Source organism: Calypte anna, chromosome 9, assembly GCF_003957555.1.
Source record: "Calypte anna isolate BGI_N300 chromosome 9, bCalAnn1_v1.p, whole genome shotgun sequence".
Lineage (NCBI taxonomy): Eukaryota > Metazoa > Chordata > Aves > Apodiformes > Trochilidae > Calypte > Calypte anna.
In genome coordinates this window covers 1,261,362-1,392,198 of record NC_044255.1, presented here as the reverse complement: position 1 = coordinate 1,392,198, position 130,837 = coordinate 1,261,362, and the positions used below count along the sequence as shown (strand labels likewise).

The following is a 130,837-nucleotide window of genomic DNA, read 5'->3' as shown; positions in this document are numbered from 1 at the left end:
TGCATATTTAAATCTATCCAAATTTGTTCCCCCTATGAATCATTGTATCACCGTGAATCATCGTCTGGACTTATTAAATTCTGCACAGCTCACCCTTGTACTGTGTAAAGGAAAAAAAATACAAAATATGTATATGCCTCCACTATTCCAGGTGTAGCTGGGTGTCTTGCAGCAATAAATAGATTTTCTAGCAACAGCCTTTTGAGAAAAAGTGAAATAATTCCCATCTTACAGAACAGAAGTGGAGGCAAAGTGGTCAGTGCATAGCTATTCAGGAAATCTGTGGAAACGACCCCAGATTTCTAGTGTTTCAACATAACTGCTAACCCATGGAATCAGCTTCTTCAAAAACCAGATGCAAAAGCAATACATAAAGGAAAAAGGACAAAGAAAGGGGTTTGGTTTGGTTTCTTGCCAGTGAAGAGTAAAAGAAGCAATCCATTTACAAAGCATTTTCCCATGTGACTCAAATCAGGGCACCCATAATGGCTGAATTCTGCTTCTAATTTTTTTTTTGCAGGGGTATTTTCAAATTTGGGAAAGTTTCTGTTGTTGTTCTGACATTCAACACAAATAAATTGAGTTTAGTGCCACCACCAGAATGACTCAGTGCCCTGAAGAAATTCATAATGTCCCTGGTTAGAGGAAATACATGACTGGATTCTAAAGATGAGCCACACCAGGCCAGATTTTTTTTTCCATGCTTGAAAAGAATTTCTCTGGAAAAACAAACAAAAAAAATGAATTTTGTAGTGCAAGCCCATTAAGTTCACTGAGATTTGTTTGGGTTTTTTGTCTTGTTTTCTTTGGGTTTTCAAGTTGTTTTTTAATTTTTTTTCAGGAGTAAGGAATGAGCAAAAAGAAACCATCTCAGAACTGAACCAAAACAAGGCACAAAACATTAGATGGGCTTTTAGCTCTAAGTTACAGGGAGATGGATGCTCTCAGCTCGTGCTTCTCAGGAAATGCACATTACAGAGTTTATTCAAGATAACTTACTGATAACCACTTGAGGCATTTTGGCTACTAGCTGCAGGTTTCTTTCTTCCTGACTTATTCTTCTGGTAACTTGGTCTTGGTTCTGAACTCTGCCCCAGGCTTTAGTTTTTAGATTTTGGTTTCTTCAGTTCTTTCAAAGTGAAAAAGAAGAAAAGAGGCCCAAGTGAATATTAAAAACAACAACAAAAAATCCCCCAAATAAAACCAAAACCCCAAAACACACAATAACTTCAAATATGGTTTCAAACATGCTTTCCTGACAGCTTCTTACCCCTTTTTCCCAGACAATCTGGGTGTTTTCATACTCCTGGGTCTCAGCACAGCATGGGCAGCTCAGCTCCTCACTAAGGCACCTCACATCCAGCTGAACAGAGTTTGGGTTTGTTCTCTTCCCTATGCTGCATTCTGGGATATGTTTGCACAGTTTTCTTTCAGGAGTAAACCACAGAGCCCAGAAGGGACATTTCTTCTGATAAATGATGGGAAGTTGCAGAGGTGGGGCAGCTAGCATAATTTCCTGCATTTTCTTGATAGGGAAACAATAAAAAGCTAATATTCTCCCCAGAGGTTTGCAGATTAAGATTTTAGATTTTTTCTTGGGTTTGTTTGCCTTTTTTTCTTTGGTTTTTGTTGTTGCTGCTGTTGTGGTTTTTTCCACCTACTTAAATTAGAGGACAACAACTCCTTCATATCCTCTGCAGATAGCTAGAATCACTCTATAATCAGCCCAAGAAAATTAAATCCATTTAGATGACTATTCTCTTCCAGCAGCCTGCAGAGACAAACAGGGGCTTCATGGGTTTTATTCCAACCTCCTTGGATGAAACAGGAGGCTGCTCAGCTTCTCCAAGAGAACATTGCTATTGGCCTGCTCTGCCAAGTGGCAAATACCTGAAGTATAAAGAGGCCATGGCTCTGATTCCCCAAGGGTTCAAAGCACCCTCTGGAACAATTAGTAGCCTCAGCCTGGAATCACTTGCCATCCAGGCAGGCAGAAAAGCCACCGGCAGGCAGCAGAGGCAGAATGCAAATGCACTTTGCTCCTGCCTCCTCCTCTGTGCATCACAACTGCCAGCCCCCCAAAAATGAGCCTCCCACCTTTCTCCCAGCACCTCCTTCCCTCCTCACAAGGCAGCAGGACCTGGCACCACAGCTGGACCTCAGCATCTCACCTTTGCTCCAAACTCATGCTAACTTCTGAGCTGGAGTAGTGCAGGGAACCTTTCTTTGCTCATTTTGCCAAAATGACACAGGAGATGGCAGATCAGACAGGCTTTGGTTAAAAAGTGAAGGTTTCTTGCCCTTCAGTTAATTAACATCAGGTCTGGCTCTGAAAACCCTGTTATTTCTTACCAATATATCTGCTACTTTCCTTCTGGTCTATGTTTTCCTGCCTGTATTTAAACTCAGTTCGTGCAGCTTCAGCTTCTGTCACTTCTGTCATGCTTTTCATAGCCTCTCTTAGGCCTCTGGGGCTTAGCAATTAAAGACCCAGTTCTAGAGTCTCTAGATTCTCGGATAAAATATATAATATATGGATATATAATATATATAATATAATGGATATATAATATATGGATAGAATTTTATTAAGGTAAAATTTTATATAGAACATTCTACATCTGTATCTATAGCTCTTATTTCATATATAAAAACATATCAGCATGTTGATAAACAGTCTTTGCTTAACAACTACAGACTCAGTTCTAGTTAAGGTAAAATTCCATATAAAATATTTGACATCTGTACCTATAGTTCTTATTTCACACATCAAACCATATCACCATAAGGATAAACATTCTCTGGAAACACATCTGATAGCTTTTTTTTTCTATTTTCCCAATTTATTTCTCCACTCACCACCTGCATTTGGTGTCCTCGATTCCTCAGTGTCCTGGGTTTGCCTTCTGCATTCCAGCACTAATTCCAGGACTGCTTGCTGGCAGAGATTTAACTTCTCTTGCCTTTAGTTAATCCAGGCATCCCCTTTGTGCTGCAACAGCAATAATGACAAGGTTATCTGATTCAAAGCTTCAAGAATTCAGGTATATCACAGAAGTTTAAGTGATGATGGGAAAAGTCCTTTTCCCTGTGCCCTTTGCAGAGCTGAGGGCAGTTTCTGAAGTTTTTTGAAGGCAGAGGGAGACTGAATGGCTGGAGCTCAAACCCATTCTCTGGGAAATGGGTGGGGTTTGTTTTTCATCAGGCCTGGCTAATGTGGGAATTGCTGACTCAGTTTTCTGAAGTACCAGTGGCTGACAGGCTGTAACCAAAAGAAAAAAAGTGAGGACGAATCTAATTCTTTAGATTTTCTTGCACATGAGGACTGAAACACAAGCTAAACCCACTCTGTCTGCAGGAAATGGTTCCTAAGTTTTAACACCCAGTGAGCAAAAAGCATATATGACATTAACTTTTAAAATGAAAAGACAAACCCCAGTAGCTCCAAAGGATACAGATAGTCTGTTTAAAAAAAAAATCAAAACAAATAAAAAAAAAAACCCACACCAAAACCCAAAATAAACCCAGAATGGTTCAGGAAATTGTTTTTACAATTGCCTTCTGCTGTCAGTCAGTAAAAATACAAGTTTGTAGGTTAAGAAGAGGGTGGAAATAATGGTCTGAAATGAGCAGTTTAAGTACTACTCAAGCCACATGGACCTAAGCCCTAACTGAAGTTTTAGTACATGACATCTGCCCAAGGCATGAACAGGCTGCTGCTGCTGCCAGGTCCCTTCCCTGCTGCCCCAGCACCAGCTCCATCTTGTAGTGTAACGAGGCAACCAGATGCCCTAATTGCCAGGGAGTGAGCATGAGCTTGTGTCAAGCCCACCTCTGCCCAATTAGGGTGGGACCCAACTGGGCATGAGCAGGACCAGGGGGCCAATAAACGCAGTGGGTCCCACCCTAATTGGGCAGAGGTGGGCTTGACACAAGCTCATGCTCACTCCCTGGCAATTAGGGGCACCTGGTTGCCTCGTTACACTACACCATCTCTTCCTGAGTCTTCAGCAGATGGATCTGGCCATAGAATCATAGAATCATAGAACTGGCTGGGTTGGAAGGGACCTCAGAGATCATCAAGTCCAACCCTTGATCCACTCCCCCCGTGGTTCCCAGCCCATGGCACTCAGTGCCACATCCAGGCTCTTTGGAAATATCTCCAGACACGGAGAATCCACTCCTTCCCTGGGCAGCCCATTCCAATGCCTGATCACCCTCTCCAGAAAGAAATTCTTTCTCATCTCCAACCTAAACCTCCCCTGGCACAACTTGAGACCCTGCCCTCTTGTCTTGCTGAGAGTTGCCTGGGAAAAGAGCCCAACCCCCCCCTGGCTCCAACCTCCTTTCAGGGAGTTGTAGAGAGTGATGAGGTCTCCCCTGAGCCTCCTCTTCTCCAGGCTGAACAGCCCCATGAATCCTTGCATCACTAGGAAAGCTAAGGAAGAGAGTCAGACTATTCCCAAGCTGGAAACCTTTCCCCATGCCAGAAGGTAGGAGGCTAGACAGCTACACCAGCTGATGCCTCCCTACAGAAGCAATCAAGGAAGGTGAAGTCACCTTGGGAGTCTGAAAAACTCTGCTGGACCACAGCTTCCTCCCAAGTCTGGACCTCTGGCTCTTGCCTGAGCACCACGAGTGCCCCATCCTGAACAGAGGATGTTGCCACAGCCCTCTGCCTTGCTGTGGCTCTGAAAAAAGTGTGACTGGCATTTCCACAGCTATCAGAGCAGTGCGTGGGGATAGGTTTCTATCTCCAGGCCGTGCCCACTGTCTGCAGTTTGAAATCCCATGTAAGCTGGGGGGCTCTTGGGCTGGCCTCAGAAAACCTCAGCTCTGCACCAAAGTCTCCCTGTCAGGGTCTGCCTTGGGTCACAGCTTTTCACCTCAAACACACAGAGCCCAGCCAGCCAGAGACCAAAGCTACTCCTTAACCAAGACAGAACACAAGGAACCTGAGGTTGACTCACTTCTCCTTCTCAAGAGAAAACAAACATGACTCTTTCAGGGGTTTTTTTGTGCTGGGCAGACAGCTCTGCCTTCCCCACCATGTTCTAGTGCCACAAGAGAGGACATAAATCCATGTCCTGCTGTGCTCCTCATTACAAAGACTTTCTCTGGCCACACAGGAGTAATTTCAGTTTGTGTGCTGTCTTGGTTTTGGTTTGTTTTGGCTTGTTCTGGTTTTTTCTTGTTCTGTTTTTTTGTTTGTTTGGTTTGGTTTGGTTTTTTGTGTGTGTTGGCTTTTGGGTTTGTCTTTTTATGGTGTTTAGTTTTGCTTTTTAACTGGGTTGAGGTGATCTATACTTCATTTGCAGCTTTTGTTTTGTTCTAGTCCTGGCTTGCTCCTATCCACTTTTTTCCTCAGCTAGGGTTTGTTTTCCAGTTGCACCACTTGGACCCAGTGGATAAGCTTCTAAGTCAGAAAGCTGGCAGCAGCATCCATGGCTCAGCCTTGCTCTGCCCTATTGGGCTTGACAGCACTTCAGGAATGATGGATGGTGGGGCCCTGTTACCAGCTGTCAGTGCTGGAGGAGACAGCATCACTGCAGAAATGTTCACTTGTTTCATCTTATCTCCAGAGTTAGCTGCTCAAAGATCATAAATACATAGATTAGTGTTTCTAACTTCCTGGGTTCATGGCACCAAGAGCTGTATTTCTCTACTAAAATGTGTATATACCTCCCTCTGGTCACCGTGCCGTGAAGCAGCCAATGTCTCTGATTGCTTTGGTGCATTGTGTGGCTCAGAAGTCACAGAGGGCCCTGTACAATATCCACCTATCTTAAAAATGGCCACAGTTCAGGCTGGCCATTGCAGATTCTTTTCATTATGCCCTGGGAGGGAAGGGGGAAAAGGCCAGTGCAGCAAGAGGAGACATAAGCACTGGTGTTATCGTGTCTCGTGCCCTACAGTATCAGAGGAAGTGATTTTGGGCAATTTGCCTGTTAACGAGAAGGTCAAGGCAGGTAATTCATACCCTAGTTCAAAGGTAGAGATCTCACCCAGTACCTTACTTCTGCTTTCCTGGTGCCTGGTATTTTTCCAGGCTGAACAATAATTTGTGTTGAACAAATGGCATCTATCAAACCACTGTTTTTAGGAACTTGTAAGATAAAGGCCAGGACTGAGGCTCAAAGTAGCTCTGAGACAGCTCAAAGCACCAGGTTCTCATATTCACTCATTTCTCCTAAGAGCACAGCAAATTCCCTTGGCTTCCACCATTTCTCACTGTCACTTCTCACCAGCCCAGCCCTCAGAGCTGCTCTCAGCTCAGATTTCTCAGGGTAGTTATTTCTCTCACAGAGTAATTCCTGGTAGCTTGACACAGTTTATCTCACTAAATCTTCACATAACCAACTTTTATAAGCTTTTTTTTTTTCACATCGAGTGTTGAGCAATCTAGTATTACATCATTTGACCTGGGTGCTCACTGTCATCGAGAGCAGAGAACTGCCTGCTGGATGTGATAGTCTTTCAGAGTTAAAAAAAGCACATTTTTACTAAGCCCAGCTTTTCACACACCTGTAGGACCAGCATCAGGCAGCCACCAAACACCACAGAGCTCCCTCACCTCGCCACAGTGGTTTGTTCACACTAGCAGAGCAACACAGGACAACTGAATTCCAGTTCAACAGCATTTAGAGTCCAGTTTGTGCAGAAATAAATTGTTACCTGAAGATCAAAGGCAAAGAAACAGAGCTTGGTATCCACACACTGTATTCCAAATGAGCTGAACACGTGAGGACAAAACATTGCAGGTAATCATTAGGATTGACTCCTCCTAAAATACTATTATTAAAGAGATTTAAGGTGAGTTACATCTTTGGTAATAACCATAATACTTTCAGGACTAGATTTTCAAGTTATCTGTTTTCATAGGTGCCTGCACAAATTGTGTGTGCCACTTCTCTGGGCACACAGCATAGCAGCTGGGTGCACAAAGTGACACCTGAACCCCCAGGCTGAGCACACAGATCCCCCAAAGCAGTTCCTTCCTAATTGTATCAAGTTGCTGTCAGAACAGTGCAGATAGCAGAGCAGCAGAAGCTAAAAGCCACTTCCAAGTAATGTATTCCAAAACCCAAGCTCAGGTGCCACTCCAGCAGTGCCAGCAGCTCTTTTGATTTTGCATCCATCTTTCCTAAGCTGACTCCATCCAGCACCTCGTGCCCCAGGTGGGACTGCACCTCAGGTTAAAACACTTCTTCTCTACAACCAGCTTCCAAGTATCCTCCTGTATTTTATTACCAATGCCTATTATTTGGATTGCATTATTTCCTTTGTATGGCTGCCTACTCCCAACAGCCCCTGAAACCAGCAGGAGGAAACAAAACCAGCAGATGCTCTGACTTCAGTCCCCACCACCTGTACTGCAAAGCAGCACTCAGCAAGCCTCAGACTCCTGTTCTTTCTCCATCCCTTGATTTCTGGAGCTAGGGAGGGGAGAAACTGCCACTAATGGCAAGTGAGATGGTGATAAAATGCCATTTTCCTCTTAGTTCTTTATCATAATGTTTGTCAGAGTGAAAAACCAAACAAAACCGACCACAGCCCAAACCACCCAAATTCTATGGCCCCCAATAAATTCTCTTGTCCTCAGGCTCTTCTCATTTTTCCATTTGGTACCCATTTAACACAGAGTCTCTCAACACTGTCAATTATCATAACTTTTGCCCTGTCTAAGGGGAAATCTCTAAGCAGTCACTCCAGTTTTGGGGACTGTAAGACAAATCATGACAGCACCATCTCTACTCACACTTCTCCAATATGCCCTCCATAAATCATCAGCTGTATTTTCATCTCCTTTTCTGGACTGACATTCAAACCTTCCTTGGTATTTCTGGAGTGTTAACAGCTGTCTCCCTATTCTTGGTGAATACTTAGCAAAGGTTCTTGAAAACACTCTCCAACACCTAGTGCTCTGTTCCTAGGGCTGCTCAGCTTTTCCATGGATGCAAAGAGCAGAGACCATGAGGAGCACTGCTGTTGCAGTCACACCTTGTGACATTGCTATTTGGGTTTGAGATACCAAACTCACTGCCTGAGATTAGAGATACACTTAAAAAGACAACGCAGAGGTGGGATGGGAGATAAGCTGCAACATAAGAAGAGCAGATGAAAAACTGAGGACCACTTGGCTCCACCACGCTCCATGTAAGCACAGAGGAGAAGAAGGAGGTGGCACATGAAAGCCCTTGAATCTGTCAAGGAGAAAAGAGGAACAGTTCTGGATTACTGACAGTGACCCCTTTCACAGTTTTGCTAAACCAATGAATTCCAGTGGCTCAAGATTTAGCTGCTTCTTTGGGGACTTGCATCTGAGCTGCCAACAAGCCCTGGGTGCAGTCTTTAGAAAACCACATTGTTTTACTCTACCTGCCTGGCTGTAAAATGGCAATAGCTGCACTTCTTTATCGTGGTGCCAGACAGCAGAAGTTTGGAGCCCGGAGATGCTCAGGTGCCACAGAGTTTACTCCTGCTCCTCAAAAGTTGAATATTCTCTCTCACATGGAATGGGTCTGGATGTGTGTGGAACAGAAGGGAGGAAGCAAAACGGAGCAATTAGTTCTGTGACATTTTCAGCTGCCTAACGAGTTTCTCTCCTGCTTGTCACACAAGGATTTCAGAGCTGGAGCTTGCATTACCACTTCTCAATATTTTAGGCTTTTCCAGGCTGCAACTCAACAGCTGTCTCAATATTGCAATTGGAGCCAACATATTCCACATAGAATTTCCTCAATGTGCTGCCATTTTTAACAAACCTTGGCCATGCCTCTTTGCTATTCATGGCTTGAGCACGGCTACCTTTACATTAGAAACCTGGCACTCGAGCATTTCTCCTAGAAATGTGTGAACTGAGCTTCTTTTAATGTCAGGGAGATTAATTTCTCTGAAAGCTCAAGTTTCTGTCTCAGCACTTTCCCCCCACTCTTCCCAGCTGCACATCATGTGCTAGTTAGTCAGTTCTCCACAAAAATACCACAAATCTCACACAGAATAGTGCTCTTTCTAGCCTTTCTATTTCACTTTCCAGGTTCAAGAAGGCATTATATTTATCACCCATGTTATGTCAGGACTATTTTTTTGGTCTGGTCCTAGTTCCTTAGGTTTAGTCCACAAATTTGCCCTTAAAATGGCAGCTTTATGTATTATCACTGTTAGTACTATTCTCCCCCATATAATGCACTGCATTCAGGATAGGCTTCCTCTAGTTCTCCTGACCCAGTAAAAACTCTTCTGATGAAGAACTACAGTATAAACCTCTGGCCCTTTTCTCCTCTCCTTTGGCACGGTTAGAGCTGTACTAATCATCTATCATTTCAAGTTCTCTGTCCCAGCTTCACCATCCCAAATGCCAAAGGATGTAGGAGTCTTGCTTCATGAAATTAGGAATCATTACAACTGCCCCCATTGATTTTTAAAATAAACTGACAGTGTCTTTGCTACCTATATAAACAGATCAATATTCTTTAGAGCTTTGCATTCCTGCTGTTCTGCACGTCAAGGAAGAAGGAGCATCTCTCCACATAGGAAGGATGCTCTGTGGCAGATCTGTCACTGTCCAGGGGTGGAACAGGCATACAGAGAATGATATCTGAAAAGATTTCAGTCAAATACTTTGGATGACTTGAAGTCCAAAGTTTTTAAAAAATGTAACATGTAGGAAGAAGGAAAAGATACCTTGGTATTTTATATCAATTAGAGGTACCTTTACAGTACTGCATGGTTTTCTGGCATTAGACTTCATATGAAAACAGAAGTTTGGTTTGTTTATTAGTAGGACAAGAGGTATATTCTGTTTTTATCCACTACTCTTTTCATGCAATCAGCAACTGCAGAGGAAACCTATATTCTTCCATTTCACTTCTACCATTGGCTTCTTTTGCCTTCTGAAAGTAGGTTATGCTACTTGTGAAAATCAACTATTTTTAGATCAATCGCTTACAGCTCACCAAATATTGTCTTTGTTTCTGTAGTTGAGGCAAACCTCTTTATTCTCGTATATTACCAAAATCTGTGAGCTGTCCCTTGCCTTCTCTCCCAGGTATCTCACCCATAAATGCTGTGACTATTGTCCATGTCTTGAAATGCTTTGTCCTACGAGAATTAATCTCATCAGGCCCTCCTCAGAGTACTGCCCTAGTGCCTCTCAGCTAAAATAATTCCCTCCATTCCTCCCCCTCTTCCAGGCTCACCTTGCCCGATGGTGCAGCACATCCCTGTGGCATGGATCCTCTGGGGTGAAGTCCCGAGCTTGTTTTTGGGGTGGTGGTTCTCACTGTCCCTCCAGCTGGACATCCCCAGTTGGCAGTGTCCCTGGGTACCCACTCCTCTTCAGCTCAGGCTTTGGGGAGAGGTGCAGGAGGATTCCAGCCTCAGTGCCACGGTGCTGGTGCTACCAGAAGACCTGTGCAAGGTGGAGGGCAGAGGCAGGGCCATATCTCCCAGGTCCTGGGTAAATAGTCCAGCCTTTAAACTAATGGAGCAACTGCAACAACCACTGTGTGGCTACCTTTGAGTGATGCCCCTGCCTGCTTTCTAAACAGCTAAGTGAAAGATTTTGGTTCAAAACCTTTCTATTTTCACTCCTGTGAGGACAATGGAAAAAAAAAAAAAAAAAAAAAGTATGTTTTGCTTGAGCCAAGCAAGCAGATCACTGCACATTCCCTACCCACAAGAATGGAAACATGGGCTCGTGGTGTCAGAAGGAACAACTCTGAGCGAGCTATAAATCACCTGAGGCACAGCCCTCCTGAACAGCCCGTGTCTACATTACCTGTGTCTATATCCAGTGCTCCATCCCCAGCCCAGCCAGAAGCATTCCTGTGCCATATCCAGCCCCTGGGCAGCTTGGTTACAGCAGAGGCCAACCCTGGCAGGGAGATGTCTTGGCTGGAGCTCTTGAACACCAAACTCCATGCAGCTTGAGCTGCCTTTGGAGGTGTCACCGCTCTTCACAAGCCAGGTTTTAGAACAGTTGTCATTTGGGGAGCTGGATCCCACCTGGGCTCATGCAGAGTGAGTTGCAGTGATGCTCTGAGTGGGCCAGAAGCCTGTGTGAGCTCCACCACAACCTCTCTATGAGCTCTTGTGAGCTCGGGCTGAGGGGCTGGGGCAGCAGAAGCAGCCAGCAGTGGGCTGGGACCATGGATCCTGCATGCCACAGCTGCCTACAGAGAACAGGGAGCACTGCCCCAGAACACCAAGCCATGAAACCAAAGGCTGGGAAGAGCTTTGCAGGAGGCACATTATTGACAAGAAATCTGCCTGGGTGAGGACTTCAGGTGTAGATAACAAGAGGTCACCCAGATCTCCTCATGTACAGAGATAGCACTGGTTTCTCTCAGTCAACAGGATGTGCTCTCATCTAACTGTTTTTCCTGCCTGCTGTCACTGCTGTAAAATATTATTTTCCAGTCTAAGCTCCATCCGTCCTCCCCTCCACTTCACCTGGTTTTGTTCCAATTCTGCCCATTGCTCTCCATATGCACACCATAACTCTAATACTGCCATAGCCTCTCATCCCCTTTGCTAATGGCAATCACTGTATGACCTTTACCAAGGGTCAGCACCTTTATTTCTGTTCCACAACAGCTAAACTGAACCACGAGGAGGTGAAGTGATTTGCTGGAGGCCACTGAGCAGGCACTTGACAGCTGTGGGACAAGAAGCCAGGTCCAATGAGACCTTGATGAGACCCTGCCCACTGAAAAACTGTTCTTCCTTCCCAGCACACACGCTTGCAAACAATGCACCTGTTGTGGGAATGGGAAATTAACCCGGTCTTCCAGGGTGAAGAAACCTTTCACAGCTGTTGTCAAAACCTGGCAGTTCTGAGACCACAACCATGCCTGGGCTGGGGCAATACTTGAATATATTAGCATCAGACACAACAGCTTGAGTGCTGAGGGTCACACACAGAGCAAACCCTGGATTTCTGCAGCCACAGGCAGGTCACAGATGGGGCCAGCAAGATGCACATGGGCTTGGTGCTGACAGAGCCCACCAGACTTGGCTCTCAGCCCCAGACTGCACCACCTGGACCTTAAGACTCCTCTCTGGAGGGTCCAGGCTTCACCTGCTGAATGCATGGCTCCCTCCTTTCTGCCTGCCAGCAGATGAGAGCCACCTCTCCCTGAGCCCTCCTGCTGTCCCAGGGCTCGGGGGCTGCAAAGTTGTCCCCGTGGTGAGATGCTTTGCTGGGACAAAGAAAGCTCCTGGCGAGCCACACAGCCCACATCTTCCCACAGCTCAGGCAGGCAGAGCGAAGGGTTAAAAACAGGGAGAAACAAAACGGAAACGAGCCTGAATTTAAACTGAAGGACCCCATTCTTCTGCCAAGCCACTCAGTTCCTTCATCAACTGGGGCCTTGTTCCACAGGCAGCCATCAGAGGCTTTACAAAGATGCTCAGACAAATCTGTAAGGGGAGAGCCACAAAGGATGTCTTGACTGGAGTACTCCCTACCTCCAATGTTTGCTGCTGGGGGACGGGGCTGCCCTCAGTGCTGCTTCTGTACCCCTGGAGCACAATGCACAATGATGCTATAGGGTACTTGCACTGCTGAGCTCCTGCTTATTTAAATATGCATTTAATTAAGGCGAATCCCGTAGGAAATTGAGCACTGAGCTTTCCCAATGGTGATTCCCCTCCCCCCAAATCAGATTTGTTGGGGCTGCTAGCAGGTTTCCAAAGCATTGCAGCCTGCTCCTAGTCAGACTCCTCTTTCTCTTATTCACCCTTCAGTCCTCTTCCTTACTGGATTTCTATCTTCTAAAAAAATACTTAATTTTTTTTTTTAAAGCTCAATCTAGTCACACTTTCAATGACTTCCAATAGTTCCACTATTATTAGTAGTATTATTATAGAGTCAGGAGAAAAAAACACCCCACATAATAGCAGAAACCTGATTATTCTGGGAACCTTTGAAGTTCCCTTTTCCAGTGATAATCTTTGATGTTCCTATTAAATAAATAATGATTTTTACATCTGAGGTTTATCTTACAGTGCAAAACACACCATTATCCTCAGTGAAAAGGATCTTTTCATTGTTAGCCACCATAAACATCATCTGAAGCTGTGATTCAGGAGTGCTTGAAGCTGACTTGCCCAGATATGGGGCAATGTTGGTTTTTTCCATCAGCTACTTGTGAAGTAGAAACCAGCACTGCAGACAGAGGGGCAGTAATGGAGGGGAAAGGGAGAAGGTTAGATGAAAACAGAGAAGACATGCAGGCAAAAGGGAACTCAGAGATGCTCTAAAGATAGAAAGATGTCAGATTAGAAACAGAATATGAATCTTTTCATAAGATTTTTCAGTCACAGCCTCGGGCACTTTGTATGACAGTGGGAAACAGGGTGACATTGCTGGAGCTCTACTGAATTTAAAATAATTAAAAACCCCCAGAATTTACTGTAGAAGCAAACCTTTAAAGACTTCAGCTACGGTACCTGTGGTAAGTATCTGTGTTTAAGCCACCTGAAATAACCAGACTGCAAGATACACTGCTGGTGGGCATTGGTCAGCAGGCAGCAGAGTTTCAGACAAACGTGTTTAGCCTTAAATCCTGGGCAGCACAAAAAAACCCACAGGCAGGTAAATGAACAGAGAACAAAAATAAGGTCCAGTCTACATGGCTTGCCAAAATGTGGTTGGTTTCACGTCCTTGAAGTCAGTGACTTCAAACACAATAGCAGCTCCTAATACACCATGAGGCTTCAGAAAAAGCCTTAAAACGACCCCAGCAAAGACAGCACCTTCTGCTGCCTGAGAGGAGAAGCTGATCAATCTCCACAAGAAGAAGGGGGTGGCAATCCTCAACTTTTTCACCTTTTGTGAGCTTGTGCACTTTCTCAAGGGAGGGTGTTTGTCCCATTGATCAACGTGCCCTCCTGTTCACAGCAAATCTGTTCACAGGAACTTCTAGGAAGTGACTATGGAGCTCAGACATGGTTCTCAGCCCAAAGTGATCTAAGGCAGCCTCACTGATCTTTTTCTTTCTACCTGCAGCAAGGTGATTGCACAGGGCATGGTCCAATTGTCCCAGCTGAGTGAATCTTGTGAGCATTCCTGTAGCTCTATCTGGCTGCTGGAGGCTGGAGCTCCATCCCTGGTTAAGTGTCCTTAACCTAGAGTTGGTGTCACTCCAGTCCTCTGCTTTGCCTTGCACTGGCTCCATGTTCCCATCTCCCTTCCTTGAACCCATGGTGACATTAAGATGACCTCTGAAGCTCCAGATTCCAACCCGGGAGAAAACAAACTCTGCAAGAAAAGCAAAATTGTTTTAATTCAAACTACTATAAAGCTACACATATAAAACTAAAGCTGATCTGCTCCCTCCCTAAGACAAGGCAAAGTTACTGTAAATTTAGGCTCCTCTTCCACTGGTGATTCTGCAGGATGCCAGTTGTGTTTCAGAACCATAGACAATTACATTTTGTAAACCAGAAGTAACTAAAGACCTTCTCCTCCAGATAGTCTTAGTTTTCTGACTCTTGGGGGAAAAGAAATTGCAATGCTGTTTCTAGCAATTTCTTTTTCTTAAGTATTCCCAGAAAACAAAAAGCTTGCAAAGATGAAAAAACCCCACAAAAAAAGAGAAGGAAGAAGGAAAATTATAATTTTAGTTGAAGCAGTAAAAATTCCTCTTGGTCTTTTACTGCAATCCAATGAACACATTACCAAATTACGCTGTATGTTTTACTAAGTGAAGTTATTTTTGTGTGTGTGAGGGGCACAGCATGAAGAAAAACAAGGAAAAAATATTAGCCTCCTTCATATAACTTAATTAAGTTATAAGATACTTAATTGAATAAACTACATTTGACATGAACAAACGGGGACACTTCCACGTAATGTTGTCCTGTTGGCTTGCTGACAAGGAAAATCCTAAGGAACCATGATTTTTGTTTCCTAAGGGCAAGTTCTTCTATTTATATAAACTCAGCAACCAATAATGAAGTATGAGCACACGCACTTTTAATTTATGAACTGTACACTTTGAGTGAGCTTCACAGTTTAATCTTACGGACGTTGTTTTAGGAGAGTTTATTTTTGTTTTACCACATAGGACTGCTCACTGGGAAATGCTGCATTAAAGCATAAAAGGAGCCACACATGTAGAAACGTGGAACAGGAATAATTGAAACGCAGTGAAATCAGTACTGTGACAATTTCTTGCAGAAAGAAGAGCACCATTAACTTGAGGGAAAGCCCAACCCCAAAAGAGTGAGCCTGCCCTGATGTCACCCTTATGCAGAAGACCAGCAGAAGGGGTGAAGGTCTTCCCTGTGGCTGGTGCTGAGGTGAGTAGCAAGCACTTGGCACTCTTCTTTTTGCATTAAAAAGCAGAGCTCGGCCCTCAGCTGGTGTCTTAGGTGCAGTTTTGTACCCACTTCCCAGCTCTGATGAAGTGGGTGTCCAACAGGTCCCCTCCCGAGTGCTGCTCCAGCACCTGGGACTGAACTGCCCAGCGGACCTGGCATGGAGCTGGGAGTCACCCAGAAGGGGTCATACATGCTGGTTAAAGCTGACTTAGAAAGAGCTTACCACCACCAACACTTGTCTATAAAACTATCATGCCTGTTAATGCCAGAGAGTAAGCAGGGAACTTTTCTGAGCCTTGCTGCAGAGCGAATCACTGCTGTCCATTACTCACAGCTGAAATCCAGCAGGACCTCCTGTTAGGGTTAGGGAGAGGATGGTGGCTTTTCCCACCAAGCCCATTTTCAGATCTGATAAGGGTTTTCACAACGTGCATTTATCACGTAGAAAGCAAGCTCTTTCAGTTTGTAATATTGGTGTTAGTCACCCATGGGCTGCTGGTTGCCATGCAGATGAAAGCATTGCAGGGAGTTTTAGTTGCCATTAAGCAGAAAGCAGTTCCACTTGTATGCCTCTCTAGAGATGGAATGAGAACCATCTCGAGGATCAATATTGATAATACTCTGTATGTGAAGCAGAAAAGAAAACCACACAGCAACCAGGAACAAGTGTCACGTGGTGCCTCCAATAAGAGTAGAAGTAACTTTTGGTAAAAGACTGCAGGATCACAGAAAAGGAAAAGCAGAAAAATTCCAAGAAAGCAAAAATCAAATCAGGCCTAGCCCACTTTGCCAAAAATCATATCAGAGCCAATTCTTCATAACTACATTCTGATTGTGACCATGCAGTGATCTGCAGATTGCAGAACACTGATTTATAGCCACAGAGGTGCCAAACCCACTTACCAGTATAGGTGAGCACCACATGCCAGAAGAGTCCACATGAAGAGCAAGCAGACCTGGGCCAGCTGAGCTGCAGGTCACATCTTAGGAGTGTCCAGGGACTGGGAAGAGACCTCTCACCACTCTTTGGCAAGAGAACACATGACCAAGGCAAGCCCACACTTGCATTATTGGATGTGGGGCTGTTTGCTCTGGAATTCAGCCTGAGAAAGGGAGACAAAGCAGCAGGTGAGGAGGTTTGTTCCCTAATTCTAACTCTCAGCATGCACAGTGAAGAAAAGTGACATTCACTCATCCAGCTGCCTCAGGCTAGGATGAAGAGCTCATGACCAGATGTAGAAACAAATGCCTCACATGGTTCTTACCTCTCAGTGGAGTCTGCCTTCTCAGCTTGGTTATGCAGTCAATAATATCATCTGAAGAATAATTTCTATACCACCCAAAACAGCCTCTCTGAGAGCCTGCTGTGTTCTTGGGTGTCAGGTATCTCTCTCCTGTTTGTGGAGGAAATAAAATAAAAAAAAAGGAAAAAAAATTAAAAAGAAGAAAAAAAAAAAAAAGGCTATGCACAGTGTGTTTCTTTAGCTCATTCTGTATTAGCAGTACCATGACTTCTGCTAAGCATTCAGTTAAAAGAGATTTAACCACCTCATCAAAAGGGTATCCTCTGAACCAAGGCATGGTGTTGAAGCCCAGGCAAGCATGGAGTCCTAGCCATCCTCTGTAGGAGAGTCTCACCATGCAAGCAGGATTCTCATTTATTAAATTAAACGTTAGGGTGTGTGCATATGCACAACAACATAACCTTTTTCTACTGTGTTCTAAAAAATATTTTAAGCAAGCAAACCCCACAAGAGTCAGAGCCAGGAAAGACATCCTATGGCTAGTTTGGAATTGGAGACAAGGGAAGGACATTTTCCCCCTCTGTCACTCAGTGTGCATCCCAGTGGAGCTCAGTGCACATTTGGAATGTGTCAGTGAGGGGCAGCACTGGAAATCTGGGTACAGGTGAAAGATAGAATGTGTTCAGAGGTACTGAATTACTGGCAATGCTGGGGCAAATCCCAGTCCAGTGCTAGTGGTAAGCCATGGGGATTCCACTGACCACTCTCCTTCAGCTCGTGCTGGAGTCAGGCAGCATCCTCATTTCCTGATGAGCAGGGCAGCATCCTCATCACCTGGGTGTAAAAAGAAGAGAGGGACACCAGAACCTAAGCTGGAATGTAGAAACAATTTGTGCATCACTCAGTAGGATGAAGGAAAGCAGTACAGGAGTAGCTGGAGTCCTCAAGGAGGGGAAAACTGAGAACACCACCAGTAAAGCTTAAGTAAAATACAAACGAGGGTGCTTGTGTGTTCCCCCATGCAGAATCACAGCTCTCCAGCCTGCTTCCCTGTATGGCAGCCCATTTTTCTGCAGTGAGAGAAGAAAAATGAGAAATCATGTGCTCAGCCCAATATCTCAGTATTTAATACCCAAGAAATGCACTCAGGTTTTTTTTTTTTCATTGTTGGCTATTTCAGCTGGACCCAGATAATTTTTCAAAATGATCATCACAGGTTTACCTGTCCCAACGACAGTGAAGTGATTATCAATGCTAATTATCACAGTCTAGTGGTTGCCAGAGAAATATCCTGCAATGCTATGAGCACAAAAAATAAATAGCTTGCTGCAGGTGCAGCAACCACAGCTATGAGGAAGCTTTTTTTTTTGTTGGTGGTAATAAGCATTGAGCCAGTTCCTCCAAATCTCCTGTACTACAGGAGGGAATGTAGCAGCCCTGCTTTGCATTTCTATAGAAATGTCTCAGAACAAGTTAGAGACAGAGTGGCTCATACTTGATAGCGTGAGGGTAAAAGGTAGCTTTGTCACACCAGGAACTTAAGGGGGACCTTCTGAACAGTCTTTGCATTACAGCCTGTTCCTCTGATGCTGAAATACAATCCCAGGAGTACAGAGTTGCCAAAAAAAAAACCAAACCCAAACCAAACCTAATCTTTTGAACCAATAATATGCATGCACGGGCTTGACTAAAACACCTCATAGCAGATCCATCCTTTCAGAAACTCCCCTTTGGCGTCTGTCCCCCGACCACACCTCTTGAGCCAGTAACCTTGTGGTGCCACAGGAAGCTACGTGGGGGACAAAGTCTGATCTGATCTGATCTAGGGACTCATTTGAAAGGGAGAAAAGAAAAAAAAAAACAAAAACCCAAACCATTGTGACTTAGTTCTTCTTGCACCATTGTGACTTAGTTCTTCTTGCACGGTCAAGGCAAAATAGACACGGTTACAAAAACCCAAACCCTTACTTGCCATCAAACAAACACCAACTCTGAGAAAAGTTGTCCCCTCCTTGCAACAAGGCTCCTCATTTTTTACTTTATTTTTTTAACCTACGTTTGCTGCACCTCCAGAAGCACCAGGGGCCCAGGCTTGCAGTGGCTCCCACGGGCATCCCTGCCTTACCCAAATCCTATCCCATCCCTTGTTGGGATGCTGCTGCCCCAGCTGGGCAAGGCTACAGAAGTCATCAGCCCTGGCAGCTCCCTCTGCCCTGCCTGTAGGAGCCGGGCTGCCAGCCAGCTGCTCCCGGGGAAAACAGCCTCCTGGAAGGCAGAGAACCAGAACCAGCACCAACCAGAAGGACGGAATGGACCCAACCTCCCTGCAGGCCACGGGGCATCGGGAGGGGAATGGGTGCCTGCAAACAAACTTGGCTTTCCTCCTTTCAGGCCAACTCATGTCACAAGCACTCAATTAGATTTTTAAAAGTTAAATAAACAAGCAGAGCGGGAGATTATAGCTGATTAACTGAAGGGCAGGAAACCTGAGAAGCTGCTTTGCTAGAAAGAAATGTTCTTGTGCTGAGCTCTCCAGTAATTAGCAGCAACAAGACCTAAAGGAATTTATGAGGGGGAAAAAAAAAAAAAAAAACCCCACGTCGAAACTCTCCTGTTTAAATGTTCTCTTTTCACATGTTTTGCTTGGAAGACTAACTTAAAATACAAACACAGACTGGGTCTCAAATACAGCCTAGATTCATGCTCTGCAGAAGCCACATACTCGGATTGCAAGCGGAACGAGCCAGTGCAAGTGTTTGGTTTTATTCTTTTCTCTCCCCAAATGCTGTTGCATTTCGTTAACACCTCCCAGGGTCACAGGTCAATACTTTCCCCCCAGTACAAGTGAGTTACTGCTGGAAAATGCTTCGAGTCCTGCTCAGAACACCCTGGCAGCCCAAAAGCCGCTGGACAATAAAAAGAAGACTTCCTTCCCTGTTACCTAAGGCCCTGATTCGGTAACAATTTCCCTATTTCAGCTCAGCAAACGCTGGTTTGTTTATCAGGCTGCAGCAGAGCCGCTGGTGATGGTGCAGAAGCCTCCCTGGTTTCATTACAGCCCTTCAGACCAATTCTCCTCCAGGCAGCACGGAGTCTCCCTGAACCACGTAATGAGATCCCCAGGCAGAGCTGAAGCCCTGACCTAGATTTCAATGGCTCTCCAAGCTCTGATTATGCATCTTCAGCACGGTGGTGTTTATTCCTTTAAATTGCAGATAAACTGCAAATTAAAAAGAAACCATGGGTCCATTTTTTCCCACCCCTGTTTAAGTGCATTCAGCTCTGCTTTGCTGTCCTGGCTTTGTCTTTCTTTGGCTTTTTCAGAAGAAAACTTGAATCAAAATTAAGAACTTGTTCAGATTTGTAGCAAAACTTAGCCTGCCCTTGGAAAAACAGCACTAGCAGACCAGCAGTCATCTCACTGGGAAGGAGGAGGGCAGGTCTGATCCAGGAGTTTGTTGGAGTGTTGGGTTATTACTCTGCATTATGGGGTGGGAAGGTCCCAGGTGCAATTACAGCTCCAGGATGCCTCCATACTCTCTGCACATGGTTAAGGACACTGCTTAAGCTCCCATAAAAAGGTGGAGGGGAGGAATATTATTCTACTTCTCTGATAGTAAACTGCAAAAAAAAAAAAACCCAAGGTAAAATCTGCATACCAATCCAAAGTAATCTCAAGAACTAGAGGTGGATCTCAGGAGCTTTTTGGCCTGGCCAGGGTAGGTCCAAACACAGAAGTGAGAGCTCTACAGAGGAGAAGGGCTGGGTTCCCCAGCAATGCTGCTGGTGGGGCTTCCAGAAGTCCCAACAGCAGTCGGACTCTTCCCAACTGAGATCAGCAGCAGTGGGATGAGGCCACTGCACAGGATTCCAGAAAAAAAAAAACCCTCCAACACAGTAAAGCTGTCTCTCCCCTTCCAAAAACAACCACGGATTAGGGGAGGAAAAACCACCCCAAGCTTGACTGCCTTCCATTACAGCACACAGTTGCTGTTCCTCTGTGCACACATCCTCACCACAGGAGCTGCTGAGGTTCTTAACACCCAGTAACATCTCAGGGGAAACCAGCAGAGCAGGGGGTTCCCGAGTTTCCTTTGACAGCTTACCAGTACTGGGAAGTGTGGAACCCTTCTTCCAGGCTGCAGCCAGAGCCACCACAGGCGGCATTGGGCTCCTTGTTTAAAAACCCACCTGGTGCCAGGCTGGAGGTCCCCAGCTGAGACCACTCCAGAGCAGGGGGGGATGTGGGTGGGCAGCTGGGGAAAGCCCTTTGGAGCCAGCTGAAGCCTTGTTCACATCAAAAAGCAAAGGAGTGGGTGGCAATTCAAGTGCTGCATGTTTTTGCCTTAAAAATAGCTCTTCCACAATCTCACCCCATTTATTTCAGCACAGAGCTGAACTGCCATTAATTCAAACTCCCCGGAAAAGAGGAAGAATGACAGTGCTTTGCTTTTTTTTACATAGGAATTTTTTGGTTACTGCCTAACATTGCAGACTTCCTCTGCAGCCCAGCCTGGAGGCCCTGTTGAAGGCTGATGGGACTTGCAATGGTAAAACTCCATCTTCACAACCATTTGTTTAAATACCTATCAGTGTCCGGATGTCTGCCAGGCTGTGCAAGCCCACTTGTCCCCAGAAGAGCTGTCAACCAGCAGGAACTTCACAGCAGTCAGCTCCCCCCTACTCCCAGCCATTTCTGGCCAAGCCTGAACACCACCCTGCTGGTTTCTCTCTTTTGCAGGATGCAGTCCCCATCCCTGAAGCACTTGCATCAGTAGCCTCTTCTGTTCACTGCTGACCTCCACCAAAACGTGACTGTGAGATGATGCAGTTGGTTAAATGAGAAAATCTAGGGTTTTTTCCAGCCCCCCTGCTGGTGCTGTCACCTCTGTCACCATGGCCATGACCAGGTACCTCAGGGTGCCCATTAAATCCCCCTGCCTGGGCTTCTCTCCAGTGGTGAGGTTTCCACTGAGGCATTTGCTGCCTCACCCACCCCATCTCACTCTCAGCTCCAGTCTGTTCCTCTGCTCCTCCATATGGCACAAACCAGGGCTGTGCTGCTGATGAGAAGAGATTTAAAAGTTATCCAGCTCGATATCAGTGGAAAACCTAACTCTGTAATCTGGGAAAGAAAATAGAAAAGGAAAGGAAAGGCTGTTCCCTGCCTGTGTGTTCCTGTCAAGTACACACACAGTGCCTTTATTTTTATTTTTTCTTTTTTTGGACAGCACTGGATCACCACGACAAATACTGGACTGTAATGAACTAAAACTGCTGATCAGGGTTTAGCTGTGTTTAATTACAAGCCCAGTACCAGCAGCATTAGCCAGGAGTGCCCTGGGAGCAGCACAGCACCCACAGCCACCCCACGCAGAGATTCCTGGCACCCCACCAACTCCTCCCAGGGGGCAAGCTCTCAAAGGGAACCCAACCTTCAAATCAGAGATGCCCAGGGAAAGTAACATCAATAAACAACAAACCACCAACCATCAGCATTGGCAGGTGCCCTAAAGGTGATACAGTATTCTATATGTTCTTCTAAATTAGATTCACAGAGATCCATTTGGTGATGCCAATAGTGCAAACCCAGGAGCTCTAAATCACCCTTTATGGGTGCATAAATTCATGTTTCATCCTGTCACATTGAGTATCTGCAATGATTTCACACACAGCTGTAGATCAGCTCCCTTTCGATCACAATCTGCCACCCTTCTCTAGCCATTCAAAATTATAGAAGCATTAATAGTTCAAAAATAACAGTGTTTACTGTGTGCTAGGTTTCAATAAATCAGGAGGAAGCAACAGTTACTAACAAAGACTCCAGAAAGCAACAAAGCTGGACGGAATGTAAATTTTTTCACCCCGATTCACATCCTTGTCTATTGGCAGAAGTTTCCATTGCAGCTGTGAGAAAATAATTCCATGGATTATGTCACATCAATTCAAAGTGAAATCCAAAACCAAAGAGAAAGCAGGAAAACATTCCCTGTGTTCCTTACAGAAAATACCACTGCTTCAATTAGGTGCTACAGATGCTTGAAGTAAACATATTTTCCACTGGTTTTCTCAGAACCAAACTCACTTAGATCTCGAATATTTGTCTGCATGTTCATTTTTCATCTCAGTTTAACACCACACCTCTGGGTGTTAGTGGTTAAGGGGATACTGCCAGGCACTCCAAGCCAAGAAAAGCTGGGATAAGAAGGGAAAAGATGGCCTTTATATAGTAAATAAACTTTCCAGCCTTAGTGTTATGGTTGCTGTCAGCATAAATCAGAGGGGGGAAAAATAATGCATTGCTAGCTGTACCTTTCCTTTCTTGGACCATGTGAAAGTCCAGTTTTCAATCTGTACCCAATCCAATGGAAATAATGCTCACAACTGAGCATTCACACCTCTGATCAATCTCATCTTTGTGTAGAATCACTGGGATTCAGAGCGAAAACAACACTAGATAAGACTTTTCAGTAAATGCTGAATTTCATGATTTCTACAATAGGGGAATACTGACATTTTCCCCAGGGAAAACTTGAGCATTAGGGAAACTAAAGATGCCATTTTTATAACAAGCATCCAGTGGAAAGGTCAGAATGGAGACATCAGCCTGTCTGTGATGAGCATATGTCAGCTGCACATCACAATAAAGGGATGTAACACCTTCAAGCTGATACTGAAAGATAGCAAACCTGCTGCCAGGAAAAAAAAAACCAAAATCAACCTGGCAGCACCCAAATTCTGTTGTTCCAGAAGATAAAAACCTCCTCACCTACAGAAGCAGCTCCCAGGAGCACTGAGGGATGGGGCAGCCCATCCATCATTTTCCCACAGCACCAGTGACATGAAGCTGGAACCATGGCTCTCCTGCTCACTGTTACAGAGGGCTCAAATTCTTAGTTGTCACAGCATTCACCTTGGTGAATCATAGAATCATAGAATAGGCTGGGTTGGAAGGGACCTCAGAGATCATCGAGTCCAACCCTTGATCAACTAGACCACGGCACTGAGTGCCATATCGAGTCGCTTTTTAAATGTCTCCAGGGACGAAGAGTCCACCACCTCCCCAGGCAGCCCGTTCCAATGTCTGATCACCCTTTCTGTGAAAAAATTCCTTCTAATATCCAATCTGAACTTCCCCTGGCACAACTTGAGACCCTGCCTTCTTGTCTTGCTGAGAGTTGCCTGGGAAAAGAGCCCGACCCCCCCCTGGCTCCAACCTCCTTTCAGGGAGTTGTAGAGAGTGATGAGGTCTCCCCTGAGCCTCCTCTTCTCCAGCCTCAACACCCCCAGCTCCCTCAGCCTCACCTCACAGCACTTGTGCTGGATCCCTTCACAGCCTCCTTGCTCTTCTCTGGACCTGCTCCAGCACCTCAATCTCCTTCCTGAACTTCCTGAGGGGCCCAGAACTGGACACAGGACTCAAGCTGTGGCCTCCCCAGAGCTGAGCACAGGGGCAGAATCCCTTCCCTGGACCTGCTGGCCACGCTGTTCCTGAGCCAGCCCAGGATGCCATTGGCCTTCTTGGCCACCTGGGCACACTGCTGCCTCCTGTTCAGCTTCCTGGCAATCCAGACTCCCAGCTCCCTTTCTGCCACTCTGTGCCCAGCCTGGAGCTCCCCATGGGGTTGTTGTGGCCAAAGTGCAGGACCCGGCACTTGGCCGTGTTGAACCTCATCCCATTGGAGTCAGCCCAGCTCTCCGGTCTGTCCAGGTCTGTCCAGTCTGTCAGGTGCTGCTTTTGGAAGTAAAATCTCCTGAATGTGCCACACTGCACCTGTACAGGTAAATCCTTGAAAAAGCCTGGGCAGGGGAGAGAGAGGGGAAGAAGTCTCTGGGTTTCTAGGTGTTATAAACACAGCTTACTTTAGAGTTAAAAAATCCTGGCAGATGGTGCCCAGCATCTGGGAGGATGTTAATGCCCAGAGATAAAATTTGTTTTCTTTCCACCTCTTTGTTGGGATCCTATTTTATGATAAGATCTATTTCCTGGGCTTGTCTCTTAAATTTAAACCTCAAAGCAGCATTTATAAGCATTACAACCCATCAGTTATTGCTGCAGTGCAGAGCTGAATTCAAATGAGCTTTGCAACACCTTCCCCCCAAAAATCTCTAAGATATTAAAAAAAAAAAAAGGTTAAGAATGAAATAAATGATATTAGCATACCACATGGTTTGACCTTGTAGGAATAAATGTAGGAATAGCTCCATTAACCACATAAAGAAAAAAAAAAAAGAAGGTTGGCTGCTTTGGGGGTGGGAAGCACCTCTCTTTGCTACTCTGGGACAGCACCAGGAGCCCCCTGCTACAGCTTTCCAGGGCCTGAGGAAAGTTATGAGCTCTATTTAGGTAGCTAAACCAACACCTTGGGCAGGAAGGCCACCTACAACAGCTGCACAGCTAAAAAAGCCTGGAAAATATTTCCATGCCAGGCATGGAACTAAGAGACCTGGAGACTCCTGTCTTTTTAAGCTGGACCTCTCCTTACCATCTCTCTCCTGCAAGAGAGAGATGTTTATCTGAGAACAAGTTTATCTGTTCCCACCCAGGTGTATGATTCCTACCTACTAAGACAAAATAATCCAACTTCATGGTGTTACACGGCTCCTCCAAGCTGTCAAAGACATTTTCCACATCATCCACAGTCATATCAGAATACATCAGTCCTGCAAAGCCCCCAGTGAATCCCCTGACACTCACAGACAGCAGAAAAACAGCCAAGAATAACCACATGGAAATGCTGAAGAGACATTTCTTCCTTTCAGTATTGGGCAGAAAATCTCAGCTTTCACCCACTACCCCAGCATCAGCCCTGTGATGTGCAGAACAAGGTGGGACGCCAGTATCTGATCCCACAACCTTTCAAGCAAGCCAGTGATATTCTGTTTCCCCAACTTTCCAAACCCAAAGTTTATCATCTACTTGTCACTTTTCCTCTGTCCCTTTCCCCTAACCACACAGCCTCAGGATGCAGGGGAGATGCTTTTAACCCCAGCTGGGGACTGCAGCCATCTGACAGTGCCAGGCAGGACCATTCCCATTTCCTGACAGCTACTGGTTGCATGCAGCTTATTCCTGTTATGCTCTCTCTGCAAGGTGGGAACATTTAGCAGCAGGTGAAATCAGAGCTAATACACACATATATATACATATAGCTAATATATAGAGCTGCTGTACTTTCAATTTAGTCACTCTTCATTTAAAATGAGAGCATTTTCTTTAAGCCAGAGCTGATGACAGCAGAACAATAATCTGTCCTGGCCATTTCTATTGCATTCCTTCCCAGTTATTTTGGCTCAGCTTTCAGCAATCTCTAGGGCCACTGTGTCTCTGTACAACCAAACCCGACTTACCAGACCTTAAGGTGGCCCATGGGTGACACAGATCAAGAAGAGCTGTTTCCTCCCATTTGAAATCCCATTTGGTTTTGTTCTCAACTGGAACACAAAAGGTCAGGTTTTGGCAACCTCCTGTGATGTGTGGGAGTCCAGAGCATTCTTGGCCCAAATATTTCTTGTGGGGAAATCAACCAAATGAACCTGCTCAGCTGAATGGTTGTGGAGCCAGGTTCAGAGGTTCCTTGCTGCATGTGTGGGACAGACTCCTGCCAGAGCCTCTTTCCCCTGACCTGGCACAGCCATGAGACAGCAGACTTTTTCCCTTGGAAAAGCAGACCAGTATCAACATTTCACCAGCATTTCCTGGAGGAAACACCTTCTGATTTCCCTGATTGAGAACTGAATTCCTTTTATCCCCTAAATAAAGTGTTGGATTTTTTTTTTTTTCCTGTTTTGGTTTGTGGGGGGTTTTTTTCCTAAAAAAGTTTCCTTTTGCTGAAACTGCTTATTTGTCTTGGGAAATAGTGAGGGGAACCCTTCACCCACTTCAGCTTAAGCAATCTGCTGTACAGCATCTGCCACCAAGAGACACAAAGGTGTCCCCATGCAGGAGGGGTCTTCCCAGCCCAGTACACTGCACACCAAGTTACCTTCTTCTCATGAGAGCTGGGACTGACACAAAGCACAGGACACCTCTTATACCAGTGCCTGGGTATTTTGCTATTGCCAAGGAAGGTTCATGACCACATTCAGAAGGTGAAAGGTACAGAAGTTTCTCAGAACTGGTGCTGAAAGTTGTTAACAAAATAGAAAATAGAGAGTTTTGCTGCTTAAGCAGCTCAGTCACAAGAGACCAAATGTTTTCAGGCTGGGAGACAGAGTTGAGCAGCAAGTTGAGTTCAGTGTCAGCTGTCAGTCTGTAATAATGCAGCTGTAAGGATGTAAGTGGTGTGCACAGGAAGATCTCCTTTTTGTAGCTTAGGTGACAATCTGCACGTAGATACCTGGCACTTTTGGAAGGATGGAAGGCAAAGGGAAGGAGATGTAGTGCTTGGTCAGGTAGTACAGATGTCCCTCTTAATAAATTAACAGATTGTAAGAAAGGTTTAATTAAAAGCCTCTTTATATAATAGCAGTTTAAGAAACTTGTAAGCTGATAGACCTGGAATGTTTAGCAAGTATGACAATGACTTCCTGACACGTGTGATGGATGCTGCCAGGGATGGTTTTTGGTCAAAAAAGAGAATTTTATCAATAACTCCTCTGGGAAGTCAGGGCCTATGCACAGATATTCATCTATATCACTGCTACAGATCTTGTCCTGCCCAGAGCACAGACAGGTAACTGCCAAGCCTGTAACTACCCAGAACACAGCCTGTATTTTCAAAGAAAAGTGGTTTTAGAAGCAGCAAAAAGGGACAGCACAGTAAAGCATCTCCTTACTGGAGCAGGCTGCAGGGATGTCAGAAAGCCTGGGAGTTGAGCTTTGCACTAAGAGTGAGATCTTTGATGCCATAGGAAACATAACCCGACAGAAAGCAAAACCCTCAGGGATATGGGACAAGGAGTGAAATCTCTGCCAGATCAAATGTACCACCTGGAGCTGCTCAGCCCCACTCTCTGGGACATTTTCGTGACCTATCCCTAAAAACCTGTATGTGCAGAACATTGGTTTTGCAATGTTAGTTGCACTTATTAAGAGAAGTTTTCCGTAACACACACAAATGACATCGTCTGTCCTGGCCCCAAAAAACCCACTTGAAACAACAGTTTCCTCAAAATTCAAACAAAAATTTATATTGAGCTGAAAGATGATGACAGACTTCAGGAGGATTAAGCAACTTCTCTCAGCGTTTTTGTGGGTTTAACAAAACCCAGAGATTAAAAGCAGAAAGGAAAGAACCGCCCCCAGATTTTCCATTTAAAAAAGTAAAAAAAAAAAAAAAAAGTGAAGAAACATTCGGAAAGGACTATAGGAGGTAAACAAGCTAGTTAGCCATGATGATGATGATGTACCTCAGCCTTGACTTCCCATCAACAGCTCTGTTACTCCCATTCAGGTCAGTCAGTGACAGGGTTTTCTTCTCACTCAGCAGCCCCAGCTGTTTCTGACTGCTTCTGCTTTCCAAGCTTGCAAAAGGAAAGGAAAGTAAAACAGTGAAACAAAACAGTAAAACCTTTGGCTTTCTGAGCACCAAGAGACTGAGCAAAACTTCAGCAAGTGATGGGGAGGGCTCAGCAGCCCCCAGGCTCCCCTGTCCCCAGAGCCGGGGGGAGGTTGAGCAGGACTGACCCATCAGGCATCCTGTGAGAGAGACAGAAGTGGGGCACCTATCACAGGGAATTAGGCTGCTTCTCCAGAGAGGTTCAGGGAAGCTGCAGGCAATGACTCACCCTTAGTCAGAGAAGGGGAAAAACCCCACTTAAAGGTCTCAAGATGTTAGATGAACCGATTGCATCAGCTTCCTAATGGGAATCTCAGATGAAAGCATCTCACCTGCTGCTCCAGGAGCACCGAGCAGCCCTGCAGATGACAGAGTTGGTTATTCTGTATGCACAACATGTCTAACTGCTAAGAAACCAAACCTGAATCATGCTGGATACTTCTGTTAGAATGGAGAGAAAAAAATGTGGTCATCTGCCACAGGAAACCATGTTGTAAAGTGGAGATGAAGCCTACCAAGAGGGATGTACCCACACTTCTGAAGTGCCCAGCAGCGACGTGGGTATTGTACAAAGTAATTAAACAATGTACTTGGTGGCCAAAAGGACCAGAGATCATCTGAAGTTCACATGGAGGAGCTTGTGCATTTCCACACGGAAGACTGAGGTGACCCAGTGTTAATGGCATAAATAGCCTGTATGTATGCTGGGTTTTATAAAGTATTTTTATCATATACATTATTGTACCTGTGTGTGTGTGCATAGAAATTACCTAGCAAAATCTGTATTGCTATTTGTGCCTTGAGATTCTCCCAAGTGTTTTATTCTGCCACAAGCTCCATGCTCCAGGTCCCATCACTGCTCCCAGCCAGTGATGCACATGGGGGGAACGCTGCCTCCAGCCACCCACTCCCCTCCTGCCTCACCAGCCATACCCAGCCATCACCTGCCTTCTTGTCAGACGTTAGCAGCAGAGATGTTTGGGACACTTTTCAGCTCTTCTGTCACCCTTCCTTGGTGACAACAAGCCTGTGGACCACTTTCAGGCTGCAAACTGGAGATGCTGCCACCAGAGATGTATCTCGTCCCAGATGATGCTCGGGTACAGGAGGGGATTCAGTGAGTTAATGCAGATGTCTGGGAAACAGCATCTTCAGAGATTAATCCATGCTAGGGCCTGAAAATCTCTAAACTTTCTAATGACTCGAATAGCAAATCAATACATTCTGATATTGAACCTCAGAGTTAAAAGAGTGAAGTATCTCTTATGCAGACAGGAAAAATCTATGAAGGCTGGGAAGCCAGATTTAGCTTCTTGCTTAAGTAAGAAATAAGAGAGGAAACAAATACTTTTAATCAAGTTATTACAGTTATTAGCTGCTTGTTACACCTTCACCAAAGAGTTGAGAACCAAAGGCCAGCATTTTTTCCAGGATGTTTTGCATTTTTCATTGCCTAGCCTGAAAGCCTGTGAGCACATTACCACATGCAAACATCTCCCACCAGTTCCTCCCTGTAAATGGCTGGCTCTAGCTCCAGTTGAAAGCTGCCCAGATGCCAGAGCTTGGGAGGTTTGGGGACTCTGAGCACAGCTCTGATGAGCCAGGGCAGCAGCCAAGCCACACAGAAAAGGACAAGTCAGGTAACTTGTTCCAGCAGCTATTTTTCCACTGATGCTTCTTCTGACTCCAAATAAATATACACAACAAAATGCAGCAGTGAAACACATCCAAGTGGATGGGAGGTGAGGGGGGCAGGAGGAGCTGCCCTGCAGACAGCTGAGTCAGCTCTGGGCTGGGATTAGGATCAGCACTGCTTGGGATGGGGCAGGGAAAGGTTTGGAGCCCAAAGTCCTGGCCTTACTGCCAGCCAAGGACAGATGCAGGGAAGGGGACACCAAGCAGCTCCAGGGTAGGAAAATGCCCCAGGCACCACTGGGTCCCGCTCCATCAGTCACAGGTCTGGCCCCACAGCACTAGGGAGGGGGTCTGTTACCCAGTACATGCTGAACAGCTGGCTTGTTATTTTCAATTATAAGTCCCAGCCCCTTCAAGGACACTGCTGTTCAGCCTGCTGCTCCACACAGCATCCTGAACTGATTTAGAGGGCAAGAGAAACAGAGTCTGGCAACTCAAATGATTTGGCAAGGTGACAAAGCTTTCCTGATGAAACAGACTCATCCAATGCTCTTTCTCCTTTCCCCTGCTGCTCTCCTCAGCTCAGGGATCTGTAAGCACTTCTTTTAGGATCGTATGGAAGTGACATTTGGAATAAGTTAGATTTTAAGAAGAGCAAAATTCCTGCTGACAACAGACATACCACGGTTGGTTAACCTGGGTCTGAAGGATGCGTTCTCTCGTGGTCCCCTGAGAAGGAATATTCAACAGGTAAACTTTAACAGGTTGCAAAACCACATGGAATTTGCCAGTTTGGACAATAATTTACCCATCATTAACAATCATTACTTCATCCTCTGCTAATATTGTTACAGTGAGTAGCTGAAGAAGATAAATTACTCTGTTGAAATACCTTGTGCAGAACGGTTGATGAGAAGAACGTGACAAATATTCCACATATTTTGCTTGTGGTGGTGTATTTGTCATCCTGATTTTGCTTGGCTCCGATTCCTGATTATGTATAACAATAAGCAACGTGCACACAGAGAAAAAGAAAGGCACTCCCATGGGCTTTGTGCTTGTCTCTGCTCCTTTGAAAGGGTGAATGGGCTCCAAGTTGTGACTGTAAGAAAAAACAGAGCAGTCCTCATCCCAGCTGTGATCAGCCCTGTGCCATCATGCCTTGATCCCTCTTTATAGGGAAGCTCATCAATCTTCCCAGGGAAGGCATTCTGGCAGAGGCAGGGGACAGGGCTGACCCCTGGCTGAGCATCACCATGGGCCCAGAGACCCCACAGCACCCACCTCACTCTGCAGCAGAACCTCCTCTCTTTCCAGGTGGGGGCTCTGTTGTATTCAAGCAAAACTCCCATTATCTGAACCCTGCACAGGGCAATCCTGTCCCATCATGCCAGCAGGATGGAATCCAGGGAATCCTTTGCGAGGCAGAGAGTATTCCCATTCATTTCCCTCTCTCTGTAAACTGGCAAAAGCCACCTCCTGCAACTCAGGCCCCAGCAAAGCTCCTGGGCAGAGCTTTCATTTCTTCCTAGGAGCCTACCAGTGCTCTTTCCTTTACAAGATTCAAAAATCCAGCAGCAGCATGGATGAAAAGCCACTGCCTGCCTGTGTGTGGCTTGGTATTCAGCCCTAGTCTCACCCCATCACCATCTGCCTCTCTTCTCCACTCCCAGGAGAAAATTGTTCAGTTTGCTGAGAAATGGAGCCTCTGTCAGGCCTCAGCTTCTTCTTGTGTTGCTGAGAATGCAGAGTAACTTTTGCCTTAGGACAGTCTTAGCTTTTCCTTCTTTATCTCAGTGTATACAATAATGCCCCCAGATGTATGTTTCGGCACGAAAGCCTGAGTACATGTAGAACAATCTGCATCCTATTTAATAAAACGTTTTAAATGAGAGAAAATTTACTTGAAATACAAATAAATGGCCAGCTGTCTACAACTGCAATTCCTTCCTTGCATTTAAGGCAGCATTTTAACCTGGAGTAAAATTACTACAGCTTTCTTTTATGTGGTTTTTCTGGAGAATGAAAGACACAGGCTTGACACTCGGTGCAATGCAACTGTGCAGGATAACCCCTCTCCTTCACAAAACCAGGTTTTTTTCCCCTAAAAGCTATGAAATAAACACGGACCCTAAGTTTAGGCATAAGAGGGTAGTTTGGAAGTCCTGGTCCCAAGACAGGAAAGGTAATTACTGCTGACAAATGCAGCTGGTTTAAGACAAGAGGTGCCACACTGGGGTGTTGGTAAGCAGCTGAACGTTACTACAAGGCTTCATCCCTTCACCTTGACAAAGAACACCAATCCCAGGAGCTGACAGGACACTGACCTCTGCAGCTGTAGCTTTTTCCTCACTCCAGTGCTGACTTCCCTCTGCTTGGCACTGGAGATTCCAGAGCTCTGGAGCATGCAGAGGTGACCTCGGCAAAGCAAGCAAGCAAGCAGCTTGTGCTCCTCAGGGTCTGGGAGCCCAGCTGTATTTTTAAACATCTTTACAGTTTTTGTATCTGCTCTTCTTTCAGGGTATTCTGAGCAAAACTCACCGAAACATTTCCCCCTCAACCAGAAGGAAAAAATTCAGTGGTGGCATCAGACAGCAGCCCTGTGGGTGAAATGGATGCTGTGGGAAGGAGGACAACAAGCTCCTTGCAGAACATCTGGGGAAAGGGAAGAAGAAGTGAAGAGAGACAAGGAAGAAGCCTCTTAACATTTCCAAGTGTGCTTCTGCTTTACCAGAGGATTTAATGCAGCAAGGTAAGGGTTTCACATTGCCTGCTGAGCTACCAGGGTGAATTTTCCTCCCCAAGCAATCACAAAGAAACCCTGGCAGCAAGGAGGAGTTAACCACGAGTTTTCCTTTCCCAGTGGTGAAAGTAACATAACATGAACTTAGGCAGCCATTAAAAACCTTCCTTCCCAGCTGCCCAGGGAACTCTGCAGTGCTGGTGCCCAAGTGGAAATCTGCAACACAGCCCAGGCTGCACTTTAAACTTGCTTATCTTGGGGATTTCAGAAGCACCCACTGAAGGACCTTCCCTGCCTGGGCATCTGGGAGGATACAGCCAGGGAAACAAGACTCGGAAAGATGCTTAAAAGGGGGCACTTTGAAAATCTCTTTTCTTGCCTACTAGTCCTCTGATGCCTTTTAGAGAAAAATCAAGTACTTCTTACCCTTCAAATGAATCTGACAGCTGGATGAGACCGGGTGCGAGGGGCTCACAAACATTTATTTTTAAATTCATCACAAGTTTCACGAGCATTTGGAGGAGGAGGCATTCCTGGCAAAGAGCAGAACAAGAACCACGCTCGGGAAAAGAGAACAATGTTCAATTTAGGTGGGAGGAGACAGAGAGAAGGAAAAAAAAAATCTTGATTTTTTTCTGCAGTTTTAAGGTTCTTGGTCAAGAAACCACAAGCCTGAGAACAAGAAAACACAAGGAAATTCTTTAAAACTCTTGTTTCAAAGTATTTGCCAGCACAATTCACCCAACACATTTATGTTAAACTGCTTTCCTATGCTTCTTCTTGAAGAGTTGGTATTTAAAATGTTTGCTAGAGACCAAGGAACATCCTTTGAGAAACAGGTCTGCTAATGTTTCTGCCTGGGTAAAGTCAAATGATAGTTTTGAAAGGTTGGGTTTTCAGGATGTTAGTTTGTATTTTTTTCTTTAAAAAAAACCAAAAAAATCCCATTGCTGAACCTGTATTTCCCTGGAGCCCTGTAGGTTTTGATTTCCAGAAGACTGCCTAGCACTGGCTGCTCCTGAGGAGGGCTTTGCTAGTGGGAGCAACACTCACCCTTTTTAGTGAGGGTACACCAAGAAACAAGATCCTATGCAATGATCTAACCTTAAAAAGAAAAAAAAAATAAGATGCACTAAGTTGTTCCATGAGCTGCTGCCCCTCACACTCTTCCAGGAGAGGTGGAGGAAAAGCCTCAGGGCAGGCAATGAGCCCAGAGGCAGCTTCGCCGACTGCAGCCTGGAAAACTTCTCTATCTCAACCTCTAATTTCTAATTTTCTAGGACCTCTGCTAAAGGGCAGTTGGATTTATGCACACCACAGCTCCTAATGCATTTTTGCAAGTGTAATTTACTCATTTTTCACTTGACCTACTTCCAGTCAGGCTTGGTATTAAAGAAATCTTTCAGAAGGCACCGAAACCTCCGTGCGCTATCTGCTAAATGCTCGCTTCTGTGTGTGCCCTGAAAAACAAGAATTAGAAAAGGGAACTTGAGAACATTTTACTAATCCAATTCCTGCTGAAGCTGGAGCTGAGCATCCCTCTCAGCCTCAGCTGCCAGGCATCACACCCTGGCACAGGGGCAGCTACCGAGTGCCCCAGCGTCTGCTGCCTCCAGTCTTTGTCTCTGATTTCAGGTGCTGGCAAAGCTGCACAACTGAAATCGTGCACTTTTTTCCTTTTTTTGGCCCCCAAGCCAGGTGTTTCCCCAGCACTGAGGGTTTTTTTTTGCAAATGATTCAGTGGAAACATTCATGTCAAGAGAAAATACCTTGTTTTGACTCAGTTAAAACCTTGCAGGGGTTTATCTGGGTGCAGAGCAGCTCCCTGTGATCCTGGAGGGGTGGTGTCAGCAGCCTTCAGGGTTTCTGTGAGCACATCCTTCAACCCCAGCACGTCCTACGCCTCTGCAGAAAGGTCACACAGCTGCAGCTGGGCCCTGAATGCAGAACTGGGGAGGAAATGGAGAGAGACAGAGAGTTAAGGGGAGAAATCACCAGAGAGAGAGAAAGCAGCAGAGCACGGGGCTATCAGCTGGGATGAGTGGGGGCAGAAGGACCCATCATCACTGCAAACCTCTCCAAAGACAGAGCCAGCCTGTGGCTGTGTCCCAGCTGCCTGTGACACCCTCAGGAGCAGCTCACATCCTACCCCTCCCAGCCATTGCCTGTGGAAGAGACCCAGGGAGCCTCCTCTGCAACCACTCCAGGACCACACCGAAGGACAGTGGGAAGAAGCGAAACACAAGGAGTTTAGAAACTGCATTTCAGAACGTGGGTTTGAAGTAATGCATGAGCAACAGCCCAGGAAGGGCAGGGAGAGGGGGGGAGCAGCTGTGGTGCCAGGAGCCAGAGGGGAGCCTGCTGGACCCCCCTTGGAGACCTGGCTGAACCCCTCCCAAGCCACAGGGTCCTAAGCCAGCTCCCAAGCTGGCTACTGCTCATGCTGGCAACTGAGGACATGGGCTTGGAGCTGGGAAAGGAGGCACAGAGCATGTGCTCCCTCCCCCCTCGGACTTTCCATCTGCACTGCCACAACTTCTGCTGGTGTTGAGCCCCGCCAGCTCCTGCCAGCAGCAGCGTGATGCCAGCAGAGACAAATGGGGAGCTTTGGAGTTTTGTCTGGCTTCTACTTGAAGGATGTTCAAAATCTGCAGGCTAGCAGCCTGGCAGCAAACAAGGGAGGAATCCAGCCCTTGGTAAAGGCTGCACTATGCTGCAAGCTCAGCAAGGTGCTGCTGCCTGAGAAAGCTTGGGCAGGTAGGGGATGGCAGCTCCTTGTGGTATCCTTCTGCACTTTGTCCTTGCCCCTCAAGCCTTCTGGCCTTTCCTTGAAGCACAATAAATAAGCTACACACAACAGTGGCATCTGAGGTCACAGCCTGCAAAGGTCCTAGGGCTGCCCCTAGTGCCTGAGTATGTTTACATCACTTCAGTGCTTTTATGCTGAGTAAGGAAATAATTTAAACAGCAGACTTAAACGCTACACAGATAGATTTACTCCGAGCAGAGCCTGCTGCCTGCCTGCAAAACAAGCTCCAGGCACATGATTTAATTCTGGGGATAACCAGGTATGAAGCCAGAAATCACGGGCCCTGAGGCAACACGGTGGGGAGAGTCACATCAGTGCCAGTCCCACTGGATAGATGCTTCAGTGTCCTGCCTTGCCACCCTGCACTGGCTGCTGCTGCTCAGGACTCATGAAGAGCAGAGGTGTTTGTGCATCTGAACACTGGCAGCAGTCAGAGCCTTCCTGAAAAGGCATCAGGGTTAGAGGATGAGCCTGGCAAGCGAGGGGCTGCTGTGCCAGACTCTGTCCAAGGTTGGGACAAGGGGCTGGTGAGGGGACAGCCAGCCCACATGAGCAATGGCTGCAGCAAGGAGATGAACACAGCTCTTGACAGCTGCCCTGAGACACCCTTAGGTCCTGCAGTACAGCAAAGGGATGGCAGTCACTGGGTGAGAGCACAGGGATGTCCCCTCCCCTCCCTGCTAGGTTCTCACTGATCCCCAAGCCACAAGCTGCAGTTTTGACCTAGGAAACACGGTGCTTGCCAGTCATTCCACTACACACCAGCACCTGCTCTGGATGTGCAGGAGCCCCCCTGGCTGACACCCACAGGGCACAGCTCCTGCTGTGTGCCCAGAGGTGCCACCACCAGAGGTGCCACCACCAGAGGTGTCACCACCAGAGGTGCCACCGCAGCCCTCCCCAGCCACCCCTGCTGCCACTCAGCCCTGCTGTAGCCTGCTGCTTCTGCTGCAGCCATGGCATGCCAAAAATCATAGAAAATTAAGCCTGCACTAAGCAAGGATGTTGTGCAACAGCCTGTGCATGGCTCTGGACAAAGAATATGTTGTAACTTCTTTTATTTATGGGGTACTAGCATGGGAAAGCAGCTTAAGAGTGACATAACTACCCCAAAAGCATTTTGCTTAGTTCTTCCATCACCCTTAATAAAATAATATTTGCATCAAAGATCATTTATTACAAAGCCCTGCGGCACATCCATAATTCTCAGAGGACAGAACCTGCCTAACCCTTCCTGGAGAAGTTTCTGTGTTTGCAATAAGCCACATCCCCAGCGTTAGCTGGCAAGCTCCAAATGACAAACTGGAAGGGCACTCACCCCCCAGCAGCCTGCAAAATGCCAGCTGGCCCTGTGTTGGATTCCTGGGGTGTGGGAGAAAGGTATCTGATGGAGTTTTGGCACATCAGGCACCCTGGCAAAGGTTCCCCTAAATCCCCAGCACAGTGCAGTGAAGCTCTGCTTTGGTAACTTGGGGCATTCCAGGCATCCAGACACTGCTGTGTGGGGATGTTTTACCTGAGAGCTGTTTATCTGCAGGGTCTTCTCAGGCAGGGGAGAAGCTCTGAAGATGGCATCTGAACAGAGCTGGCCACTTACCTCTAAAACCAGAGAGGCAGAAGAAGGCAGAGCTGTCAAGCAGCTCAAGAGGCTCTGCAGCATCACGTCCCTGCTCCAGGCTGCCCCACACCTGCACAATCCAAGGGGTAAAACACACACAGCTCCTGAAACTGCACAAAGCAAGCAGTGGGACTTCGCTGAGGAGAGGGATGCAGGGGAAACCCCCCCCCCCCCTCCCCCAGCCCAGATGACCACTAGCAGAGTGTGCAGTTTAAAGACTTTTAAACCCCTACAAAAAGTCTTTTTAAAGGCTTCAATCAGAAATCACAATATTCAGGACTGATCTTTTTTGCAGCTCACCATAAGGAAGGGCAATGGGTGAACTCTAACTTCACAGGCATGTATCTGCACTCTATTTCCAATAAATATTGTTCCAAGTTGTTCTCAAAATCATGGGAAGTTTACAATAACACTGTGACCCTGCTTATTGCAGCAGGATTCCTCCATCTTTCACTCAGAGAAATTATCCTGACAGAAAGATCATTACTGTTAGTTCACATAATCCCACTTTTAATCAAATACTAATTTCAGAGTAAATTCCACTTTGAGCTTTTAGGGAAACATGGGTTTAATATGCACTGATATTAAAACCTAATCCTCAAAAAAAGATTGTAACCACAGTTGCCATTTACCAAAGGAGCAAAAAAGCAAACAGCACAATTCCAAATCTTGGTGGATATTCCCTCTGTATCTCTTTCTTCAAAAAGATTAATTTTACCTAATATTAAAATCTCATACAGTACTTACAGAGCCCCAAGAAGGAAAGCATGGCAGATAAAGCACACAAAGATATTAAAGTCTGAATTTTTTCCTTCTGGAAGATAAACCTATACCATGAATATTCTGCTAATAATCTGCCTTGAGTAATGTGTTTACAGTCAATTGCTTTGAAACCATCACTCCTGTGAAGTTTTAGGAACCTAATTGATTTGCTTCTCACTGGCAAAGATGTGAAAGTTGGATTATTGACAGGAACATGAGGAGAGCCGAAACACATTAGCATAAAGTTCACATCAAATGCAAGGAGAAAAGCAAAATAAACCTGCTCAGAAGTTTCATTGCTCTCAATAAAAGCCAAGACGTTCAGCCCACTGCTCACACCAGGATGTGCTATTAGCAGCTGAGATGATGGGCCACTTCATCAGCTGCTCTATCATAGCAGACATGATGATCTGGCTCATTATTCTTGCTAAATTATGCAGACATGATAAGGGAGGCCAGCAGTGAAATCAGAAATCATTCCAGTTCATCATGTGCCAGGTCACTGGGAAGCCTTCAGTAGTCACCTCAGGCAGCACCTATACAGAGATGTTTCCATTTCAGCTGTGATTGTGCTGCTGGCTACTTGTAGAAAAGAATCAGAATGATACATCAATGTCTTCTGTAGGGAGCTGGAGAATTAAAACTATTTATTCCACATTATCACAGTGATCCAGAGTTACCTGGCTCAGGGACATGAGAAAGGAGCAGAGGCCTTGGTGCCTGGCAGTGATTCCTCCCTCTGAACATCAGGATTGCCACCTGCACCCAGCAGGCACCAGCAGGAGGAGGGATGAATTCTCCTGTCCACTAGCATCTTCCTGTTAATGGGTGTGAAAGGAAGGCACATGGCAATACCAGGTTGTGTCTTCCTCTGCATGGCCCCAGGGGAGTAGGAAGAAAATTAAAAAGATGGGTGCTGGAGGGGAAAATAACCAACAAATAAACCATATGTATTATATATGTGAGCTTGCTCTGACATATAAAAACGCACAAGCACTCAAACCCTTGAACCAGCCTGACAGAGAGGCTCTTTCTTCCCATCCCATCAATCCCTTGCTTCACACTGCAGGATGAGGGGATTTTCATACTCAGATGGATACTGGATATTCCAGTTCCTCTGAAGAGAAGCCCAGCATACATTTCAGGGCATTTGCTTATTTTAATTCATACGCAAGCCCATCCTACAGTGGAATTTTCTCCTTTTGGAGAAGATTTTATCTTATGGCTGGGTGTTTAGTGCTGAAAGGGCTGAGCCCCAGAGGAGCCATTCGCAAGGTCTTTGATGCCGTGGTTCCTCCCTCCACAGAAGCAGGCACCCTTGGGTGCCCCAAGTGGGCTGGGTGACAGGCCAGCCCCCTGTACTCAGGGTCTCCTCTGCCTTTTGTACATGTCAAGTAGCCACAGGCAGCACAGCAGCCACTTGACCCATGGCCTTGCAGGAGAAAAGCCATGTTACCCCCCCAGCCCCATCCATCTGCAGTTCTGGCAGCCCAGCAGCTGTGCTAACAAGAACAGAGGACAGAGTTTAGAAGGGTTTTTTGCTCCATTTTCCAGTGTAGAGAAACCAGGCTGTTCAGAGAAAGGCACCAAAGCTGGCCAAGGTCTGGAGCACAAGCCTTACAAGGAGTGACTGAAGGAACTGGGATTGTTCAGCCTGGAGGAGGCTGAGGAGAGACCACATTGCTCTCTAAAACTACCTGAAAGGAGGCTGTAGCCAGCAGTCTGTCTCTTCTCCCAGTTTGCAAGTGATAGAACAAGAGGCCTCAAGTAGTGTCAGAGGAGGTTTAGATTGGGTCTTAGGTCCTTGAAAGCAGTCAGGCTGGAACAGGCTGTGGTGGCATCACCATCCCTGGAGATATTTAGAAGACATGTAGGTATGGTGCTGAGGGACACGATTTCCTGATGGATTTGTCAGATTAATGGTTGAGCTTGATGATGACTCTTAAAAGTCTTTCCCCACCAAAACAATTCCATGATACTTGGATGCTTAGGTAGAGGACAACCCACAGCTGATACACCCCAGTGAAGACTGACTGGCAGCTACTGGGGAGTCATTTCCCTACTCACCAGCATTTTCCCCAGCCCAGCACAGCTGGTTTGGCAGCAGCCTTGTGTGGCAGAGGTGCTGCTACTTGATAAACACATTCAGAGTGGTGGGGCCACCAGCTCTGGTCAACCAGCTCCCTGCCACCCATCTCAGCTCTGCCCATCTCCAGCAATGCCTGGGGGGCAGGGAACAGCTCTGGCAGCCCCAGGAAACCCCCCAGCAGCTCTGCTCACCCTGCAGGGATCTGGGACAGCAGCTGAGTGCTCTTTATCAGCACTGGGAAGATAGACAGGATAAAAGCAGAATAACAAAAGCTCCGAGATGTGATTTATGGAGGAAAAAAAAATAAACTTAGTGCGAGTTGCCAATGGCATTTAAGTTTCAGAGATCAGCCAGGAATACTTTTTTTTTTTTTTTTTTTTTTTTAAATCCACTCTTTTCTACAGGGACTTCTCTGTGTTGTGCTTAGCTGGTGTTATAACAATAAACAGGCAGCTTTGCCTAGTGGGACTGCAGATACTGCAAAGCAGGCAATATTTTAAACCTACAAAAACCTTTAATTAATTGCAGAAGTCAAGCCAGACAGACCCAAGCAGCAGAGAGCTGAGAGCTGGGCAGGTTGGGGTGCACTTCAAGGAAGAGGGAAGCAGCGTGGGCTTTTGCCCAGGGGCTGCTGCCAGCTGGCTGCTGGTGAAACTTCACATCAAGCCCAGAAACTGCCTTCGAAAAACTGACTGGCTCCTTGGGTGCCCCCAGAGGTAATGGCTTGTGAATGGAAGCCTCAGCCTCCTGGCAAAGGGTGGGGACCAAAGGGACCATGAAGATGCAGTCCCTGCCTGGCAGACACCATCTTCTGCTCCGAGCCCTTAGGGGGAACCTGCTTCAGGTGGTGGGGGCTGACTGTAGCCACCCTTGCTGCAAAGTGCTAAAAGCTCTGCCAGAAAGCAAGAAGGCAAAGGGCTCTTTCTAATCAACTCTCCCCCTTCTCAGACAACCACAGCTAGGAAGGGGGCTGGATGTGTTTGGGAAGCTGCTGAGCTTTGCTTATTTCACTGATGAAGATCAATGATAGCTCCTTAAACATCATCCCCACTGTGGGGTTACTGGCCTAAAGGCTCCAGGACAGCCACTGGAATATTTTAAGTGGGTCTTCTGAAATATCTGAAGTGGGTCTTCCTAATCCAGGGATCAAAAGCTTGTAAGTAGGGTAACACAAACAGGGGAATTAGTGCAAATGCCTTTGGCAGAGCCAGGATCTGGCATGGTCACCATCTAAAGCCACAAAGCTGGACTGGCTCCAGGGGCCACACAGCAGCACTTGGGTAAGACGACAGCACAAAGTCTGACCCACCCCAAACTTTCCCAAAGCTTTTGGGGGATAATGTGAACTGAGGCCCTTTTGCTTGGCCCACATCCTGGAGTGGTCCAGGCAGCTTATTTTAAACTGAGTCAATCTTTACAGTTACTGTTTATGAGCCAACAGGGTTTAACTTCAAATCCTACATTGTTATTACAAAAACAATTAAATTAAGAGCACCCTCCCCCCAGCCTGGTCCAGAAAGCTTTCCCTGGAGATGCTCAATTGAAAGGATCTGGAACTCATCACTGTACCATCTGCCTTTCTCCGAGAGGTGATCAATCATCCTGAAAGTTTAAACACCCACAGTGCCTTAATCTGTTCTAGCATTCAAATCAACCTATTTTAAACAGCGAAAGGGAGGACACGCTGTCCCCTCATAGCACAATGGTCAAGCCCCATCTTCCATGCCTGCCAAGCTATAAAACACCCATGTTTCCTAATTTTTACTGTCGGTTCTAAGACAGAGATCCTTTTTCTGAGGGAAGGCACACGGACAGAAATGGATCATACAGGACCCAGTGACAGGGATGAGGGAGCACTGTGCATCCCAGTGCATGGGCCTGGGGAGGGAAGAGCACTCCCCAAACATCTTTTCCCTCTGCCCACATGCAGAAACTTGGCTTGCAAGCAGAGAGGAGCAAAACTGATGGCACACTGAGCGTGGGTAACATCAGGAGTGCACAAAGGGCTCCTTATTCACAGAAGTCAGTGGAAACCAAACGGATAATGAGGGATCCTTTCCCTTCTGCTAGGAGCAGGCAACAAGCTGAGCCAACCTCCCCAAGACAGGTTATCCATCCCAGAGGAACACTGTTCAACTGAGAGGTAAAATACACAGAGATTACTTTTCACCTGGGTTGCCTGCAAGGTTTGGCATTGCCCAGCCAGTGTTTCAATCCATATGGAATCCCAGGCTGAGAACAAGAGTGGCCCTGGTGCTACTGAGGTCAGTTTTCCAGGCTGGCTGCTGCCGAGGAAGGGCTCTGGTACAGCCCTGTGTGTCCAAGAGGCACTGCCAGGCTTTGGGGGAATGGACTTGTACAGAGACCAAGAGAGCCAAAGAAACTGCCAGGAGAGCAACAATCAGCCTTTGAAATGCTGCTGTAGTGTCACTGTCAACAGCAGCACATTGCTCCTGTGGCTTGGGCTCGGGATGCACCAGTGCAAGCTATCAGTGCCAGTACTGTTACAGGGGAAAAAAAGGTACAAGGCATTTACTATCATTTCTGTTCCTAGCAGATGAGTAGCCAGGCTATTAAGAGAGCAGAGCTGAATGTAGGATTTCTTGTAACTGCCTGGGATGAGACATACTGTCATCACTGGCTTAGAACAAGCCCTGCTCAAAAAAAAAAAAAAAAAAAAATAAATCACAGTTTGTGCAGATAGGAAATAAATTGTTTGTTTTCTTAGACAAGAACACCGGGTAGTCCACAAGTTTGTGATTCATTCTCCACCACAAAGATCTCCACCCCAAGTTTCTCTAACAGACAGCTATTTATTGACCTGTTAAAACCTCTTTTAGCTTACCTGAAGGTTATTAGGCTGATCTTCATCTTCAGGGATAAACACAGAGGGCAGCTGAGGTTCTGCTCATCACTCCACTGGTTGAGCTCCTGGATGTGGCTCTCCTGTGCTGGACGTAAGTGATGGCCATGCTGGCTCTGATTCTGGAAAACACATCGTGGTTCCAAAAAATGACATGCACATCCCACCTCCAAAATTGTCTCTGTAAGAGCTGATTAGAAAAAGAAGTAATTTAAGGCTCTGCTTGGTGTGCATATGCAATTCCCAAGAGTTTAAGGACTCCCTGGATGGGTGAAGAATAATCCAGGTACGGACAACCCTGCCACTGGCTCTGCTGAACCTTTTTAGGATGAGGCAAAAGATGAGAGCATGGTGGGCAGGGGGTTGGACTAGAGTGGAAGTATTTGAAATTTTATAGATTTGTAAGTGAATTAGGGGAGTTGTAGGAAAAATTTAAGCACTGAAGTTTTGCACTAAAATATCCTGGGTTTTCACAGTGCCAGGGGGCAGTGGCATCTTGGACAAAGGGACACCAAGCCATACTGTCACTTCAGAGAGGCTGCAGTAGGCACCACAGGGTGAGTGAAAACAGAATAAATCTGACAGATGCCTTCAATTTATGGATTAAAAGACCAATTTCCCTGACAAGCTCTGAGCCCAAGCCAATTGTGCTGTGCTGCTGTATGCTGACCAGGAGGCAACTGAGGCACGAAACGCAGCATCTGTCCCAGGCCTTTACAGTCTGAGTCCAGCTGAAGATCCCTCAAGTCCTGACCACTTGGCAGCTCAGACTGTAACAGATGAATTGAGGCCTCGGTATGCATCCTCCAGAGTCTCTCCTACCAGCCAGGGCATTGCTGGGAGAAAAGGGATTTTTGGAAACACTGACCTGCTTGAGAACTCGTTGTCACTGGGAGCCAAAGGCAGCGATCATCCCCATGTCACCAGCTGGTCAGCTCTGCTCTTCTGTTAGGAAAAAGAAGAAAAGACCATGACACCTGCTGCCTCTCTGGACTTCACCTCCAGAACCATGAAGATCACCTTGGGGACAGCTTTTGAGATGAAAAGGGCTCTCTTGAGGTGACAAAGCCATGTCAGGCTCAGTTAAAGCCAATAATTAAAAGTCAGGGCAAATCATCCCTAAATGGAAAATGCAGTTACAGAACATGCTTTGGGAAAGGGACAAAATTTAATTTTTCTTAAGTCAGCAAATAAAATAATTGTCTGCTTGAAACACAGCTGTCTTCCTGATGGTCATGAGAATGTCCCTGCAGAAGAGAGGGAGAGACAGGTATTAAAGACTTAAGGCAAGCAGCGTGAGTGAAGCTTTTTAATTCTTTCCTCCCTCAAGCCCAGGTTTTCCTCCAGTGTCACTCACAGTGCTGTTTTTTTACTGATGTCTACATCTGACACATTTGCAAAGCCCAGAAGCCAACAGTGCTCAAAACACAGCCAGAGCCATTTCAGAACTACTGTCCAATTTCAATACAAACAACCTCAGAGCTTTGCAAACATCTCAAAGCCCCCATGTCTCACAGAGTCCCCTCCATCACACCCAGGAGCTTTGGCTTTGGCCCACAGCACAGGAAAACCTTGAACTTGTGAGGCAGAGGTTAGTCAGATCTGACTGAGCATCTGGTCATTGTCAGCATGAAGAGCAGCACGACCAGGTGAACATGGATGGTGCTGGCCCTGAGCAATTGCTATTGCTTACAGAACGGGGAGTTTATGAGTTTGCTGTATGGGAGGCTGTTTATTGTCTCCCCTTGTTGTTTCCATTTGTTTCCTTCTCCCAACACTCAGCTTGCAGGAGCAGCACTGATGGCATCCAGCAAACACCTCCCAGACCCCCATGGGGAGCTGTACCCTGCCAGCTGCACCACACATCCCACCACACATCCTCACTGCTCCTGCTCCCTCCACCTCTGTGCAGCACACTCATATCACATCCACAGCATTTAATAAATAAATAAATAAATACCCATTTCCAACTGCAGTCATTACCATAGAGCAGTTTGGGCTGGAAGGGACCTTAAAGATCATCCAGTTAGGTTGGAGATGAGAAAGAATTTCTTCAGGGAGAGGGTGCTCAGGCATTGGAATGGGCTGCCCAGGGAAGTAGTGGATTCTCCGTGTCTGGAGATCTTTCCAAAGAGCCTGGATGTGGCACTGAGTGCCATGGGCTGGGAACCACGGGGGGAGTGGTTCAAGGGTTGGACTTGGTGATCTCTGAGGTCCCTTCCAACCCAGCCAATTCTATGATTCTATGATTCAGTTCCAACTCCCCTGCATGGGCAGGGACTTCTCCCACTAGACCAGGTTGCTCCAAGCCCCATGCAGCCTGACCTGTAGCACTTCCAGGGATGGAGCAGCTTCCCTGGGCAACCTGGGCCAGGGTCTTGCCACCCTCATGGTGAAGAATTTCTTCCCAAAGAAGAAATTTAGGTTCCCAAACCTAAATCTACCCTCTTCCAGTTTAAAGCCATTACTCCTCATCCTATCACTACATGGCCTTGTAAAAAGTCCCTCCCCAGCTTTCCTACAACCTATTCATGTATGGGAAGGCCAACTGTATCCTGGGCTGCATCAAAAAAGGCATGGCAAGCAGGGCAGGGGAGGCGATTGCCCTCTCCTACTCTGCTCTGGTGAGAGCCTCCCTGGAGTACTGTGTCCAGTCCTGGAGCCCCCAGCAGAGGAAGGACATGGAGCTGTTGGAGCAAGTCCAAAGAAGGGCCACCAAGACGATCAGAGGGCTGGAGCCCTGGGCAGACAGGCTGCTTGCAATTATAAAGAAACCGGAGGCCAGAAGTGACAAATTGGACTCTGCTTGGCAGCAGGGACTCCCTGGCACCTTGTGAAACTGCTCTCGTCAGAGGTGTCTTCTTTGAGGCAGCCAAGTTGGAGAAATGTTGCCCAGAAATGTGTGATTTAGTCAGAAACTCTGTGAGTAACAGGAAGGGAGGTACAACAACCCGGCTGGCTGCTGCCTTGGCGCACGGGCTGCGGAGCTCTGCAGAAAATGTGAAGAGCAGTTTCCATCCTGCCACTCCCTGGAGAAATTCACTGTCACTGCCCAGCCCAGGGGGACAGCATCTTGTCTTGTCCCTGTGCCTTGTCTGCATAGCACCCACCCTGGGACTCTTTAAATACACCCATGGGGAGTGGGAAACCTGGGGATGCTGTCACCACGTGTTCCCTGGTACAGCCCCAGCCCTGCTTTGGGTAACCACAGGGTGCAGGGTCCCTCTACCCCACAGAGACCACGAGAGCCAAGTGTACCCATACCTCACAGAGGGAGGAAGGTGCACAGACACACCTCAGCCTCTGAAGATCCTTGGGGTGCACACCAGGATCCTTCACACCCTTTGCACTGAGCTCAGAGGGATTCAGAGGAGAAAATCTTGAGCGCGCACTTTGCTGAGCGAAGGTCACAGTTCCAGATTGTTTCTCTGTGCTCAGATAATCAGGTTAATAAATCAAAATAAACTCTCCAAAGATTCACATTCAAAAAGGATTAAAAACATCAGGGGATTTTTGCCAGAAATAGTAGGCTCGGATACAGGGTTTGACCCCTTTTTCACCAAACACACAGAAAACTTCTGCACAGTCAAGCAAAACTATGTAGCAAATTGGATCAAGATGATTCTTACCCTGCTTGTGGGTTCCCGAGGTCCTTTGTTCAGATGGAAAATAAGCAAATGAATATGCAAGTCTTACGAAGCCAGGATATGCATCAGTTTATAGTGGGGCTGTTACACCTCCAGATGAACACTCTGCAGAGAGCTTTGCTTAGAAGAGCACAAGACAAAGAGAAAAGCATTTCTGCATCACACAGTGCAAAATTCACCATTGTCTGTAGGTTAGATTCAATGCACAAACACAGTAATAATGAAGTTGTGCTGACAAGTTAGTATTTTATTCAACACCATTCTAAGAATAATTCAGTAGGGAAGGTAAAATAGCAAGTTTGTGCCTGTTCAGCACTAGACAATAAAACTCCAATATTCACCAGTCCTATTGCTGTATCACCAGCCAGTCAGAGCCCTGTTAAATGAAGGATTTGACAAACATATAAGCAGGAGGCTCAGCTCTTGCCAAGAGAAGTCACACTGACAAAAGCACACTGGATCCTGGCTGATTCAGGAAATAAAGTCATCTGAAGCAAAGCCCTATTAAACTGAGCCTCTCCACCCCAGGTTCTCTCACTTTACCTTTACCTTGCTATACCAGTTGGGTATTTTCAGCCCTTGGGTCAAATCAAGAGCTTTGGAGTAAGCTGCTGCAGAACCACACCTCTAATTTGGAAGCAATGACCATCACACCCTCTGAGCATGGTATTTTTACTTACCTTATACAAACATCTGACCCTCTATGTAACCCAGATGAGGCTCTAAAAGGTGCAGCCATATCTCAGTTGACATTTCCATCACTCTATCTCAAATGTTTGCCTTCAGGGATGGCCTGTCCCAGTTTCCCTGCTTTTGCTTGATCCCTGAGGAGCAGGATGCTCCACTGCTACTACTCCACTGGGTGAGGAGGAACCACTGCTGACAGCAGAGGCTTTTGAAAGATGATGGGATCACTGCAGTTGTTGCTGAGGTTGTGCTGCTGAGATCTTATCACCCTGGAAAGCACACATGGAAGAGATTTGAACAAACAGAGACACAGAAAGCAGAGCTGAACTCTGGATCTAAAACTGCACAGATAAATGCTGAGCCTGCCGTGGTGTCCTCTGCACACAAGGCCCATGGAGGTGGGATGGCCTGTTTGCCAGCTAGCCTGGGGAAGGACATCAGCAAGACAGAAGGTGTGATTTTAGGCTATCACTATCTTATTTAGGAGGATTTTAGGCTGTCACTGGAGACTCCTAATTGGAATGCTTATTTATACAACTATCTCCTAGGAACAGCAGCACTCTGGACCCACCTTTCCTTTGGTTCTGGGATGACACACACTAAGCCACTTGGAAACTGTACGAGGTACTTTCATGCTTTAACTGGAACACTATCATAACTTTTTATTTCTTGGCTTCTATTACTCAGTCAGGAGCATTTCTTACAGCACTGGGCCACCTTCCAGGCATAACATCTACCAAAGGCACTGAATATGTCCTAGTTTTTCTCAGAATACAGCTCAGAGCAAAAAGACTGCAACACAGCAAGTGCAGAAGAGAAGCAGTAGCAGGGAGGTCAAACAGTAATTAAAATCAAACCAAAAAAAAAAAAGAAAAAAAAGAGCAAACTAACACTGCCTAATCTCTGACCACAGGAGAAAACTACTGTGAACAACAAACAAAAGCAGTGAGGGCATTGCTTTGCAAAGCCAGCTGTGCCACACAGTTCTGCAGGGCAACATGTGAGCAGGGGCAGACACAGTATTCCCAGTTCCCAGTGCTGCTGGATCAGGGTCTGTTTGCTGCTGCTGCTGCAGGTGGGAGCCTGGGAAGAAACCTAGGAAGGAACCTGGGAAGGAGCACTGGGCACCTGCAGGCCAAGGAAAGCACCCACGAGGGGACCTGGGGCTTCCTCAGCACCTACCAAAGGAGGGGACCCAACTGCAGTTGTAACACAACTAAAAGGCAACATCACCACCACCTTAGATGACTGAGCTAACCCCACAGGAGATGAGCAGAGCCAAGTTATCTCAGGTCCTACCTCCCTGCTATCCAAAGCACTGCACAGCACACAAGTGCAACAAGTGCTTCCTGAGCAGGGGAAGGGGGACAACTCCAAGTGCTGCTAGAACTTCATTTCCAAGCACAATCAATCCTTCTGCCAAAGTAGGACCATTCACTCCCCAGGATCTTCCAGAAGCCCGTAGTAATAAGCACCTCGAAAGGCAGGAAAAAAAAAAGAGTTCACAGAAACATAAACACATAAAGGAAGATGGAGAAAATATTTGTAGTGGGATGAGCCTTTCTTGCTCCTGAGGCTCGACGAGCTGCTGGCTTCTCCATTGCCTTGCACAAGAGTGAGCTTCTCTCTGTGGGTGTGTGTCCCACCTTTATTGGCCCCCTGGTAATAGGGGGCCTGCCCTAACCAGGCACAGGTGGACTCACACCCACTCTTTGGCAACTCGAGGCACCTGGTTTATCTTGTTTCTCTACAAATATTCATGATTTACTTCTGGTCCAACCATTCACATCCCTCTGAGATACCCTGTTGTTGGCAAATGCCCCCTTTCACCACAAAGTGCCTTAACTGCAGCCCAGCTGGCCTACCAGGTCCTTGCTCTAGGTGCTAGAAAGATGTCCTAAATAGCTCATCATGCAATCATAGAATGGTTTGGGTTAGAAGGAACCCTTAAAGATCATGTGGTTCCAGCTTCCTAAGCACAGGGAGGGACATTTCCCACTAGACCAGGTCAGAGTCCAGGCCAACCTCTCATCCTTGAACACTTCCAGGAATGGGGCATCCATGACTTCCCAGGTCAACTCATTCCAGTGTTTCATCACCCTCACACTGAAGAATTTCTTCCTGTTTTCTAACCTAAATCACCTTCTTCCAGTTTAAAGCCATTACTCCTTGTCCTATTACTACATGGCCTTATAAAAAGTCCCTCCTCAGTTTGCTTGTAGATCCCCTTCAGGTCTCAGCAGATCCTTTTCTTCTCCAGGCTGAACAACCCCAACTCTCCCAGCCCATTGCCCCTCTCCCATCTTTCTGTCCCTCCTCTGGACTCACTCCAACACTCCATGTCCTTGTGCTGGAGGCTCCAGAACTGGACACAGTGCTCCAGGGAGAGTCTCACAAGAGCTGGGGATCCACCTCCCTCAATCTGCTGGTCATGCTGCTTTTGATACCAACCAGGATATGGCTGGCTTTCTGGGCAGCAAGCACATGTTGCAGACTCATGCTGAGCTTCTCATCATACCCCAGGCACTAAGAAGGATGTCTTCACTGTTATCCAAAAGCCCTTTCTCCTCCTACAGTTGTCAAAACTTCCTTCCCTGCCACCCACCACTGACCACCCTTCACAGAGATATTCTCAGCCTCCAGCATCCCTGATTGAAGGCAACATCACAGTCTCACCATCCCTCTGACAGTCAGAATTAAAAAGACTGGTACAGCAGAGGAAAAGAGAGAAACCAGCCCAAGTACCTAGGATCACCGTGGTTTGCAAGCATACCATACATCTGCAATCACCTTCTTTCAAATTGTTCTCATCCTTCTCTCCAAACAATAATGGGGATTTTTTTTTTTTTGAAATATCAGGGACAGAGCACAGACCTCTGAATGCCTATTCAGGTGTAAAAGTCTTGGCATGCTGTTGAATTTATCTTAAGCCAGCTCATTACCACTGAACAATAGCCAGTGAATTGGCTATTGTTCAAAGAAATCACTTATCAAGACTCTGCCCAATAAAAACAAACTGTTAGTGCAAAGTTTTGAAGTGTGTGAGAGGAGGATTAAGGAAGAAGGATGTTATTGCAGTTAACGTGCAAGATTAAGAGATGAGAGAGCTGGTTTTTATTAAAGGGAGTCTGCCTGTGATGTTGGGCAAGCTGTATAAAATCCCTTTATTTTCATTTCCCTCTGAATAAAAGGGGAATAATACTATTTTCCTACCCAGTGGAGAGGTTTAGATCACTTCAGCCCTAATGCTCACCACCACAATCTCTATGGAGCACGAGGCGAAAGAAAAAACCAACTCAACCGACCACATCCAATCGACTGCATTTTTAAACTCAAACGACTTTACTTTCATCCAGCTCCCAAAACCCAAGCCAGCTACACACCATTAGGCTAAGGATAAGCATGAGAAATGACACAGGGGGATTTTCTGAAGAGGCTGGAAACCCTGGGCGAGGGGCTGGGGACAAAAGCCTCAACTCAACCGCGGCAGCGTGGCTCTGCCGGTGACAACCTCATCAATTCTGGGTGGCACATGGCATCTGGGGGGGGGGCTGGAGCCTGGGACACACTCCTCACCCTCCAGCTCTCACGCTCCTGCCCTGCACCCCTGGGAACCAGGCACAGAACTGCACTGATGCAGCCAAGACCTCCGGGGTCCCTCGGAGGTCCCCAAGTTTCTCCTTGCTGCCTCTCTGGAGCAGGCGGGTGCATCTCAGCCTTCCTAGCAAGGTTTCCAGTCTGCATACTGGGTTAACTGGGGGCTTCTGAGGAAGGGCTGAGGCCAAGCTGGAGCTCTGTGAGGTGCAGATGTGTAGGAGCTGGGCAGAGCCAGGCTGGGAGAGGATAGGACTGCTCTGATGATGCCTTGCTGGACCAAAAGGGCAATCCCATACATTTGTTTCCCACATTGCTGGGGAAATGACTGTGCTGCCTCCTACTTGCTTTGGAAATGGACACAGCCCAGCACTGCTGCACTGCTTCCAGAGCCTGATCCTCTGCTCAGCTCTGACATGTCACAGCTGGAACTGCTACCCACCACTGTGAGAAATGGCCCTTAGTCATTAAAAAAAAAACCAAAACAAACCAAAACAAAACACTTCAAGCTTGGCAAAGGCTCGTAGGAAACTTTCAAGGAGGGTTGTTTCTCCCACACATCTCCTGCATCAGCAAGGTTATTAGTATTATTACAAGTTAAGATTATAGACAAATAGCTTTTAGAACATACAACGGATGACTGCTTTGGCTTCTAAAAATTGGCCAGGATGTTAAAAGGAGCTGCTGCATGCCCATAACATCTCCTTTCCCATTATCATCAGCAACACCGTGCAGTCCTCTGTAAAGTAAAAACACATGCTGGAGCAGTAATGAGAATAGATGGAGAGGCTGAGATTGCCAATGTGCATTTCTGCCCGTAGGTCAAGCAAGACAGAACACAAAGGAGAAACATATAGAACAAATGCTCTCAAGTCATCACCCCTGGAACAGTAACTGCATATTGAATCAAAATTATGATAGATTCCCTTGCAGACAAATCCTACCCAGAACAGTGACCAAGGAATCTGGACGAGTATGTAGGAGCCTACCCACTCCATGCACCTCGGGTCAGCTTCTTGTGGGTGGCCACTGCTGGCTTCACCTACCTCTCACAGGGCCCCAGTCTTTGTGGTGGGTGTGGAGGAAGGAGATCTGCATTCAACCTGAGCCTTGTAATACTTATCTAATATTTTTATGGTTCGTAGCTCCTGCCACAAACAGCTCCAGAGCAGGCTGTGATGTCAATCCAAGGCTCATCACTGCTCCTGCCATAAAAGCACAGTGGAATGTGGACAACAGGAGTCCATCAAGTCTCACAGTTACATGAAGATCAAGAAAACTTCAGAATCAAACCTGGAAAAAAACCCATCCCACTCTCCCACTGCAGCAAATCACAGGACCACTCTCCAGGCAGGGCTGGGGAGCTTTGGGTACAATATCCTCAGGGTGCCACCATCCCTTCCCCCCCCTCCCCAGAGCCAGGCTGGCTCCTACTGGCAGGACAGGAGCAGTCTCCGTGCTTCCAAGCACTCTGAACACTGAATAAATCAAACAGCTGAAAATAAAAAACATCAGACAGGTAAGTGGAGTGACAGCTGTAAACCTCTCAGACAGTGGAGAAAAGTGTTTCACGGGTCTCTCCTTCCTTCCCCTCCTCCCTTTTATTCTTGTTGGGGTTGGTTTTGGATTATTTCTTTTTTTTTTTTTTTTTCTTTTTTTTTTTTCTTTTTTTTTTTGCTAAACTCACAGAATTTTCTTTTCTTCAGAGTCCACATGACTCTGAGCTCCCATAACCCATCCTGTGCAGGCAGTGGTGCCAGGGGAGCCAGGCTGATGCCAGCCCATGTGTCCTGGCAGCTCCCACTGCTCCCAGCCCTGGGGGTGCTGCCCTGGGGCTGACACAGGCTCCACTGCTGGGTCTATTTGTGCTGCTCAGCCCCAGGCAGATTTGGCAGCAATGGTCTGTGCTGGCAGGAGATGTGGACAAGGAGGAGGAGAAGGAGCCATTCCCAGCACATGCCTGGTGCACAGAAAGGGGCTGAGCTCAGGCCCTTGCACATCTTCCCACCACCATCCCTGCTCCCAGTGACATGTGAGCCTACAGACACCTACACACCTCCTGCTTCCACTGGCACTCCAGCAGCACTTCTTTTATTCCAAATTAAACCAGGAACCAACTACCACACAGGGCACAGGAGGAGCAGGAAGGCCATTAAGGAGTCACATCAAGTACCCACCTTCCTAATGTCAGCAAATTGTCATTTCTTTGAGGAAGAGCCATCTGGAGACAAGGATCATTTGTGGAGGCACAAGGACTGCTCCCCCACATCAGCATGGAACAAGGTAGGACTTGTCAACATCTAGGTTACATCCCAGAGCAAGGGAGAGAAAGCCCCTGGTGCTGCTGAAAGCAGTCAAAGCCAGCACAGAAGAAAGGAGAGGCTGGGGAAGCATTTGTTCTGTCATTACTTCAAACTTGCAAACACAACAGTGGTTATTACCAGAGCCAAACAATGAAACTGAAAAAAAAAAAAAAAAAAAAAATCGTCTCTACTGAGACAATTACTGAATCAAAACAGCTACAAGAAATAAAAGTTTTGCTCTTCCTTAATAGAAAACTCCTGGCCTCCCAGGGCACATAGCTTGTCTCAGCTCTTTTAACACCTTGTGCCATGTGCAGCAGGATGGAGTGGCTCAGCAGCTCAAGCAGGCTGTCAGAGAGCTGGACCTGAGAGGGACCACAAAACTCCAAGTTTGTGAGAAGTCTAAACATCCTAAACCCCTCAAAATCTGGTTTCACTCTGATTTGCAACAAAAATTAATTACAAAAGTTCTCATGATGCAGAATGATTTTTTCCATCTAAAAAGAATATCTGGGAAACATCAGCATGAGACATTTCTGCAATCAGCTATTCCTTCCACAGAGCCCAGAATCTCTGAATTAAATCAAGATGAAGAACCACAGGGAAATGGTCAGGCAATTTCTCTTCCCATCCCACTCCTTTCCCTGATCTCCCAGCTCACACAGACAGTCTGGAAACCCTCACAGCCAGACTTAGGTTGGAGTTACAGGTTTTGGGCAGCCAGGCTGCAAGGCTGGGAGCCCAGTGGGTGAAGCCACTGAACCTTTATGTCAAACCAACTGGTGGCCAGTGGGAACCCAGCAGGTCCCTCAGCAGAGCCCAGGCATCAGCATTCAGCATCTGATCCATGGGGACACTTGTGGTGCTGCCAGAGCAGATTTGGTCAGTCACCATTCAATAACTCAGCTCACTTATGGAAAGTGCATTTTAAGCACTGGCTGGACTGGCAGAAGGGCACACAGACCTACACAACCATCACCATACCTAAGAGATAAGGAAGCCCCTAGAAAGAGGGTTATCAGTGCTGTGGGATGCTACATTGGATCTACAGTACTCCTTTACTTCACCCCAGTGATCATTACCCACAGCAGTGTTGGAAAGAAGCTGCTCTTGGTGCCATTCCTACCACATGGGGTTGTCCTGCAAGGATGCTTCCATGTAACTCAACCAAGATCCACTTGCTTAGATCCACTGCCAGGCTGAAAACAAAACTTCCAGCCACTGGGACAGCCAAAATGTGTTCCCTTTGTACTCACTGCAAACTGAAAATTGCACCTCATGTTGTCTTGTGAGCAAGTGATAGTGACAGCAGCCAGAGTAACACAGGGTGCCAGCAGATCACTGAGCTGATGGGCACACACACAGCACCCATGAGAGCATTCTGGGAGCCCTGTGTCCTCTGATGGGCTTGGAGACAGACAGCATGGAGAGGCTGCAGCAGGGGACAGCCCTGGAGGTGGCCAGCAGTAGGATGGGAATCCCATCCTGCCCAGGGAAAGTCTCACAGACGAACATCTACAGCCTGGACACCCAATTCAGCCACTCCTGTGAAGCCCATCAGTGTGGTGGACTCCATCTGGAGGCTGCTAAAAGCCCTCCCAGTCTGCAGCCCCTGACCCAGCAGCACAACACTGGCAGGTGGGAGTGGAGCCAAGGGCAGATCAGGCTGCAGTTTAATATCTTGTTACTATTGTAGTACTACTACTAATGCAGTATTGCTGCAGCTGCAGTCACACATCCCACTAGCCAGTAATGCCCAAGTCCTAGAAAATTTCTTCCACATAGATCAATAAGGGCACTTCAGAGGCTGCTGCTGAACCCAAGGTATTTCCTTACTGGGATTGAATGCTGAGGTCCTCACCCAGGTAGGTCACCCTGTTCCCTCCTCCTGAAGACTCTGCAGGTCACTGCCCTCTGCCCACAGCAGGGTCCCAGTTGGACCCTTGTGCACACCAGCTGTGAGACCTGATGGGCATCATCTGCAGGACCACCAGAAGGGAGCAGGAGAAGTGGTGATTCTGGAACACAAAGCTGGGGCCAAGAAGAGATGCTCTGATAGTGCTGGGAGGGCAGCCCAGCCTTGTGCCAGAGCTCTCTCCCCCTGGGGCAAAGCAAAGGCAGGTGCTGGGCTGGGAGGGGCAGGGTGTTCCTTGCCATCTGGGGACCAAAGGTGACTCGGATTTGCATGGAGCTCTGCAGAGACCTCTGGTCCTCCCAACCCAATGGGAGGGCTTGTTGCCACCCTGTGAACAAAGAGACAAAGGTGGGTCAGGCACAGGGCAGTCCAACATCAAGCAGTCCCAGCTCCAACTATTCCCATTCCCACCCCAGATTCTCGAGTGCAGAGAGATGGTGCTGAACTTGTCCTCACCACCTCACCCACCGTGGACAATCACAGCTACCCACACATCACAGCCAGTGACACGAGAGGACAAGTGACACAGTGGCACAAGTGCTGGAATGCCTCAGATGCCTCCTTTTCCCTCCATCCCTCCTGCCACTCCCAAGGGAGCAGCCGTGAGCCAAACCTCAGGCAAGAGGAGAAGAAGGGACTTCCCACCTCTTCCTCCTCACCAAGGTGCTGACTCCTGGAGATGTTCCTTCAGAACAATGCATGTCTTCCACCTCCAGTCAGTTGCCAGGGCACCTCTCAACCTATCTTGAGCTTTGCAAAATGAGGATCAATCTCTTACCAGCTATGACAGCTAAAAACCCCAGAGGCTCCTGCCTGCTCATGCCCACCTAAGCCTGTGTCCAAGGCTCCTTCTGATGCCAAGATGAAACTTGATGATCCTAATTAGGGAAGTGAGGCTGTCACAGTTCCAGCTGCACAAATGAGCTGAGAAAACTAATGGTGTCACTGGGTGTCTGCAGGAGCAAATTTACAAACCTAATCTCCCAGCATAGCCAGGCTGCCAGTGCCTGAAGGAGGGTGATAGGGGAGAAGAAAGCTTTGGGACTCCTGAAGAATATTAATTCACATTAATAGGAATCGGATCTGTCCTTGCCTGTAATCAGCAGCTGAACTGAGATCCTGAACTGGAATATTAATGCAAGTGCTCCATGGGAGATGGAAAACTCTCAAAAGCTCTCTCAAATTACAAGAATTAAATATTAGAAGAGCAGCACAGCAAGCTGCAATGCAGTTCCAGTGTCAGCAGGAATCTGCTGAAGAAAGAGGTTAAGAAATTCAGTGGAAGTATCACTCCCCAGCACTACATGTTGCTGCCTAAGATATTGGTTCTTCCCTCCAGACACCCTCCCAAGCCTGGATGTGATTCCTGTTTCTACTCTAAAAGATCCAATAACTGAATTTCTAATCCTGGGCTGATTAGGTGCATCCCCTGTGCTTAATGAAACCTCAATGGGATCACAGAAGAACTCACTTACTGTGACAGTTGTTTTATTTTGTTATTCTATATAACTACCATTACATTTGGGACACAGGGTTAATGAGGTGCAAAATGATTTGGGGTGTTCAGCTTGAGATATGGCACTGAAAACAAGAAGCTCTTCCTGGAAATAAAGCTGATGGGAACTCCTGAAGGCAAGCAGGGGACAGATTGAGGACAGCACTCGCTGCTGAAGCCTCTGGCAGAGAAGGGGCCTGACTAGGAGCTATCACTCTGAGTAATACACTGCAGCTGTCAGGCAGGTCTTTTAAAAGACATTTTGTTCTCTCTCATTAGATTTCCCTCCACCATGTGTTTGGCCATAGGGGTTACAAGGCAGCAGAGCATCTGCACAGCATGGAGCCACCCCAAAGAATTACCAGTCTCCACTGGGAGGTCCGAGCACCACAGCCAGCTTGGCACTTATGCATCATACTCCTTCCAGGTTTCTTACTGAGGCTCAGAAGGGGCACTCAGGTCATTCTTTTCTATCCCATCCCATCTCTGAAAAGCTCCTGCTGCCAAGTCCCTGACACTTGCAAGCAAACAGCTGCCCAAGCAGCTCTGCATCTCCACCAGCACCACCCCACTGAAGCAAAGGTCCCACTTCCCATCCTGCTCCACCACACCTCCATAAAGGGGAAGGGGAGAAATTCCAGACAAGAGAAAACCTTTGGTGCTTGACTATTGATGGAAAGGGAGAAGTCTAGTTTAACCTTTGAAATGAAATTAACCCCAGGTAAAACTTATTACCTTTCTCTTCCTTTCCGGGGGGGAAAGCCCCCCATCCCCCTGTTTTTAAAGCTCAAGAAGTTCATCTGTCACAGCATATTTTAACCGAGTAACAACCATGTCAGCATTTCACCTTCATTTTTCTGTACACTCAGCAGATGCACAGTGACAACTGCACATGAAATGGCAGTGACTGAGGCTGCTATAGAAACAACACAGCACATGAAGGAAAGGCTCTGTTTTCCCCTGTCCCTTACAGGACAGATCTCAGTCACTCTGTTTGCAGGCAGAGAAAACGAATGAATGAGAGAGGAATTGTCTCTTTTTCATCAGGAGCAGCTCTATTGCTTTCTTATATCACAGCTTAATTTTATATTAATCAAAGCAAAGATGAAAACACCTCAGGTACTGGAAGGCGGGGGAGGACCTGGGGGATGGGACAGGACTGAAGAGGCTTGCAAGGAGATAAGGCAAGGAGATAAGGCAAGGAGATAAGGCAAGGAGATGAGATGCAGCCTGGGGGGTTAGGGATGGAGCCCCGCAGCGGGGAAGGTGCGGGCTGCGGGCACCAGGCGGAGCTGCTGATCCAGGGACGGGAGGTCCCGCTCCCGGCCCCCGCACACAGCCCGGCCCATCCCGCGGGCACGGCCACGCTGCACGGCAAAACAAAACAAAACAAACAAAAAAAACCCACAAACCGACCAAACGAAATAAAACCAAACCACGGAAAACTAAATAATTAGTAATTAATTAATTTTAAAAAAAAAAAAGAGGTGATGGGACAGGGCCCCTGACTGAACGCGGGTAACACAGTGACAGAGGCGAGGGAGCATCGCTGCCACAGCTCCCTGCGGCTGCGGGAGGGGTGAGGGTGCGGGAGGAACCCATCAGTGCCTCGGCATCCTCCCCATCCCTTCCTTGGCCGCGGGGACGCGATGGCCCCGAGTACCCCCCGGCCCTGCACCCGGGACACTTTCCGTGTTGTGTTCCCCTTGTGAACTCGGGATTCCTGATACACACAAAGCTTTTTCCTCCGCTAAGTGGCTGTGAAGCTGTGCCTCTCCTGGGCCTCCGCGCAGAGCCCAGCATCAGAGCGGGTGAACAACACCCTGCCCGAGCTGCCAGAAATAAAACTCCTACCCCAGGCCCACCAGTGTCAGTCTGGAGAGAGCTCAGCTGTCCTTGCTGGGCTGCCACAGGATTATTGACCCTGTTGCTCACGAAAGCTGAATTTGGCCCAAAACTCAGGAAAGGAGTGCATTCAGCATTTGCTTCACAAAAAAAAAAATTAAAAAAAAATTAAAAAAAAAAAAAAAATTAAAAATCAAGCGTTGCCAACTTCTCTTCAACACAGGAGCCCAAGCCTGTTGCATCACTGCTGACCCCATCAGCCTCCTGCCAGGACCAAAGGATGGGTGCCTGGTATGGGGGGGGACCCCTGCCTATGTGCCCGTGTCCAGGCAGCAGGGAGCACTCCCACTCACCCTCAGAAATATCACAGGCAAAAGGCACCGTTCCTGCTGCCAGGGGTTAGAACAACACCAGCAAGAGCAGCAGCCTCTGCAGACTGGATGAAGGGGACTCCAGAGCAAGCTCTGCCCAGCTGCCTCTGCCAAAGGCCCCTGGCCCTGCTTGAACAGATTTCCACACTCCATCCTTCCCTTCAGGCTGGGACTGTTTGCCATTATCCCCTCCTGAGCACAGCCACAGCAGCACCCCTGCTCCCTCCTGGGAAGGGCACCCACAGAATGATGCACAGGAGCCCCAGGGTGCCTCATGCTCCTGGGTACAACACCACCCAACAGGCATGAGGGTGCCTGCATCCTGGAAAACTAAGCTCTTGTTTCTCAGGTGCCCACCCACAATAACCACTCCATCTGCTGTCCCTCAGAGAAGTCAGCAGTTCAGCACCCCCTGATGCCCAGAACCAAGTCAGAACCATTTCCACTGGACTAAATAATTTCTATGAAGCATGACACAAACAGATGGTAAAAACCCCCTCCTTACCCTTCATTCAGGATTGCAACGCTGTCATAGCACTGACTAGAAACTTCTCAGAACTCTCTCTTCAGTGTTTCCCCAGGACCATTTTCTCCTGTGTGCCTTGCTGGGACCTGCAAGCAGGACAGGAGCTGGGTGAGCCCATCACCATCCCTTCCACCCCCCAACACCTTGCACATCTGCACGTTCCTAAGAACTGGGCAGCTTGAGTTGCTTACCTGTGTGCTGCTCACGTGTTGCTGGGGGCACAGAGCTTCAGCAGACCCCTGGCTACTCCTGATCTCTCTTAGTCTTTCTAAAAAAAAAACAAAACAACCAAACAACAAACAACACCACCAAAAAACGGACCCTCCCCCCAAAACACACAACCAAAACAAAAAATCCCACAGCAAACGAAACAAAAAGGACACAACTAAAAGAAATGGCACAGAATGTAAGGAAGAAATATAAAATAATATTGCAGAGAGACACAGATCTACAGGAAAAGTAAAGTGTCACCTGCCCCTATTGGATGCATCCAGGGAGAAATGACACCCTCTGACCCTGCAGCTGCCTGTGTAACACAGCATTTACACCAGGTGTAACGTACACTTAAAATACATGGATTTTATATACTCACTGTTACAAGCATATTTTCAGAGCCATTTTCCTTTGACTTGAATTTCTCATCTTTTCTGTTGCAGGCAGGTAAACCTCACGTATAGGTTTCTTCTGCTTTTTGTTTTAAGTGATGCAGCATTTTCCCTATACTAGATAATGACCTTCTACCTTCTTCCTCTTGGTTACAATGGGACTACACTAAATAGTCACACACAAGTACCTTTGGCACAAGAGCAGAGAGGTGGCCATGAAATTTCTCTTTTAAGCTGTTTGTCCCACATGTGCCTTTCTTGTGGGTTCATAGCAATTCCATCTAAGCCCACTGTCAGGGCTGTAGCCCCCACACCCCCCCCAATCCCTCTCAGCCCTCCATCCCACATACTGCAGCAAACGCAGAGAGTGTTCCTGCCTGCCAGCTCTCCACTTCCCAACTGTCCTGGCTCACCAAACATTTTTCCAGCTCTGAAAAGCACTGCCTGAGTTTCTAACACACTAGGTAAGGTCAGATAATCACTCTCGTAGAGGTAGGATATTACAGTAAGTTTTATTAAAAAGTCCAAAATTTTACGGCTCTTATGAGAACACGGAGTGGTTTTTAAGTGTCCAGTGCAATGTGTGTCCTGCTCAGCTTCCTGCAGGTTTAGGTCCCTGAATACAAGGGGATGTGAGCATCACTCCCAAAGCAACCCCTGCTGCAGGAGCATGGAAGCCCAGAGCAGGGACTGCCCTGTCTCACCTGCAGTGCTTCAGGCCAATGTGGCTGCACCTTCAAACCTTCCCAAAAACTGGCATTTCCCTGCACTGCTTTGTGCCATGGGGGAGGCTGAGCCCCCACAGCCAGGGCATCCTGCTGCTCAGGCAGCTCAGGCAAAGGGAAAACCCTCCGAGCCCATCTGAACATGTCACTGAATATTATTTTCAGCATCTAAGAACAGCTCCAGGAGTCATATGGCTTAGTCATTCATTGCACAATGATCCTCCAATCTGTTCTGCATTAGAAAAAAAAAAAAAAAAACCAAACCAAAAGCAAACCCTTTCTGTAAATGCACTGCTATTTTTCCTGCTTTGCCCTTAGCATCTCTCCAGGGGAAGTCAGTGGCGGTGGCCATGAAGCTCACAGAAGTGCTCTGCTGTAGCTGGGAAAAAAAAAGAGTCCTTCTGGCACCTTTGTTTCCAGTCATATAAAGAACTCTTCTTCTTCCTCCTCCTCCTCCCCCGCCCTGTTTGCGGGGCTGTCCCGCAGCGTTGGTGGGAGGAGCCCCGCAGCTCTCTGCCCCGCTCCTTGACTCCTCTTGGCTGCAGCCAGGGGCAGCTGGGTCCTGTCCAGGGCTCTGCCAGCCCCAGCCCTGGGTGCCGGGGGCCGGAGGAGGCTGCTCCGCAGGTCCCTGGAGAAGCTGTGCAGGCGGCAGCGGCCACTCCCGGGTTTCCTCACAGCCAGCCCGGTATCCACGTTGGTCTCCGGTGGCTCCCGATGGACACGGCTCTCCTGGAGGGAAGTCTGGAGCTGGGTACCCGCCTGCCTATGGAGGGAGGGAGCATCCCCCCAGCACCGGGCTGCTGGGCCGCTGAGAGGAGAGCAGCAGTGCCTGGGGAGGCCACCACCGGCTTGCTGAGGAGGAAGGGCTTTGCTTTGGTCACCTTTTGGTTTAGCTTTTGCAGCTCTGACCTCCTGGCTTCTCCACCCAGGATTACTCCCTTTTACAGGGACCAAGTCCTGCGGTGGTTTTTCACTGTTTGCACTTCTATGCTGCTGGGAAAGCCCAAGGTTTGCCTCACGGGGCTTGGAGCTGCCTTGAACCTGTTGGGAAAAATTTGGAGAGAACTCATTAATGTATCATGAGCCAGACTGGGGACAAGTTTCATGTCTTTGTTTATAAAACACATGGAGAGGGTCCTACTTTTCTCTACTTAAGTCCTAAGGCTGAACCTGTAAAATCTGAGCAGCAAATATCACCTGTAAATACTCGGAGAAAGGACCTGGAATTAGTAATTAGTGAGTAGCTTCAGCAGGGAAAAAAAACAAAAAAAAAAGGAGGGAATGTGGTTTGTTCTTTATGGAACTAGATGGTTTGGGTTACCTCTTCCCCAATAAAGTAAGAAAAGAGAACTTGCAGGCTTGGGGAGGATGACAGATCCACGTGGGTGGCAGTCCATGAGCAGCCCCTTCCATGTGGCTTACAATCAGGCAGAAAGTTGGGGGCTGAGGGAGGGCTGGGGACCATAAATAGTTTCTAGGTTCTTAGAATCCAGATTTACAGTATGAACCGAAGAGTTGCAGATTAAAGTGCCACGTGCTGGGCTGGCAGCCTGCTGCCTGGAGTATGGACACAAGACACACATCCTCAGGTTGAGATGGACTCCAGCTTCCTTCACCAGGGGTACAGCTACACCCCCCCAAAAAAGCTTCTGAATAAGACCTTGAATCTACAGCAGGAAGAACCACAGAGCAACTTAGGAAGGGTCCTCAAGAGGTCCCCTGGCCCAAATCCCCTGCCCTGGATAGATCCAACCTCAAAGCTACATGAAGATGCCCAGGGCCTTGTCCACCCCAAGTGGAGACTAAAGTCTGTAAAGAGAATGAATGAGCAGTACTCAAAGGCTGTCCTGCATGTGTTTGGATTAGCATAAAAATATTCTGTACAGAATAATGAACTTTGCTTTTCACAAATGAGCTCTGGAAGGTTAGGGGAAAAAAAAAAAAAAAAAAAGAAGCAACCAAAAAACCCCACAAAAAACCAAAAACCCCAAACCAATCAAAAACCAAAATATAGGATGGGTAAATTATTCAAATATCCAAATTACAAGAAAAACAATCTGAGGTGGGACAGGTTGTTATAATGGAAAGTATGGACATGGAGCTAACCAGCCCTCCTGCTTGGATGCATAATTCCCACTATGTGTTGTCTCAGTACAGTCTTTTTTTGGTCATATTCTATTTATTTGTATTCATGAAACCTCTGGAGCACACAAACAGAAAAGGCAGAGATTTCTTATGACATTTCTTCAGCACTTTTTCCCAATTGCAGCTCACTCAAGAGCTCACAAAAATCTATTGCAGCTGATGTTGTACCAACACCACACTTACAATAAACCTGTTTTGGGGTTTGCTTTTCAATTTGCTTTCAAAACCACTGAAAGAGCCATTATTATAATGACTTAGCAGTAAAAGAATAGGCTGCTACAATCATTTGATTCAGGCAGGGAAGATATTAAACTAGCCTGCTCAAAAAAACCACCAAACACTTTCAGTTTCAGGCGAGCAGTAATGAAGTTAAATTAACAACAAAAACATCCCAAGGATCTGTGCTTATATTTATCAGCAGCATTGCAGCACTGACACATACCAATCACTGCATCCACAAATGCAAAAGGAAAGCCATGAAGAAGCAAAATCTTCATTTCGTTTTGAACCAGTCCTGTTTTCCTTGGGAAAAAAGAAAAAAAAAAAATCTCCTCTCAGAGCACCACAGACAAACTGCCCCTCAGTTCAGGAAGGATATCGAGGTGCTGGAGCAGGTCCAAAGGAGGGCAGCTAGGCTGGTGAAGGGACTGGAGCACAGACCCTATGAGGAAAGGCTGAGGGAGCTGGGGGTGTTGAGGCTGGAGAAGAGGAGGCTCAGGGGAGACCTCATCACTCTCTACAACTCCCTGAAAGGAGGTTGGAGCCAGGGGGGGGTCGGTCTCTTTTCCCAGGCAACTCTCAGCAAGACAAGAGGGCAGGGTCTCAAGTTGTGCCAGGGGAGGTTTAGGTTGGAGATGAGAAAGAATTTCTTTCTGGAGAGGGTGATCAGGCATTGGAATGGGCTGCCCAGGGAAGTAGTGGATTCTCCGTGTCTGGAGATCTTTCCAAAGAGCCTGGATGTGGCACTGAGTGCCATGGGCTGGGAACTGCAGCAGTAGTGGATCAAGGGTTGGACTTGATGATCTCTGAGGTCCCTTCCAACCCAGCCAGTTCTATGATTCTATGACACATACCTGAAGCAGAATTATATTTCCTTCATAGTCTTGCGTTTGCCACCTGGTGCTGCTGATGGGAATGCACGGGTTAGGCAGGAGAGGCACCAGCTGCCCCATTTCTTGCACCCTGAACTGCAAGGCTGAGGAGTCCTTGGGCTCTGCAGCCACCTCGATGGGCAGCTGCTTCAGGCAGAGCTGCACAGCAATGCTTGGTGTCGAGTACAAGACAAAGACACAGAAAGTGTTTTTCTGCGTGGTTGCTTCCTTCTGCAGGATCATCTCGTAGAGTCTCACCGCATCCTCGTAGTTGTCAAAGCTGCAGTAGACGGTGACCCTCAGGACCTCAGGGCCACAGTGCACCCTCCTGATGCCCCACACTGGCATCTGCTCATCCAGGCAATAGAAGTCCTGGTGAGCAGGGGCATCGGGGTGGCTCTGCCCACCGGCAATCTGAGCACACTGGTAACGCCAGGGCGGGTGCTGGAATTCCTCCTGAATCTGGAAAATCCGTTCTTCTCCCAAGTCGTCATGTAGGAAAAGGAGAACAGATATTCCAGGAAAGCCAGAGCTTCTCTTAGGGTATCTCTCATAGTATTTCAGTGGAGTAACTCGCTGGGACACCTGGAAAAGGCGAATGTCCAGGCAGAGCCACTCCAACAGCCGATCCAGAGTTTTCTGCAGAAGCTCTGAGTGTCCTGCACTGGTGAGAAGATGCACTGTCATCAGAGAGTCTGCTCCATCACCATTGCAAAGGGTCCTGACAAGAAATAAAAGGGACAAAAAAAATAAAACAGGCAATTTGGTGTCTTCCCTCTCCTTCTCCTATTTCAGGAGTCTCGGTAACATGAGGGGTCTCAGACTTCAGCAGAATTAGTTGAGTCTTCTGCAGGCTTTGCAGCAACCCGATGAAATATCCAGGTATGCACAGTTAATGTACATGTGGAGACAGGCAAAGAGTGACAAGGCGTTATTTCTTGAGCAACCTGGGGTCACTCACATCACAGGACAGACTCGAGCTCTGTTCATAGAAACCCCTCTGTCCTGTCCTGTCCTTCCCAGCATCGGGCAGCAGAGGTGAAGAGCACTGAACCACAGAAGCAGCAATTCCCCAAGATGAGATGATACTCTAAGGACAACACCCACCTGTCAGCACTGGAAATGGACATTCTGGACCTGGAGAGTCCCACCAGGATGCATGTTGGAGCAATCACTGCTTTTTGCACAGGGTTTGAAAACCTCAGTGGGTTTTCTTGTAGTCAGCAGCCTGGCTTTAGCTCGTTGGGAAAAGCTTGTGATCTTTTGAGTCTCCACCCTTCTGGGGCACACAGATAAGCTGTTCTTTAAAAACAAGGAAGGAAAACACACTAACAAAAGAAAAAAAATAAAAAGCATGTGAACACAATAGATAACAGTAAAGGCAGATATAAAATCAGCCTCAGGAAAAAACCTTGACCCCTTGTTATGCACTTCACAGCACAGGTATCTGTGGGCTATTGCACATGGCCTGTACAAGCTGGGTACCAGGCATCCCTCTTTCAGTGCCCTGCTTGCTTCTTTCCTCTTCCTCCCAATTTTTGGTGATTTTTTTTTTTTTTTAAATGCTGTAAACACATTTTCAAGCAAACTCCAGTTGTGTTTTTGATTCACATATTGCTATTTAATTTAGCTTATTGCATCGATTACAACAGTAATGCTGAAACACACCTCTTGCCAGGCATCTTCTAGTGTCTTGACAATAAATCACACTGTCCCTTCATCTCCTTATTTTGCCAACCCAGGAGCAATACAGAGTTTTAACAGCATTAACAGGAGTCTGGTATTCAAAACCCTGAATTTTTTTTTTTTTTTTTTCAAATACAACCCTAGTTTTATATTCAACTGAGAAAAATCTCCAGAATCTAAAGGCACAAGGTTGCAGTGCCTTCATTTCCTTTATGGAGAGTATCACTCTCTCTGGGAGACATCCACATTCATGCTTTAAAACTGCACTGGCACTAATGTACAGTGAAAATAAAAAGCTGAGGTGGAAAACAAAATTAATTGGCACTGGTAGCCAGAAACCCACCCCCAAGACTTCTGAGCAAGTACCAGCAACTGCTGGGAGGGAAACAAAGAAATGCAACCTTTGGACAATCACAGGAAGAGAGCCAAGGGAAGAGTGCAAATGCTCAAAACATTAAAACACTCTGATTGAGCTCTGAGCGACACAGTTTTACTCAAACATGAGAAAGGAAATGATTCATCAACTCTTTAATACAGGGCAGGGGCAAGCAGTCATCTGCCTTCCTGTGTCTGCAGGAAAGGGGAACTTTGCCTGTCCGAGAAAACTGAGACATTAAGAAAGTTCCCTAGGACTGGGTTCGTAGCTGGAAGCAGAACCAGCATCCCTGGGACCTGTTCTGGTAGGAGCCCTCCAGTGATGTGATGGGAGTGATGGGCAGGGCCAGGGGAGCAGCGTGCCAAGACCAGCACCAGCCTGCGGTACCGCCCCGGGGGCAGGACAGGAGCAGGAACCGGTACCGGTACCACTCAGAGCAGGTAAAGAGGAACATTGCTGGCAGGGGAGCAATGCTGGAGCTGTGCTCAGTGTTAGACCGTGGGCTGGTGGACAGCCCAGTGACACTGCCAGGGTCAGGGTTGCTTCTCCCCTCCCTGAGTGGGCAGTGGGATCGAAACAGCAGCTTCGTGGCCAGCAGCAGCCCAGTGTGGGAGGGGAACAGAACACATTGGACATGAAGATAGAAATCCACCAAATATCTGTATCTTGAATGTTAGGTGCTGTTCCAGCTGCCCTTTAAAAAGACAGATGTGGATACTCAGGGAGAGAACAGGAGTTACGAAGGGGAAAGTCATGAAGGAGGAGTAATGGCAACTCTGAAGGAGGAAAGAAGCCACTGTGGTGAGAACAAGCAGATGAGGACCTTCAGTCTGGAGGAGAAACCATGGCAATATATTCTATAGATCTATAAGGTTATGGATGGCATCAGGAGGGTAAAAGGGAAGCTGTAGGTTCAAGTACTATCCCCAAAAGCAGGAAGGGGTTTTAGTAGTCACTCCACCAGGATGCTCCCACACAGCATTCCCAGCACCTGCCCTCCACTCCCCCTTCTCCCGTGTTGCCAAGGCCCCTGAGCTGGTTTCCAGACAGGCAGGTGCCTCCCACAGAGACTGCCGAAGGTTGCAGGCATCTCCCCTGTGCACAGCTGGGGTGTGACAGAGCTGCCATCCATCCCAAGAGTCACCAGGATTTACAGCAGCCAAGTAATGGAGCCTATGGACATAAAAGGGCCAAATCCAGAGCCCTGCCCTGTGCTGTGTGTCTCCACACACTTGATGGGGTGGGATGGGGGAGCAGTCTCACCTCTGAGCTCTATCTAATGCAGATGTCTGGAGAACAGCTTGAGGCCTGATTCTCAGGCCTCTAAACTCTCCAGCAGCTTTAGCTCAGGGGTAGCCATGAGGATAACTGAGCATCAGCCTTTGCCCAAACCCCTCCTTTGGAAGGGAGCACCCTGGCTAAGCACTGGGCAGTAGAGGAGTGCTCTGCTCCTCTTCCTCATGGCTTTAACCTATAGGAGTCCATAAGGTAGGCTCAAATCCAGGCTTCCCAACCTCAGACAAGGATATTCTCATGTCCTCGCCTTGTCTCCCAATCTGTTGCCCTCCAAACCTTGGGATTAAATCAGGATGTCATGACCCTCACTGCTGCAGCCTGCTGAGTTTAGACCTTCTCATCCATGACTTCTCTCATGAGGCAGCAAGAAGCTCTTGGGTGGGAAAGGGATGAATGCCATCAGAACAAAGTCCTGGATTTTGCTGGATCTTGTAAGAAAAGGAAGGTGCAGGTTTCTCTCCAACCCCTGAACATAATGAGTCTTTTCCCTCCTTCTCTGCTTCCCCTTCCCCCAGCTTTCCTGTCTGGCTGCCAAACGGAAAAGCACATTATTCAAGTGACCTACTGAGAGCGTGCCAAGAAAGATCTCTTTAAGAGATTAGAAGAATAGCTGTTCCATCTTCTGTGAAAAGCTACTTTGCTGAGGGGATGGGGGAAAGAACCCTTATATGGTACCCAAAAAAACATATTGGAGCCCTGTGCCCACATGGGAGTGGCTGTCACACAGCAGAAGGTACAGGAGCCTACTGGGGCAGTCCAGCTTTGGGTAAGAGCACATCAACCCAAATGTTTTATCTACAACCAATACATAAACCAGCAAGCCCTGCACGAAGTCCAGATATAAACAGGTAACAAACACTCGAGTGAAGCCTCAGAGAATACTGCCTGCTCTGTGTTTAAAATCTGAGAGTGGAAAGGCACAGCGAAATAATTAAACCTCCTTTTCATAATGAATTCTTCAGATGTGCCTCAGTCGACTGCAGTGCTCAGAGCCCTTCGGTCTAGCTGACACCAACAAGACTGATGATGCATCACAGGATTTAATAAGTTGATAGTAACATCTGCAAGGAAGCTACTTTACATAAGGATTTAGGCTTTGTAAATTAGCACATAATTAACTTCAGGGAGACTGTGAATCACCTAAGCACCTTGGGAGCAGGCCTCATTAAATACATGGAATGTCTTGGGCTTACTAACTTTTAAAAGACTTTTTTTTTTTTTACATTAGTCTCAAGCTCTGCCTATAACAAGGACAAAAATACTGAATTAACCTGCTGGATGACAATTACCTCTCCAGCATAAACAGTACTGAGAAAAAAAAACCCCAACAAAACCAAACCAAACAGGATTAAGGTCTTACTTGAATACAATAAGCTTTTTAAAAAGTTTGTCCCTCGTTGCAAACCCTGTGACTCCAATTCATCATCAGTTTGGAGGCAAGTAAAACCCCAATGACCAAAAAAAGCAAAAAACCACCTAACCTACTACAATTGTTCGAGTAAAATTCCCTCCCAAATGGTTCTTGTTTCTCATTTTTAGCCAGCTAACAAAGAGCAGGAATCCAGCAAGGGTCTGACAGCAGACAGAAAATAGATGATTGCACACAGCAAATCAGGCTCCAAGAGCACACAGAGAACAGAAAACGAAGAAGAAACAAAAAGTAATGAAAAAAATGATAAATAAATGCAGTTAAGAAGAGGACAGGGCTCGGGAAGGTCCCTGCAGGCTGCAGCCTGCCTTACCTCGCAGAGCTGCCAGGAGGGCTGGGTGGGAGCTGCAGCTCGGAGCTGGCAGCAGCACCGGCACCGCTCAGAGCAACTCCTCCCCGGGACGGGACCCGGAGACTTGAGGCTCCTGCCCTGAGAAACACTACACTGGGAGCTGCAGGGACAGGACGGGGTTTCTTGGCTCACGGGAGATAAAATGCAAACTGAAGTGAGAGAGGTTCCTCCTGGTACTGAGGGTCAGGGGAAGGAAGAGGCATCCTCACAGCACTGCAGCACACACCGTCAGAGGGATCCAACGTTTTCCCTGTACACTTAGTGACTGCACTTCCACAAGTAAAGCACAAGTTACCCTCAAGCAAAACGAGCTTTGGTGCAACTGCAAGGCTGGGAGAGCAGCACTGAGGTAGGGACAAGGGAGATCACTGGCAATGGATCAAACCACGACGCTGCCAAAACCCACTTTAAAACTGCCCTAAATTCTGAGGCAATTGTGCTTTTACCATTGGGACCTTAATGACCTCTCAGTGAAAAGAGAGCCTAGAATGAGGGCTGCGTTTCCAAACACATTGAGACTTCCACAGGATCTTGGAAATCTCCCACTGAACCAGAGTTACTGCAGTGATGTGAACCAGGCTGGTACCATCCCCAAACATGTTCCTTTCTGCCTGAGCAAAGGAAAAGGCAGCAGGGACCATCCTCCCTCTCCAGGAGGACCCACGGCTGCAGTCTGAGGCAGTGTTCATCCTCCCTCCCTCCCGGGGAGGACAAGATCCAGCACCAAGACAAGGGTCAGGAGAGGGGTCAAGAATTTCTCTGTACCTGAAGCCTGGGTCAGCTTTCCCAATCCTGATGCCCTGATACACCTGGGACGTGTGGTTGTATGGACAGCTTTGAGACACACGCTGGTAGCCACACACAAGGGAAAGCAGGAAAGCTCCAGCCACTGGGATGGGCTGCTTTGTGAAGCTGCCCTGCTCAAGCAGTTTGAACACAGGCAATAGTAACAGGCTGCCCAAGTAAGTCCATGTTACCAAGGATGCACAAGTTTCTTTGCATTAATTCCTGCATGGCTCAGGTCTGGGTGCTGGCAGCGTGCCCCAGCTCACAGCAACAGGCACAAGCTGCACCCCCCAAAAACCTGTGGAATATGCTTTGCCCTTTACAGCTTTTATCTGTGAGTAACCACAGAACCAAGAAATTGGCTGGGTTGGAAGGGACCTCAGAGATCATCAAGTCCAACCCTTGATCCACTCCCCCCGTGGTTCCCAGCCCATGGCACTCAGTGCCACATCCAGGCTCTTTGGAAAGATCTCCAGACACGGAGAATCCACTCCTTCCCTGGGCAGCCCATTCCAATGCCTGATCACCCTCTCCAGAAAGAAATTCTTTCTCATCTCCAACCTAAACCTCCCCTGGCACAACTTGAGACCCTGCCCTCTTGTCTTGCTGAGAGTTGCCTGGGAAAAGAGCCCAACCCCCCCCTGGCTCCAACCTCCTTTCAGGGAGTTGTAGAGAGTGATGAGGTCTCCCCTGAGCCTCCTCTTCTCCAGGCTGAACACCCCCAGCTCCCTCAGCCTCTCCTCATAGGGTCTGTGCTCGAGTCCCTTCACCAGCCTAGTTGCCCTCCTTTGGACAAACAATGTCATTAGAAGGCACTACATGTCCTTGCCTGGCTACAGACATTCCACTCAGTTTGTGAGACTTGGATTTGTGCAACCCAACTGAGGCAGCCTTTGTATACATCTCCAGCTCAATCTGGGCTATGTGTCCTCAGCAAGTGCTTGCAGGCAGACAGGTTCTTCCTCAATTTGTGCTCTGATTGAAATATTAAACAAAAAGCCCAAAGCATTCCATGTACACAATCCAAGATCTGCTGCACAGACTGAGGCAATTGGAGGTTCCATCAGAAATCAGTGTTAGAAACCAGAGACACTGAAAACAAAACCCCACAGAAGCAAACTTTAGCACCACCCTGGGATGGCATCTTTGAGAGCCTTCTGCTCACATCCCCAGCATCAACCCCACTCACACCCAGCTCAGAGTGAGACAAGGCAGGGAGCCAGCTTACTTTCATGTGAATTTAGGCACTGAGCTTCAGTTCTGAAAGATTTAACCTAGCAATTTTTACATAAATTACATTTTAATAAAAAAAGCTTCCAGAAAAAAAAACCAAAACCAAAAACAAAACCAAACCAGGCCCACCTAAACAAAGCTGAGAATTGCAGGGCCAAGCAAAGTGTTCATTTAATCAGCTTACATTGTTGAAGACAAGGGAAAATTCTTGGAAGGCCACCAGCAGATGCCAACAGAAACTGCACCCTACTGAGAGCTAATAAGAGCAAGTCCCCAGGAGCTGGTGAGCTCGCCAACACATCCAAGCTCCTGCTTAAGAAACAAGTCAGACCTGCACGGTGTGAAGGCTTCTAATTACTCCCTTTCCTGAGGACAACCCTCCTGAGAGACAGACAATACCCCAACTCCTAATTTAAAAAAATAAAAATACAAAAAAAGGTATTGGCCTGGATCCCAGATAATGATGGAATCGCAGATTTTCATAATTAAATTGATAACAAATGCTGTGACAGACACTCTGCAGGAGATGGCATTAGCCCCCTCTTTAACTGAAATTCAAAAAGAAGCAATATCCAAACATTGAACAACACCCAGTACTTGCAGAGGTGGCTCAAAGAGTAAGAAACTCTTTGGCATTTCTGGGACTGGAAGCATGTTCTAGCAAACTTGGCAAAGACAAAGCAACACATGAACTCAAAGACACTACCAGGCTCTGCTCTGCTCCCCTTTGAGACCCCCAAGGCTACCCCTGTCCCACCATAATTTTTTCCTCCCAAGGCCAGGGCTGCTAAAGGCTACTCACAAACAGCAAATGAATAGGAAACAACTCCTGGTGGATCCCCCTTCCCTTCCCTTCCCTTCCCTTCCCTTCCCTTCCCTTCCCTTCCCTTCCCTTCCCTTCCCTTCCCTTCCCTTCCCTTCCCTTCCCTTCCCTTCCCTTCCCTTCCCTTCCCTTCCCTTCCCTTCCCTTCCCTTCCCTTCCCTTCCCTTCCCTTCCCTTCCCTCCCAGCTTCTCCTCAGGCAGAGAAGCACCTGGCTTGCAGACCATCATCTCTCCAAGTAATTACCTTGGCTCCTCCACAGATGATCCAGGTCAGCAGTTCCAGGAGCTGAGGTGGTGCAAGAGGTCTGTCTCTCCTCAGCAGCAGTGAACCTTCTTTCTTTATAACTCACACCTGCTGTGAGCAGGCGGGCTCAGCCAGGCTGGCTGCAGACCCAGGCAGTGCTCATTACAGCCACACCACATTTACAAGATTTTTTTCTTTGCAGGCAGAAACTGAAAGCAAAGGTCAGATTGGGCTCGGTATGTGTAGACTGAAGGATCAGAAGTACCTGCCTGAACCTCACAGCCTTAGTGTGGAGTGAGGCAGAACCACTATTTGCAAGTGTACCCCCTCAAAAGAGCTGGGCTGATCTTGAACAAGCTGGGTGTTTCTGAAGTTGTAAAAATAAAGTTCACATTAGCTGTAAATACAATGAGAAGCTCCTTAAACGAAGAACACATTCTGTGGCTTTCCACATGCAGAAATACAATTAAGTGAACACAGAGGAAGAACCCAACAGCAGTCACAGAGATTGAAGGCTCCTCAGCATCTGTTGTACCTGGAGTAAATGCTAAGTTTTGAACTGCAAGAGAAAGAATAATTAATTAAAGACATCACTGCTGCAAGTTCAAATGTTATTTCTTCTATGCAACAACTTCCATGTTCATCTCAGTGATGATGACCAAACACCTTAGTTTCACTGACTCACTCCCCATCCAAGCTCCCATTTTGGAAGAGTGAAGCTGAAAAAGGCCAAGCAAAACTGTTTAGAGACAGAGTTTGAGTCTTTAAACAGCAAAGGTATTTATTTTCGGATCCGGGGAAACCCCCCAGCTTGCGCTGGACAAGGAGTTCCAAGGGTTAAGGGAAAGGGTTAGGATATTTATACAGTAAAAGGGGAGGTCACATCATCCTTACATACATATTCATAACAGGTGGAGTCTGGGCAGAGTTGTCTTTTTGGGGATGTGTTCGGGGGTCTTTGGGGGTCTTCAGATGAAGTAACGAAGTCTTCCTCAGGGTTGAACTTTTTCCCTTTCTTGCTCTTGATGACTTCATCCCCTTGTTATAGAGGATAATTGGACCCTTGCAATAAAACTTCCCCTTATCTGCTGGTTCTGGCAGCCTCATCCTGCCTTTCGTGCCTGTGTTTGCACTCCCCCAGTGCCCAGCTGTCTCAGTGGTGCCAGGACTTACACTTCTAATTATCCCCAAGACAGAAGTTAATCCCGTTAGGGTCTTGACATGTCTCATCTGCTTTAGTTTATCCCTGAATTCTACTGGTTATGAACACAAATTCATTAACATATATTACAAGCTCTAATTCTACATAAAGTAAATTCACACAAACAGTTTGGCCTGATCCACTCTCTTCTTCTTCAAGAGAGAGAAAAAAAAAAATAAAATCAGGACCCAGAGAGAAGTGAAGCTGTTTTACAAGCTTGGTGCACACCAACAACACAGCAGCACTTTCCTGTGGTGAGGGTTCTAGTCATGCCAGCCAGGTTAAACCAAACCAGGAATGAGAGAGCATCATTGCACTGATAAATTCTAGGAGACAAAAAGAGCAAATCAAAGCCGTGAAGGCAGCGAACGTCTAAATCATCAAGAACTGCATCAGGGATACCCAGGACCTTATTTGTTATGGTGGTAAAGCAAGCGTACTCTCAGCCCTTTAAAACAGACTTGTCTAGAAGGAAAGTGCGTGCCTGTGTAACTTCAAACAAAACTCAAAGCCTACTTTTAACATTAAAACATCTAAAGAATGAAAACTCCACATTCATTAAGTCTTGTTACTGCACATTCACACCAAGGAACCAAGCTTCCCAGTATGAGCATTGATAAAAGTTAACTACAATCCTACTGAGGAAATCTTAATCAAATTACAAGTTGCAAGGGAAAGCTGAGATGCAAAAATGACATGAGGTAAGACATAACAGAATTCTATGGACTGTAGAAGAAACCTCACGTAAGTACACAGTGAAATGTCAAAAGCATGAGCATCAAACTCACCTCCAGCAGAATCCCAGCCATGTCTTGCTCTCTCTGAGCTGAGTTTTCATGTTCTCTATCTTTAAATCCTCAAGAGAAAAAATTCATTGTTCAATGCTGAAGGGCACACTTCCAAAAGGTGACTTCAGCAAAAGTCCTTTCATAAATAACCAGCCTTCAAAATTACATTTCATTTAAAATAGGAACTGTACTCTTAGGACTTGTTACTGAAGAAGGCCATCATCACCTGTTAAATGCTTCAGCAAACACTCCTGCTCACACATCTTCTGAAAAACCATCCTTAAACACATAACTCTACAGTAATTCAGGTAACATTCAGGCTCAGCACTTCCAAAAGCCACCAGAGGTAGAAAGCTTTGGCTGATGCACAGCAAAAGTACAACTGCAACACCAAGGACACAGCCACCCTGTCACAGACAGCAACATCAACTTCTCTACAAGCTTCCTGGAGAAAAAAATTACATGAACCCTTTTCCCCCCCGCAAAGCAGATGGGAAAGCATTAACATGCAATTATCATCATATTAACGTCAGTAAAGATATGCATAAGAGACCTTCACAGCAACAACTGGAAGGGTGAGTTACATTTTGAAGAAGAGATGACTTAAGACACAAGCCAAACCCCAGACTCTCATTCAACCTGTATTTAGTATTGTTCTGTGGCTAAACAACTACATTTCTATTGAAGATTTGCATACAGTGTACAGAGACACCCAAGTGCTTGAATAACTGGGTAAAGAGGCTTTTAGCATAGCCTAAATCTAGTAATTTTCTAGTAATTTTCAGGGCTCAATTTGTCATGAACAATGGCAAAGTCCCTCAGCCACCTGCCCTCTGATGACTTAGCAGCTCATCTTGTGTGTGTTGGTGGGAAACTAAGTAAAGCATCTTGAAGAAAACCCTCAGAGCAGTCAAGATAAATTGTCACCCATTTCTCCTCTTTAGAAGAAATACCCTACAACTGAACAGCAGCTATTTAGCAGGCTGGAGAGGGGTGAAACTGGGGACTATGAAAAACACTCTCCAGTTGTACTGCTACCTTAACAGCACCAGGTCTTAATTATCAGCTTCTCAGGAAACTCTCTGATAGTGCCTGCTGTCAAGTTTTTCTTTTTGTTTCACCTCCAGCTCTATATACTGGGAAGCCCATCCCAGCTCTGGTTTTCACTAGCTATGGATGAAAGCAATGTGAACCAAGAAAAAAACTGCTTTGAATTAAAATAGAAAAATAGCTGTGGCACAGAAGCCACATCATCTGTGCACTGTGAAGTCAGAAACAGTGTTTAATATTAAATCTCTGCAGCACAATGCACACTGCCCCCAATTCCTACCTGTGAGAATAATGATGCCACTAAACTGCAGTTTTTAATCTATTTCTGCTGGGTACTGGCAAGAAGAAAAAAGTTTCAGTGTCAGAACTAAGAATTTCATTACAGTGTAATTTTTTACGGCATGTTTAAATGCATTTTTAAAAACAAATAGTTCATGCTGGCTTCACTTTAATCTCCTGAAATATGCACTTCTGATGGGAAGCCCTGGGGCTACAGATCCATCCATGATGTTCATTAACAAAATATAATCCCAGTATGTTTCCCAGGGGACAGTATTTAGTTCCAAGATTGTCATCCCTGTACTCTAACACACTTGAATTAGTTGTTTGTGTACACTAAGTCCATTTATTTTAAATTTATTTTGTCTACATTTAGTGAAATAAAAACATCGCCCTGTACAATCCACCATCAGCAGTGAGTACAACAGCAGAAATTATTATACAGTTTATACACGCTAAAATATTTTCCTTTTTCTTCTAAAGAAACCAGAACAAACCTAATCAATATAGAATTTAATTTAGAAGAACTCAGATTACAGAAGGGAAAGCCAAAACTTATTCTGGTCTTTTCTGAGCCCCGAGAAGTTCCTGATTCATGTTGTTGGAACAGTGAGTGCAGCTGAAAGAGTGAAACATGCTCAAGTTGTCTTCTTGGGTCTTCAAAAAATTACCAAATATTTAAATTAACCATGGCTAGTTAAAGTAACATTGGAAGCAGAGCAATATAACTGGGAATTCTGCCTTACCAAGTTGTGGTTTCTTTCAAACCCAACTTATACAATGCGAAGTGCTAAGCAACACTACAGAAACACATTTACATCAACACTGAAGACCTGGGGAAATGAAATTCCAACAATTTTATTTTTTTTTTTTTTTAAATGAGCTGTATTTGCTAAATTTCTTTTTATTTTTCTGTTTTCATACAGTATTGAAAACAAACGCGGCACATTCACATTTTCCCGAAGAATTGTAAGGATGATCTCTACAGGGGTAACGTTGGAAAGCCTGAAGCTCAATCAATTGATGTTGAAAACTCTCAAAAGGAGTAAAAGGCTTGATCTGAATGGTCTAGAACATGTACTGTAATTTAATAGAAGAGATGGTCGTCTTAATATTCACGATTTAAAAGAACCTCCCAGTTCATGCGAAGAATATAAGTCCAAGAATAAATCAGATTTGCTGAATGCATTTTATGCTACATAAGTGTACACTTTGCGATCCTCAGGTGTTCGTGCCAAATACTCTCTCTCAATAAGTCCTTCAATACGTTTTTTAATAACAACTGGACTTGGTAGGAATCGGGCCTTCAGCTGCTGAGTTACCTAAAAGAGAAGATGAAAACCAGAACTGTAAGATGACGGGGCAAATAAGGTCATTACCTCCCCTAACTGACCAAAATAATCAGAAAATTACAATTAGACTGGGCTGGCTGCATTCCTGAAGTCTAACAAGTACTCTGCAAACTTCCAGTCTTCCCCCATTAGTTGTTCACTCATTTCTGGGTAAGATTCAAAGCACTGCTCATCCACAGAGGCACAGGCATGATCTGAGGCATAAAGCCTCTGAATTTCACAGCCCTATGGAACTTCCAGAGAGGAAAAGGTGCACTGCTCCTCAAGTTGTCAGAACTTAAGAGATGAGAGCAGCAGGACTCTTTCTGTTAAGAGTTGTTCAATTCTGTCAAACCAGGACCCAGCAGTGAGGAAGATGATCAAAACAGAAAAGAATTCATGCTCAGAACGTTGGTTTTTCTGTTGTCAAGTGTTATTTCAAGAATATGGTAACAGCATCACAGCACTAAAAGGAAACCAAGTATAGCCCAGAGTATACCCTAAAGCAAAGAGTAAGGACTTGGATGTCTCCAGACAGATCAAGACAAAACAAGGTCAGTGAATTTAAGGAATCTCTCAGAAGCCTGTCAAAATCAAGTAAAAACCATGTAACTTTCATGAATTAACAGGAAAAACAAAAAGAACCCCCCAGTCAGTGTCTGAACTGGGTACAAGTATACCTCTGCTACTAGAACATTGTGTTGCATCTTCTTCCTAGATTTCATTATTCGAACTATAGCAGCTTCTATCTCATGTTTTCTGTCGTCATCTACTTTCTGCCTTGTTTCTTTCCTTTCTGGGTCAGATTCTCCTTGTTTGGCAGCAACTTAAAGAAAAGAAAGAGAATGTAATATAAATCAGCAAAATGAAAATGCATTTAATTGTGTGATAGCTTCAGTATTTATTTCACCTAGACATCAAGTTATATTTTCCTGAGTTATGTTCTCAAACTTGATTTTGTTTTCAATACCAAGCAGTCACAAGAACATATTAACACTTTCTGGTGTATTTTGATAGCAACTGACAAGGTAACAATCTGGTATTTAATTATTGCTATGTTAAAATTTGAACAGTACTTAAACCTGCTTACAGGAACCACCAACCTCCACACTTCCATTAAGTATTTTGCTCTTTCATACTGAAAATCCATTAAAACAGAAAAAGGATAGAAAATTCACTTAATGAACTAGTTAATTACTTTTTAAAAAATTCAGTCAGAAGAAATACTCCAACTTGATCCTCTCCCAACTCCATCACATTCTCTGTATTATTTTCTCCTCTTCATGCTTTACTTCTGCCTTTATGTCTAGTTTACCCAATCATCATTATAACCAATAATGATGATAACCAATAATACAACCAATAACCAAGCCCTCCTCCCTCCCTGCTGCACCACTTTCTGTCCTGCTATTGCTCACTCAAGAGCCCCAAGTATTTATTGGTTTTAAAGACACAGATGTAAAAATTCTGTGCTAGGACAGAAATACAAAACCACAAGTATCAAACCTGCTCCAAAATCGTCTTGAAACCCAAACCATATTCCCCACTCACTGACACTGGTGAAGTGGAAATGAAAAAGCAGAAAATTCCACTAAAGCTGAAACAGTGGTCACAGAATTTACTTTAATTATGCCAGGGATATCATGTGAATTACCCATGTTGAATTTAACACTGCCAGTGCTGCTGTATACTGAGATCTGCAAGGGCAGGAAATAGTTTTGGTTGTACTAAATGAATCCTTCTCAATACCTTCTGAAATATACCCATAGCTATGTTACAACCCAAAAACTACTTCCAGGAAGCTTTCCAGACAAAAGGTATTAATATTACTTATGCCTAACACGAATCAGCACTTTGAGGAGCTAATTAAGTGCAGTACTGTACAGATCAGTTTGTAGTATTTGTGACACCCAAATCACTGCCCAAAACCATTTCAGCAGCCTGGCACCTGTATCAGGAAGCTTCGCAGCAGTACAGCCACTTATGAGACAATTTTCCTATTTCTGAGCCACATCAGCAGCATATTTAATTTTGCAATTTAATTTGAATTACATTTCTCTTCCAACATTTCCTTTTACGAGATAATTACAACTTCTGTGAAGTAAAAGGCCTAACTATGACTTACACCCTTTTCTTGGTATTTAAATTTACATTTTGATGCAACCAACCATTGACAAAAAAACACATTACTCTCCTCCTTTTACATGTGTAGACATCCATACTGCAAAAGATAACTTGACATTTTAAGGCAGTTTTGGGGCTGCATGACAGTAGAATATACATACATCTCACTTACCCGTCTGAATCTTGACTCTGTGTAATTTAGATGTAAACTGATCATTCACTGTGAATATATGTCCATTTTCAATTTCTTTTGATTTAGGCTCTTTTGTAAGAACACGTTGTGTTGGTTTACCACAAGCAAGGGACTGTAGGGCTCTAACCAGTTCTCTTTCAGGGATATCAGTTTCCTGTTGAATTTCCTAAAGAAAAATCTCTTAATTAATTCATGAGCGCACCAGAAGTAAAAAAAAAATAAATCACATTTTGCAAACAACAGCACTGATGGCTTAAAATGTCCACTTTCAAGAGTGCAAAATAGTACTCCCAAGAACTGTGAAGTCTCAACATGAAAAACAAGTCACCTGAGTCAATGCAGACAGTGAATTCTGTCCAAGTCACCATGAGCTGAAAACTAAGAAATGAACAACCAGCTGTTTCATCTCACTGCAAGTTTTGAGAGGGATGTGCTGATTTTCTCCAACATTTCCTGAACAGAGTGAAATCTAACCTTCTAAATGAGTCAGTGGCAGAAAAGAGCCATGATGTTCCTGAATGTTTCTGACAGAGATGTGTAAATGCTTTTGCCCACAGCAGCACTGCTGAGAAGTTCTTCACAAATGGAAGCAAACAAGGTCTACTTTCACTGTTAACACAGAAATAATCTAGATTAATTACACCTCCTTTCTGAATAACCCGAAACAATTCAATGCTTCAAACAGCGACCAGAACAACTGAAACCTGGAGTACAACTAAATTCTATTAAATCATGTTTTTTTGTTGAGTGTATTCAAGTTTTTTATACCAATCCAGAAAAAAAAATGCCATGCTTCTGTGGTCATCCACTCCTGGCAACGTGCAATAAATAGAAATTGGATGTATAGGACTGTACTTAATACAGTGAATCTCATAGACACCTCACTACCAGGTCTCTGGGATGCCAAAAATCAGGCAGAATATTCCTTACTTTTCAGCTACAGACCCTACACTGCATGTACAATGTTGACTTGATGTGAAACTGCATTTCTGATGAGTTCAAATTGGTATTAATGAAGTAAATTAAAAATAAATAAGTCAGTCTAAAATAAAGTAAAACAAATTAATTATAATTCAGATTTTTTTTTATACCTACAGTTTGTAAATGGGTTGGAAGTTAAAAAATGTTGTTAAAAATTTCTTAGCATAAGGCTTTTAAAAATATAATGTGTATCCACATGTTTTATGGATATATAAATATATAAAAGATGTCTATCCAGATCTTTTAATTTTTGGCTAGCATCAAAATGCCTCTTCCTAAGCAGCTCACAGAAAGTTACTTCTTCGTTTGTTGCTTTATTCAAAACACAGTTGTCCCCTTCACATATTTATTCCAGATTCAGCACGTAGTAGTATTTAAAAACAAAAAAACCCCAAAGAAACCCCAAAACAACAGAAATGCAGTAATCCCTTAGAGGGTCACAAAGTCTTACTGAAATGGATCGATCAGCTGAAGTTTTACAAAGCAAAGGAAAGTGACATTTAGATTTTGGGATGTGGGTAAAGACTCAAGGCTACAAACCAAATCCAGGTTATTCATGATAGAATGCCTGTGACATGCAGGTTGCTAAACTTGGATTTCTGATCAACACCTAAAATTCATCAATAAAATAAAGTGCTATTACAAGGAAATAGATATACTCTGCCTTCATGAAACAAAGAGCTAGAATAGAATTTGAGGGCTTTGATGTAACCTTAGAGTAACCAGTATATTTTTTTGTGTATTTTGTGTATTTTATTTACTCTGTAGCTTTTAAATTCAGCCACTGATGTATGCAGCCATTTGGGTTTCAGAATTTAGAAACTAGCATTAAAGTGAGAACCACAGAAGAAATTGCATTGCAATATCCAGCCCCAGAGGGCAAAAGCTTTGAATTGGGTCTTTAAAAAAAGTGTAGCTCTGAATGTAAATGGGGATAATAGATGTTCCAGTGCTCTCATTTTCATTCAGTCTGTACCATATTTTTCTACACATTTTTATGGAGACATTTGATGTAACAGTGAAAAGTGTGTGTATTTTATCCCTACCTCAAATAGTGGATTTTTTTTCAAGCCCACACTAGAGTCATTCATGGACAACACAGTACTGATCAGACAAATCACTTCTAAAAATATTACCATGTGAGCACAGAAGAAATTACTCCAGGCATGGAACTGCTTCTGTACAGTTCTATACAAGAAAAAAGTCTTATTAAAAGGAAAATGTGTAGAAAGAAATTAGAAGGAAAATCATGGTTGGTTTTTTGTTTTGTTTTTTTAAACAAATTACAAAAAAAGAATATAAAAACAATTACTTGCAGACTGCTACTTGTGTACCTTCCAAAGCTGACATCAGTGAAAGAGAGAACTGGTAAACCTGTTTTAAGTTCTCATCTCTCATTTCTGTGGAATTATTCAACAATTTCCATTACAATCACATTGGTATTTCTTGTTTGTTAAGATAAAAGTAGTAACAAAAAATTCTTCTTATTTTTGATGTAATCATTACAAAAAAAATGTGCATTTTGCATTGAAAAAAATGAGAAGTCCTAAAAATCAGCAGCAAATTGTGCTGAGCATTAGATGAGACTTGATTAGAAGAAACAGAATCCTCTGAAAAAATCTGCATTCTTTGAAGGTTCTCTTCCTCTTAGATTTCAGTAGCACTAACCTAGACACATGCAACCACCTCCCCTGCTGCATAAGGTTGTTGCTGTACAGGAATACAATAATTACATCCATTTTTGTGTAACAAAAACATCAATTACTGCTATGCAATCATCTTTTAAGTTTATGTAGCATCTCATGCACAGTCTTTGCACAGTTATCCGATCTTTCTCTTAATTCATATGGATTAATGTCTATTATGACTTTGAGGATCTTGTCAAGTTGGCAGTAAATAATCACACTGAACACAAAACAAAACAGCAAAGTCTGTTCAGCTGTGAAGGCAACTCCAAATTATTCTGTTTAGCTGTGAACCTGTGGAAACAGTTGTATACCAGGCAGTTATGCTTACACAAGCACACACAAGTCACCTCTCATTTTATGTTGCAGTCAAGGCACTCGTTTGATGTGACAGAGACATAACAGCTGCCCAGCACTCAGCAATTAATCTTGGTATTCAATAACCAATGAACAAAGATAAAATTCATCCTGCTCTGAAGTTCTCATAAGCTTTCCTGGCTGGAGTTAAAGACAACTCCCCCACACTTCACCACAGAAACCAAACAAAACAAATATGCTTCCTTAATGTTCTAGTTGCACTGAGACACTAAGTAGAGTTTAACAACTCCCAAACCAGAAATAAACAAAAAATACACAACCTAAAAGCACATGAACATATTTATCATCTGGGCTTAGTAAAAGAGGCTGTAATTTAGAGCATGTATTAAAAGTTGCATTTTTCCCTGCTCTAACAAGTATTATTTATTCATGTATAAATGAAGTGAGGCTCTACTACTCATATAGCCTAGAAATCTGTGAAATAAGGTAGCCAGCAGCCTAATTTCAACACTAACTCAGTGTTATCTGTTATGTCCCTCATTTTCCTTCAAGTCTTCTGCAGAAAAAGTACTCAAAGCTGTAATACTCCTGCAAAAAACTGCACAACACCCAGGACTTTGTGTGCACTAGAAATCATCTTTTTCTGAACTACAAGTAATTTATTAGGACCCTCTTATCAAACACTGCCTTCCTTATCCAAACTGAGACCACTTCAAAGAAACATTCTTTAGTAACAGGAGAAAAGTATGCCAAAGAAGCAAAAACCAAATTGCAAACAAAAAGGAAAAGGATAACAACACAGAGCACAGTCACGAGTAGATGAGAAAACCTGGAAATCTACTATGCTTCAACTGCACCTATACTGCTCTTGAAGGCTGCAAATGCCCTCTCAAACAGAAGATAACATCTAAATCAATATTACTAATTAGCATTAACACCACAATGTTTAAATATCATAGCACAGGATCCTCACCCACTCCCAAAGGCTTCCTCCTCATCATCTATCAGCTGGTCAGTTCAACCTGTCCCAGCAATGCCCCTTCAGTCTCCTTGTAAAGAATCTATCTGGACCTTCTTCATTGCCCTTTCTGGCTCACCAGCTGAGAAAAGGGATGAAAGTGCTTTGATCCATTATACAATTCACTCCATCCTGCCAGTTTAAGCACTTCAGTGTTTAAGAAGCAAGGATACAAACCCTCCTCCACCTTGTGGCCTCTGAATTGAGTTTCACACAGATAAAATGAGCAAATGGAGCCACCTGCTGCATTCCAACTTCAGCTTTTCTATAGTTCTAATGCCCTAGGAATTAATTAACCACACTCACAGGTCTCATCAACATTTCTGAAGACTTCTGTCCCCATGTAATTTCCTCCCCTAGGACTGCTTCCTAGGTGCATTGCTGGTGATCTACTTCCTGTATTTGCTGGCCTGATCCACACTCAAATAGGATGAGAGGAACCTAATCTTCAAATGTCTTCAAAGACGACATGAAAGTGCCTAAAAAGATTTATTTAAAATCAGATGAGAAAACCACAATACTTACCTCAAATGTGTACTTTTCCCTGTTGTTAAAGAGCATTAATATTGTCATTTGGAAGGTGGAGACTTGCAAGATGTGCTTCCGTGTATTTGAACCCGTTACTTGGGCACCTCCTACACCAACCTCTGAGCCATCTTCCTATTTAAAAAAAAAAATTAAAAAAACAATATCACAAAATTACTATTAGATTATTCTCCATTGCAAAAGAGCTTACTTTGGGAAGATAAAGTTATATACTGAAATAACTATCTAGGAGATCAGTCTACATAACTGATATTCTATCAGTTCCATCAGTTCCACAGATTGTCTCTCCAGTACCTGTCTCAGAATACCAGGGTGACTGAGGCTGGAAGCACCTCTGTTGTCCAATGCTTCAGCCTCTACTCAAGGCCAGGACATCTAGAGCACAACACTCAGGGTTGTGTCAAGTCAAATACTGAGCACCTCCAAGGACAGAGACTCCATCATCTACCTGGCCCCTGTTCCGCTCCTTGCCCATCTTCCAGCTTTCTTACTCTTAGCTTTATAATTATACAAACATTTGTCCTATGATTACAGGATAAATTTTGGCATTCTCACAAATTATTAATACTTAGTGTTGTAAAAAGTTTGCTTTCATTTTTCTTTATCTTCTGTGTTCCCATGCATCCTGACATTACTACCTGTAGTTTAGCATTTTAGAACTGGTCTAAATCACTACCAAATTATTTTCTTGTACACATAAACATCAAGCACTGTACATCTATAAATTACACCAAGATCCTCATGTTTGAAAAAAATATCTACACTGCATACACTCTGCGTATGAAAAGCAGTTTTCCACAATAATAAAAATTACTCTAGAGAAACATGTTTCATTTCACTTTTGACTCATTCACAGAAAAAAACCAAACCACCAAAACACAACCAAACACTCAAGCTGTTGAAGTTCTGTCAAGATCAAAACTACTGGTTTTCTGAGGTAACAGAAAGATGCTGCTGAGTGATGCAATCAGATTTTGGGGTGAGGGGCCTGAAGTCAAAATAAAACTGGCAGAATCAGAGTATAAAGCTGATGGAAGGCATCTTATGTTATCAATGGATAAACTTTTATTTTCTAAAATTCTGAAGTTATTACAGATGTGCACTTTCTTACTAAAAAAGACTCAGTATTTTCATAATCTTGTTACTTTACCTTTTTAACAGGCCCATAGAAAGTGGCGTTGAGATCTGCAGAACCCATGTGATGCTGGAGTGTCAGCTGCCTCCCACTATGTTTGGCTAAATAAAACCTGTAATATAACTCAATTGAATACTTGATACATAATTCACATTTCGTATCTAGGAGGAAATTGCTTTGAAATAGCCTTTTCATGGCCATTAAGCACACTAGTAAATCCCCAACCTTTGCTTTTTCAAAACATTAACTCTTGTCAGGACTAATTAAAAGCTCCCAAATACTCAAGCCCCATAATGTGACTATCCCATTCTCTAACACTCACACAGAATCATAGAATCACTTTGGTTCAAGAAGGCCTTAAAAGATCATCATGAACTGCAGAAGTGCAGTATGCTAGCATGGCTTTAATGTAAACATCCCTGTAAGGCAAGTTTAGAAAGGTTCCCTTGAAACCTCTATCTAAAAATCTGTTCTAATACATACCTTCTAAATATTTCAAAAGCATGTCTGGGAGCTGGAGGGATGTTGCACTTTGGTGTGGCTGACTGAGTAGGCCAGTAACCTGTTGTGAGGACCCGCACTGTAAGATCTACACCACCCAATGAGACCTAAGGACAATTGAAGAAAGCATCCACTCTTTTAAAACAAGACCACATTTCATTATTTTTCTCTATCAGTGTATTATGCACACAGTTTTTGCAGACTAAGAAAAAAAAGAGATGTATGTTTATAAACATTTTTACAAAGCCAAATTAACTCATCACTACCAGAGTAGATGGTAGAAGAAAAATCCTCCACGTTGTTACACTCTTGCATTTAATTGAACAAAACAAACTTCTTACCCAAGAATGGAAGGTCTGTGATAATAAACATAAGTCATAACGCGTTACAATTCTATCTAAATAGATTTTGAAAGCATGCAGCAAAGCCAGGCTGCTAACCATGTAAGTTTCAAAATAACAGCCTATAAGTTTACTCCCTGGAAGCAGAAAGTAAATACTGAATATCTCATGTTAAATTATAGGGAGTTTTCCTTGCAATTTACTTCTAGATCACAATGAAAACTGTTAGTCACTTTTACACATCTAACTTGGTTGCTTACCCTACAGACTGCCATAAATATTCAGCACTGCTCAGGAAACATCCTACAGCTGAAGTGCTGATCAACAGTGGTTCTGTTACAGGTGATAAACACCCGGCTACCCGTGAGACATAAAATCTTGACTATATATCTCAACTGAGCTGAACAGCAAACTGACAGCTCCACAAGGTAAAACCAATACCTTCTAAGAAGACACATTATGAACAATAAAATGCACCACATCCCACTGACTGCCCGGGGGGGCACAGCTGGGTCAGGTGGACACTGTCCGCCCTCTGGTGGCCGTCGGAGGAGCGGGCCGGACCGGACCGGAGAGCCGTGGAGCTGTGCTGCGGAATCCGGACCCAACACAAGTTGGAACAGGAGTTGTTTATGGAATAAAATGGGTACTGCTCAAGCTTTCCCCCTGACTGCTGTATTTCGGAAAGCACTACCAGTTTGTAAGGTCAGAAACACAACTTGAGCAAGCTGCCACAATGCTTTGTTCCACACACAGAGTGACAAATGAAAACTATAAATTCAAACCACCTGAAAGCCTTGACAGAGGTCTGGGGTTTGCACACAAGTAGAAGGAAAAGCACACACACCCCCCCCCACACACACACATCTTACCCCAGTTGCCTGCAGATGTTGCCGGAACTCATCCATCGTCGTGTTTGAGATGCTCATGTCTCGGAACATTCCTTCCAGTTTAGATGTGAACTGACATCCACATTCAGTCTAAAACACACAAAATAACTTGTTGTGCTGGCACTATGAAAACAGAGCTTCTCTGATATATGAACAGGAAGATTAACAGTTGGTTCCTAAATCTCCAAAAGGGTCTCCATACATTTGCTTCCCAAGAACCCCACCTGCATTACCTTCAGGACTTAAAACTTCATTTCATACAAGGATATAACCCTACAGGCATCAAAAGCTGTTTTCCTTCTCTTCTCTCCACTATATTATTTTCCATTTCTCTTCAGCTTTTTATCTTTTTCTTTAAAGATCTCTGAAAGTTTATCAGACCTAAGCACAGACTTTCACTGGCTTTTAGGGTGATACAGTAAAGGGAAACAGACTTTATCTGTATCATGAAAAAAAACCCTGTTGTCCTATGAGTGTCCAATTTTAAGTGTGTACTGCACACTACCAAGTGAGGATGTTGAAATCAAGGCACATACGTGGACACAGGTGCACAAACACATTTTACCTGCACATACAGGACTCTGTACCTATTTCTAACACATACTTGGACACGTGGCAAAGCAAATCCATTAGAAAAGAGAGCAGGTCAGGTTCAATGATTCATCTTGCAAATGTAGGACCTGTGCTTCCTAAATCACCAGGTTAGAAGAGGTAGAGGGGGAACCAGGAGGGAGTTCATAACAGTGATTTGGAATGAATGCTGACACTTTGGACAAATTTAATGCATACAGGCTGCACTAAATGGGAGAATACAGAAATAAAAACTAAAGACAAGTGAAGTCTGATTTTAGGACTAAGTCCAAACCATTTTATGATATGCTATGATGAAATCACTTGGGTTGAGAACTTCCCCAGTTGTTTGTCACGACACTTGGGAATGAGCTGCGTTCAAACTTGCTTCAAGGACTGTTCACATTTAGGCTTTACTTTCTTCTCTGTTTCTTGGCCTATTTAATCAGTAAACTGAACCAACTAAGGACAGCATACTCCCAGACACTGATATATACTAGGATTTTTTGTTTTGGTTTGTTTTTCACAATCTAATCTCAACTTACTCCATCAACTAGGAACTGAACGTTATTGTCACCAGGCTGTGGATGGAAAAAAGTAAAAAACTCTACATACAACAAGATTTTTCTACTGTAACAGAAAACCTAAGATAAAAGAGCTTTGTCTTCAAATCCGTTTACTGAATGACCAGAGTTGTTCTCCAATATTTGCAAAGTCTTAACAGATCCTAAAAAAAAATTAGTTTTTGTTTCCTAAATTACTCCCATCACAGGTGCTTTCCAATACTTCCTTTATTTTCACAAAATTCTTCATAGAAGTCTTTCATTTTTCTGCTGGGGTTTAAAAATTAAATATCTATTTAACAGCGATCAAGATAGATGTTTATGAAAAATAGATGAAAAACATTAAGAAAAAGTGAAGTAAAAAGTATGCAGGAACTGTCTTACCTTTAATTTAGATATCATATTTTTCTCAGAGTCATCTGAAACACTCTTGTTTGTCAGAAGTCGTCTTGCCAAGTGCTGCTTGTAATAGCGTTCAAAAACATCTTTCTCTTGCATAAACCTAAATAAAACCATTGCCTTATCCAATATAGTTTCTACTTCTTGCTCTGTTAGCTGGAAAAGAAATGATTTGCTGGATTTAACCCTTCAGCACAAGTATCTTATACAACTGAAATGCTTCAAGTAATGCACAGCAAGTGTACAGCCAACAACTGGTCTACCACATGAACCGGTATTTAAGGTTTTAAAGAAAGGGAGTAACAGTATCTTTTACAGCTTAATATATTCTTCAAGGGGGTATCTGCCAGAAATAATGCAGGATACTGCTTCAGAGCTAGAGGACAAGCCATGCAACATACTGAGATATTGTGCCTTATATTTCTTCATGTTTAGGTATTAAGTGTTACAAGCTCACCTATCCTTTTTTAAGGCAGTATTGCTGTTTATCTCAATAATCCTTAGAACAGTAGCTTCATTTCATTTCAAGATTACAAAGCAAAGACTATGATGTATAAATATAATTTATACTTACTCCCTTGACTCCTTTTTTCAGCTTATCATCAATAAATAATGAGAGGTACTCTGGAGACCTGGAGTTGAGGTTGAGGAAGTACTCAAAGTCACCCGCAATTGTCTGTTTGAACAGACGATCATTATTGAAGGATTCCTGAAGAAAACGGTCAAACCTACTCTTCAAATCCAGTAAACCCTTGAAACAAAAGCAAAAACATTTTCACCAACTTGAATATGCAAGCTGTAAAACAGTAATAACAGATCAAGTTATAAAGAAGAGCACATCTACAGTCAGAGACTCCCCAAAGCTCTCTGTGTTCAGCAATGTTAAGGCAGTAGCTGAAATTTCATTTCCTTTTTTAAATACCTATGGCTGCCCTAAAACCTTTATAGAAGCCATTCTCAGATAAATGGGTGAAAATGCTGGTGCTGAATACTTGTGCAAGCTTGCTGTGACTGGCTACTCAAAAATCAATAAAATTTTTTCATCACAAGTTGGATTACCATATTTTTAAAAACACAACCTAAAGGAGGTATTAGTTGCACTTGCTAAGTCTTTCCTATTTCAAATAGTATTCACAAAGCCACTATCATTAATACAGGATATGGAAAAGATGAGGTTAACACCCCTACAGCTACTGAACAAGTTTGAGGAGAGAGCATGCTGCAACAGCAAGTCTGGTCTTGTGAGGTCCATGTGTCCCCTGCCTCTGATTTCAATCCAGGGACACGTTCTGCATTAGTTGCACGTTTCTTACTGATATTTAAGAGTCACTACAAACATATGGAAGCTAGATGCAAGCAATAACTCTCCACTTATCACAGCCTGAAATTCAAAGGCCTGAACCAAACCACTTTGTCTCAGCTCCATCACCAGATTCTTAGCATCATTTTTAGTGTTCACACTGTCTTCACCCAGAGTTAAAAAAAACCGAGTGCAAAAGGGAGAAGCATCTTAAAATCAACTGCACACCTTGCTAAGTAGATATGATACACACAGGGCTCAGATGTAACTCAACTTTTGGAAGGGGGGTGGGTGGAAAACTTCACTCGAGTCACAGGTAGTGACTGCCCACAAGAAAACATGTAGGTTAAATTCTCTTAAAAGGCCTCGGTTACTTAAAAAGTTATTTGTATGTGGTTACTTAAAGAAGCCATTCAAGAATTATTCAAAGAAGCAGTAACTTTTCTTAGAAACTCACCATCTCACTTAAAGGAATGGTCTTTAGACAGGCTAATTAATGCGTATTAGAAATTTTAAATTCAAAGTAAATCCCAGTATCTCTCTGTTTACCAAGGTTAGCTTATGTCTCCTCTCCAGGAGTACACCATCTGAACAACCTGGTGTTAAACAGGAGAAACTGTTAGTACCTTAAATTACAACAGCATTTCAACATTCCTTCAAATCATTATAATAAGGTTTAAATCTAATCCCCTGGCAAGGCTCTCTCAATCAGCTGGCCAAATATGCTCAGGGTTTGGTGGTGTCATTGCAGAGGAAGTGCTGGACTATTGACAAAGTTAATTTTTCTTGATGGCACAACGCAGCTTCCTTGTCTGCCTTCTTACAGCTACTCCAGTCCTTGAAAGATTCAGATTAACATGGCTGAGATGAGAAGAGTGATGTGGCTTCTCAATTCTCTTCCATCATGTCAATGGAAGTGGAGGATAAATCTGTTTGGGTCATATTTCAATCAGTTTCATAACACCTTGATGAGATGGTTGGGGTACACACTAACGAGCTGAGGGGATGAGCTCTGCACATGCAGCGTGGCTGTAAGGCTTCAGTCTCCTTACACTGTTCTCCTTTCTATCAGGAAACCTAATTGATAGGATCTTTGTTTTTAACTCCTTCTCAGTTAAATTTTTTATGATAACCCTTTACACCCACCAGGATTTATTAACACATGAAAACTGCTTTAGAGTAATTCAGGTACTTATTTTCCAAACATTTCCCTTCTTTTCTTAAATCACACCACCACAAAAAAACACTGAACCCAATAAAATTGAAAGGGCATTCTTTCTGCTTGTTAAAAATCCTTGGAAAGATGATTCTTGTCCAAGTTGCAGCACTGCCAGAAAATTAACAATCCAATCAAAAATGTTTTTATACTCAAATGGCTTCTTCTAATAGTAACCAGTCCTAGCAAAGTTATTGATTTCAAAGAAACCAGCAGACATGGAAACAGACATACAGCATTACATGTTTCTCATAAAGACCAGACACAATAACTACACATTAAAAACAACAAAACCCACAACCAAAATGTAATGAAAACACACTTTCAAACTAAGCAGAAAGCATCTTCCAGCTATAAAACATTTCCTTAAAGTTCAATGAACTCTAAAGAATTTATGTGCAAAATGAAAATCATCTCCTTAGAGACAATGGGAGAAAAAAAGATGACAAACAATCCTGGAGCTTGCTTTGTGATCTTAAATTAATGGTACACATCACTTCTTAGTGAGAGACTGAAAACAAGAAAGGACACTTGACATCTTTTAACACACACAAGTTTCTCAAGAAGATTAAGAACAAAGCAAGTCATTTATGTAACATGTTCACCTCTCAAGTCATGGGTAATCTCACCATGAAATACTGTTGGGTGGTTTTGGTTTCACCAAACATTGATAACTAAACATCACACAAAATTCAACAAAATAGATACTACAGAGTTATTTGGCAGAAGATTTAAAACTACCTCTGAAGGCAAAAAGCAGTTAGTATAACCCCCAAAGCTTCCATCATTTAGATAATTAGCTGGGATATGCTGCTTAATAAAAAGCCTTTTCCAAAAGGGCAAAAACTGAGCTCATAGCTTGCAAGTAACTTAAGCAAAAGAAGAGCTCTAAACATGACTTACAATTCAGAAACTGTGTTTTAAACACAATTGTAAATGCAGTTTATTAATAACACCTTTTCAATCAATATGAAGATTTGCCTTTATCAATCATGTACTTAACTGCTAGCCTGGGGAACACAGGAAAGATGTAAGAAAAGGAAGTTAAATATTTAATTACCTGAATGTAGTCAACTGGATTCTTTCCTTCTCCCTCTTCAGACACCAGTGCTTTGCCTTGCTCTCTCAAGTAGGAGCTCATGCACTCACACATTGTCTTTAGACCATTTGGCACACGGCTGAACAACTTGTACATGCAAGCAAGGTCTGGAAACGAGAATGAGAAATGATGCAGGACACCCTGTCTGTTCCATGCCTGTAACTTATTCATCTTGCACAAAAGACAACAGTGAAAGTTCAGCCACTTCAGCTGCAAAACCCACCCCTTAACAGAGCTCAGGCACTGGAATCAGAATTCTGATGTCCCTTTTCCTTTACTCATGACAACATGCTGACTGCAAAAGTTACAGAATTAAAAACTAAGATTGTATTCAATTGATCTAGGTTGTCTATAGCATCAGATTTGTTGTTGTTGATCTCCAGGCCAGCAACACTTAATGCTTGTGCTAAAGAATAGTGCACTTTAAAGTTTCAGTAAGATTAGGTCTTCCCATGGTATTTAAGAATGTAGCTTTTCAATCAAGAATCAAATACTGTGTTAAAAGTTTTAAGAAAAAAAATTAAAATTCGAGTTAAAGCAACCCTAGTGTGATGTTTGTTTCTATATTAAAAACAATAACTGCTAAAAATAGTACTTTATTCCTATGTCTTAAAGTCAGCTATATAACTTTATACTTTGTTTCATCTGTCTGAAACTCTTAAGTGGTGACTTAGGTTAAATAGGGCTTTCCATAAGAGCACCCATCCTCATACAATTATGTGAAATCTTATCTTCACCATGCAGAAAGTATTCCCTCTCTCATATTTAACTAAATCAAACCAAGCCCTATTCAACTAATTTCTGTACCTTATGAATACACTTCAATACCCTTGTGCCCCTCAGCTTGAAGGCTATCTGAAATGGATATTCAAGAAAAAAAGTTATCTATAGTATCATCACATTCCAGAACAGTTACTGCCTTCTCCCACTGCTAAGAAATTTGCTCACTCTATCATCTAGTAATTGTGAAACTGCTTTCATGAACAAAGGCCATTAATCTAAGCAGCAATTCTGTTCCCCATTCAGCTTTACCATGAGCACCAATTTCTAAATCTAGATACTACAATCATATGTTTCATTATACTGCTTTAGAAACTTAGGCTCTATTTCTTCCCACAGAAACTTTCATTTAGTTACTCTGTCCCACATTAACCTTTATTAGGCAAAACCAAATTAAGCCAATCCTTTCTCAACCACCTTAAGAATCACAGAATCAGTTGGGTTGGAAGGGACCTCTGAGATCATCGAGTCCAACCCTTGATCCACTCCCCCCGTGGTTCCCAGCCCATGGCACTCAGTGCCACATCCAGGCTCTTTGGAAAGATCTCCAGACACGGAGAATCCACTACTTCCCTGGGCAGCCCATTCCAATGCCTGATCACCCTCTCCAGAAAGAAATTCTTTCTCATCTCCAACCTAAACCTCCCCTAGCACAACTTGAGACCCTGCCCTCTTGTCTTGCTGAGAGTTGCCTGGGAAAAGAGACCGACCCCCCCCCTGGCTCCAACCTCCTTTCAGGGAGTTGGAGAGAGAAGCTGCTTATCCTTAAAAAACTGCCAACTTCGTTTCTGCAACACACACCAAGCACTAGTCCTGCAATACTTCTGTTAAATCAGTTATTTACACTTTTAAAATCACTGCCTGTGGGTCAAAACACTTTGACACATTTTGACAACTATATACTAGAGGAATGGAAGTAAGAACGTGGCTCCTAGAAAACAGGTAACAAACACCACTACAGTAGGTTTTACTTTTCTTAAGTGATACTTGGCCTACCTGTATTTGTTACTAAACAGAAAGAAGTTATAAATACTTGCTCTGTATTAAAAGCCCTCTAAATGTTTGCAATACAGAGCTGAACTGTTTTTTCTATTACACAGGAACACAAACATTAATCCTCTGTTTAAAAGCATAAGCAGTCTGGTAAACATTTCTGTCTCCCATATGATGCACTCTTACCTTCTGTCTTCCCATTTTTCAGCATATGAACTAGACCAGAGTTCTCCATTTCCACTATAGTTTTCATATGCTTGGAAATGAGTTCCCTCTCAACAACTTTCACAATTGGTTCTTCTGTTGATTTATCCAGACAATGCATCACCCGTTCTATTTCTTCATTAATTCTAGCTTCTACTTTCTTTATATATACAGAAGCACTGTTTTCAGCTAAAAATTTCTGACTTTCCATCTGTGATTAACACAAATTAATACTTTAGACTTCTTTTAAAAGGGGAAAAAGGAAACATACTAGTTATTTCAGATCAGCAGTTATAAGCAACTTCAAATCACACTCAGCATGTCCAACAAGAGATTATTACACCCCTCAAGATTTACACACACACATACATAACAAAATTAATGTGAAAATGCTATTTTTCATACTGAAACAATGTAAGCCAACCTAGTTTCCAGTTACCAATAAGAGTTTTAGCCACAGGTCTTCAAAAAAAACAAACAAACCAACCAAAAAAAACACAACCCCCCAGAAGTATGGTGAGAAGGAAGAGGCAAAAATTCCTTTCAAATGCCAGTTTATGTGGTATTATGAGCTGTAAAGATCAACAGCTCCCATTATTCTCCTTAGTGACAATGCTAAGCATTCTATGTCATATGAAACTGACTTTATCCATACTGGTCAGCAGAGTCTTTTGGAGGATAGAATTATTTTTTTTTAAGGTAGAGTTAAGATATATAACCTAAAGTAATGATTTTTCTTAATTTTATGAAGCACCAATGAAAACCAAAATAGCAGTTGTGCAACATATGCTTCTGATTTTTAAAGAAGTCTGGAGATCAGAGGATATGACAGAGAATTGATTCTGCATCAGAACTGGGAGAATGACAAATTATCTTACCTGTCTTTTAACATGCTTTTAGAATGTCTACTCATTTGCAACAACAGGTAAGCATGAATACACTCAGCAACCATACAACTGGGTTTTTTTTTGCTTAAAACTCACATAAAAATCCCCAGGAAATACTTAAAAGGTGCTGGTCACCAACTGGATAGCTGCTTGGATATACTTAATTCCTTGACTACATTCATTTTATTACAAAAATAGCTCACAAATGTAAAAACTATGAAGGAAACAAAGCTTCCTCACAGGCAGTTTGACAGGAAGTCTCCCCTTCTTCATTCCCAGCCTGAAGTATTTTGAACCTTTCATGCTATTGGTATTTCAGAAAGACTGTGGCTGCAATGAAGCTGCGTGAAATAGCTCAAAGCTGGCACAAGCTTAGCATGAGGATTACTTTACATGTTGCTGGCACCCATGGCTCAAAACAACATTCAACATTATGGTAATTCTGTTAAATTTGTGCTACTTCTTCTGCAAAGTTAGTAGGTTTTTCTCTTATTTAATGTAATAGAGATTAGTAGACTAATCTTATATGCAGCAGTTACCAGTTCTCACAGTTTCAGGCAGTTATAACAACATTGCAAATAGGACATTACAACACTGCTGTACCTGAAAAAATTCTGCAGACATCTCCAAAAATGGAGCCTCAAAGTCTTCTTCATAGACTGACCTTCCTTCAAGACCTAGAATCATTAACATCTGGCAAGCATTTCTTATTGCGCCTCTGCCAAAAAGTAAGTTGTTAACAACTTGAGACATCTACACACTTGCAAGACAGAATACACATCAGAATAATAACTCAGACCATAATATTAATTTCAAGAAAATATAGTAGTAAAAAGCCCATCCTAAATCTAGTACATGACAGTGATCTTTTGAAGAAGGTTCCAGGTGCAAGACTAATTATCTTTGTTCTAAGCTAAGAAATGACAATGTTTATTCAGTATTTTAAATACAATGATAGGGAAGGAGGTCTCAAGTTCTATTAACTCAAAAAGCTATTAAGAATATAATTCAATACATCAGAAAAACAAAACAAGAAAATACTAATTCAGAGAAAACTCAAAAATGCACGTGGAGCTTGGAATTGAGCTATTCAAAACAAGTGCAGCTGAAGTTGCTGTGCAGTTTGGGGTTTTAAGTTGGTTGTTTGGTTTTGTGGGTTTTGTTTGTCTGGGTTTTTTAATTAAAAGAAAAAAACAACAAAGCAAACAAAATACACACAACAGGAAAATGCATCAAGTATCTGGTTAAGCATAGAAAAACATCAATAAAATGTGAAAACAAAAAGAACTGCATCCAGGAAAAAATTCCACTTTCTATCAGTAGGGGACAATACACAGCTGTTGCCAGGGAGTGTTTTTCTCCTCAGAAATTGGGTGTTGGGCAATCTCAGTCACAGAACTACTGCCAAAGCAGCGTGGAGTTTACACATCTCCACCCAACAGCTGCTCTGAAACTGAAGAAGCACAAAAAAACCTTGCAAATTTGAAGTTCCTTCTGCTGTGTTATCTTCTGTGTGTGGCACAGAACTCCACATCTACTACACACTGGACAGAGAACATGAGGAAGAGACTTAAAACCTCAGGGATGCAACCAAATAACCAAAGAAACAAATGGATCAGAACATGACAAAGGGGAATAAAATAATAATAAAAACCTTCAAAAATAAGAGAGCGATATTAGAAAATCAAACAATCTCAGTGTAAAAAAATACAGGGTAGCAAGCAGCAGACAGCTGTGAAAGCTGCTTTCTGACAAAATGCACTGGCACAAAGTGGTAATGGAGAGATTTAATAAAAGTGTTAATAAAAACCACAAGATAAATGTGTAAAAATATAGTCATGAGCTTCCCTATTTACCATTATGCTAAACCTTGCTCTACGAACAAACATTATTCCAGATTATGAGTTAGTTTTACTTGTGATTACACCTGTGGCCTTAAGTAAGGGTTTATTTCTGTTAAAAACTGACAGGTATTAGTCATTATTCGCAACAAAAGACAGTCACTTACAAACATCTTACCTGTCTACTACTTCTCCTTTCCTTTCTCTTGCAATCATATCCAGCAGGGTTTGTCTCAGGTGATCCCTAATGCAGCCGTATCGTACAACTTGGTCTCGAAAAATAATCAAGCCCAAATTGTAGACATTCTCCACGTTATTTTGTTGCACGTACACACGGTCCTACAAAGAAAGCATACACAGCAAGGAACTTTTAAATTCAATACTCCATGTTATTCAGAATAGCAAGAAATCGATCATCTTTCTGGTGTACAGAAGCAATCAAATTAATCACATCTCCTTTCTTAAAATATTAGTATCTTCAAAATTGGTTCCATTTCCCAAAACTTAATTAGCAGAGAAAGTCTATTTTGCTTAAGAGTGTAAACACTGCATTCCTACCACTCCTTTTAGGCATGCAGTTTCCCCTCAATATTAATATTTCCTGAAATGGCCTCATTAGATGAACAGAAGAAAAAGTAAAGCCAAAATGAGAATAGCTGCAAACAAAAATGTTTATGGATTGGTACTGCAAAAATACATCAAGCCTTCTACTGAACTAACCCTCCCCTCCTCAAAATAATTCACTTTAATTCAACTTGATCAAATATCTTGAGACCTTCTTATGATTCATTAAGATTTCATACATACACACACACACACAAAAAGGAAAGGGGAGAGTAAAGAAGCTTAATATTCATGTTTCAATACAGGTTGAGATTTTATCACCCTGCAGAGTCTATAGGAAACATCAAGCTCCTCAAGAACCCACAACCCTTATACTACCTACATTATCAAATGGAGCCTGATCCTCAGAACATTATTCCAAAGTCTGTAGAGCTCAAGTATCATCAGTTGAATGAGACATTTCTGAGCACAGCCCCCAAGTTTGCTACCACTACCTGCAGAACTGCTCCAAAAATGTCTCCCATTTTCTATTACTATCTCCCAACTTATAAGCTCTCTAATACAGGAAGACTAACAAAAGTTACTAGCAGATGGGAAAATAAGTGTATTCACCTACTATCCCATAGTGCTGTACCAAGTAAGACCATTTAACACATGAAAATAGAAAAACTGTGAGTTTCTCTAACTCAATTTCTGTCTTTTTCTGAGACCAGCAATATTATTGTTTTCATTTCTGTCAGGGCATAATCCATTCCTCTAATGCAGCAGTTTCAGTAATTACTAAAGACAATACTTCACTACAATTTCAGCTCCAGGATGATCATAATAGAAGCTTTTTAGAGAAGAGTTTTGTACCCACTCACAAATATGATTGTGACAAGGTTTTCTGAGAATTTACATAACTTCAACAAAATAAAATTTAAAAAATAATTGAAGTCTATGAAGGATGAAGGTCAGTGCTTGAAATAGATTATAAAATATTAGTTTCTCCACTGGTTTTATTAATTAGCTTAAATGGCATCAGACTCAGAACTGAAGTGTAAAGTTACTCAAAAATCTAGAAAAGTTAAACTATTAAAAAAACCAACAAACAACAGACTACAGAAAAAACATCACAAATTTCTAAGTTTACATAAATTCTGCAATTAGAAGAAACCAGAAGGAAGAAACACTGCACCCTTTACTATTTCAGCAGCTGAATTTATCCAGCAAAAGTATTCATGTACTAATTGTATGCCAAATTGCCACTTGATGACCAAAGAAAGGTGAAACACCAGGTTCCACAATTCACAAATTATTTCACCCACTCCCTTCAGACAGGCAGCACTTCATTTAAATAATAAAACAAGATAGGAACAGGTCAGATATGTCTGCTCTGTGGCTCATGAAGCAAACTCAGTTCTGCCTCAAAGCAAAAGGTTTGCTAATTGGTCTTATGAAGTCAGTGTAGCTACACATAGTGGTCTAGATCTTTGGTATATGTTACTCTCTTTTTTTTTTTGTTATTTACAAACGGGTTATTTATTTCACTACCTTATTTACACACTTGCATCAAGGACAAAAGTAAATATGATTATAAAGTAAGAAGATTAAAATATACTCTACAGGGATGAAGTAGAAAGCGGTGACTAATATCATGTGTGATGAGGAGAAGAGGATATATATATAATTTCCAAAGAATGTTCACACATCTGAAGCACAGGCAGCAGGGTATCAAAATGGATTAAAGCCATGGTCATGACTCATCTGCATAGCTTCTGTGCAGTGCTAAACTGAAATACCAAGTGCTAAAATGAAATACCAAGTGGACTAGAAACTCTTCTGAATGTAACAGCAGTGCTTCTACAGTAAGCCAGATCACTCTGTAAATTGAAGTAGATGAATAGGTTCTGATACTGCTGATTTGCTTACCCCTGGTAACAGGTCACTTTTACCTGCTAGGACCTCTCCCAACCTTAAAAAAAAACAAAAAAAAAGAAAACAAAGAAAAAAAAACATGTAGAGAAAAAGAACCCCACTTGGAAGCTGGTTTGACTGATAACCCTACAATGCTATTTAACAGCAACCATTTCCCACAGGGAGAAGCAGCAATGAGTGCCCAAAGGTAAGAGTAACTCTGAAGAGCCACGGGTGGAGTTTTAAGCAACAATTATTCATGAACTAAAATCTGCTTGCACCACAGAATAATTCTGTTACCTGCTGTAATAGATCACCAGCCACATTTTGCCCATCTCTGCATACATGAACTACCTGGATGATGTTGCCTTCAGACACCTTTGTGTATATCAACAGCAAGTGTCCTGCCTCTAAACATAACAACACTCCTCTCCACTGCCTTGGTGCTTAAGCCCCAAGGTCAAAGCTCTCCTGACTGATCTGAGTCAGGCTTTGAGCAGCACACAGTGAGAAGAGAGTGCTCTGCCTCTGCCACAGACACAGAGCTGCACTCACAGGAGGAACTGTTCTCTGCTGATGCTACCTCTGTGCCTGTAATGAAGCCAGGGCTTCGACTCCTGCACTTGCGTGGCTGAAACTGCTTCACATGTAGCAAGTACAAATAGTGAAAAAGGGACATCACAGAATCCAATTCAGGCGAGCTTTTCTAAGATGTTCCAAGAATACTCACTTGTGGCTTGAGGAAGACTGAACAAATGCAGCTCCACTGCTATTGTTGCTTGCCAACAGTGTGCCCAGGTGGCCAAGAAGGCCAATGGCATCCTGGCCTGGATCAGGAACAGCGTGGCCAGCAGGTCCAGGGAAGGGATTCTGCCCCTGTGCTCAGCCCTGGTGAGGCCACAGCTTGAGTCCTGTGTCCAGTTCTGGGCCCCTCAGCTCAGGAAGGAGATTGAGGTGCTGTGAGGTACTGGAGCAGGTCCAAAGGAGGGCAACTAGGCTGGTGAAGGGACTCGAGCACAGATCCTATGAGGAGAGGCTGAGGGAGCTGGGGGTGTTGAGGCTGGAGAAGAGGAGGCTCAGGGGAGACCTCATCACTCTCTACAACTCCCTGAAAGGAGGTTGGAGCCAGGGGGGGGTTGGTCTCTTTTCCCAGGCAACTCTCAGCAAGACAAGAGGGCAGGGTCTCAAGTTGTGCCAGGGGAGGTTTAGGTTGGAGATGAGAAAGAATTTCTTTCTGGAGAGGGTGATCAGGCATTGGAATGGGCTGCCCAGGGAAGTAGTGGATTCTCCGTGTCTGGAGATCTTTCCAAAGAGCCTGGATGTGGCACTGAGTGCCATGGGCTGGGAACTGCAGCAGTAGTGGATCAAGGGTTGGACTTGATGATCTCTGAGGTCCCTTCCAACCCAGCCAATTCTATGATTCTATGAAGTAGCTAAATGAAGAGTCTTGTTGGTAGGCTGCTTATGCTGCAGCCATGAGCCCAAATTTCAGATATGCCCAAATGCAGCACATGGCTTCCCTACTTCAACATGTTTCAGCACATGGCTTGACACAGTGAAGACACTACTTAGGATATGACTTCACTGCTTCGGTACCTCTGCTGGCTGCAGGCAGTGCCAGGAATTTGCAGAGTACTCATTACATCCCTCCTGGCACTGATGGCTGCAGTCTGAACAGGAGGAGAGATAGTGCACACAGACTGCAAAATAAGAATGGAATTATGTAAACCAGAAACTCGATTGCAGGAACTGGAATATCTCAGGAAGTTAAGATTTGTCTTTGTTGTGCAATTACAGGTTGCAAAACTCTATACTAGAGCTACAATGTACAACAGACCTGAAACCAAGCAGAGCAAGACCTGAAACCCAGAGAGCAATCAGGATGCAAGAGACAAGGTAACAAACACACTGTTTAAAATAAACCTCATGCACTGAGAATACTAATAATGAAGTATTATAAAAATGACAAAACGCTGGTGTCTTGAAGAAGAGGTTCTGCACACAACAATGAAATACTGCCATAAACCTCATGCAGTGTGAATACTAATAATGAAGTACTATAAAAATGCACAAATCCTATCAAACAAAACTTTTTTTTGAAACTTAGCTATTAATTTTTATTTTAGAAGTGTCAAAATTAAACAGAGGAAAGGGGTTTTAGAGGATTGGAGAGGTGTTTACTTTGACTTAGATCATATGGGAGCTAGTAGGTAAAAATAAGCTGGAAAACAAACATGGCATTAAAGGTGATGGTTTAAGATGTACAATCACCAGGCTGAAGCAAGAATTTATGAGATTAAGCTCAGAATTCAATAGGATGTTCAATGGTTTACGTTCACTGATGACACACTGTAGCTTGTTGGGTACTGACAGGTACATTTCCTGAAACTGATGGGTAAATCATTGGAATGGCCTAGGTAGTAAGAGGAGAAGGATGGGTTTATCTTTCATTTAGAAACATACTATCATCACATATACTTCTCCTGATGCAACACAAGCATATCAATCAACAATGCCTGGTGACACAAGTTTCTACAGTGTTTTTAATCTAAATATTTTAGTGTAAATTTCATTTGCCATGCTTGAAAAAAAAAAGGTATAAACTTCTGACAAGCATTAAGTGTAAAACTGTCTCATTCAGACTCAATGTCATAAGAAAACAAAACATTCTGGTATGAATTACTTGATAATTGTTTCTCTGAAGTGCAGTCAGATCTCATTTGGACAGATGTTCCTCCACTTTATAACTGTCATACTAGAATATTTTTCAAGCTTTCTGAATTAACACATACTCAAGACTCAAGGACTCTTAAGTCTCTTTCCAATGAACAGAATGATGATTGACTCAACACTACATGCCAGTGACTAAAGTAAAACTGCAAATATTTTGAGACTAGTCCCATTTTAAACAGTAGGTGACAACTCTAATCAAAGCACGTATTGTCTAATGACAATTTGTATTATGCCTCTCTAAGTCTAAGAAGGAGTCTGCCCATTCTATCAGCTTCCTGCATTACATAGGTCTATCTAATAAAGATTAAATTTAATCATCATAAAAACCATACAATAGATACTTAAGCAGGCATCAGTGCTCCTGAAGTTTGACAAGTTCATATAAACATTTAAAAAAAAAAGAAATTATTATACCATAAATATGTTTTATGGTGGCTTTGCCTATTCTGTTTCTTTTAGGTGTTGTTCTGGTATAAGGAAGAAAGCCCACAGGAAGCAAATATTAGTCAACTGTCTGCCTCAACTGGACACCTCATTGTAATAATTAGGAAGTGTCAAACAGCACATGAAAGACTATACATTCCAGAGGTATTCAAGTTGATTAATTATTCTGAACCTAAAATGACCCAATGAAGCCACATTTGCACTTGTAGGAATGCTGCAGGTCTCCATCTTCTGGAGTCTTGGTTGAAAAGAGCAGGCTGGCTACCTGATCTCACAGCACAGCTTCAGCTAAGAGTCAAGGCACTGCACTCCTGAGCACAAAAAATACTTCAGGAACAGCTCATCTCCTCCCAACAAGTGCTAACTGAAGCACTTAACCATTCCTTGAAGAGGGCACTTCAGTGGTTAGTACCCTGAACAGGAACAGGTGATCAGCCACCTCTCTCTGAAAGCATTTGGGGAATCCAAGATTTACTGGATTTTAAAAGCAGGAGGTAAGATCACATTATCACCACCGATGTACCTTGGAGCATCCAGAACCTCCTGTACTCAAATAATCCACAGGAACTGGATAAAGCCAAGCAGCTACTCCCCTGGGAAGCTCTGGATTACACCTTCTAACAATGCTGAAAATCTACTGCTAGGTTTAGAAGATTATTCTAATTGTTACCTATTCTTGAATTAGCCAAAATGCAGCTAACAGCAATTGATTTGTATTTGTCATTCACAAACTGATGAAAATTTTCAGGATATCTGATAGCAAAGATAACACTTCTTCAAAATAATGTCTCAGTCTTCCTTCTGGTAAAATTGAGATATAATGCATTTGAATGGCACTGAGGGAATTTAACCAACACTCTCTTTTTAGGTATGTGGCCTCATCCCAACACACCATAACAGAACAAAAAGAACCAACTACATAATACCCACAACATGAAAATTAGTAAATCTAGTTAAAAAAGATTTTAAAATTAGGCTACATGGCTGCAGTAACTATTCCAAATGTTGAAACTTTTAGTTGCTTATTAACCAAATGGGATTTCTTCACAGCTAATACAAACATGTTCAGTTTCATACCATGAGATACTTAACAGCTACAAAATAAGATCTGAACTCCAGTGGTTCATCAGATAAATACAACCTCAGTTAACCATCTTTACTGACCAAAAAGTGATGCCATTATCAGTCCCTTTGCTGCATAATATTGCCTGAAGTACTATCTCCAGGATGATATTTTGGGAGGAAAAATCAAAGTTAAACATAAAAAACCCCAGTATCAACACATTTCCTTCTGAAGTTAAATCCTTTTGCTAGAAACTCTGCAAAAATACACCCTAATGCATCCTCAGAGCATGCCCAACATTCTGAGAAATTGAACATATACCAGCCAACTACATAAAGCATAACACAATCCAGAGAGGAGAAGGCTCTCTCTCTTCACAAAAGGCTTTTCTGAAAGGTATCTGGGAAGGAATACTTTTTTTTTTTTTTTTTCCAAATTACAACCATGCAACCAAAGGTCACATTTTCATCTACATAGGCTTCTTGATCTTGTACCCAAGCTACACATTAACAACAAAGGTTTTAATTAGAATTTAACATTCAAGGACACAGACTGTACCTAAGCAAAATTAACTTCTTCAAAGAGCAACTACTACATTGCAACTTTGAAGAGGCTTTACACCAGCACTTTTTCCACAGTAAGAAACCACCATTACATTAACTAAAATATGCAAGTAACAGCTGACAAGTAACCTGACAGAATGGGTTTAACTATTTTTTAAACACTGCAAAATTGTCATTTTTTCAGATGAGTTTTTCATGTGATGAGGTAACCTGAAAAAGGAATCCAGTTATCATTTGTCATACTCCTGTGATAAGTCTTTCATGTACAGAGGGTATTCAAACCAAGGGACAATACATGGTCTTACAATGAACACCAGTAAGCATGTCCTGCTTTTCAGCCCTCCAGCTATCTAATTTACATCTGTCAAATGACAACTTGCTGCATCAAAATAAATATATGAAAAAGCAGAACACTCACCATATACATCAGAATGTCTCTAATCATCACCATTGCAGTTTGATGGTCATTCCATGCTTGGTTTAGTGTTTGTAGAAAGTTGTTATTCAAAGAGTTTAACACATCTTCTCGCACCTGAAATAAAGAAAAAAAGCCCAAATCACTGTCATAAACCAAAGTCAGTTACTCCCCACATCATTTAAACCTAAACAGGCTTCACTTCAAAAAAACCTCCTTGCTCTTCAATGAACTTCAGTATTACAAACAAATTTTTGGTTTTCCTGCATGCTGATCATCACTACCTTGTATCTCACTTCCATGGAAAAGTAAGTCTTCATACAAGAAAGAAAATTCAGGCTGAAAATCAGAGAAAACCCCAAAACCCAACAAAAACCCCAAACCAAAAAACAAATAGCCCAAAAATAAGAAAAAACACCTCAAAACACCCCCCCCAAAACAACAAAAAACCCCAAGAGAAACCCAAACACCAAAAAACCCAAACCAAAAATATACAAAAACAAACCAAAAAACCCCACACAACCCAAAAACACCAAACCACAGATACAAAGTTTCAAAGGAATACCTGAAATTCTAAACAACTGGGGTTTTTTTCCCAAAGTTCTCAAAGGTTTATTTTTCAAAGCTTCAGTGTTTCGACTGTTAACTTTACCAAGTAATTTCTGAATATTAGGTAGTACCAGTAAAAATGTTAGAATCAGGAACAAGCACCTAAATTTGCCTTAATGACATTTAGGATGACATAGACCAGCACAGAGTTGCAACAAACAACAGTTCTAAAAGGAAACAACCACTTGGTAAAGACCAGACTCTACTAATGGTCCATAACTGCCAACCTAACTCTGGAGACAAAAGAAAGTCAGAAAAGAAACTTATTTTTCTGAGACTGTTAGCTGATTGATGTGTCAATTTTAGGCTTATTTTGACACTACTATTCCCTCTAATAAAAATGCACATCTAGTTTCATTTTAATTTACCTGCAGTAGGCACATGCTACAGGGCTGAAACTTTAAACTCATGCAAGAAGGAAACGAGAGGGAATGTAAAAAACCAAAACTGTTCTAGAGCTAACAAAACATGTGAATTGACTTTTAACATTACATGCTGCTGACATTCTGCTGTGCTCTATCCAATCAGAATGCATTTTGACATTTACCAATTTGTATTTATAGTTGCCTAGGAGTGGAATTCTCAGTACAGAGAATTCGGACAGAAAACCAAAACACATGACAAACAGCCACAAACTCCACTTACATCAGATGCAACCACCTGACAGACTTCATTCTATCATTTCAGTTTTATCAAGTTATTAAGCAAAATCAGCATAACAAAGTTCACTCTGCCACACTAGTATATATACCCCATAAACCTGGATGAGCATGGCACACTGTCTGAACATGATGGGCTCTTCTTGAGAAGCTGTGGAAACTTATGCCTGCAACACTTAACTTGTTGAATTTAGGTAATATAGGTATATTTAGGTAATATAGGTCTATTCTGAGGTTTTTCTAAACTTTTAAAAAGATCTTCAAACACCTACACCCCACCAGAGCAAGGCCTCCCCCTCCTTCCTTTGGAAAACACAAAATGCACCTTATAGTCCCACCCAACACAGCTGAGCTGCCTCATTCTTTATGTTATATAGAACTCACTGTTTATGCTTTGGTCTCCCAAACGTGTGCCCTGCAGTCAGCCAGCCTATGCAGATTTTAGCTGAAGCAGAAATGTGCATTAAAAACTTTACCAGCTGTACTTGTAAGGAGTACAAAGAATCTCTCGGAATAAGAGAAAAAAACACTCTATGATTGCTTTCACTTCTTTGGTCCATATGGAAAAGGATTGGAAATACTCCTTGGTAGGTCACTCACACTGAAGAAATTTACCAAAGTGAAACAAAAAGAATGATTCATTTACAAGCACAGGTAACCAGGGCAAGGACTGACCAATTTTTACTCAGGTGTAGAAGGCATCATAGAACTCCTCAGGGATGAAAGGAGGGGTTTGTGGGGTCTGTTTTTAAACAACACAAAAGCCATGTGCCTTTATAATCACACATGTCCATCACAACCCTCCTACTAACCAGCCAGGTCCAAATAACACACCTACTGGCAGCAAAAGAGGGTTCTTGCCACCAGGTAGCAAGGAGGACTTCCAAAGCAGACACAAGAACCCTTGGCTCAGATCTGTGCAACATCCTCCATGCAAGATGACATGTGGCTTTCTGGAAATATGTTTTAAATCCAGGAATGGGTGCCATACAACAGGACTACTCAAAGAACAGCCCTGCAAAGCTTCTCAATGACATTCTCCTAGGTTTATTTTAAGCTGCAGACAGGTTTGGGAAGCTGTTTTGTTTAGTGGCTACAAAAGCCAACAAAATCATTGCTTACAAGAGCTGTCTAGTCAATTCGCACTGAACACATTCCTCGTATAGGCCATGGAAACAATATTACAGAAAAGATGCTTACAATGCACAAAGCATTTTAGCCATGAAAAGGCACAGAGTCAAATAACCTTGGTGGAAGAAGTGACTTGCAGTAAAAAAAGCCCTAGATATCCACACTCTCTTCTGTTGAGAAAAGCCCTTCAGAGACAGCTGCTGCTCTTCCAAAGCCTTAAGAGTATGTCTCAAAGACTTTATCAGCAGAATGTTACTTCCAATTAGCTGAGCTTGTAATTTCTAGTAATTGTAGTAACTTCTATTACAATCTTTGCAGTTACACAGCAAATTAGCTGGTATATCCATCTTAAATAGGACTACCCATATAAAGGCTCAAAAATATATTGGCAGGTTCATCATCTGTGTAAGGTCTTCTTTTATTTGCAAGGCTGAAATCTTGTATATAACTTCAGGTGCAGCTGTGGATATAGCTCTTAAGGAAACATAGCACCCTCCCCCGCCAGTCTCTTTAAGAATAGTTGGTTGGCTTTCAACAGCTTTAAATAACCCTCTGTTAAGTGTACACAAAGCAGACTTAGGGCCCAGTATTTTCTCCCTTGCCATGCCCAGCCTGACACAGCCACACCAATAGCTCCATTATGTCATTTCCACGACTACAAGGACAGCCAGAACCTTCTGTGTGGAGCTGCACTATAGAACAGCACTTTCTGAACTAGGGCCTCAAGGCCCTGAAAACTTTTACTACAAGTTCTTCTTCTACAAATTTCCAGGTAGCCCAAAAATAGTATTTTTAAACCTTAGCCTACTAACTAACTTAACAGATTAACTATGACTTGACCAGAAATGTCAGTTCACCCCTGCAGCTGCTATCCTTCTGCTGAAAGAAGAAAACATGGAAGAACATTGATGATTCTGAATTGCATCCACTTCCTGGAAACCCCCTCACATCCTTTTGCCCTCCATATAACTGCAGACTTACCCAAGATCATCTTGAAACATTACTAGGAAAAGATAAAGGCAGCTAAGAGTTCATATTCTGTCTGTCAGGCTTACAGGATTTCTTAATGCTCATTAATCCATCTTCTGCACAACTCCTCATGTCATTCCTCCCCGTTTCACAGATACTATGGAAATATTTAAATTCCCTTTTGTAAGAGACTCCCATCTTCCTTCTCCCCTTTCATCTGACACCACAATAGCAAATTTTAATTCATCCCAGGGACCTCAGATACACTTTTGTAAGGCCCTGAGTAAACATGCTTCCTTCACCCCCTATCTTCTGCACCAGCACCCCATAAAATTCCTACTGCACTGAACAACACTGCCACAACTGGTTCTGTGCCCCCCTTACCAAAGGTTTTCTTGCATACCTACCTTTATTATAACTCTGAAATAGCATGCACTGTCACTACAAACCTCCACCAGTTCTGTCAGCAAAGACCCCCACATCGTAAGGCACCACAGAATGCCAGTAACAAACATTTCATAAGATCAAGAAATCTTACAGGAAATGAGAACATCCCAAGCATCTCCTCCTCTCCCCTGTGTCAATACACAGGCAAAGTCTTACCATGCCTTCACTATGTAGTAAAAACAGGGTAGTTGAAGGTAGCTAGCTCCTGTCACTGATGTAGTGTACTTAAAAAACTTGGTCATCTATTTTTATGTTACCCATGAACACAACATCTGATTGATCACATTAAAATCAGAATACTAGATCACGGGAGATTATTTTTGGTTTTTAAAAGCATCAGATACAATAGCATGAAGTGTCAGACAGGCATTTCTCTGCACTGGTAATTGTGAAATCCTCTTGGCCAGTGAAGTGACAGTACAAGCTCACAGCTCTTTTGTCAATTTGCCACAATCAGCACTTCAGGGTAATTCATCTTTCATATGGATCATTTTTAATATGCAAAATAGCTAGGAACAAAGATAAGAAGCTTTCCTCAAATTAAACCAAGATAAACTAAAGCCCAGGAAGAAGTTCAGTGTCCTGATTTAGGTATAGACTGTAAATATAGGCATATACAGGAACAAAGAACAGAAAGCCTCAACCATTTGCTGCATTTTATATGAACAGCACAGATTATGAGTGCACAAATTAGGAGACTGAAGTGTTTGAGAGTCACAGATGTGCTACTATTATAGAAATACAGCCATAAATTATTTAGTGAATTCATACAGGGTGCTTCCTGTATGCAAGGAAGCAAACAGTAAAAAAGGCCCATATTCAAAGCAGTTTTAGATTACACTTGTCCAGACCACACCTTTGAAAACCAGGATTTTGAAAAGATGCTCATGTTTCTCTGCCACTGCAGCAACACGGTGAAAAAACCTCCCCGAGCATTGTGATATTTAGACAAAGACCTCTCTAATTCAGCCAGAAGTAACCATGCAACCACACATGATGGCACATGATGTCTCAAATGCTGTAACAGAAAGGCCAAAATCTGATACTCCACCTGGACTCACAGACAGCAATGGGGGATCAAACTGGACGTGTGTCTCTTTGCAAAGACAGCTGGATGTCACCTCACCCAGGGGTGGATCTTCCCTATATTTAGGATCTTATTACCACTAAATATTACCTGGACTCATTAAAAGCAAGTTTTAACTTTTTTTCCTGTGACATATTAATCAACCCTAGACTTTTCCTCACAAAGACTGAAGAGATGGTTTCATGGCTTTACGTGAGATTAAGGGTTTTCTCAGATGATAGATCTTCAGAAACAAGAAGTTTCTGCATGACATTTTGGCTGAATTATGGTTTTGAAAAGACTGAGATCATAGAAGCAGACGACTCAGGACTTTTGTTGTTGCTGAGCTAATGTTTCTGTATGTTGCCTACTGCCTCTTTAGACAGTGTAATCCTAGCACAACTCTCTCATTAACTTGTGAATTAGTTCATTAGCCCATAACAAACAGGTTCTTACAATGGCATTTATTTTGCTCCACAGATGAAAAAGCAAAAAGGCTGGAAAACAAACAAAAATTTGTTCTGAGACATTCACAAAATGCCACCAAGAGGACACAAGCCTTTTTTAAAAAATTCCCAGTTCTCAGAAGTTATGCCTCAGCTGCAGCTGGTTTTGGTTATGCACTTCCAAATGCTTTGCCCTCATCAATAACTTAAAAGACACTTCAATTTTAATGCATAAAATGTCATACCTTGTTTATTAGATGCTCTGTGACCACTTCTCTTAGTCCAGTGTAGAGTTTTTCACCATGTTTGTGCAACACCATTGTATATGCATTCCTATACAGCTCCTCAAAACTAAGACCACTATTGTTTTTACGCTGGATTTCCTGGATTGCATTTTTAAGAAGGTCCCAAATGCTGTTCACATATTTCTCATCCATAGTCATCTGTAAAAATAAAAGACATATTGATAAGAATCAAGCTGTAACTCCAGGAGCAGTAATTGCTTCTGACACATTTCTGTTGATTCCATTATCCAAGGTTTCTCAGACTTTATCAAAAGATACTTTATTTAAATATTTTATTTATTAAGCTAGTCAGATTTCAAGAAATAGTTATGAAAACTAATTTTTAAAAGCTTAATGCTTTTCTCCTTCAGTGCTATCAACCCACACAACTTGACCCCAAAGCCTGACTAGGTGGGAAGGCAGATAATCATATACCTAGAATTTTTCTCCACAGTGTTAACAATGAGGGGCACTTAAACTTTCCTCCCATACTAACACCTAACTTGGCACCTTATAACTCACACTGCAATAGCTGATCTGCTTCACCAGGCCCCAAATCAACCTGTACAATGAAAGATAATGTCTGAGACAGAGCTGGGAAACTTAGCTGTCTGCTTGAGCTAACTAGCTCTATGAAAGGCCAAAGAATTGGCTACAATTTAAATACTTAAGAGCTGTTGCTGAAAAGCCCTCAAATGCCCCAAACTAACACCTGCACTGAATATATTTCCATTGCACAAATAAGGTTAAATAACTTGCTACGTATGTATCAAGTACTGAGCAGAAAACACATCTGCTTTAGCTACAACTTGAGATACTTCATTGTGTATCTAAACAAACAAAAATTACATATATATATTAGAAAAAACCCAAACCACACAAACACATTCAAAAATTCTTACCTCCCTATGTCCTAAAACCAAAACCTCAATGTAACAGAAAGGATGGAAAGTCATTCTGCTCTGCCTTTTGCATATTTTGCTATGTATACTATTGAAGGGTCAGTTATTTTCTTTCATTTGCATTTCCTACATTCCTGCCTCTTCAGGGAAATCATTTTCTAAAGTCTTCCTGAACAAGCGATTTTACAAGTACTGATAATGAAGGCAACCATTTAGAACTGCAGACAACAATCCAAGTAAAAGCTTTTCAGCTTTCCTTTCCAAAACCATGAGGTTTTGTTTTCAAACAAAGCAGGGACTCAAACCAACATTTCCAAAGCCATTTGCTCCCCTTGCTAATCAAAAATCTCCCAGCCGTGACAATCTCCTTATCTCTACTGCAATTTAGTTGCTGTATTTTAACAAAGTCTGATCTGTACAAAACATGCAGATCACCAGCCAGTAGTGTCAAGAGGCACAACAGCACTGCTCTTTCTGAGCAAACTGATAAACATTTCTAGATGTTACAGATAAGCAGCACACCTCATAATTCAGATATATCCAAGAAAATGCTGCAAGTTAACTGCTTAAGTCTCTTCCTTTCACTCCCAATGCCCTGGCTATAAAGCACAGACCCTGGCACTGAGCTTTAGTGACACCTGGGGCAGTACCAGTTCCCAGCTGACATCCTCAGCCTGTAAGCAAGGCCCCAGCTCAATATGGCTGTTCTGTCTTCCTAACACCATTTAACTGATTTTTTAAATATGTATTTTGTCAATTTTACACTTCCAGGACACCCCCTTCCATAAGTCAGGCTTATATGCAGACTTGGAAAAAAAAAAAAAAAGTAAGCAATAACCAAGTCTGTGATGCCACTAGAACATTTTGGCACCTTTCAGGATTCCATACGAGATCATCCCCAAAACAGGCGAGAAAGCTGTGATCCATGGCCCACTCTGACCCACCAGTGACAATTTGTGTAACCCTCTAGATACCTGTCAACAGCAAAGCCTCTAAGAGAGACACTTCCACAGCTAGAAATACAGAATCGGAGCCCAAATGTTTTATCAAACTCACTCCATCATTTCTTCTAACATTTATTTTTAAGTGAACTCCCCAGTTGCAATGCAGTTGCCCTGCTTGTACCTTCTATATTCTAGCCTTGCAGATTGAAGCAGAAGCTACATCACTGCTTCTGATGGTGCTTTCAATAAAAAGAAAACAAAACCACAACACCAGGGTTCAGACAAGGTTTCAGAAGCAAAATCCCAGTCATTTCCATAGTGTTTACACCCAGATTCAGCAAGATAGTAGGAAGCCAGTGTCCAAGGAGAGGAAATATGTTAATGTACTCGAGTTTATCTGAACATGACTGTTCTTGTGGAATGGAAGAGAGATCAAGCCTGTTCCAGTCAGCAGAGATAGCTGTTTATAAGGAGCTGCTGGCTAGAAAGCTTCCACAAACCACTGCCCAAATGCCAATGATTCAAAGATGCAACTTGAACACAAACATCTGAACTCCAAGTGTAGCAGAAGTACATCTTGAGGAAATCAGACTAAGATTTCTGTGTACATGAAAGTGCAATTGTTTCACAAAAGAAGTCTGAGAAGGTCTCAAAAGGTCCTTTATTCCACACATCAGATACATGAAACCCTTTTTAAACAAAAATCCTATTAAAATCTCCAAAACTGAGTAAACAGTCACTGTCAGCAATCTATTTGCTGTTATCACCTGAAGAGCACAACACCAGCATGTTAAAGCTGGTGAAGTCCTAAATATAGTTCTCAGCATCTCCCTCCCTAGGAAGTATCCTCCCTAGGGATACCACCTCTTCAAAATAACTTCACAAACACTCCTTAAAAAAGAGCTTAACAGTGAAACTTCTATAGTTTTGATATTAATAAATGACTTCATACAAAATATTGCCATCTCCCTTCTAGTCATATAGCTCCAAGGGAAGTGCAAACCCTGTCTGTGGGGAGGAACAACCCCACACATCAATATGTACTGGGGCCAAGGGGCTGAAAAGCAGCTTGGTAGAAAAGAACCCAGGGCTTTGGATGGACAGCAAGTTGGTAAGAACCAACGAGCCCTCGGAAGCAGAGAAGGTCAGTGGTATCTTGGGCTGCATCTGAAGGAGTGTTACAGAGCAATAGGCACAAGCTGAAACACAGGATTCCCTCTGAACACCAGGAAAACTTTTACTGAGAGAGTGACCGAGCAACTGGCACAGGCCCAGCAAGGTTGTAGAGTCTTCACCCCCCTGCAGGTATCCAAAAGCCATGTGGATAAGGTCCTGATAAATCACCTCTAGGTGACTCTGCTTAAAAACAGAGTTTGGACAAGATGACCTCCAGAGGTGCCTTCCAACCTCCAACACTCTGATTTGGTGATATACATTACAGCTGTACCATGAGGAAGCCAAAAAATAACCTATGAACTATTAAAACTGCCAGTACCAAGCTTCCAGCTGAAAGGTATTGCAGGAAAAGGTGGACAATAAAGTGCTTTTGGTCACCAGTGGAACCAGGCACTTGTTGCCTAATTATACCAACTACTGTCAAAGAAAAGCACTAAAACTCCCACATTCACAGAGAACAACAAACAGATCTACTGCAGAGAAATAAATGCTTTGGGATGCAGCTTCCATTCTAGGAAATTTAGTTTTTACAACACTCTTTCCATCAGTGCAACTTCATTTCATATTATTGTCAGTTGATCATTTTGCCCTTACCACCACAGAACTTACATCACTGAAGTGCTATGAATGGTTAAGTAAGGCAGTTACAGCAGTAAACTGTTAAGAACCTGCTGAATTCTTGTTGGTTTACACCAAGTTACTTTTATTGCAAGTAGCTACTTAGCCTTCCTAAACAAGACATGGTCATGAAAGAAGCAATAAAAAGGTAACAGATGCCCACTGACATCTTGGCAGGAGTATCCAGAGTTTTACCAACCCTCAGGAACAGGAGGCACATGAATAGTACTCACAAGACTAGCAACTAGAGACAGCTGTTCATCTTTGAAGAAGAAACAGGCTATTGTTAATTCTCACAAGTTTTAACAGACTGTAAACAAATTTGCAGGACGTTTTTACTTTAAAAAAGTCATGAGCATTACTACTCAACTCTTCTACAGACTGGCTACAGAGTGTTTATCATGATCCTACATACTACCAGGTGACACAGAGAAATCTGGAAATTATGACTGCAGAGCAATGTTTCTCAAAATGTTAAAAACCACAACTGTCCCATGTCTCATTCCTTTCCTTTAGGTCTAATGCTCCAGAGCACTGGAGTGAGAACTCACTGAAATTACAGAATGCAAGTGTTCATGCTCTCTACCCTGAAGGAAGTGAGTGGGTACTGACAATTAAAGTTCGTTAGCAGCTCTGGGAGTAAACATTTGCACCTGATAATTGCACCCTGTTCTTCTCCCCCCATTTTCTTTCCATCAGCAGACAAACTGAGCAGGGCTGACTCTAAAATGGCCACCAAGTCCAAGAGGCTAGAGAGGTTCTTGAAACTAAGTCTTCACTTCCATGTCAAGACAGGGAATTCATCAAGATCCTATTAAATACTCTGTTACACAATAGCTCAGTATCCTTGACTTTATCCTTCCTTCTGGATGGAACTTGGCAGAGGTTATCCAGAAGAGGGAAAGAGCAGCACACTTCCTGCCTCAGAACTTAATCACTACTTGAATTTTTATAAACTCTTCCAATATTTTTAATTTAAACTTACAATGACAGAGATACATTGCCTAGCATTTGCTCCCAGAATATCTCTGAAAAATGGTATGTTAAGATACAGAACTAATATCCTCTAACTATAGAGCAGGTAAAAGGTACTCCTATGAATGACAAACGGTGAGCTCAATATTCAAGGTCCTCTGAATTTTCAAGCTTTCATCACTCTGTAGCAATGAGTTTATCTGGAAGAGAATACACTGGCTACATCTCATTGCCTAAGACACGTAAGTACGTCAAGAAACAAATGACCTGGCAACATCTACTTGCAACGAAAACATGAAATCTCTGAACAACTGAGAACACCGGGCACAAAATACCTCAACAGTGTTATCTGAATAGGTTGACTTTGACACAACAAAAAACAGTCTAGAAGCTAAGAGAAGGAGCACGAAGAAAGTAAGGGGCACCCTGACACCTCCTTTTGTTCTCCTGCATCTGGACTACTTCTCTACTTTGGCCATCTGCTGAAGGGGTCACAGAGAAGTCAGCAATGTGCTCCCCAACCTGACCCTAATATCCAGGCTTTTGCTCCTAGGTGATCTACAACAAGGGGATGATCCAGTAGTATCCACATCTCCCAGTAGTACCAGGAAATGCCTATTACACTACTATACTCCCCCTGAGAGGGTGTGTGTGGTGGTGTGGAATTTATACCTATAGTTTGCTCAGGGCATCTCTCAGTTACCATTCATAACACTGAATATTGACTGTTTTTAATATCTGTCTTGTCTTCTTCACTCATCCCTTGAAATCCAAACCTTAAGCCTTGTTTGAGTGGACAATCTCTACACTAAATTCCCCCAGATTCCTCCTATAAGGAGTATTTATGGCCTGCACCATGCTCCACTCCAAGCTCAGAAGATGAGCTGAGCTGCCAAGGACCAAGAGTAATCCCATAAAGGCCAAGGGATAAATCATCTCTAGTCTGAGCCTAAAAAAAGGTCAAGCCTCTGTAGCATAAGCAGGGCTCCAGGCCAACACTCAGTCAGAAGCAGAGATGCTGGAATCACAATATCCACCTCTCCTTCCCAGCTGTCAAGCTTGACTCAGCACCAGCAAGCAGAACACACAAGTCAAAAAAGGGAATCCTCTTTGTCTACTGAAGCATCCAAGAGCTGCAGGATTTCAGGCGAAACTCTGCCCTTCTCCACATAAAGGAGTTCTGCAGCAGTGAAAAGCTCTCCTGCCAGCATGGAGCGGAAGAGGTAAGGAGATTAAAAAGTGATTGTCACTTAAAAGATGGAGTTGTACCTCCTGTGTGGTGACTGACAGATCTGGTGTACCTCCAAGGCATTGTCTCACAGCACTGCTGGCCTCGTCACAAAGTGCTGCTTTGGGGTGGGGGCTTGAAGAGGAAGGGGTTTGGTTGGTTGGTTTTGATAAGCTTTACAGCAAACTGTAATATCCTCCTGGAACTTCCTTTTCTAGTCAACCTAAAGCTTAGGGAAAAACATTTGCTCCTTGTCTCAAAAGGTAACGTTTCTCTGCATTCCAGGTAGACCTGACAGGAGCTTCACCACACAATAGCAATTTAACACTCGATATGAAAAGTTTAAAACAAGCCTGTAATAAAAAATGTCATAATGCAGCAACAGTTTTGACATGTTTAGGAGACTCATTTCACTTGCGTATTTTAGGAACCAATTCAGAAGAATGAGACTAAACCTGAGCTGCCATCATACCCGAGTTAGTCTAGATTTCAACATTTAATACAATTTCTTCTTTTTTCCCAAATGCCAATCTTGCAAATCTGTCAAGCATAATATCCTGGGGGGAAGGGGCAAAAAAAAATGAAAAAAATAACTCCTCCCAAACACCTGTTCAATCTGAACTGTGACTATGAACTATGTAAATCTGAGCAATCACCAGACACTAAATACATCTAAAATTGAGTTTCATTTCTTAAAAAAAACATGGAAAAACAATGGAGATAATCTGGAGAGGCAGACAACTAACTATAAACTGAAACACAAAATTACACAGTGCTGAGCATGTGAACAGAGACATCTTTCCATTTACAGACCTTCACACACACTTTCCCAATACAAACCCCTACAAGTGCTTGTAACTACTAAGGAGCAACTATAAGAATTCATCACAAACACAAAGACTAAGGTCAAGAGTCTTTCATAAAAGCATATCCCTACTTTAAAAGACAGAGCCAGAAGAAAACAGCAGAAGCACTGCATGTAACAGCACCTGGTTCATTCAAAACAAGGTCCATGTGTATTCACAGCTCTCCAATACCATTAAGACTGTCTGATTTGCCAATTTTTTCAGTTTTTCTATTACAGATGCAGACTCTTGCAGAATACACTTCAACTTGTGGACAAGAATTACCAAGCCTTCTGCTCTCCTATAGATCTGGTAAGTGTAGTCTGCTACATTCCTGTCCAAAAATCAATTTCCAATTTATAATGCTCAACTTCCAAAATGCACCTTCAAATAGTCACTCTCATTTTAAAAAAGCAGAATATTACTTGTCTGAATGGGGCAATGAAAAATGAGTCATAGCTCACCAGCTTCATTTTTCATTCACTTAGTGGTATATATGGATTCACACAGACCAGTCTTTAAGGTTCTGTATAAAAACTATGTCAGTAAGCTAAGTAGCAATGTAGGATAATCAAAGTCAGTGAATACTGAGTCTAAGATCAGTGATACAAAGCTTAACTATGCCTCTTATGCAGTCTTACTATATTTTCCACAAGACTCAAACTCCTTGAAATACCTGTGTGCTTCAGTCAGCAAGGACTGAGCTCCACCAACCTTCATCAAGGTTGAATACTGGGGAAAAACAAAGTAAACAGACCAAAATTAGTTCTTTTTTTAAAACAAAAACATTCAAAGATCAAACTAATTACACTAGGGACTTTATACTAGAATTACATCCTTTGCCCAAAAGAGGACAGCAGAATAGTATTTAATCACAACTACAAAAATCCAGGGTTTTATCTTTTTCCCTCCCAGCACCTGCAGACAAACATAAATGCCTTTTCAAACACCAGAAGGCACGACCTATAAATAAGTAAATCACTCCCTGTCACGGTGCAAGCTTCTGCCCCCTTGCCATCAGATTATGAAGCTTGTTTTTAAAAAAAGTTGTATTGAAAACAGTTAACTGGTTTTGTCCAAGCTACTAGAAAAACTAAGTTGGTAAGAGGCTAAATATAGGAAGTTCTAGTTCAAAAGATAGCTGTCACTGCTACAGAATGGAAGTGCTTGGACAGCTAAATTAGCAACACTGCCTGTATTATTCACCAAGGTTCTTTTAAAAACATTCAATGCCATTTCCACAGGGTTCATTACTATAGTGCCTGAAAATGGAGGAGGATTCTAAAACACCTATAATGAAACTACTTATTTCCTAAGAATGCTTCAACCTAACAATAGTAAGGACAAACTGTCTGTATTCTGAAACTTTTCTTACTAATTTGGAAATTGTTGGAGTTCAAGTCTAGATCTACACTGCCTTTTCAAAAGGTCTGAACTTCAACATTTTACTTTGCAAGGTAAGAGATGCATTCTGAGATACGAACTTAATTTTTGGTTTATATCAGTGCTTGCACTGATTAGTTAAGGTGCAAATAGCACCAGTGAGTAAAAGGCAGTAGATCAGGTCAACACTGCTTAACTGAAGGAAGAAAAACAACCTCAATTCTGAATGAAACAGAGGAATGAATACAAAGCTTTGACACCAAAAAATAAATCTACTTGCTCTCTTCTGCCCAAAAGAATAAAAATTAGGATCAGTATCTCGAAGACTAATGACAAGTATGGAGTCCTTGAGTCCCTTCAGAAGCAACAATCCTAAAACATGTTTCTTCAAATTAAAGCCACAGAAAAAAATTCTGAAAGGCTTATGTAACAGCAGGAAAGATGTTCCTGAAAGTGATACAATAGCTTTTAAGTTTCTGTCCTAAACAAAGTCAGTGTTAAAAGAAAATATTTGAACCCAGTTAGAACAGCAGAAATGCAATGAAGAAGAGCTGGAGCTGTGTGAGTGAATCATCCCTCCCATCTGCCAGCAGGATCCAGCAGGAGCTGTAGAAGGCGTGGGCAGAGACAGGTACTTCTGCACTTCAAGAGCTCAGCTGGGTGTCTGCAGCTGTCAAACAGGCTCCTGTCAGAGGTGAAATGACAGACAGCACAAACAGTGGCACCAAATTTTATAAACTACTGGGTATGCCTTTTCCCCGTTTAGAACTAAGCGACAGATCCTAAAAATATCATTCATTTAGCATCTTACTGCAATAAAATCTCAGCCAGGGATGTGCTTTTCAGAATCTGAGGGCTACGTTACTATTAACAAGCTACCACTAAATAAGTTTGACAGCAGATTTCCTCAAAAAAGCTTATTTGGGACAGCTGACCATGTGCAGGCTCCGACACTGCAGCAGAAGGAAGCTGGCTCATTCCTCTGCCACTGGAATTACTTCCAGTTTACTGAACATGTAAGAGCAGAAAGGGAAGGAAGGCTGTTTACCTAAAACTAGAATTACTAACAAAGATTAAAAACTGCTGGAATGCTCAAATTTCAGTAGATTTAGGTCCCTGACTCTCTTTTGAAACCCAGGTGTGGGACTGCAATGTTTCAGGTCATGTGAAGTACATTGTCTTGAAAATGTAATCATGGGCCACAAGGTCACTGTCCACACCTCAGCCTGCTATTCATGTCACTCCTAACACAAAAGTAAAAATTAATACTTCTTGTAGTTATTTTTACTTTAAGTCAAAACAGTTTAAAACTTCCATTCAGCTTGTGATTGTACTTTCTGGTAGTTTTAAGACTATCATTCATAGGGATGGGGCAAATCTTTCGTATCAATAACTTGTACAACATTAACACTGTAATGACTTGAAAGCATGATGGAGATAAGAAGCACCAGGAGAAAGAGCAATGCTGTTTTGCACCTCCTTTTTTTCTGTGGAAGCCACCCAGTCTCCTCAGGTGTATCATTGCTCTAAGTGAAAAAAAAAAAATCTATTACTTCATTAACTTCAGCCTTGACCACCTGGATTCAGTAAACTTCCCTGAACCACAAATGGCCCATTCCTTCCCCACCCAACGCAAATCCTGCAAGAATTAGTTCTGTTTGGTTGTTATTTCCAATTAACCTACAAGATCTTTGGTGTTCTACAATTGTTCAAAAATCAACACTAATTGAAGAGGAAATCTGTGTGGTTTATTTCCACCAATTTTACAGGCCACAGATGCATTTCCCAAAGCCATTTCAAAAGAGGGAACACAAGGCAAAATTTCAAGGGGATGAAGCAAGGAGTGGGGGCTGAAGGGACTTTACAGTCTTTGGGGGCTTGATGACAACTCCTTCATAATGCTAAAAATGTAACAACTTTAGAAGTTTGACAGTAAATAAATATTAAAGATCATTTTTTTTCTCAGCTTACTTCAGGAAGGAAGATACACTTAATCAATTGCTTACACATTTACAGATAATCCATACAGCTTGTGTGCTGACAGCTGCCTTTCTCTGGGGGATTTCTGCATCATACAGTACATGCATCATGAGGGGATGCACAAATAGGCAGTGGTTGGAAGCAAGACTGATGCTGAAACAAGTACAACAGAAAAACAAATCCAGAGCTACACATGGAAATATATATCTATATATATATATATATAGAGAGAGATCAAAGCACAGGGCTACTCAGATGCTGCCAACACTTAAAAAAAAAAAAGAGAAGTGAAGGGAAAGTAAAGAGATGAAAGTAAAGAGATAGTATTTATTTCAATAAAGAGTCTACACATATAAAATGTGAGGAAGACATGAATAGCCTGTACTCAAACTACATGTAAGAAATTATTATATAAGCTACTCAATTTTAGATCATTCACATGTATGATTTAAATTACATTCATTTATGTTGATTCTCAGTACACAACCAAAAACTGTCATTTCTGCAAATGCACCTCTCATCCATAAGCATGAACAAACAAAGTGAGTTATCAGCACACATTTTGAATTATATTATACTTCATTTAAACCACAAGCAACACAACTCCAGCACTCAAACACTACTTTTAATCACAACTAATAGAATCTAGGCAACTCCACAGCAAGCACCACCCAAATGTAAAGGTTTATTACGGTTTTGTCCTCCTTGCTCTACTTGGGTATCAAATATATTTTCTTCCTCTCCTAAAACACTGTGTTAAAATGTCAATATGGACATTCTTTCATTAAGTCACTTAACAGCATTTACTTACTCTGATATGCCAGTACTTGCACCCTCACATTAGTGATTTTTAAAAATCTCCTGGCTTTAATTCAGAAAAATAAAATAACCAGATGATAAAAAGCATGGTTGGTCGTGCTAAGTTTTCTACTCTGGTACTTCCCTGCTCCTTGTTTCCACAAGACTGACTCAGAATGAGAAATCTGAGCTCACTTTTCAAGAGTTGGTTTTCCACTCATACCGCTCCTAGAAACCAAAGATAACATCCAGTGATCTTCTACACAACGTCAAGAACCTATTTTGGAGTGCAACAGAATCACTGTGAATTTTTATGAATGGACTCAATCAAACCAAGCCAAGAAAATCTGCCCCAAGCTTATCAGACACTGCAGATCAGCTGCAGTAATGAACATTTCCAAGCACCTGCACTATGACTACCTGTCCCACAGATCAAAACCAATTACTTCAGAATACATTTTTTTAATTCTGAGAAACACTGCCACTTCTGCTTTGTAAAGCTACCTAGGAGAGATTAAAACGAAAAACTCTGGAAAATAGTGGTATTTTTTCTAGGAAAAAACCCTCCTATTTTTATGCTATTTGCTGTTATTGTAGCTCTTCATGTAGAATACAAAAAGCTCTTGGCCACTTTTATAGCAACACTCAGAAAGCCCTTTTACCCATCACTGCCAAGGGAAAAAATAGTAATTCCTGAATAATGCACTCCTCTACAACACAAGAATGAGGGGGTGGAGAAACATAGCAAGCCACTTCAAAAAACTCAAAATGATTTAGCCAGTATCAAAATCTCCACAGAATGCTGGTGTTACTTCATACTCTTGCATAAAAATCAAGCAAATTTCCAATACAGGCAAGACCTATGAACAGCAGCACCTTTTCCAAGTACAGAGGCACCTACTCCAAACTTACACCAACTGGAATGACGATTGCTCACAACTTAAAACCCAACTAACAAGGAAAACCAAGAAAATTTGCAACTGAAACCCAAACATCTGCAGAACCTAGGAATTCTAATGAGATCAGGTTAGACCACAACTAAAAGCTAATAGGTACAGTGTGTTAAAACAACCAACCCAGCAACAAAAACACACCTACAATTATTCAAAGTCTATGCTGGAATTAGTGTTATCTCTTGAAAACTCTAAATGCACCAATAGGGCAGCTCAGTCTGCTCACTGCATTTCATTTAAAAGAAAAATGTATGAAAACTGGAAGACCTTTTTAAGATTGACTGTCCAATAAACAGCAAGTATTTTTTATTTTTCTGTAATTCACATCACACCACCACCTTTTTCCATCAGATAAGTGGGGTTTTATTTTTTTGGTCGGTTTCATTTCTAGGTTTTAAACCTACTAAAATTTAGTTGTGAACTTCTTACTACTCTATACACGATATGTATACACAAGATGCCCTTATAAAAACGTTTGCTAATACAAAGCAATGAGATTTACAAAGCCAACCATGTAAAACATGAACTAGGCGGTCCTAAAGCACTCAGCAAGTTCACATTATTTTAATCAGAGCTGAGAAGCCCTGCAGTAAACCATGCTCTGATTCTCCCCTCCTCCCTCCCCCTGCCTCTCCATTCACTCACCAGTAGAGCAAGCGTGCACTAGGGGTTAAGGCAAAGCAGAAATAAATGCATTACATATATAATCTGAACACTGAAAAACTTATCTGTCTTTAAATGTGTTTTCTATGGTTTATCTGTTCTACTAAGATGCTCAAGACACAACATTTACATCAGCCTCTTAATTGACCTACACATTACGGGCTGAAGCATCTACTTAGCACACCTCATCTCAACTTGCAGCATCAATCCTCCAAGTTTCAAACCAAACCAAAGAAGGAGCCAGAATTGCCCAAGAAAAAGAGAAAGCCTTCTGCCTCCACAAAGCCTAAATCAAGGAGCTGTTAGATCTGAGGAGAAAAGAGCAGTAGCAATGAAAATAGAACTTTAGAGAACTTTGAGGAAGTGGTAGTACCAACTGATAAACAGAGCTGAAAGAAAAAAACCTGCCTGCCTTTTTTGCACCAGGTTTAGATGAAATGAGAAAAAAACCTTTTTTGCCTTTTTTTGCACAAGGTTTAGATGAAATGAGATTTTTCTTTCGTAAAAGCATTTCATGTAAAATGAATCAGAGAAGCTTTTACATACAGATATATATATATAAATATATATATACACACACACACATTCACACACACTCTAAAGACTCATATTACCACAAGTGCACGTGCAGGATCTCTCTAAACACTTTCCAGAATTCATATTGTAACCACCTAAGACCCAACTACTTGGATAATTCTGAGATACAGCAAAACACTATTTTGTAGTCTTGCTCTAGAGAGGAAACATAGCTCTGCTGGAAACAAAAATGGCTAAAAGCACTCAAATACACCCATTCAAACCAAGTAATGACACTTGGGTCATGCTGGTTTTCAGATAGATCTGTCCAGTCAATTACATGTTGACAACTGACATACTGGACTGGGAGAAGGATGACTTCTTGCAAAAAAAGTTCATTCAACACATTTTAAGATTACTTGTGTAAGCTTTGAACATCAATTCCCAAAATGCTTTCCAAATTCACACGTATTGTTTATTTCTGCAAGAAACTTTTTCCCTTTGTACAGCTTTTCCATCAAAACATATTTAAGGCTTCTATTTTCCACTAGTTCAACAGTCACATCAAACAGCTCAAATACACTCGGAAGAGAGATTATTTATACACGTTGGGACTCTGTTATAGACATCACATTTCTGCAAAAGTTTAAAGTGCAAATCTAGCATTCTTTGGCACCACTTTTCACAGATCAACTAAATCACCTTAAAATTAGATTTGCTGCAGCTTTTGAAGTATCCCTTTAGCAAGCAGTAAGGGGCTCACTGAGGGTTACACAGAGTGACAACAGGAGACCCTGAGAGTACTTGTGAAAACAGGGAAGAGAACAACCCCAGATACTTCTCCAAGACAGATGAAATCAATTCATACTTTGTGGGAGTATCAATCCTGCATCTTCACGTAATGCACACACCGTGTAATCAGCAAAAATAGTACTGTAGTCCTCCAAATAACTTTAACAACCATAATAATTAGTGTTCAGCACATTCCTATCTGTTGCAGCGCACGTGAATTTGAAATAAGAAAGTTTAAAGATAATTTAAGAAAAAAGAGCTTCCACTCAGCCCTCTTACACTGTTCCATCTCTGGCTACTCATTGCTATCTGGACTTTATACAAACACAGAACAGCAATTGATTATGATGGTGTCAAAAGTACTGTAAGTAGCTATTGAAATAGCACAATGCAAGTCTTCTACAGTGGCACAGAAGATCACTTAACCTCAGCACTCTGCTCTATTAGATATATAGTAAATTGTCATTAAAAATTATTTCTTCTATTCTTTCTAGATTAAAAAAAAAACCAACACCCAAGTGTGAAGTCTCTAAAAAGAACAGATGCTCATTTGGTCTCCTTCTGATGCAAAGATTATCACTGTCTTTAAGTCAAATTCAACATGATATCACATGGAAATTCTTTTTTCTAAGTTAGCTGTTTAATTAAGACATGCATTTTTTTTCCTGTTGTGAACAGAAAAATTGGTTAATGTACAGAACACTGTTTTCCTCACCTACTTCTGATCATTCTAAAACCCATCTCAGCAAAACTGTATGCCAGGTACTCAAAGTCACTGCCCTTGAGGTAACAAAAGCACAGAGCTCATTGCAGGAACTAGCAAATATTACCAAGCAGTTAGGATGACAGGTAACCTGCCAGCAATTTCAGGAAGTAATAAAGAAGGAATCTAGAATAAAACTAATTAAAAAAAAAATAAAATCTCCAAGTACAATATTTGGGATGTTCAAATGTTTTGCTCAATTTCTACTTGATTTCTAGTAACTTAGAAAAAGAAAACTCAGGAGTAGCAACATCTTGCAAATTACTAAATTCCCTTTCCTTTAGCTCCTGTAAAACCGAATAGTAACAGAAATATAAAAACAAATATACTATGAAAAAGAGGAAATATTAAAGAGACAGAAACTACATGGGAGTCGTTTCCATCGTACTGCAATGCTCCAGGAAACTTACCACTTCAATTTGGCTACTTCTAGTTAAATATAATTGCAAACAGCTAACTCCATGCAAGCAGCAAACAAACCTAAATCAAGTGCACCTGGTGAGAAAGGTGATCAGTAAGAAGACAAATGGAAGCAGCTGCCAAACCATCTCTAAAAGCACTCTTAATTCAGAACTGAAGAGCAGAATGACCAAATTCGAAATAAAAGAGTGAAGATGAGTAGCTTGAGTACAAATACCACTTTGTAAATACTGACTCTATCCCACAAACAAATGCAAACTCATTGACATGAATAACCCAACTGCAGTCACTACCACTACTTGTAGGACAAAAGCTACACAACCACCTGGGCCTCCACAAAACCTGCATGAAGAGTTTTACATGAACAGTGACTACTGCCTTCTCCAGGTATGAAAAAAAAACCAAAACAACCCAAAATTCTCAAAGGAGTACATGCTTCTCTTCTAAAAATGCTTTAACAACAGGATGTCTTTGTAAAGAAAAATCTATTTAAGGGAATACCTGAAAAACTGCTGCTAAAAGATGGCACTAAGCATTTAGGATCTATAGGCCTTCTTATCTATTTCCTTACTGAACTATTTTAGGGTGTTTGGTTTTTTAATTATTTTTAAACTAGACATACCTTAAAAGACAAGAAAGTCCTAGCAAAAACAGTTTCAGATAAAAACAACCAAGATGACATTGTTTATGTAGAGTAGGGCTCTGTCTGAGCATTCCTCACCCCCCAAACCTAACTTCATGTGCCCATTTACAAAAGTGGTGAAAAAAGTAAAACAGAGATTAAAGTTTATCCCATTGTTAAGTCTACCTTTGTTGGCTGACTACTATCTACATACTCAGAGTTGGAATACATGAATCTGCTTATGATATTAAAAACCTGCTGTGTTTCTTGTAGTTTGCTATAAAACACACACACTGGTTCTGTCACTGCTTTATTTTTGCACAGGTTTTCCCAATTTCCCTGGACATGCTGCACTAAGTCTTTTAATTCCTGTAATCCAACACTTCCTAACAAAATTTACATGTTTAAAGAAATAAATGGAATTTGGAGATCAAATCCGTTCCACCAGATCACATCCGTAATTCCAGAGACCACGGGTTTCTTTTGACTTTTACCAGTAAAGACAAGTCAATAATTAAAAGTTGAGGAAAACGGTGTAAAATAAGATTGCTATGATTAAGGCAGCCGCTGAGAATACAAAGAATTCTCTCATTTAAGCAGTGAGAGTTTTGATGAAGCAAATATATTGATATATTCTTTGCCAGTGAAATAAGATAAACAGGTATGGCCAGTTTCGCTATAAAGGCAAGGCCCATAACTTCCATGCTACAGCCTACCGGGATCAGACATAGCATCAAAAAAGTTACGCTAAACCTTAAAAGCCAATGACTCAACTAAGTATCTTCTTTTTAACATACACACCGGTGAACAGACACACACACACACACACTCTCCGGCAATCCCCTGGCACGCTGAAGCCCTTCTATTTCTCTCCTTCCTCAACACCACCAATAGCACCGGAGTTATTATTCTGTTTTAAGCCGTAATTGAACCAACTGTCAAGACACAGCGAGCTTTAGAAATCAGCATAAATCAGTAATCTGGCTCCTTCCCCTCTGTAACTCCAAGAGATGGCACTCTCAGGGCTCTGCCCAACACGCAGAATTACCTGCTCCTAAATGTTTACAGTAACATCTCCCGAACTGCTGGCGTTTTGCCACCTAAAATCTTATAATCACACGACTCATAAAGTCTTTGAGGGAGAGGAGAGTGCCATAAACTCACCAAGAGGAACCTCTCCAGAAGATATAAATAAATAACACTCCTCCCCCCTTCCGGGGGCTACCAAATTCTGTTTACTAACTATAACCTTCGGCTCCCTTCTCCGAGGCCTTTTCCTTGAAAACAAAGAAAAAACCCCCGCCCCCACCCCCCAATGCCCTACGTGTATTTTCATCATTGATTTGTTTGACTGATGAGGGAGACGATAATCGCGGGGACCAGTTCCTCCACCTCCCACTCGCCGTGCAGCAGAGAGCACCGATCCCCCGACACGCACCTCCCGCCTCACCTCCCCGTCCCCGTCCCCGCAGCTCGCAGAGGGGTGCCCGAGCCCGCGGGCCGCCTGACAGCTCTCCCCGCACCGCTCGCACCCACCACCCCCTCCGAGGCCGCCTCCGCCCGGGACCGACCCGGCTCGCCGGCCCGCGGCGCCGAGCACACGGCGCGGCTGACAGGGAAGCGAGGCCGCGGGGCCTGCGGGCAGGCGGAGGCCGGGGCCTGGCGCGGCCGCTCGGCCCGGCCTAGGCCCGGTACTCACAGGGAAGGCTCGGATCCGCATCTTGGTGTCCTTCCGGCTGCCCGTCCCCTTGCTCAGGTTCGACATCTTCGGGCCCGGCGGCGGCGGCGCCTCCCGTCCGGAGGGGCGCCGGGGGGACGCGCGGCGGGGCGGCAGAGCCCGGGAGCGGGGCCGGGGGGAGGCCGCTGGCGACCTTCACTCCGGGCTGCGGCCCCCGGGGTTGCGCGGAGAGCGGGAGGACCGAGCCGAGCCGGGCCGGGCCGAAGGGGGTAGCGACGGGGAAAAGCGGCAGCGAGGGGCGAGGCGGCGGAGCAGGCCCCTCGCTCCGGCGGCCGCGCTTCCTTCACCCTCCTCCTCCGCCGCGATGGCGGACAAACATCGCTCAGTGCGCAGGGCCGAGCGCCCCCCCACCCCCCCTTCCTCTGCCTTCCCTTCTTCCCTTCCCACCGCCCAGCACCAGCCAGCGAGACACAGACCCGGCCGCGGCGGCGGGCGGGGGCGGCGGGCGGCGGGCGGGCCGCGGGGCGGAGCTTGGGCAGCCGGGACGAGGAGGGGGGAAAGAGGGGGCAGCAGCTCTCGCGAGGCTTCCGCCGCTCTCGCGGGACAGCCGGGCGGCTCCGAGCTGTCAGCGGAGGGGAGGAAGGGGAAGGCGCGCGGGAGGAAAGGGCAGCGCCCATTGGCGGAGAGCGGGGGAGGGGCGGGGCCACGGTGAGGGGGCGGGGTCTATGCGGACGGAGGGGCGGAGCCAAGGCAGGGGGCGGGGCTGCAGCCTGAGGCGGCGGGCGGGGGTCGGGGCCGCGGTGAGGCGGGAGGTGTGCGGGGTCCGCTCGGTGTGCGGGGTCCCCTCGGTGTGCGGGGTCCGCTCGGTGTGCCACGTGTCGGGCTGCTGGTGGGTGTTGTGTCAGGGCGAATCAATGCGCGGGTTCCGGTACCCCTGGAGGGAAGCGCGTGTGGGCCTCGCAGCACCGAGCGTGGCTTGAGCGCTGCTGCGGCCCCGGCTGCCCCTGGAGAGAGAGAGAGCAGGGGCCGAGCGTGTCCCGGGCTGGCGGTCCCTACCCCCGAGTTTGGGGTGGCTGGGCTGGGCTGGCTCTGCACTGCTAAAAAAGGAAAGACAGTTTGTTCCTTTTCCTCTTGCTTACCCTTTGAAGTCTCCCGGATGCCAATTGTGCCCCTCTGAATCATGTCGCCGGCGGGCGTGTCCCTCCGCGGAGCCTCAGAGAAGGGGCATGATGCAAGGCGCTTTTATTTATTTATGTTTGGTGTTTTCGTCGCAGTGCATGCCTGAGAAATGAGGGTGCCACCTGAGGCAATGCTTACATGAGCGTAGAGTTAAATATAGGTCACCCAGGAAAGGCCGGTTGCTGGGCGAGGGGAGAATGTTCTGAAAATGTCAGATTCCGTAAGGTGGGAGCTGTGTGTGACTCTGGGAGTTGGGATGGGCAGCCTGGGAGCTGTGTGTGACTCTGGGAGTTGGGATGGGCAGCCTGGGAGCTGTGACTCTGGGAGTTGGGATGGGCAGCCTGGGAGCTGTGACTCTGGGAGTTGGGATGGGCAGCCTGGGAGCTGTGTGTGACTCTGGGAGTTGGGATGGGCAGCCTGGGAGCTGTGACTCTGGGAGTTGGGATGGGCAGCCTGGGAGCTGTGTGTGACTCTGGGAGTTGGGATGGGCAGCAGGAGAAATCCAGGGCCCAGACACCAAAGGGGGACAAAGTGAAAAGTTGGTGGACAAAACTTGAAATCTGGGTCAAAACGTGCCTTGCTCAAGATGATCCCTCGGAGGAAGTAACACGGCATGGTCAGGAAGAGAATTTTTTTTAGGTGACTCTGAAACTGGACTCTGAAATTCCAGAGCACCTTGAGGTATGTGCTGTGCATCCAGAGGCTCTCACCTCTCTCATTACTCTTCCCCTCCAGGTGTGCATCGTGTGCCCCTCGGCAGGAACATCCCTTCTCTGAGCTCCTTTGCCTCCTGTGAGAGTCACGTCACCGTTTGCTACAACCACTTCCCACTGGGACTGGGCCTGTTCACCTACGATTATTTCATCTCCCGATCAGAATTAAGTGTACACGCCTGGAGAAGGTATTATATAACAGTGACACAATGCACACTGGTTGCAACATGACTGTGCAATACCAACCAGCCCTCTCCAAAACTACAGGAGAGTCAAAAGGCAGGCGAAGCAAAGATGGAAAGGGAAGTGCTGCCATTTGTTAATAGGAAGAATGTGGCTCCCACGTTCTGTCAGTACAATTTGAATCTTACTTCTTCTCCAAAGTGCTTCCTTTATCAAATGAAAATGAGCTCTTATATTAATATAGTGGGTTTTTTTTTTTTCCCATCCTGTGACAGGATCAAGCAATTGGAAAGTGCTTAGTTTTGACTCTTGTAAAAACAGTTTGCAAAACTGAAGGAAAAAGCAAATTTGTACTGAAACACAGAGCTTTGGTTTTGAAAATGTTACAAGAGTATTTTTCAAGACATTTAGTGCTGTCCTCAAAAGCAAAAGCTTTCCCCACACACTGTTTTTGAGGAACTGGCATTTCTTTCAAGAAAGAAGAAAAAGAACCACTTTGATGGGATCTATTATTGCAGATTAATTTCTCTAGTTACTGCCTCTGTGTTTTCTCTGATGTTGGCCTTACGCTTGTGGCACCTGTACCATAGCCTCTTGCCTTCTCTTCATGCAAGCTGCTACCAGTGCCTGGTTTTTATCTAAAAGTCTGAAAAGTGCTGACTCACCCTTAGTCACTCTTCAGTCCAGCACAGTGCACTCAACACAAACTAAAATTACTCTCCTACCAAGCAGTTTCAATTCTTGTGTCAAGTAGCTTTATTTTGCACTGTGAGCTTAGAGCTACAACACTTCCTGGCATAAGTATTGTGCTAGTTCTAACTTTATTACTAACAGCTGAGTTTGCAGCCTCTGCTTTCTTTTTTGTGCAGATTTATGACCCAGTGTGAGTCCTTGCTGGAGAGAAATTCACCCACAGCTCCTCCCTTCGGGTCTGTTCTCTGACTGCCCAAGGTTGAGACAATTATTTTTTTTTTTCTTTTAGTGCAAATTTTCTGTTTCCATACCTCATGCACAAAACTGAAGTTCCCCTAAAAATTACCCTTCGAGCTCGCACAAAGAACTCATTTAAAGGTCCATTAAGTGCTTGTAATGCTAATTCTGGGTTGGGCAAAGCCAAGAAGAAAACAGGAGGGTGGAGAAGGACAGATTAGCATAGGAAGAAGAAATCAGCCACCTTATTGTTTAAGTGGGTCAGCTCAGGCATCACACAGAGGTACCTGAGGTGTCCTCTCCAAGTGGAGCAGCAAAGTAGCGGTTCCTGTGCAGGAGAATGGTCACCCCTGCTCAGAGCTCACCTCTGCCCGTGGCAGCAGCCTGAAACACACCTTGCACCAACATGGAGCAGTGTGAAGGCTCTCTAAATAACACACTGTGCTCAGCATTACCCACAGCAGTCCTTTACTGTTGTTTTCCTATCAGTCATGCAAAGGGCAGCAGGAATTTTAGAAGACTGTGAAGAGTACATTACATTAGAACCAATCTATCTAAATGTATGGTTTTATAGCCAAGCAGAACAGGACTCTTGTTTAACTTACAGAAACATATACCTCTAGACATTCTCTATATACCTACAAAACCCAGATTTATTTCAAATGGCAACTTTTTTCCCTGGTAAGGCTTGATAGTGCTCCCCCAAAGCTAGGAGCTAAGATTACCTTTATAAAAATAAATACAACCTCCAAGGAATGATATATACATATCCTCAGGTCTTCCTTACATAATCCCTCACCTCTCTGACCAGCAGTGATATTGGATTATAGAAATACTCAGCATGAATTTAAAAAAGGGGTTTTCTCTCCCAGCAGGAAACAGGCTGGCTGCATCCTGGTCCACAGAGCACCTAAAAGCCTGGCTGCAAACTCAGGGGAAAGCAACCAAGGCTTGAAACCTCATCTCCAGTGAGCTTCTACTGCAGAAAAAAAAAGCAGCAACATAGCATTTGCATGTTGTGGTAGGTAAAACAGTGAGTTCTGTCCTTTTAAAGAGCAGAATGAGGGGAAGGGCTTTTTTCTTTTTTTTTTTTTCTTCTTCCTTCTTTCTTTTTTTTCTGTTTGGTAAGTGCCTGCATCACTTTGCATGTGATGGTTGCTTTCAGATTTGCATGATGATTTGTGACACAGTGAACAGATGTAGAAGACAGTTCCCTCTGTAGCTTTCCCATGCTACTATTGTAGGAGATGCAGGGAAAAAAATCATTCTTTTCAGCAAAATTTATA

At 43.8% G+C, this 130,837-nt stretch overlaps 2 protein-coding genes and 1 long non-coding RNA gene across 4 annotated transcripts; 1 reads left to right on the top strand and 2 right to left on the bottom strand.

Moving 5' to 3' along the window:
* Positions 1 to 60,089: 60,089 nt before the first annotated feature.
* FAM124B (family with sequence similarity 124 member B) lies at positions 60,090 to 68,694 on the bottom strand. Its single transcript, XM_008492503.2, has 4 exons — positions 68,644 to 68,694; positions 64,651 to 64,871; positions 63,526 to 64,264; positions 60,090 to 61,348 (listed from the first exon to the last, which is right to left on the bottom strand). The coding sequence occupies exons 2-4, from the start codon at positions 64,671 to 64,673 to the stop codon at positions 60,728 to 60,730; spliced, it is 1,383 nt and encodes a 460-aa protein (XP_008490725.2). The 5' UTR covers positions 64,674 to 64,871; positions 68,644 to 68,694; the 3' UTR covers positions 60,090 to 60,727.
* A 6,890-nt stretch (positions 68,695 to 75,584) lies between these two features.
* CUL3 (cullin 3) lies at positions 75,585 to 127,040 on the bottom strand. Its single transcript, XM_030455974.1, has 16 exons — positions 126,568 to 127,040; positions 109,252 to 109,449; positions 103,683 to 103,796; positions 96,180 to 96,340; positions 94,764 to 94,878; positions 93,256 to 93,484; positions 91,258 to 91,403; positions 88,256 to 88,432; positions 87,667 to 87,837; positions 86,132 to 86,239; positions 84,901 to 85,025; positions 84,433 to 84,529; positions 83,262 to 83,396; positions 78,714 to 78,900; positions 77,098 to 77,243; positions 75,585 to 76,408 (listed from the first exon to the last, which is right to left on the bottom strand). The coding sequence occupies exons 1-16, from the start codon at positions 126,631 to 126,633 to the stop codon at positions 76,277 to 76,279; spliced, it is 2,307 nt and encodes a 768-aa protein (XP_030311834.1). The 5' UTR covers positions 126,634 to 127,040; the 3' UTR covers positions 75,585 to 76,276.
* A 326-nt stretch (positions 127,041 to 127,366) lies between these two features.
* LOC115598752 lies at positions 127,367 to 130,559 on the top strand. 2 transcript variants are annotated; one of them, XR_003987900.1, is made up of 3 exons: positions 127,367 to 127,435; positions 128,461 to 128,626; positions 130,424 to 130,559. It is a non-coding gene; the product is annotated as an uncharacterized LOC115598752 (long non-coding RNA). The 2 variants fall into 2 exon arrangements; XR_003987899.1 differs by lacking the exon at positions 130,424 to 130,559 and adding an exon at positions 129,491 to 129,787.
* Positions 130,560 to 130,837: the final 278 nt, after the last annotated feature.

Excerpts from the sequence above, each read along its gene's own strand:
- CUL3 (XM_030455974.1), bottom strand. The coding sequence starts at position 126,633 with ATGTCGAACCTGAGCAAGGGGACGGGCAGCCGGAAGGACACCAAGATG. Across the intron at positions 96,341-103,682 it reads GAGACATTCTGATGTATATG|GACCGTGTGTACGTGCAACA; the intron begins GTGAGTGTTCTG and ends CTTTCTTTGTAG. Across the intron at positions 88,433-91,257 it reads ATCCAGTTGACTACATTCAG|GGTTTACTGGATTTGAAGAG; the intron begins GTAATTAAATAT and ends TTTTGTTTCAAG.
- FAM124B (XM_008492503.2), bottom strand. The coding sequence starts at position 64,673 with ATGTCCATTTCCAGTGCTGACAG. Across the intron at positions 64,265-64,650 it reads TCCATTTCCAGTGCTGACAG|GACCCTTTGCAATGGTGATG; the intron begins GTGGGTGTTGTC and ends ATTTCTTGTCAG. Across the intron at positions 61,349-63,525 it reads GAAATATAATTCTGCTTCAG|GTTCAAGGCAGCTCCAAGCC; the intron begins GTATGTGTCATA and ends TTTTCCCAACAG.